Source organism: Panthera uncia, chromosome B4, assembly GCF_023721935.1.
Source record: "Panthera uncia isolate 11264 chromosome B4, Puncia_PCG_1.0, whole genome shotgun sequence".
Classification (NCBI taxonomy): domain Eukaryota; kingdom Metazoa; phylum Chordata; class Mammalia; order Carnivora; family Felidae; genus Panthera; species Panthera uncia.
In genome coordinates this window covers 7317432-7461610 of record NC_064809.1, presented here as the reverse complement: position 1 = coordinate 7461610, position 144179 = coordinate 7317432, and positions in this window count along the sequence as shown.

Genomic DNA, 144179 nt, shown 5'->3' with positions numbered 1-144179 from the left:
GTGATGGGGAGAGGGGGGCAGAGAAAAGGGAGGGAAGGAGAGAGGCAGACAGACAGGCAGAAAGATGCAGAGACAGTCTAGGCTGTTTGACCAAACAGCTGGTTCCACGGTCTACTAAACTGACACATAAAATGACCCATTAAATACGCTGTGTGTGAAAATGCCTGACCCAGAGGCAGGGACCCCAGAGAACTCTCATTCCTTCTGACTCCTTATTTTGTCTCTCTGTGTTTCTCTCAATCTCTCTCTCTCTCTCTCTGTGTCACTGTTTGTCCCCCCACCTCTTTTTTTTTTTACATATAAGGTTAATCAGCAGACTTTGAGAACAGCAGATTATCCTCCAAGATGTGGGCGGGCCTCACCCAATCAGTTGAAAGCCTTACAGACAAAGACTGAGTTTCCTCCCTGAAAAGAAGGAATTGTGCCCCAAGATCGCAACGTAGAAACTCTGCCCGGTTAAGATGAATCTCTGTACACAGATGCCTACCCCTTACTTGGTGCGGTTTCTCTGGAGAATCCTGACAAATCCAGTACGTAAAGCATTTTTTCACAATTGCCCAGCAAGAAGAGTAAGGATGACCTTATCTCCTAGATAAGAAAGCTTCAAAGAGTGTGCCGCCAGTGGCCATCCCTTGGTGACTACCTCACTGACTTCCCCCAACGTCTTTCGTCTGGAAAACAACTGACCTTTATTCAAACCTAGGTCTTTCTTGCCTCCAAATCCACGGTGTCCTAAGCTTGGCAGGGGCTTCTGCAAGGCTTTTGAAAAATTTTAGGAATATCGTTTGGCAACACTCGACGGGAGGGCCAAACAGAATTCCGTCCCACAATTCTGTGTCTCTGGCCATTACGCGGTCCCGTTGCTAAAGTGGCCTAGCCTGCAGAGCTTGGGGAGGAGCCTTGGACGTGAAGGATTTCCATCACTTCACGAACGCCAAGGCCTAGAAAAATTACCACCTCAAACGATGACTTCCTGAGGCAACGCGATACCTGAAAGTCTGAGTGTATTCCCACCTCTGTTTCATTTATTGGTCCCTACGTCGATTGGTGCCGATTCCTATGTTCGGTCCCTATGTGGCATTTCTCATGCAGGGGCAAGCCTTATTCACATGCCAAGGTGCGTTCCGAGTTGTACAGGAGTGTCAAACCATCTCCTCATGAACTTGGCCCTCCCGTCAGCCCAGCAGCTTACCCCGGCGTGAGTATACCATGCCCAGAATTAATGAGCTTGGACGTGTTTGCAGCTCATGGTATCTGTCAGGTGTCTCACAGGAACCTAAAGAAAGGAGGGGTTAACCACCAACAGAAGCTTAACTTCGACAGCCTTTATTAACCCTGCAAGTGATTCTAACCACTACGTTCAGGATACAGCAATGGGACCTGGTTTCCTCGCCTCTCAAGGACCGCAGAGCTGATATTTAGGAAGAAAAAACTGTTAGTACACCTGTATATGTCTCATGTGGCTTTTGCTACCTACCAATGTAGTCACTTTTTTTCGTGTGTGTGTGTGTGTGTGTGTGTGTGTGTTTTCCTGCCAGAGGTAAGTGATTTCTCCTGCTCGGAACTTCTGATTTTGTCCTTCTAGTTTATTTTAAGTGTGTTTATTTATTTTGAGAGAGACAGAGACAGCGTGAGTGGGGGAAGGGCAGAGAGAGAGAGACAGAGACGGAGAATCCCAAGGAGGCTCTGTGCTGGGCTCTCGGCAAAGAGCCCCCCTGACGCGGGGCTCGAACTCATGAAACTGTGAGATCATGACCTGGGCAGAAACCAAAAGTCGGCAGCTTAACCTACTGAGCCACCCCGGTGCCCCGAGAGAGAGCCCTTTTAACTATCAGATTACCAGCCAGCATTTTTCTTAGGCTTCCAGAATGAAGAATGTAGGTTGATGAGGTGAACCAGCCTGGTACCCTGAAAAGGTCGTGGCCTGGAAATCAGGATGTGCAATGCAATAACTCCATCACTTAACCTCTTTGGATTCCATTCAGTTAACATGTACTGACTCTCTCATATGTATCGCACTGCACAGTAGAGATATAAAGACAAACGAGCCACCGCCTTGCCTGTAAAACACCTAAGCTCCACTGGGACAGACATCTATGTACAAAAACGGCTGCAATAGTGGATGACCATCGCTCAACACAAAGATGACTAGATGTGCTAGAAAGTACTAGACAGAAGGACTCATTCCATCCAGGGTGAGTTTTAGGGAATGTTTCTCAGCCCTCCCATGGCTCTGAAATTCAGCGACGTTGGGGACAAATCCAAGGAACCCTCAACACCGGGGACATCGGGACTCGGGAGGTCTCTGAGAGGACTGGGGGTCTGTGGCTTTGGGAAGCCACACAGTCTCATGCTTGCTCAGAGCCCAGCTGCCGAGCAGAGCCCGGACAGGCAGCTGACCCGCCCGGTCTCTCCCAGCCACGAGGAGTTCACGTCAACCTTGACCACTGAACAAGCCGATTCCCAGCATCCTCCGCTGCGGACTCTGTGCTGGGAGAAGACAGGCAAAGGTGCATCTGCCACCGAGGAGCCCACAGCCAGACGGGGGTGGGAGGAGGCGAAGGATGGACAGTGAGGCTCTGACTACAAACCCAGCCCAAGGCAGAGAGCATGTGGAGGGAGGCAAACAAGGGGTCGATTAAAAGGAGGAGATCGTTTGCTTGTAGAGGAATCGAAAAAACAAAAAAAGGCTGCAGGACACAGAAGCTCCCAACCGCCCTTTACCAACAACTGAAGTATGGGGATCATCCCCGGTTTTCAGATGACAACACTGAGGCTCGGTTGGCCCAGCCGGGATGTTAACAGGGGTTTCTGATTTCAGAGTCCATATTCTTTTTTTTTTTTTTAAGTCTATTTATTTATTTTGAGAGAGAGAGAGAGAGAGAGAGAGCACGAGCAGGGGAGGGGCAGAGAGAGAGAATCCCAAGCAGGCTTCATGCTTTCAGCGCAGAGCCCAGCACAAGGCTCGATCTCACAGACCGGGAGATCGTGACCTGAGCCTATATCACGATTCAGACGCTTAACTGACTGCACCACCCAGGAGCCCCCCCGAGTCTCGACAACCATGCTTGTTTAGGGTGCAGTATCTGATGCTCTGCTGGGATGCTCCGTTTAGCCCAAAGGCAATAGAAACAGTATTGTTTTGAAGGAGAGACTGTTCTAATGCGGCAGAAAAATCTAGCAGCAGTGTGGAACATGATCCAGAGCTGGGAAAGTCTGGAGATAAGGAGATCTCTGACCTGAATGCTATCGTAATGATACATATGCAAGAGCTATGAAAGGTCTGGACCAAAGCAATCGGCAGTTGAAAAGAAAACAAAACAAAACAAAAAGACGCACACGAAAAACACCGTAAAGTCACTGGGACCGGCTAGGGACTGGATACACTGAAAGAGGTGAAAAAAAAGGGAAAGTGTGTTTGGCCCCAGGAACCTCGTCCCAAATCAGAGTCATTGCCTCCATCTAACCTCCCAGATGCAGAAGCATGAAAAAGTGAATTTTCTGAATTTTTTTCTTTGCCCTAAAGTATGAATCCCACAAATTCAGATGTCTCTTGGACCCCAGGATATGGACAGCAATCCATTACTATTCCTGTAATGTCCAAGAAATTCAGCCTAAGAAAGTTTGTGTGTGTGTGGCGCCTGAGAGGCTCAGTCGTTTAGCATCTGACTTTGGCTCAGGTCATGATCTCACAGTTGGTGAGTTCGAGCCCCGCATCGGGTGAGGTCGAGCCCGGCTTCTGGTAAGCTGCAGACCTGATTCGGGTAAAAACACCAGCCCTGTGTGAGCCCCACTTCTCTCTCTCTCTCTCTGTCTCTCTCTTTCCTCTCCCTCCCTCTCTCTCTGCCTCTCGCTTACTTGCACCTTCTCTCTGTCTTAAAAAAAAAAAAAAAAAAGTTTATTTTATGGAATGCAGATAGGCAAATTTTCCTTTGTAGAAAGTCTGCTCCAATCACCTATTATTCCTATACTAGGTGCTTAATGAATAGGTTTTAAATGAATAAATAAATAAGCCACAAATACGTTCAGCCTCTTTCTCTTTGGAAGGATCTTCTCCGTACCCTTCTTTCAAATCAGAACTCCAGAACCAGGAGTTGAGGAAAGAAATACAGAACGTGAGGGCACAGAAGTAGAAGGTAGGCACGCAGGACATATGGTCAGGGACCTGGGAAGAAAGGTCTTAGCTGGGTCTGTCTTTGGATATCTGGTATGGCTCCTGACACACGGCACAAAGACCTCAATCAATATTTGTTTAATGACGAATAAATGAATAAATGAATCAGATCGTCTAAACGGGAAGATCTTAGTAGAACATAGCAGAATAGGGGAGTTTTTGTAGCCACCAGTCCCATTAACCTAACATGCCAAGGTGATTAATGTTGCTTTTTCCAGAAGTCTTGGCCTGAAAAACTCAACACTGAACACCTGAAGAGAAAAAAAAAAAAAATCCCATTAGCAAAGCTTGCTTTTCACAGTGGGAGACTCCCAGCAACCTTGCCAATATCCCTGGGGCCCAATACCTTTCTGACTTTGCAATAACTCCCAAGTTAAACAAATTGCCAAAGAGTTATAAGCTTCTTAGGAGCTGGCTGGAGTCCTCCGATTGCTCTGTCTGTCGGCTCCACTTTCCCTGCACACATGTTGGTGAGTTCCGTCGATAATTCGTGTGCCTGCAAGTTTGCCCTGCAAACCGGGGAGCGCTGGCATTTCTGGGTTCGCATCTGCTCTGTGATCTATGATCTACGATCTCCACTCCCTCCTGCCTTCACTTTGAACTGAACTGCTGTGTTAAGCAACCCCACTACCCACCACCTAACAAGCTGAGACGTGAGTCTTCATTAGAGTTACAACACTTGCAATTTATCCCAGGCTAACCAGTAACACCAGTATTCAAACTGCAGTGTGATGATAACCACGATGACCCGGACGGAAAGACCCATACCGCCGCCATGATGTCAAGGAACACGCGTGGCACTGGAGATGGGCGATGACAGAAGGATTAGATGGGACAGGCGTTAGAGAGCCCCACGGAGAGCTAAAACAGAGGGGTAGCGTTAGACTGTGGCCCTTAATTCACACAGCAGTAACTGAAATGGAGAACTGGGAGGGACACAGTACCTTTCACCCAGGTAAAGACCAGTCTGATCCATTGGGACAGACCTTCACCGTAGAGATTACACTGTCCATTTCAGTTAACAGCCCCAATTCACAAGTCACTGTCCAATCCCCAATTTCATTTTGAGTTGGGCAAAACTTAGCTACCAGACCAACTTCGGTTTCTGCGTGGATTCCTAGATCACGTAAGACCTGTGTCACGACCTCATTACACGCACAACGAGAAAGTTCTGTCGACATTTATTCCCCAGCGAAAGCTCCTTGAGAGGAATGATAAGCTAAGTTTTGTTTTGTTTTTCTTTGAAAAGCACAAATGTCTATAGTACACTGGTTCTACTCCTCTTCTGGGTGAGACAAGGTTTATGACAAGGGGCCACACGGTTAGTTTCTATTGGTATTGATTTAAGCCTCCTCCCTGAGATTAGAAGAAACAATCATTTTATTAACTACAGTCCAAGAGTTATGGAGAAAGTCTGAATCCACTTGATATCTATAATTCCATCTTTCCTCCTTAGCAGAGTTATCTTATTTCATCCGGGGTTTTTCCTAGGTGCACAAGCAAGATCTTTCAGAGGATGGGGCCCTGGGATTGGAAAGACGGAAGAGGAGGAGAGAGAGGGAGGAGGGGCCGTGGGCCTGCCCGAGGTATGCAGAAGTAAGCAAACCACACGCAAGTGTCCCGTATTCAAGACCTCCATCTGAAACAGGGTGGACTCAGATCAGAAAGGACCATGGCTGTGACCCGAATGCTTCCCGGGAACCATTCTCTCCTTGTCCAAAAATGCACCATTAGTTATCCTTGATAACTGCCATCTCTCATCCGGGCCCTTACAGATGACAAACAGAAACACTGGCCTCCTCGGAGGCCTTCCCACCTCAGTCTTTGCTAATTCTTTGCAATCACTTTATTTTCTTAGCAAGATAAATCCGCCACTCGGTGTTTTCTAGAGTCTTCATTATTTATTCTCCCACATCCAGAAACAGGTCTTGATAAAGCAATGTTACTTATAACTACTGTGCACCAGAAATCAGCCCAAGCTTTACCCGCCTCTCATGGCTTCTTTCTCTAACACGTCTCTTAAGTCATTTTATGGACAGGAACTCTAGGAATTCCGTCCAATCATTTACTCATCTTAGCGATGTACATTTGACGCAAAGAAGGCAACCGGAAATAACATGGCTCCGGTCACCCAGGAGAAAATTGCAAAGATTTGTGGATTGTAGACATGACCCCAGATCTAAAGCGGCGGGGGTGACTGAGGTCTGATCTCACCCTGTCCACACTTCATTAGTAACGCCAGTTCACTCTTATGCATCACAGTTTGTCCACCTGAGAATAAGTTTAAGTACAAAGTTTTGCCTCTTAAAATGAAGAACAGAACAAACCCCAGTTGGACGTTGTCAAACAACTGGCAAAATATGAACGTCACCTATCTAGCCTAATCATTACTGGTATTCATGGGCAATTCTGTGGTTTCCTTCAGAGTGGAAAGGAAAACGAGCTCTTAAAACGGGGTGGGGGGGGGGTCCGAAACAATGTAAGATGTCAATATTAGGGGGAACCGGGTGAGGGGTATACCAGAACCCTGCATGATCTTTTCAACTTCTCTCTAAACCTAAGATGTTTTCCTAAAAAAAAAAAAAAAAAAAAAAATTGTTTAAAAGAAGTCAGGTGGGGCCAAGGGGTGGGAAAAATAAACTCGGGGCCACCAGAGCATTGGAGAGCCGGCTCGAAACTCCAGTCTTCTCTGGCAGATAATAACCAGAGGGGACCCCACCGGAGGTGTGCAGAGAACCTGTCCCTTTGGTAACATAGATGAACGATCTCTAGGTTGCTCTTAGTCCCTGGAGAACAGAGTCACCAACACCTCTGTGAGGCAAAGAAGACTCCAATCTCTTTGCACCTGGCAGTGCGTCTCTCCAGCTGGACAAGGAGTCACTCAGAGGGCCATTTCAGCCAAACATCGGGTGGTTTCCTGAGTGCGCACTCTTCTCTCCATTGAAGCACGGTGCCTTGACCAGCCGTTCTCTTCCTGCAACAAACACAGCCTGGGTGTGGAATCCAGTCCCTGAAGTTACAGTGAGCGAAGACACGTGGTATCTATGAATCTCTCCTGTGTGTGCGGGGAGTGTTTTAATCTCTTCTTCAAATTGTAAGGCTTAGTAGGAAGACAAAAAAGAAGGCAGTTATATCAGCTCTGTGCAAACAAAGTTAAAGTGGCCTTGGTGCCAAGATTAAATGTGATTGAGTGCTTCTGGATGAGGGAAGAAAAAACAAAACAAAAACAAAACAAAACCCAGACCAAAAAATAGAAAACCACCACAGTCCTTTGCCAACCTTCCTAAAATAACTACCATTGTGTTGGATTAAAAGGCATTTGCTGAAGATTTTGTGAAGAATTAAGCTTGTTTGTTATTCTTTTAAAACAGGAGGCAGAATAAAAGAAAAGCTGTTAGTCAACGTTGTCTTAGAAGATAAAGCTTTCAAGATAGCAGCAGAGTATCTGGGTCAGTGGGAAGTTTCGGCGAATGTGCTCGATTTCTTCAGAATTTCAGCTGCAAACTTAACGCTTCCTCCTTCCCCACGTCAGGGACTCCTCAGACTTGGACACTGAAAAGTGGCCTGTTCCAGGGTCCCGCGGATGAGAGGTGTCATACACCCCAGGGTTAAACTGTCACCTGCCACTAGAGGACTTGGGGACCAGAAGCAAAAAGGAAGGTAGGATTTGGCAGGCAGAGAGAAGGGAACTCCCGAATATTGCTTTGATGCTGTATCTGTTGGTTCTTCCTCCACAGTTCCATGGGGGGAGAGGGGGTAGGGAGGGAATGATGCTTTCCCATGGAAGAGCTCCCAGACCTAAACCCAAGTGTCAGCTCTGGAGAAAGTAGCCTGATCCCACAGAAGCAGCACAGACAGTAGTTCTCAAGCAGGGTAATTATGCTCCCTCCCGCTCCCACCTCCCACCCAAGGGGACATTCGGCAACGTCGGGAAACATTTCTGGTTGTCACAGCTGCTGTTGGCATCTGGTGAATAGAACCCAGGGAGAAATTCCTGCAATGCACAGACTGCCCTCCACAACCACCAATGATCTGGCCCTAATGGCGATCTTGCCAAGGTTGAGAAATGGCCCTAGAGAATGGAATGAAAATTAAAGTCCCTACTTTATCCTCTAAAAGGCTTACTTGAAGTTGTTAAAACTCCACAAGACAATGTTCCAGGGTTACAAGTCTTTCTGTCATCCTGCTCTAGGATCTTCACCAGCTGCCCAGATAAAAAGACCAGCAGATAATCACCAATGGCAGAAAGCAGATGTTTTGAATATATACCACAACCTCTTTCTCTGGACACTTCTGTCAATGAATCCACCGACAAACAGGTTAGATGCCTACCACACGGTCAACCCAGTGCTTGTTGCCGTAGAGAATATAAGGAGATATAGCGTGCCGCTGGAATTACATATTTTTAATGTTTATTTGTATTTTAGAGAGAGACAGAGCATGAGCATGGGAGGGGCAGAGAGAGAGGGAGACACAGAATCCGAAGCAGGCTCCAGGCTCCGAGCTGTCAGCACAGAACCCGACACGGGACTCGAAATCATGAACTGCAAGATCATGACCTGAGTCAAAGTCAGACGCTTAACTGACTGAGCCACCAACATGCCCAAGTAGAATTAAAACTAAAAAAGGAACACACTTAATGGAAAATTAAAATACGATATAGAAAATATTAACAAGAAAACCTCATAAAACATACACTTAGCTAAACATTAGAATTAACAAGTTTTTATGTTTTACGTAACCGGTTTAAAAAAGTTTAATGACAAGTAACACGTTCAATAACTACCGAGTAATGTGCTTTGCAAACCAGTGAATGTCCATCAGCATTACTTTTTAATTTTTAAATTTAATAAATGGGGTCCTTTCTTCAAAGCCACTGTAAGGCCACTGAAAGATTACACCGGCCCGGCTTTACCTACCTAAAAAAAAAATAACAATAAGTGAAAGCTCCAGGACAACTATCAGGAAAAAAAAATTATGAGAAGGAAACTATTCAGAAAAGGAAGTTATCAAATTTAGGATAAATCAACATACATCACTCTTCACAAAGTCACAGGACTAGGTGGTAAAGAGAAAGTCTTTTTCAATGAGGACACACAAACCTTTTTTCGCTTAATTCTGCTCAAAAATGAAAAAGGAACACTGAATCCTCTGAATTTAAAAAGAGTGAAAGAATCCAAAGATAAAAATCAGGTAAGTAAGAGAAAATCCACTGGACTGAAAAGAAAGGAACTTCCCAAGGCCTAACAAACATATGGGACATACTAAACACTGAGCGAGAGCAGCATTTAAAAACTTGTATCTGACCATTCTTCCTTGATGCTTCTACCTGGACGTTATAATTGCTCGACGCGGTCAGAGGCAAGAATTTTACAGCAAACAGAGGCTTGAGTCAGGTGAGATGAAGCTGTTCATTCCCCTTGGAGAAGCCTCTGGCCCCCCGAAGCCCAGCCAGACTGCCCAGGAGAACTCGTGGCTCCCGGGATAGAAGGCAGCAGGACTGGAGGCGGAAATGGTTTGTGCTTCCTCCTTTGGTCTGATAGTTGGGAGTTAAGTGACAGATGACAAGCCAAATCCAAGAAGGTCCAGGAGCCACGCAACAGTGTTGGACTCATGAAGGGTTTGGAGGTTTGTTTTGTGTGTGTGTGTGTGTGTGTGTGTGTGTGTGTGTTGTTTTTGGTTTTTCTGTCTGCCATTCATGTTTCCCCAATCTATCAAGCAGGGGAGGAATAAAAACTCGACAGAGCGGAACTGTGGGGAGGAAGCCCTTTACCTAAGTCAACACCCATCCTCTGGCCTCTTTGTTTGCAGCTGGTTCAAGTTGAGAAGGTCGGCGCTTCATACGGCATCCCTGCGAAAGGGGCGTCTCACAGCCCTTTCACATCAGCATCTCTGCACTGCCAACTTACTTCTTGGCACCCTTGTTTGCACCCTCACACTCTTCTTGAAAACAAGAATAATACTTGGCATGACTTCAAACACACTGAGCAGCAGAACTCAACAACTGCCATCCTCCAGGCACACTTGAAAGAGGGAGAGTCACAGAAGAAGATGGACATCTGGTCTACTGGGAGTCTGCCTAGAACCACCCCAGACAACAGCAGCAGCCTCACAAAGACAGCTGCCGCCATGAGGGACCAGGAACTTGTCAGCTTTAACAGACCACATGTCACAGGAGTGAGCAAACGCAAACAAGAGTGGTAAAGGTCTGATTAAAAACTTACATAGAGAGAGGTCCAGAAGGCATTTACTTTGGCTGAAAAAATAAAACCAACTTTATGTTTTAAAACATTTGTTACGTTTATTTATTTATTTTTGAGAGACAGAGACAGAGAGAGAGAGAACAAGTGCGGAAGGGGCAGAGAGAGAGAGGGAGAGAGAGAATCTCAAGTAGGCTCCATCCACACCATCAGAGCAGAGCCCCAGGCAGGGCTCAATCTCACAAACCGTGAGATCATGACCAGAGTCAAAGCCAAGAGTTGGATGCTTAACCAACTGAGCCACCCAGGTGCCCCTAAAACAAAACAAATTTTAAAAATATATACATGTAAACAGATACATAGAACCCTTTCTAGAATTCGACAATTACAAAAAAAATAACTGCAAGAAAAATTACTTGTTGATTTTTTAAAGTTATTGACAGCCAGCCCACTTCTAAGACTGCAAGAGTTTAACAGCAATAAAATAAATACTTCATGACCAGATGGGTTTCCTAGACCATCTGGAACTCAGAGATTTCAACGTTGCGAAGGCACGGCCTAGGAAGACTTCGTGGAGAAAGCTGGACTTGAGCTAGCTTTGAAAACTTGACAGCCAAAAATACACTTTTCGTTGTTGTTGGGTTTTTTGTTTTTTCGTTTGTTTAATTGATTGGAGTACTCTCAAAAGTCACCATCATTTCCGTCCTTCAACAGAGAGTCTGGCAAAGTGGTCTCGGATTTCCCATTCATGCCTCCGACTTCCCCCTTAACATAACACCTCCTCCGGCTGCACTCTTCTCAGTGGGCTGCCTGCCTGACTGCTCAGGGTTGTGTCGTTCTGCCTCACAGGATGCGTTTGCGTGGTTGATGCTCCTATCTGGTCAATTCTGAAGCCAACAGCCAGCCGCCTGCTTTGGCAAAATCACCCATCAGGCCGAAGGGGCGCGGCAGGTGGCCTTCACAATAATACCTTTAACTTCCATAACTTTCCCCTTACCAACTTTTTATATAATCTATAATATCCGGCTCATATACACAGAGAAGATGGAGACACTTTGACCCACATAAAGAATCAGATATGTCAACCTTGATCTGCAGCTGAGCCTCCCCCAAAGCCAGCCACAACCTCCAGACATTGATTACTCCTTGTTTAAGGCTGATAAGCATCATAATATTCTTGGTAACATATCAAAATGTGCTGACTAGAAAGCACGCCGCATTATGTCCTGGCGGGGCACTGGATGGGTGGTCCTACAGTCAACATTCTTACTCAACCACAGAGAGAAACTAAGGCACTTGGAGTCTGAGGAAGGGAATCTTCTTGAGAAGCCACTGAACACCACCTTCTACGGCACATAGGAGTTCTTTTCTCGGCATCCTAAGTGGCCTGACGGTCCAAGTAGAGCCTAATCTGGAGGCAGACGGTGCTAACATTTATGAGTTATTTCCATTATCAAGCTAATATTGGCCTCCCTGATATATTCTTATCCATCATAGTTTTAGCCTCTGGAAACACTCAGGATTCTGGGCACTAGGCAGAAGTCCTGGCAATTCAATCTCTACTCCGTCTATGGCTACACCTGCCATCAATACAAGTCCACTGGGAACAAGGAGTTTCTTTGGATCCCAGTCCTACCGGGAACAAACTCTTGTTGAAACCTGTAAAGAATTACTGTTCAAAGTGAATCAGAGTTACTTACAACTTATAAGCAATATTTTGTTTAGCGATAAGAACAAAGTTGAGTGCGAGAACAGTGTTAAAAAAAAAAGCAGAAAAAATAGACTGATTACGTATAATCACATATGTTGAACTATTTCTAGCCTAGATATAATCTTAATATAATGAGTATTGTTAGGAGAGATAAAGATAACAATAATAACAATAATTTTATTTATAAACCATTTTCCAGCCAATGTGCTCGGGGCATCGCATGATCATATACAATGATTAAAACACTATTAAAAAACATCAAACGAATTAAAACACAAGCTATTCTTTAGATATAAAATGAAGTAACGCTAAGGAATAGGGGCTAGTATTAGAAGTAAGGAAAAATGACACGAGGTAATAGGAAAATCACAGACTGGTTAGCATTCTGTCCACTCCAGTTACTCTGAAAAATAATCTTGTAAATCCTCCTTCTAATGTATTTGTATCCTAAGTGTCTACTTCCTCTTTAGTTCCCTCTTCCCGTATTAAAATTTCTCTCCTTTCTTAGATCCAGATCTAATTTTACGTCCCTTCAGTCCAATCCGCATGACAAACGGCTTTGTCGAAAAGAACCAACCCAATAAAAACAAAACCAGTCATTAAAGCCATTTCTCGAAGGTTGGTGTTTTCTTGTGCTCACGATGTATTTTGGCTGTATAACCAATGACACTAAAAAAGGGAAAACCCGGTCAATGTCTGAGCATAAAGGCCATACAACTGTAATTTCCAATCTTTCCGCCATCGTGACACTCTCTCATTCTGAGTTTGGCAGTAACCACTGACTCCCTCCTCCCTTCAGAAAAGATAGGGATGGTGTGAAAAACACTGTTGGTTACCTACACCACAACCGTTTCCTCCCCCTCCCCCGCCTTTCTTCCTTGCTAACAGAACACTATTTTTGTTCACAGTACCGGGGGTCATATGTTTGTGGAAAATGGGCCCCTCCCCAACTCCGGGGAGAAAGTTAACCCAAGACATCAATGTCAAGCGCACTCCCCTTTGCCAGCAACAGGCTTGGTGTCAGCCATGTCATGAAACTCCGGCCAAAAGACACAACACCAAGTCTGACAGGAGCTTTTCGGGAGAGGTCTTCCCCCCTGGCGTGCCTCAGGCTATGTGTAGATGGGATCCGTAGAACCACGGGGTCCCTATCCTGGGACCATGAGATGCGGCACCCAAAGACGAAGTCGACACACTGGGTTCAGTGGAATAAAAACATGGAAAGACACTGGGTCCCCGAAGAATTTATCACATAAACCATACCTTCACCGTAAATGGCATCTCTTCTCATATAAGATAGTTTCCTCCTTGTCCAAATCTGTTTAGCTGAGCGTCTTTCATTCGCAGCTAAAAACCCTGTCGTCAACTCAAAAGGCATCTCCTTTAACAGAACTGAAATGAATTACATACTTTGGGGATTCGTATTTTTGGGAAACTCCTTCATACAACTGAGAACACTTGGAATCTTTTGAGTCAATTTGAGCAGCACTGAGGTAACATCTGAGTGCCTCGTATCTCCCAAGCATATGAATACGTATCTCACCTTTTCTTAATTCCTATAATTCCATGTAAGATTTCTATCTTTTAATGTTCATAATAATGTTTATTATAGGTAATATCCGAAGCTAGACTTTCATTTTCTTAAGGAGTTAATCAAGTACTGGATTCTTGCTCCTGGCGACGCTCTCAGACTGAATACTGGCTGCCTCGGGTTCCTACAGAATGTTCCGGGATTCATTTTGGAACCCTGGATGAAGTACTGTGCTGATAACACAGTTTTTTTCTTGGTGGGGTCCTGTAGGCATCTCCACCCCAAATCCCGGCAACTCCGTCCTTACTCCCGCCAAAACCCTGGGAGATACCCTTCCCCTTCTCTCCCCCACCTCATGTAATTAGGCGAGAAACTGTGACTTAACCTTCCCAAGAAGCTTAGAATGTGATCTTTTCTCACCACCTCCAGTGTGAACACCCCACATTCTGGCAAACAGCTAGAATGAGGCTGAGGAAGGTCTGCACGTGCAAAATTCAAAGAGGCACTCAGTCTCAGGGTCACTTACACGGCTCTCGGTGAGTCTCTCCTTAAGTACTTAACTAAGGGAGGCCATCTTGGGGCCTATCTTATTCACCCTAGGCATGGCCTATCGTTGCAATATCTCCAGAGCTCTTCCTGACACCAATCCTTGCCCCTCGACAGTCTATTCTCAACGCAGCAGCCAGAGGGATGCTTAATAAATGTGAAGCAAATCATACCGAACCCCCCGGACCACGGGCCTTTTTGCAGATGCCAGAACACAACACACACACACTGCTACATTAGGACCTTTATTCTGGATACTGTTCCTCCCAGAACACTTCTCCCAAATATGTGCTTTGGGTGTTTCCCTCACCTATTTCAACTCTTTGCTCGCGTTTCACCTTTGACCTCTAGCCTACCAGAACACCTCTGAGCCTTCCGTTGCCCTATCCAGCTTTTTGTTTTCCAGGGCGCTTGTCACTTCCTAGCTTGACTTTTTGTGTGTATACCTTAGCGTCCGCCTCCCCTCACCGAATGGCAACTGTGAGGGCGCAGGAATTTTTTTGTGCTTTGTTCTCTGGTCCATCCCGAGCGCCTGGGAAAGGCTCTAAGCACACAGAAAGTGTTCCAGTAAGTATCTGCTGAATGAGCTAACTAATGCAGCAGTCTAAGAAGTGACCAGTGGTGCTAGGACGTGAGGATGAAGCGGTGACTGAATCACAGTAGTGGCTCATAGGTCATTGTTTGAGTTTGGAGATTTATCCCAAGCACACAGTCATTGTGCTCGGTATCTTGAGTGGGTTTCAAACAGGAATGATGGAATCTGATTTATGGGGGGGGGGGGGGGGGGGGGGCAATTTTTTTTTTTTTTATTTTGAGAGAGAGGGAGAGAGACAAAGTGTGTGTGTGCACAAGTCAAGGAGGGGCAGAGAGAGAGGGAGAGAGAGAGAGAATCCCGAGCAGGCTCCACGCTGTCAGCACAGAGCCCAACGTGGGGCTCAATGTCATGAACTGTGAGATCACGACCCGAGCCGAAACCAACAGATGGACCCTTAACTGACTGAGCCCCACAGGAGCCCCAGTGTTTTAGAGTCATTTCCCTGTTACGTGGGAATGACTGAGACTGAAAAGTGGACAGAAGTGGGGGAGATGAATGCCTTAGTAAGGCAACATCTCATACACTCGGATTAGAGTGATAGAAGGAAAGTGTGGAAGAAATGGATGGACATTTTAAAACTTGGGCCAACACACTTGCTGGTAAATTGGAAGCAGGCATCGCCTTTAAAGACAGGACCGTTGACATGGTAAAAAAAAAAAAAAAATGGTAGCAGGTCCACTGAAGGAAAGGGGTAGAGACGTTTTCAGGGAAGGTGGAACCGAGAAGATACATTTTCTAAATGCTAATTTTGAGATGCCTATTAGCTACCCAAGGAGAACCATCAGAAAGTGGCTGAAGAAGCCTGGTGGATGGAGGAGAGGCCAAAGCTGGTGATGAAGGGATGAAGTCATCGGCATCTGGAAGCTGGGCGCCTGGGTGACATCACCTAAGAAAGTTGGCTCGCAACGAAGAGAGCACAGGAGTGAAGGTATGAAATGGAAATGACAACTGGAAGACTGCCCTCGTGGAGGTTTTCTGCTCCTCGAAATCCTTGGATTTCACCTACTTTCAGAAATCTGTGTTTCTAGAGCCCCCTTCTGTGTATTTGCAGTCATTTCTAATTTCCTTCCTCGACCGTTATTTCCTCCAACGCATTCACTAATCCTCAGACTTGGCTTTCGAGACCTAGAACCATCTTCAAAAGTCTTTCAACTCCGTCAGTGTGTCAGTTAATTCATTATGACATATATGTTAAAACAATTACATAAATTAAATAGGATTTAGTTCCTAAACTCAAAGTTGCTTCTTTATCTCCTCTTCTCCCTGACTGAAGACAATGGTATTTGTGCAACTGAGAGACAAGGAAAAACATCAGTCATTAGCGCTCCTCAGAAATATGCCGGGCGCCTGATATTTGGCCGGCACTGTATTTTAGCCTCACATCACCAAGGTGGCCCAAAATCCTATTCCTAGAACAACCTAGAGGGCTTTGGTGGCCTTCGGGGTAGTTTGTGTCAAACTAAGAGAGGGAAGATGGGGGTGGAGAAGAAGGTTAATCATTCCAGGGGGAAGAGAGAACTGTTGACTGGATATCCCTGGAGACTTCTTTCTGATGACGTGACCTATCTGCCTGAGGCCACTGGTCCTCGACTGGACATGGAGATTATGGTTGGAAACTGAATCATAGGCTAAGAAATTACATTTCACCTTATGTATTCGTTGAACTTACCACACATGGCAAGCCACTGTCAGGATAAGCCTGGAACTCTGCTCAGAACAAAGTTCTCAACCCCTGAGCTCAAACACTGTATCCTCCCTTCTGGTGACAAACCTACAGTGGCTGTCCCTGGGCTCTTGTCCAGCAGCGCAGCTCGCGCAGCTAATGCTAGGTCATCCGCTTCTAAAGGGTCTTTCCACTGTTTGTTTTCTCTTGCTCTTATCACAAAGGTGGATGGTACTAGATATGTTTCTTTTTAGCCAGAATGAGGTAAGCAGAGGTCAACCCCGTGTCAACCAGAGATGTAGAAAAGCAGATATAGTTACAGTGCAAACCGGCCGGCCTAAAGTAAAACAAAAGAATTCTTTCAGTGACACTTCAAAACCAATTGAAACCATAGTGATGATCTGGGGGACGCTTTGTGGAGAGAAGTCAAGCCCAAGCCTTCACGCTCAAGGGCCCTTTGTGCTGAGCTGACAGAGGGAGGCAGATGTCTCAGGCGACTGCTTCGGTTTCCGCGATCTCAAACCCAGCGCTGGGTGCACCTTGGTCCCCTCTTCAGCGGGGGACTGCATGTGAGAGAGGTTGGACACTGACGGTGTCCAGCCTTTAATCCTTTCATGCTGAATCTATTCTGCTCCCGAAGTAGGAGAAGGCAGCACGCTTCCTCTGGCCACTGTTTCCTCCAGGCAAAGGGGAGATACAGGACGTCGGGGTCCCCACTATGCGTTGATCTCCACCATAGCGCCTTTCTTTACATCATCACTGCCTTTCTAGGGTTTGCACAGAGAAGGAATTCAATGGATATGTCAGGAATAAATTCCCTGACTTTTTTTTTTTTTTTAAGTAGGCTGCACACCCAGCTCAGAGCTTAAACTCACAACCCTGAGATCATGATTTGAGCAGAGACCAAGAGTCGGATGCTCAACCGAGCCACCCAGGCGTCCCCAACTGCCTGTCTTTTAAATCTCAGTATCTCCGGGCACCTGGGCAGCTCAGTCGATTAAGCGTCCAACTTCGGCTCAGGCTATGATCTCAAGGCTTGTGTGCTCGAGCCCCATGTCGGGCTCTGTGCTGACAGCCTCCATCTAAAAGGCTCCTAGACCAAAAAGAATCTCTCATTTTGTTCTCATTCTACTTTCCACACGATTTAAGTTGGGCTAAAGCTACGGTCACTAACTCTTCTCCTGTTTCTGTTGTGTTTTGTTTTGTTTTGTTCCATTTTCCCACAAGCCCCAAGTCCTTCTAATTATCCTTTTCCCCGCTCAGGCCCCCATCATGCTCTTTTCCTCCAATGCCCACCCGCCCTCGTCCCCCCACGGTGATTCTTCCTCCTCTGTCATATATTTTATTTTGCTATCACCTTCACTGCCTGTCATCAAGCCCCTGCTTCTTTGTCTTAGCAAGGTGACCCCTGAAGAAATCAAATCATCCATCAGGCTTTGAGTCATAACATGATAAAAGAAAAAAAGTGCTAGATGAGGTACTCTAAGAAACAACGTAACGCGACTATGGTTCAAGGGCTGTTTCCAGGCCGTCTCAAGTTTGTACTGGTCTACGACATTCTACCACCAAAAGCCCTCACTTCCTATGCTCTAAGAATCTAACGAACTCACTATCGACAGACTGACTTACAGCCCCACTGGATGCAATCAATATAATTTGTTCTTTACTTCGCGATTACAAGTAACGGATGGAAATATATAAATAAAAATTATGATCAACTGAATTACTTTATAAATACACTTTACAAACCTCGAGGAATTTTGGATAGTTTACCATTTGAATTGAGAAGTTCCAGTCCAATAGGTAGATCCTGGGTCCGAGACAGTAGATGCGAAAGTAGGCATGATTGTTATGATTGTATCGTGATTGTTGTTTTCACCCGAGACTCCTGTTTGTCTTTCTAATTTGTCCTTAAGTGAAATCAGGTTTAAGACAAAAGCCCCAGTCTGATAAGTTACCTGCAAACTCAGCCCATTGGCTGGCATATAAAAGACACCCAATAAATGTTGACTAGATGAATAAATCCCAACATCTCGTTATTTTTGAGAAGATTAAATGAACTGAGATATACGAAAGCACTTTGAGACACCTGGGTGGCTCAGTCAGTTAAACATCTGACTCTTGATTTCAGCTCAGGCCATGATCTCACAGTTCATGGGACCAAGCCCCACATTGGGCTGTGCTGACAGTGCAGAGCCTGCTTGGGATTCTGTCCCTCCCCTCTCCACCTGCCTCTCCCCTTCTTGGGCTCTCTCACTCTCTCTCTGTCTTCCTCTCTCTCGCGCGCGCGCACACACAAAATAAATAAACGTTAAAAAATTTTAAAAAGAAACGTACAAACACCTTGTAGACTATAAAACAGTATGCAAACGGTTCTTATTAGGGCACACTGAGTACTCCTTCAACATGCTGACTAATCACATAAGGAACTAAGTAAGATTCAAATCAAAAGTACTACAGAAGTTCAACAGAGGCAAACACTGATCAAAATTAAGATTAAAACATGGATTCGTTCATATAAAAGACTCACATGCTAGAACAAAGCTTTCCACCCTACACTATCTGTTCAACCACCACCGCATTCAATGACACATATTTTAGATTTTTGTTGCAATAGCATTGCGCTTCAAATACCAATGTTTATACAGATAGAATGAAAGGCTTAGCTACTCTGGAACAAAAAAATCAGTCACGCGGCGGTTCCAATAACTGAGAGGCTTCTATCTCCCTCATGTGACAGCCCGGCGCCCGGGTAGGTGAACTCGCGGCCCCTCGCGGCCTCGCGGCCCCTCGCGGACCCAGGTTCCTTCCCCGTTGTTTCTCTGCCCTGCTGGAAGGGAGTGTCTTCATTTGAGTGGTCAAAGCTGGTCATGAGCTAATCAGTGCTGTAGTTCAAAGGGAAAAGAGTAGAAAGAGCACACATGCAGTGTTCTAAGGCTTAGGTCTCAGAGTTGTGTACTTCCCATTATATTCCACCCGGAGGAACTCAGATGGCCGTCAATGGCACCTGGGCAACGCGGTTGCATATCAGGCGGCCACATTCCCAGACGCAGTTCTACAGCTCAACAGATTTTGGTGGAATATTAGCCACCAAGCTAGAAGGCTTTGTGAAGGATATAGGACGTGAAGTGAGCAATGAGGGTTATCTAAGAAAACAGCAGAAAGTCTACAAAGAGCCATAATTACAAACTGTAAATTCCTAGGTCCCGCCTTTGCTGTCACCCAGGATCCCATTTCTTAACCTTAATCCACGCGTTCTTTTTAAATAAATTCTCGAGAAAGAATAATAGAACATCATCCCCCAAGAGTCATACGGTAGGCTTTTAAAAATAATGTTTAAAACCTTTATAATAATGTTTAAAATAATAATGGGCACAGCAACACAGCCTCCACTCAAAATAATCAAGGATATAAGAACAAAACTTAGCAAAATTTAGAGTGTTCGTAGAGATAAATATTCATTGCCAGAAATGGATCGGCAATAGTTTTTCACCACAACCATTTCTGAACGAGGCTCTCTGCATAGCCAATGGTTTAGATGACAAAATCACAGGAGTAAAATTAATAATCATCACCACCACCATTATCATCATCATCAACAAAGTGAATTTTAAAAGTTCTTTAAATTACACCCAGTGCTGGGAGTGACACAGTGACAGCACTAGACATTCTGTGGTGAGAGAATGTGATGAGCTAGCTATGAAAGACAGTTTGGAATTTTCCAGATGAATAAGAGGAGAAAGGTCTTCTAAAGAAGAAGAAAAGGAGAATCTCCATGCACCAATGACTGTTTTTATTATTCTCAAGTTTTTAAATTTGTTTAATGTTTGTTTTTAAATTTGTTTAATGTTTGTTAATGTTTGTGGCCACCCAGGGGCCACAAAAATCAAAATAAATCTTAAATTCTTTAAATGTTTAAATATTAAGGAGTCGGGATGGCCGGTTAAAACACCAAAGGAAGGAGTTATCTAAAATGTTATCGTTTATTCATTGATACAAAAGTGTTAACTCAGCACCTACTATGGGGCCCAATTCCCACACTCCAAAAGCTTTAGTCCACAATTTGGATCAGCTGCTCTTTCAAGACATGTAGGTATCCTGAGCACATGATCTCATTTAGGAGATTTTTGTTCTTTCTTAGTATCTTTCATACCATAGGAGTCACGGGAGTCATTTCCTAAGTCAGATGAGAATTTCAAGACAGATAGGGAGTTAAATTCAACCCCTGAACTGAAATTTTACTTCTCCACTGGTGACTGGTTGAACACTCCTATTGGGAGAAGAACTGGACACGTAGTAATGGGCTCTCGGAGTACAGGAGAAATCTTCTGAATGCAATTATGAGCAAACTTATGGAACTGCATGACCAGGGATAAAGGAAAATCAGGCCAGGACCCAGGGAAAGTCATGCCAGGAAGCCTGAAGGAAATAAAGCACGCCCCCACTTGTATCTCTTCTGTTCCATCCTGGCCTGTGTTTTACAAGCATCGGTGTGAACATGGGCCAAGTGAGTAGGAGATCCTGTATTGCCCCAGGTTGGTCAGAGGTTAAAGCGTACCGTCATCAGTGGCGTGAATACAGTAGAAACGGGTCAGACGCTACAACAAAGAGGATCAGGACAAAATCAACGCCTCTGGACCACCGTTTGCAAGACTTCTCTCATTCCACAGGTATTCATTCATCCATTCCTTTTATTCACTAATTTCTTCATTCATTCTTCAACAACGATTCAACAATTATTTTATGTTATTCTACACTAAAACTTTTTTGGGGGGGGGGATATGACAAAAATTCACGTATTTTTCTAATTAGAATAACTTGCCTGTTTTTAATGTGTATTTTGAGAGAGAGAGAGAGAGAGAGAGAGAGAGAGTGCAAGTAGGGGAGGGGCAGAGAGGGAGAGAGAGAATCCCAAGCAGGCTCCACATTGTCAGCGCAGAGCCTGACGCGGGGCTTGATCCCACGAACCCTGAGATCGTGACCTGAACTGAGATCAAGAGTCAGACGCTTAACCGACTGAGCCACCCAGGGGCCCTGAGAATAACTTTAATATCTTAGAAAGCGTTGGCTTAAAAAAAAATGTTAGCAGTGACTAGACTTTGTGAGTTATCGCTTTGCAATATATACAAATATCCAATCATGGGGCTCCTGGGTGGCTCAGTCGGTTGGGCGTCCGACTTCGGCTCAGGTCATGATCTCGCGGTCCGTGAGTTCGAGCCCCGCGTCGGGCTCTGTGCTGCCAGCTCGGAGCCTGGAGCCTGCTTCAGATCCTGTGTCTCCCTCTCTTTCTGCCCCTCCCCTGCTCATGTTCTGTCTCTCTCTGTCTCAAAAATAAATAAAAACATTAAAAAAATTAAAAACAAAACAAAACAAATATCCAATCATTACGTTGTACGCCTGAAACTAAGACGATGTGATATGTCTGTATCTCAATTAAAAACAAGAGAAAACAGTTGGGTAAATCCTCCATCCAGCAAATGTCCACGTACTTCCAGCACAGCTGTCTCATCCCCTTAGAACCATCTCGCATAGAAGACCTGTTCTACCCAGATTTTAGACCCGGGAAATGACATATTCAACTCAATAAGCACTGTTAGAGCAGAGATAAGAAATCCCCCCTCTTCTTGCGTGAGAAAACAAACACCTGCAGGCATTCACCTCTTGGGACCATCCGGGCTGAGGTGTCCCTCCCACAGAATCTGCCAAAACCCACCAACAATGGCTCCAGGAGGCCTGTTTTGGCCTCGGGATTCTGTTGCTAAACTCAGCCTCCCCTGAAGGAACACACAGTCTTCATTTACATGAGGCTTTGCCTGGCACTTATCTGCGGGACTGCAGGACAAATAAAACATCACAGGGGCAGAGAAGGGGGGGAAAACAAAGCTCGTGGTTATATTATCTCCCAAGATTTGGCCCCGTTTTGATAAAAGACGGCACCCTCCCGCCCTGTCCCCTGCGGCCACACACAAACTTGTGTTCTGCTCTAGCGCCGGGATCCGGGGTTAGATCTGGGTTTTAGACGGAAGATCTAAACTGATGGTTTTCGGGGCTGCCTGACTGGCTCAGCCGGTAAAGCATGCGACTCTTGATTTTGGGGTTACGAGTTCGAACCCCATGCTGGGCGAACAGCTTACTTAAACAAATAAATAAATGAACTGATAGCATTTGGCTGTGTCTGCCTTTAGGGCAGCTTAGAAAAAGTACCTGGTGGGTTGTTAAATAGTTGGCATTTTTATTACCAACTGTGCTGTTGACTAGGGAGGGAATAATTACTACAGTTACTTCGGAGCATAAATTGTTAAAAATCACCCAGCTGGTTAGTGGCAGCTATCATGGTTAGGGGTGGGGTTTTGAGCTCCAAATTAATACATGCCATTCTGCAAATTAAAAATCACCTCGGGGAGCGGCCTGGGTGGCTCGGTCGGTGAAGCAGGCGACTTTGGCTCAGGTCATGATCTCACGGTTCATGGGTTCGAGCCCCACATTGGGCTCTGCACTCAGCGCAGATCCTTCGGATCCTTAGGATCCTGTCTCTCTCTCTCTACCCCTCCCTCGCTTGCACTCTCTCTCTAAAAATAAATGAACACTTTAAAAAACTCACCTCAGGGAAAATGGTGGGTACTTAACGAACAGTAACAATTCCTGAAGACAGAGGCATAAACTTTGCATCAAGTCATACAGCACCAGAATCCTTGTTCTAGAAGAGAGCCCAGAAATAATCCATGCCAAGCCCTCGGATTCTAAATAAGCAAAACTAAGCTCAGAAGGGAAATAAGTGCCTGAGGCTACACAGCTGGAGAGTTGCAGGGCCGGCTTTGCTGGCCCTTGGTGGGTGGGGGGCGGTGGTATGAGTGACCGTGGCCTTGATTTAAGATCAGGATGTGATCCTAATATATTCAAGTGGACGTGTATAGAGAGACAATGGAGTGCGATATTTGGATTAAGATTAGGACTGTCCCAGAAAGTCTAGGTCCCCAAACGGGAGCATACACTTTGCTCTGTGGTGACTCAGAGGCGAGCCTGGGACAGAGGTCCCCTTTGGGACGCTCCTTCCCGGGGACACACATGATGGCATTCGTGCCCAGTCCCTCTCTGCAGCTCACCCTGACCCTACGCTTGCTGTTCAGCCACACACCTTGGTTCAGGGCTCACAGCCCTTGTCCTAAACCTTTGCAGATAAAGAAGATTCCTAACTTCAGGTCGTTTCTGGAATTGCTTTCTGCTTCAGCCCACCGCCCCCAAGAAACTGGATTTGAAAACTAAGACACAGCAGGAAGGCATCACCGTGCTTCTGCAGCTCTATACTGTGTCTGTCACATCAGATTGCTTGACCCGTAGGGAACAATGATTTCCTTCTTGTAACAACTATGATGCTTGGTCACGTTTTCACCTGGTCAGTGCACAGGATTAACAAAGAGGTCCACATATCCAGTTAGCTCTCTAGGCTATCTAAATAACCGTGTGTCTTCCAGAAGGCCGCCTCATTTCTATCGTTTACATTTTTATTTCCAAAGCGTTAGACTTGATCAGATCGATGTGCAAAGACTGGGGAAGAATCAGCTCTCCACTTTAGGCGTTATGTGGCCTATAATACGCTGATCATTTTACAAAGAAGAGGAAAAAGGTTCAAACATTTTGGATCAATTAACAGCTCGCATCACCGGGTGGCCTTCCACACACGTTCCCTCGTGTTTCTCCAGTTGACATGCATTTTTGGGCAAATTGTGGAATTTATCTCTTGCACATCTGTAGCATCAGTTCCATGGAGGGTTAACACAAACTGCTGTAATGATTGGGAAGGGGGCGGTTTAAAAATCACACCAGCTTGGGGCCCCTGGGTGGCTCAGTTGGTTAAGCATCGGACTCTTGATTTTGGCTCAGGTCATGAGCTCGTGGTCATGAGATGGAGCCCAGAGTCAGGTTCTGCGCTGGGCGTGGGGCCTGCTTAAGGCCTCACTCTCTCTCTCTCTCTCCCTCTCCCTCTGCCCCTCCCTTGCACTCTCTCTCTGTCAAAAAAAAAAAAAAAAAATTAAAATCACACCGGCTTAACATTTCTCTGAGTGTGTTCCAAGGAACGTTCAAGAAGAGGAAAGAGAGTTTACAGAGATAAATAAATTGAGTAAACATGGGCTCAAACTAAATATTTTGCTTAACTATTCTTCTCAGAGCCTTTATTATGCTAATGTCATTATGAATCATCAAGATGTGGCTCCAAATACACCATTTCCCTACCTGAGCTGCCATGGCTTCCTTTTCCAGAGTATCTGATGGGACCAGTGCCCTTCAGACTAATATTGATGATCGCAATGTTGACCATGTTTGAGGCCATTTTGCTAAGCTTTTCACCCCACACCTCATTTAACCGTTCCAGGGACCTGGGTCCTACGTATCCCCATTTGGCAGAAGAGGAAACGGGCTCAGAGAAGTTAAATCGCCAGTTCAAAGTCACACAGCTGGCAAGTTGCGGAACCAGAATTGAAGGTGTTCTGACTCCAGAATTTATACTCTTGATTACTCTATTACATATCTGTCTGCATGACTCATGCCCAGAAGACAATTCCTGCCCCCGTCAACTCTTGAGGAGTTTGGAGAACAATTGTTTTGAGAGAGGAAGACAGGATAAAAGATGGAAAACTAAGAGAAGGGGACAGGGAGGCGTCATTTGGCCCAGATTAGAACAAGGTCATTAGACAGGTCATCACTGCTTTTTTGAAGGAGTAAACGTTCCCTCTCCTTGCACGGGACAGTTCGTTCCCTGTTGGCAGGATAAGAAAGAGAACAGGTTCCATTTTTGACAGGCATATACAAAATTAATCTTCTCCCAACAGGATGTAAAGGAAGCTAAGAGGCTTGTTTTATTCTGTGCAAATAGTTCACACTGCAAAGGTGACCAGACTGACATCCCAGCCACAAAACTGGTCCAGACCACAGGTGGCCAAGGGAAACTGATGTAGTTCGAAAGGTAGATTCCAAGTGAAAGTAAAAATTTGAAAAATACAGTAGAGAGGGGAAAGGTAACGTCACACAGAAAAAAGAATGTCATTTTTTTGAAAAAGTTAACTTCAAATGAAGCAAAAGTTTTTTCTAGGACCCTATTCCTGTAAGGCCAGCGTCTCCACTACTAACCCATAAATGAACCTGCCGACAAAATGGAAAAAAAAAAAAAAACCCTGCCTAGTGCAATTTAATTGCGTTTCCTGGAGGGACAAGCTGAAACCAGCCAACTTTTCCATACTCCAAGAAGGAATTTGAAATCTCGCATGCCCAGTGGAAAAAAAAAAAAAAAAAGAGGGAGCAGTCTTCTGCATTTTAATATCACTGGGGTTTCTTTAAAGCTTTTGGAAGTTTCCTCAGGAGGCCAGGAGCATTCAGAAATTTAAAAATACGGAGTACTTCCCCTGTTAACTTCTTTTTTCACCTTATTTAAATGAATTCTGTTGCTCACCAAAAGTTCAGAATCCCCGGCACAGAAAATAAATTGAGTTCGGATATTCTTTAAAGGACAGGGCAGGGATGGACAAGGAAAGAGGGAACCACCCAAGCCGAAAGCCCAAGGAATCCCTAAGGACCAACTCCATCCCACACCCCGCATCTTTCCACTTCCCAACGCCCACCCCTCTCCGGCCTTTTGATGGAGTGCACGTGCCCTCCTGGATGGCCAAGGAAAGCCCAGCTGCCTGCGGCTCCAGAAGGTCTAACTGGGCAGTCCACATATAGGCACTATAGTGTCTCTAAAAGGCTTTGAGCTCCTTGCAAGGTGTCAAGGAATCAAAATAAGAAACACTATTATCATTGAAGCTCTTCTAATCCAGCAGGCTTCAGCGGAGCTTAGAGATGCCACTGTTCTCTCTTCAAGTCTTTTTCTCCCGAACTTTTAAAGGTTGGCATGACTGATTCATCTAACATGGCCAACAAAATGGAAAAGAAAAGCTTCGCGCAAATCCCTCCGTGTTTCTGCACAGGAGGTTACGCAGGGCAAAGAATACAACCTACTTCCTGTCCTCCTGATAGCTCAGGGCCCTGTCTGGTTATGTGGCTGTAACTTATCCTCACTCATACGAAAATTATTCATTTTCCACTCTGAGTCAGAACCCTTTCGGTCTCCCGTCGTACTCACAAAAATGCATCCACTCAAAGCCATTTTATGTTCGGGATGTTTTTCCCTTGAGCGTATGTTTTGTCTCCTTTTCTCTGTGTTCCTTCAGAAATGATGGCTTCGCCTGTGTCTTCCGGATTGGTGTGGATTTGTGTACCGTTCCATTAGAAATGTGGGTTTCCCCCTTGTGCAGATCAGGTACGTTGCGTCCCCAATTAATTAGAAGCTCCCTGGAAGCAGGGGTTCACTTGGCACTTCCTATCGATCTGGACTTCGGTTCGTCATCTGCATTTGTCTATTTTATTGACAAATAAATAGCCTCATTATCAAGGGAGCAGGAGGGGACCATGAGATTTCAAGTCCCAAGAGCATCTCGTGTCAGCCCTAGGGTTCCACTGGGCACTAGGAAGAGACGGGTTTGCCGTTCACATTTACCTCTCCCTGCGTTGCAAATTCACACATTTTAGACGGGAGGCGAATACTGCTCCAAGATAGTTTCACAACTTAAGGATGTGGAAAATACCCACATCCTATTGCAAACACACCAAATGAACTCCTCAGCTGAGTTAACCATTCAACGACAACAAAACAACCAACAAGAAGTTAAAGCAGAAGGGAATATGCTGAAATATGTACTAAAACATTTCAAAGGAATGAACACACACCATCCTTCGAGACAAAGACATGGCCGTTCACATCCCCGGTTGTGACCCCCGGGGCACGGGTCTCTATTCTCTCTGGTAACAGCCGTGACCACTATTAGATCATGTGTGTACTCTGCACCCTTCAACCAGACCTAGAATCCTACCAGCTCCATGTAGTACGGAAGAATGGCGATATTAATTGATCTCATCCCACAGTTGACCTTCAACAGAAAGAAAAAAGTAATCATTACAACTCCCCCCCCAGCCAAGGGCACTTAGTATTCGGCATGCTTCCAGTGTTTTTAGGGCCCTCTCTCCAGCACAAAGTCTCTGAAACCCAGACTGGTAGATTGAGACCAACTCACCCACCATTTCCCAGCCCCAGGGAACGGGCCCTCCCACATTACTCCTTTAATCTTTTCCTTTTGCAAGAACGAGCTCAAGTACTGGGGAGGCCTTCTCCAGTCACCCCACAGGGACCGCTTCCTTCTCGGAGCATCTCTAGAAGTCATCCCTCCTTGGGCACCGAGACAGATGACTTCTCTCCACCTTGGGACGCCATTTCTTCATCCAAACACTGAGCCCTGAAATGCCTAACAGGTACCAGGTGCTGGGAGGAGCTGGGAAGCCAAGGTTGCATAAACACAGACCCTGTCTTTGAGTGGTCCAGAGGCTGTGGGGGTAAACAGCTTGGCTCCTCAGAGTCTGAAAACTCCTCGGGGCCAGGAGTCTTTGTGTCTTCATTTCGTTCTCCCCACCCCCCTCAGCAGCTAGCGTGCTGCCTTTCCCAGGGGAGCTAGCACTCAGCCAAAATAAGGGGCGATGGAGACACGCAACCAGAAAATCCAAAGGGGACTTTCCCAAACACTGAGGCATAAAAGCGCGCCCACTTTGTGCTCCAAAATTATAATGCGTACCGAGATTTCACCCCCTGAACAAGGTGATACAGGCCAATTCCTTTAGGCCTTTCTAAGTACCTTTCACCTGCTCTGTAATTAAGGAATCTTGGAGGGGATTGGAAGGGGCATGTGGGGTGGGGGCTGACGGTGCATTTACATAACAAAATATGTTTAGAGCAGGAGATTCCAGTCGCTCAAAATTCAAAAGAAACAAAAACAAATTTGCAAGGATGAGGGGCAGATTTTCACTCCTCTTAGGCTCCAGCAAATAGCTCAGTCATTCAGAATGTCCTCAGAGGGTCCTTTTTTTCCACCCGAGGGTTCAGTGGCTAAGCAGGTTATTTACTCCTAACCAGAGGCCTAAAGGAGCACAAAAGAGCGAAGTTGGTCACTGCCCCCGAGACTATGGAGCAAAAGCCACACATTATCCTGAGGAGACTGGATGGCTCAGCAGCCCTATAATTCATTCAGGGACCACTGGAATTTACCTCCTCCACAGTCCCAGACAAAGGAGTTCCAGCCACAGCCAAGTGACCCCCCCCATGCCTAGGTCTGCAAACCCCCCCTTCCCCAACCCTTCCCCCACCAAGCCCTTCCACGCATTCCTGCCCCGTTGGACACCTACAGTAGCAAAGCAAGGGACCCAAGTCCACATTTTTTTTTTTAACCAATTTCAATTGCCTCCAAAGCACATTTCTATCGCACAGTCTCAATAAGGTAAAAGGCATGAGAACATAAGGTCCAGCACGGATGGGAGCAGACCAGACAAGCTCAGAAAAAGACAGATCAGGGCGAGATCATCTCGGTTCCGAATTAATGGCATAAATGCCTTGTTGAGAGTCAACGTGTGTTCATCAGGTGTGGTACGGAGCAAACGATAAATAAATGAAGTACCTGGTCTCTGTTTTTGTTGAGTTCACTGATGAGAATGAGTCGGGCCCGGCTCAGAGGCAGCACGCAGCTTCCCGGTATGAAATCGGAGACATTGATCTATTCTGCGGCCACACATCGTGCGGGTCTTTGGTTCCACCATCTATTTCCAGGTCAACGGGGGGAGAAAAAAGGAAACAGCAGAAAATAGCATCCATAAGCAATCATTTTCAAGTCGGAGTTTTACGGGCAGTTAAACGTAAAAACGCGCACAAATTAGGGAGACTCATAGAGCCAAGAAGGACCCGTGTTTCGGTGCCACGCTGTGCTGTGCTAGCCGTGTGTCCGAGCGAACGATCTCGGTGTTCTAAACCTGGGTCTCCAACTTCGTGAGGAGTTCATACGGGCGATGGATATGATTAAATAGTGTATGTTCAATAACAGGATGCATATAAAGGGCTTAGCAGAGCGCCTGGTATTTAATTAGCACTCGGGAGGTGGAGAGTGGAAGACATGGTCAGTCGCCTCCCTGTCTGTCTCCCTCCTCTCCCCCACAACTTCCTCTCTCCTCCCACCTCCTGTCTCTCTCTGTCTCCCCCATCTCTCTCGCTTGTCTCTGTTCTTCCCACGTAAACACACACACACACACACACGTTCCGAACCTGGACGGACCTGCTAGGGAAAGACAGCTGAGTAGGTGTGGGCATTCCTGAACCCCATTCCTAGGCTGATCACAAGTGAGTCCTGGAGGAAAGGGGTTATATCAGGACAAAGTTGAGAAAGTGAATTCGGCCTGGAGCGGACTCCAGAGTCCCAGAAATGACTGGACCTTCATTCCACGCAGACAGAGTAATGCAGGATGACTGCTCAGTCCGAATCATTCCCCTTACGTACCCTCTAGACACGGAGGAACCCAGGGCTGGATGCCGCTCTTAAGGGATTTTGCAGAACACAACAGAGAGCCCTGCTCACATCTCTACTCGGTGCACAAGAGGGAGACTGGGTTAATTTTCTCACATCTCTTATCTCGTCTCCACTCCATTTCCGTGTAACCGTAAATCTGCACAGGACAGAGGACACCGCTGACTCCTTCAGCAAAATCGCTTGCCTACTTGTTGCCTGTCTTCCGTTGCCACGATGGCGCGGAAGATACAAGGACTGCCCAGTGGGCTCACGGATCGAGCAGCCTGACAGATAGTTCTCATCGGTCAAGACAAACTCGGGTCAGGGTATGTGGAGAGAGAGAACACAGACGAGGGACAGGCGGGTCAGGGACAACTTCCTAGAGACAGTGCCTCCTGAGGTGGATTTTAAGGATGACTAGGGGTTACTCACGTGGGGCTACCAGGGGGAGACACCCTGGAAGGCCAGAGACGAGAGGAGTTTGGAATGAGAGCACCGCGTCACTCACAGAGTGCGGGAGAGTTGGGGTGCTCAAAGGGGAGAACAAGGCCGGGCCGCTCAGGAAGGACCCGTTAGAGGCTAGAGTAGCCCCAGGAAATGGTAAGACTTTACACGGTGGGACAACGTAATCAAATTTCAGTTTCAGGAACGACACTCTGACCACAGCGTGACTGGAGGCAAGGGCTGGGAAGTGCGGGGTGAAGTTGAAATACGTGCAGGAAGAGGTCTCGTGCCCACTCAAAAATTGTAACATACACCATGATTTTAGTCCCCTGAATGAGAATAACACAGGTCAATTCCGTTAGGCGTTTTCTCAGTAGTTCAGGAAGTTTTGAGGGGACTGGAATTGTCAGGACTGGCTGACTGAAGGAATGTGGACACTAAAGGAGAAGTTAAGAATGACTCCCAGAGTTCTGCCTGGCAGGTGGCCGGATCACATTGCCATTCACCAAGGAACAAATGGAAAGACGAGGACTTCAGTCTGACCACCTCAATTTCAGGTCCCAGAGCATACAGTTGGCTGGGTCTCAGAAGAGGGCTCTAGGGTAGAAATAGGCAGCTGGGGGCCCCTGGGTGGCTCAGTTAAGCGTCCGACTTTGGCTCAGGGGCCATGATACTGCAGTTTGTGAGTTCGAGCCCCGCTTCGGGCTCCGTGCTTATGGCTCAGAGTCTGGAGCCTGCTTCGGATTCTGTGTCTCCCTCCCTCTCTCTGCCCCTCCCCCACTTGCTCTCTCTCTCAAAAATAAACAAACATTTAAAAACTTAAAAAAAAAAAATAGGCAGCTGGATGCATCTACTCCTTGTGAAAGCTCACCTGGGAAGTACGTACCGTAAGAAGAGACCACGCCGTGGTCCCCACACAACACCAACTCGTGGGGATGGCAAGTGGAAAGCACCTAGAGAGGAAACCAAGAGGAAGCATACAGAGATGAGAGGAAAAGGTCCCAAGGAAAACAGTGTCAAACACAAGAAGGAAGTCAAGTAACGGTGGAAAGAGCCCCCTGGATTTAGTGCCTCAAGGAGGCAGCCCCCAGGATGACCTCCATCGAGGGAGTGAGTTCGAGAGGCGTGGTGTGGGTGGTTGACATTTACGCTTCTATTTGACCGGGACCCTTGACTCGTTGCTTCTTCAGCTCCTGACTTTTCGGGGGATGTAAAATGCAGATCAGGAACTACTGGGGCCCTGCTGTAAACCCTCTTGGCTCAGCAGAGGTAAAAAGCCCATCACGGTGCTGCGTGCAAGGTTAGCAGTGGGAGGCAGGACCCACATGTGGAGGCGTCCTGCTGGCTAGGCTAAACACCCTTCAGATAAACCTGCTGATCAGGGCCAGAAGCTGTATTACCTTAGTATAAAAAGTTTAGCAAAGAAGTAAAAACGCCCATATTACTTAAAGCTTTTAGAATTTCAGGGGTGCCTGGGCGGCTCACTCGGCTCAGGTCATGATCTCACGGTTCGGGGGTTCGAGCCCCGCGTCGGGCTCTGTGCTGACAGCTCAGAGCCCGGAGTCTGCCTCGGGTTCTGTGTCTCCCTCTCTCTCTGCCCCTCCCCTGCTCGTGCTCTGTCTCTCTCTCTCAAAAATAAGTAAACATCAAAAAAAAAAAAAAAATTAAAAAACAAAACTCTTTAGAATTTCAAAGTTTCATCAAGAACTTGGTTTTTAATCCTCTTCTAACCAGAATCCGCACATCAAAACAAAGTGAAGGTCTGTGGCTTATTCTTTGCCTCTGGAGTCTTTCAGAAGAATTCGGTGCCTAAGAGGTGAAACCCCAGTGTATTGTTTTCCTTTTTTTTTTTTTTTTTAATGTTTATTTACTTTTGAGAGCACACAAGTGGGGGAGGGGCAGAGAGAGAGGGGGACGGAGGATGGGAAGGGAGCTCTGCAGGGACAGCCCGAGCTGGATGTGGGGCCCAAACTCATGAACCAGGAGATCATGACCTCAGCTGAAGTCAGACACTCAACCGACTGAGCCACCCAGGCATCCCTCCATGGCCTTGTTTTCCTGAATGTCCCAGGCCTTGTTTTCCTGAATGTCCCAGGTACTGTGCAGGCACCATGCCCTGGGGCCACCCTGGGGAGCGCCACAACTTTTAGCCCCAGCGCTATGATGATGGCTACCGCGTGGCATTGGCTTCCCCTTGAAGTCCCTGCAGTGCCACAGGTGGGCAGGCATGGCCAGTGACTGGGACAGTGCTGTGAGGTTGTGCTTACCACGTCCAAGGCCATCCCGGAGCAGGTGAATGGGGGCCCTGCAGGCTCACAGCCTCGTGCACTGGCATGTCCCTGTGCACTCGGGCTGGGGGGGGGGACCTTCTGCAGCCCCAGGTGAGCAGAATCTGCAAAGACCTCCCCCCAGGCCCTGCGTTAGGACGGGGGGGGGGGGGGGGGGGGGGACAGCTCCCGACGCTGTCTCAGGAGACTGCGACCCAGCGCCCTGCCGCACCCGCATCCGGATATTCCAGCAAGATCCCAAAGGTGCCAGAGCTCAGTCCTCGACTTGCCAAAAACTGTTCCCACTTGGTGCCACCACTGCCAGCGCTTCTACAGGACGGAGCGGGGCCAGGGACACATCCACTGCGTGACTGAGATTGCACAGGACACGACTCAGACCCGGGGCCAGAGCACTTGGCTCTGGGAAGTGATGATTGGGAATATCATCCAGGCCTTCCCTCCCAGCCCCCGCTCCCTTTCTCCCCCCCTCACCCCGCTCACGCACGTCCGGGCACTGCCATGAGCGGGCTGCTTGGGGCTGCCCCAAGGAACGGCTTTTGTCCTGCAAGCTCGGGAGCTGCCCAGGGCTGGGGGCGACCCTGTGCGTGGGGCCGGGCGGGGCCACCAGCTCCTGGGTCTCCCCGTCTGCGTCACCGCTAGGAGGCGGTCCGCTCCCTGCTGGAGCACGACCCACCCACCCACGACCCCGGGATCCTGGCTGCCGTGCCGGAAAACCTGGAGAGCCTTGTGCACCACGCGGTGGCCCTGGGCCAGCGCACCACGTGCACTCGGGCGTGGTGGCCCCGGCCTCACTCGTGCAGCCCCAGCAGCAGGGCCACACTCTCCCGCAGGAGGGTTGAGAAGGCCCAGGGCACCAGGCAGGTCGCCTACCTGGGGACCGGGCAGCTCACCAGGTGATCCAGGAGACGGCTGCGTGGCTGTGAGGCCAAGGCCAGCACAGCGGGAGAGGCGGGAGCGTGCGACGAGGGGCCCCCTCCTGGCCCACGACCTGCCGCACCCCAGTCACGTGGCCACAGATGAGCACACCCTGGAAAAAGGGGCCCGAAAGGAACCCCCGCCCCTGAGGAGCCACCCTGACCTAGGGCTGACCTCTGGGGGGCGGGGGGGGGGGGGGGGGGTCTCACCTGGCCCCTCGAAGCCCCCTGCCTTTCCCTGGAGGCTCACAGGGAGCAGGAAATTGGACGGGGAGTTTCTGCATATGGATACTCTGTAAAAACAGATAAACTTGCATAGAGTTTCTAGAGGGTTCTTAATGAACAAACAATTAAATGGATGGGTTACTTATTGCCAACGCCATGATAAATTAGATAGAGGGACGAATGCCTATGTCAACTTCTTTTCTTTTTTTTTTTTTTTAATTGACAAAGTCATTTGTTATGCATCAAATTTAAAGGTCACAAAAGAAATGTACTAATTTCCAGCCGGGGTCTGGGACATGGAGAACTAATTAGAATACAGTACCAACCGATGGTCCCACATTAAAAGACCCGAATCTCATCTGTCACCCTCTCCACCATCCTCAGTTCCAAACACGGTGGTGAAAACACCGATGATGTCGTAATTCTTCCATTTCGCTTTTTAACGTCGTGATCTTGTTTCCTTCTTTTTCTTCCTGTTGTTTCAACAAATGCTGGCAAGAGAGAATCTGTGCATAATTAAGACACGATCGTTTCATTTCAATTTCATTGACAAAACGTGTTAGGTGCGCTGCCTCACATCGCTTGGAAGGATTTGAAGGTACTTGTGGTGTGGCCCATGGTTACAGAGCTTTTCTACCTCATATGCAAACACACCCTAAAACACAATCGTATTCCTGGGAAAGAAACATTTCCGGCAGGGTCTGGAACAACACTGTCCAACAGAAACATAATGGGAAACTTATATGTAATTTACATTTTTCTGATTTGGGGAGCATAAAAGAGGAAAATTAATATCTCTTTTCGCTACCTCTCGGTGGTAATCGATAAAACAATGGTTATGAAACTTTCATTATATAAAGACCGGCTGTCATTATTACCAAATTCAACTAAAGTGTCCTCTGACATTTATTGGGTGTCTCCTATGTTGCAAACATGCTTAGGGACTTTCATACCCGTTACCCTCTCCTTCATCCCTAACTGCCCCCAAACCCAACATAATATCTCTTCCTCCATCAAGCCCGTCCATGAGCCCAGTGTCTCTCTTTGCCATCCAATCAATGATGGTGCTTACCTTGACCAACAGTTTCGAAATGTCAGGACTCTGACAAGTGCTGGGTGGTGAAGAAGTGTTCACGGGTCTCAGACAGAATAATGATAGTCACAACAATGTTATTTTTCTTCATAAAAGCATATGAATTAAATCTAAACAATTTCCATTATTCTGAAATTGTCCTTCCTTTATTTTCTTTTCTGTTGTTGTTAAAGTGTCCCCCGCCTTTTTTTTTTTTTAAATGAAAGGAGGAGAGATAATGATGATGTTGATGATGGTGACGACGACGATAGACTTTTCTGTTGTTTTTGTAAGTGTCCTTTTTTTAACAATTTTTTTTCAAAAACTGATAGCATATTTATCCCTCAATCTAAAAAACTCGAATTAGGCCCGTGAGGTCCACAATTTTACACCTGAGTCCAGCACCTGGGGTGCCAACGGGTTGAGAAGAGGCCAGCGCTATGCTGTTGTTTAATTCCCTAATTAAGAGGATTCACTGGTTCCTCATTTTTGTTGGGTTACTAGCGAAATCCTTAAAATATTCATATAAGTAGCTCCTGATCTGGTTTCCACCTCCTTTGGAGGCTTCAACCTTGCCTAATGGCCCACCCCACCCCACCCAAGCTCCAGGCACGGAGGCCCTCCTTTGTGTCCATGAACGCTCAGAATGCCTCTCTGTTCAGAGCCTTCATTCAAAGTCCTCTACCTAAAACACCCTCTCTTTGCTGCTCTCTGTCGCCTGCCCCCCAACTTCGCAGAAGGGAGATATTACAGCATACAAAGTCATGTGGTTTTCCCAAAGGTAGTGTCGGAGATAGGTCCACAACCCAGATTTCCTAATGTTAAAATAGAAAAGGCTTTGCAGAATCCTTTTGCCCAGATAAGATGTGATATTGGTGGAGTGGGTGGGGTGGGGTGGGGCGTAATGCGGAGAAAAGGAAGCAGGTGAGGGATTGAAATGGAAGGGCCCAAAACAAAAGTAGCCGCTCAAATGTCTTCTGAACTCCGTCTCAAAGCCCCCTCCCATCAAGAGACAAGATAAAGGAACAGTTTCACGTTGCTCTTGGTAGGTTCAGTGTAAATCTGGATAAATCCTCTGTATCTTTAAAAAACATGGGCGCCTGGGTGGCTCAGTCGGTTAAGCATCCGACTTCAGCTCGGGTCATGATCTCATGTTTCATGAGTTCGAGCCCCGTGTCAGGCTCTGTGCTGACCGCTCAGAGCCTGGAGCCTGCTTCGGATTCTGTGTCTCCCTCTCTCTCTGCCCCTCCCCTGCTCATGCTCTGTCTCTCTCTGTCTCAAAAATAAATTAAAAACACTAAAAAAAATTTTTTTTTAAATATTTGTAAAAACAAATGAAAACCCTATCTTTCCGAAAGTGACACATGTCTCCTATTTATACACATTACACCGCGTATAAAACGCCCATCTTCTCCTTCTCTTCCACCTGCTGCTTTCTCATGAAGCAATGCAGCAGACAGGCTTGGGGACAGCTGGAGGTCCTCCAGCTCCTTAGCCACTCTGTCAGCGGGATCCTTTGCTCAAATCCACTGCCTCTCAGGAATGGGGGCATCCGGGCATCCTGGACACTGGGGACTCCTGGGAGGCACACTCCCTGTGGACCCCTCCTAAAGAACACCCCCCACCCTCCTGCCTGTTTACGGCACTTACCTAAAGAATGCTTAAGGGCCGTTTGTCATAACGGGTGTTGTGTTAGGAAAATCCCCCAGCAATGTAAACTAATGATCAGTTAATGAGGCCCCAGACATGTTGCTTAGAGTCGAGAGCCAACAGGGGATTTGGTTCAGTAGTTCTGAGTAGTTTGCTACCACAGAAGCAAAAAGGGCACTTGAAGGTCTTTCCTTCGGACACTTTCCTATAAGAAATTATAAAACAGAGCCCAACCAATAGAACACAACCCCAACCAAAACTCCTGTCCCGGCTGCCGCTCAGACCTCTGCTGGGGCTCGTTCTGGAATGACCCCCAGGAGGGAAGTCACTTGGACTCAGAAGCAAGCGACATGACTCATTGGTTTACAAAAACTGGAATAAACAGAAGGAAGCAAGTGCCTGAAGAAACAATAGGAAATATGAATGGTTTGTCTTCTGGAAAGCCTGAGAACGGGTCCTCCTTTGGCAGTCGGGGAATCCTGCTGGATGGCCCGGTGTTGTTTTCCCAGAGTGTGTTCTTCCAGGCACTTGGCATGACATCACACACCTGCAAGGCTTCCATGTTGCAAGAGGAGCCCCCCACACTTCTTGATCTTTCCTCCAGCGAACCGACGATGAGAACGAGGAGGGGCGAGGCCAAAGAAAATACGGGGCTGACCGGCTTCCTAGCAATTGATCCAGAGTCAAAGCTGAGAGAAATCTAACACAGAAATGGCACAAAGGGGGCCGGGCGTCCCTTTGCTGTGCAACGCCATGTTCGTAAACGGCAACAAAATTAAACAGGGATGGGGGCTAATGACGATTTTACCGAACGGGGGAAAAGAGAAGAGGGGCCTGTGAAAATAGGCCACTGGTTGAGTAATCACACAGTATTTCTGTACCAGTAAAAATTGGGAATGCTGGCAGGGAAGGAAAGCAATGTAATTAGAAGTTAAAGCTGACCCGACTAGGCCACCTAAAAGCACAGCCACATCGGGGTGATAAACCCTTTGAACTGTGGCTAAGTACCAGTACTGTTTACTTTGAGGAAGGAAACTGTCAGCTCTGTTTGTTCACAATGAGCCAACCACAATGCGTCTGATGGATTTGGGGTTAGTGAAAGAGGCGCACGTCAAGTGTAGGAAACAAGGTTTATCGCGGGATTAGATTTAGGAAAAGACAAAAGTAATCAGGAGACCGCGGGGCAGGCATTGTTTGCTGTGAAACTCCAGGCATGGAGTTGTTTTTCTTGAGACTTAGCCCCACATCCTGGGCGTGTGGGTGGGAAGGGGAGCGAAGGCCCCTAAAATTCTAATTCTGCAATTCACCACCTTTAAGAAATATACCTTGTTCGTCCACCCCCGATATTTCAGGTGGTGATTTCTTTCTTCTTGCCACAAATCCTATTTCATTCCGAGAGGAACACCGAAACGTCGCGATCCTGGGCTTATTACTGATCGGTGTGGCAGAGTCCCATCTCATCAAGGAATTCCGTTTAAAACGTTTTAAATGTTGATAACAATGCGGATGGGAAGCGATTTTTGAAAGTATACCCTTTCTGATCCTGAGAGCAAACGTAAAGCAAAGCATATAGGCCAAAGGATAAAACAAAGAAAGCTTTCATGGGCCAAGTCTAAACGTGTGTGGACTCGAGATCTGGTGAAGTTCTTTCCAGAGACTTCTATGACACAAGCATATGCAATTTGAAAAATGAAGAGTTTCACTTAAGGCTAAACACACTTGAGTCACTGGCGAGTGCTGCTACCAAAAAAAAAAAAAAAAAAAAAAAAAAAAAAGAAAGAAAGAAAGAAGAGAAAAAGAAGAAAAAGAAAAACACCCAGCAGAAGTCAAGGAAGAGGCTGGACATTACTTTAAAATTTTACTTTAAAAACTTTTTTTTTTTTCTCTAGTCCATGAAATCCTATGTTCTCGAAAGAGTTCAGTGACTTCCAAGTTGCTGACTATACTACAACTATGACCATTGTAATGACTTATTCTACCCTGAGGAAACGTTCGGACTTTGATATTGCCATTTTCTGGATATAACAGACTGGTCTGTTCCCTGCTTCATCTTAATAGTCGGGAAGACAGGCTACTCCTTTTTCTGAAAGCAGTTTCTTGAAAATCTGTTGGGAAACTTTGTTATGCCTTAGGTCTATTTTGCTCGGCTGTTTTTGCTTTTGTTTTGTTTTGTTTGTTTGTTTGTTTTAAATGTCTGCCCTCTTTCTATGGAGATAAAAACCTCATACGTTTCCTCTGCTGAGATTCTAATATTCCACTCTGCTGGGATTATGTCCCAAGGGTGAAGAATCACTTCTTCAGATGCTCACAGGTCAATTTTGTAAAGGTGTATTTTGTGTTCTTTGTGCTGTGCAAACAATATAGTTGTTTGCCCTTTTCAAGTAAGAGATTTGGCTGAGTAAATGCTTTTCCAAACCATCCTTCAGTGGAATGTTCTGATGTGGCACCATTAGGCGTCCTACTACCCAATCCAATTTGGGAAATTGTCCCTGGGTTGCTGCTTTGCCAAAGGCACTCACAGTTGATAAGGGTAACCGTCAGGGCTCTAACCACACCTCTTAAAGATTCATATTCATGGTACATGGTAAAGAAACACAAACGATCGATTTTGGTGTTGATCTGTGAGATCTGGAGCAACAGAACTGTAGTTTTGTTTTTGTTTTTGTTTTTTGTTTTGTTTTGTTTTGGGCACATTTTATGGATATATTTTAATTATCCTACAGAAACTCCTTAACTGGGGTCCTTGAATCCCGAGAATAGTAATGAGAGAATTTGATGACTCCTTTCAATAGTTCAAAGACCTTCTTGGAAATAGCGTTGCTTTAGAAGAAGAAATATACGGCAACTGAAGCCATTTACCATATTATGAAAAAAGCTGTTTACTATTTCTTCTCGTCATTTGCTGTCGGCCAAACGCTGTTGGCTCTCGTTGCACATTCCATTTTATGTGCTTTGAATAATAAAAATGAGGAAATGAATTATTACCTCCTGCAAATAAATGTTAAAAGCTTCCATGAAGGTTTGGTCACTTAGAGGCCCTTGAACAAAGAATTGCCCTCTTGGCTCCGGGAATGTGGTTCTCTAGGACCAAGCTTTACCCTGAAGAGGAACACCACTGGGGAGATAAGACAGAAAGAGGATCCTCCTTGCCTTATCCCTGCCCCAGTCTATCAGGTCCAATACTTCAGTTCTTGGAGTTCAATGGGGCAAGAGGTGCTGCTTATTCAATCGGATAGACACAATTCTTTCCAAAATTGGAGCTGGTTAGATGTCATCTAAGGAGTGCTTGATATTAGCATCCTGCTGGACCTCGGAACCTCACCCAGGCTCAAAACAGCTGAGGGAATGATTGGTCAGTGGTGAGCCCATGATGCACATAGGATGAATTGTCAGCATTTGCCCGCAAGCTGAGAGAAGGCGAATACTCCCCACAGGCCATTGTGGGCAGGAGTCAAAGGAGCGTTTCTGGGAGCAAGGACGACTAGATCTCTCTCTGCATCGACGGGAGCCCAAGGGAATCCACTGGAAACCTCAGAATCCCCCATGCTCCTGCAGCCTCTTTCCCACCGTCCAGAGACCCTCAAGAGGAATTTTAACACACTCCTGGCCCCGGGGTATGTTGGAAACTCAGACCTCCCACGCCATCCCTGCTCCCAGAGGCTAATCCCCATTGAGCTCAACGGCCTCCTCAAACCCCGTCTACCCCCCGCCATCTTCTGAAACCCTTTCACCGTGCCTTCTGATGCTTACATTCGACCACCTGCAAACCTCCGTTTCCTCCACCTTTCCTCCAAAATCTTCCTTCACCCTCTTGCTCTAACAGAAACCTGGCTCTCCTCTGACGCTCTGCTGAAGCTCCAAGCCTGTTCACTTGTGCCCCTGGGCCCGGAGGTAAGGAACGCCCCCCCGGGACTTCCTGCCATTGGTCCCACCACCTGTTTATTTTCCTAATCCCCTTCACACTCTCACCTCTGTCCTTAACCCACTTTGCTTCCACGGTGGCTCACGAAAACCACTCCCTTACGTACGTCTCCACTCCCTCGCCTCTCTCTCGTACCCTCATCCTTCCTTGGCAAAATCACAAGCCTGGTGAACCCAACCTTCCCCCCACCGCGCCCATGCAGCCGGGCACAACTGGGGTAAAGCACACAGCTAAGCTAACTGCTCCCTTACCGGATTGAAAATCAACGGTCACTAACATTAAGCAGGACCTTCACGCTGCCATGCTCACGGACTCCCACCACCTGCGCCCACCAGTCTGCACCTGCTCCCCTAGATCCCACCTTCTGGGCTGCGGCTCCGTTCGCACTTTTGATGTCCCCCCACCCCGGGTCGAACCTTCTGCCCGGGACCTGGGTTTCAGTGTCCCGCCGACTCGAGGACAACGCTGCACCCAATCTTCCCTTCCCTTCTTTACATCAGTCAAATCCCTGGGGTTGCCAAATCGGCGTGCAAACCTGCCATTCTCTGACCTTGACGAAACAACGACACAGAACTTCTTTTGATCTCACTTGTACCTCCAGCCGCCCTCTCCATTGCTACCTGCTCCTTTACGGCGAAACTGCTGGAAATTCTGTACTGGCTGTCTACAGTTTTTTCTCTCCATCTCTAGTAGTTTTTTCTACAGTTTTTTCTCTCCATCTCTAGTCGTTTTTTCTACAGTTTTTTCTCTCCATCTCTAGTAGTTTTTTCTACAGTTTTTTCTCTCCATCTCTAGTAGTTTTTTCCACAGTTTTTTCTCTCCATCTCTAGTAGTTTTTTCTACAGTTTTTTCTCTCCATCTCTAGTAGTTTTTTCTACAGTTTTTTCTCAGTAGTCTCTTGAACTACTTCGCACACGTTTTCACCCACCCCCTGCCCCCCTTTTTCCACTGGAATGACTTTATCGAGCCCGGCGGTGGTCCTCAGCTCGCTGAATCCAACCACAGAATCTGGTCATCCTTTCAGACTCAGCAGCTGCCTTTGGCACAATCGATCGCTCTCTTCGTGAAGCATTTTTCGGCAGCTTGAAAGTCACATGCCCTCTTGCTTCTCGATCTCCCGTGCTGGTTTGTTCGTGGGTCTCTTTGCTGGTGTTTCTCATTCTTCTAGCCTCTAAATGGTAGAGTATCCCATGGCTCAGTCCTTGGATTGTATTTATATACATTCCCCGGGTGCACTCATCTAGTTTTGCGGCTTTAAATAGCATCTATATTTCAGTGATTCCCAACTCGATGACTCCAGTCGGGACCTCTCCTTTGAATCCAGACTCATGTATTCAACTTCCGGGCTGGCGTTTGCACTCAGAGGTCGAATAGGTCATTCCAAACTCAGCACGTCCAAAACTGAGCTCTTGATGCTTTCTTCGAAGCCTATTCCTTTGGCAATCTTTCCTTCCTTAGCTGACAGAATACCATCCCAACAATTTTTCAGACCCAGAAGCTTGGCATGATCACCGACTCCTCTTACATCTGCCTCAAATCCACCAAGTCCCGGCCGACAGGCTCTCACCCCGTGTTTGCTGTCATTATTCCTCGCCTTGATTACTGAACTCTGGCAGCCCAGTAGTCCCTGTTTCGACTCCTGCCACATACATTGCTGCATGGCTCAGAATTATCTACTGGCTCCCCACCTCACTCTGATCAAAATCCACGGTCCTTGCCAAGATCAGTGGGGCCCTGCAGGATCTGGTTTCCAGGTATTTTTCTGATTCATTCTCCTCCTACTCCCTCACATAGCCACCGCCGAGCTAGGTGGGCCTCCTGCTTCTTCCCTAACACAGCTGAGCCGCTCCTTTGTGGCCTTTGCACTGGCTGTTCCCTCTGCCTCAAGTACTCTTCTCTTAGCTTGCTAGATAACTAGGTCCTCGTTTCCTTTGGGTCTTTAGTCACACGACTCTTTTTTTTTTTTTTTTAACATTTATATTTGAGAGGGAGAGACAGAGCCTGAGCCGGGGAGGGGCAGAGAGAGAGACAGAGACAGAGACAGAATCCGAAGCAGGCTCCAGGCTCTGAGCTGTCAGCATAGAGCCCGACGCGCGGCTTGAACCCATGAACCGTGAGATCATGACCTGAGCCGGAGTCGGGCTTTTAACCGACTGAGCCACCCGGGTGCCCCTCACATGACTCTAATTTTAATGAGGCCTTTCCATTCCATCCTCCTTAAAATTTTTGCCACCACCAGCTTCAACAGTGTCATCCTATCTATCCTGCTTTGTTTTTCACAGACAGAATAGGTTTTACTTTTTATCTTGTTTATTTATCATGTCTTTATTCCCACCTAGAATGCTAGTTCTAACAGGGGAAGATGCTTATCCGTTCTGGTCACTCTTGAATTCTCAACCCTTGGAATAGTGCTGGGAACACAGTAGGGACCCAAAAAGATTTCTTAAACTTACATCATTCGCCCGACACGCCTTACATTATTCATCATCTTTTAAAGACTATGTGTGCTGTCTTTCCAATTATACCATGCCTCCTTGCAGATGAGAGCTGTTTCCTTTTTACTTTTTTTTACCCTCCGTAGTGCTTTATGTAACATTCAAAAAGAACATTAAATACATATTTATTAATTAACTGAAAAAAAAAAACACCGATAATATTCTAGGTAGACAAGAGACGAACTTTGGGACTCATTTAACTGCTGTGAAGTGTCATATCTCCCCCAAAACCTGAAGAAATAAAGCCGAATCACACTCTGCAAGGAGCAATGGAATCGGTATTGTTACAACCTCATCGAACCGTCACGAGCATCAAACCAGATAGAGAATTGCAAAGCTCTGTAAGAGTTACTGTTCTTATTGGTTCAGAGCGTAATATGAGTTCAGCACAGTCTTTATTTGGAGGTAAATCTTCACCAAAAACCACAGAGCAAGTAAAACATGTGTGAGAAGATTCACAGCGTGCATGGACTTATCCCGAACGCTGAGGGATTTACAGGTTGAAGCGGCCACTGGAAACAGGCCACACGGACACCACATTTCATGAGATGGAGTCTGGAAAGGTGGAAGAAGGACCTGTGTGAGATTTTGCTCTGAATCTGGACTGGTTAAGTCTGACCATGAGTCTCAACGTTTCAGTAGCTTCTAACTCTGGGGCTCAAACAAAAGAAGGAAGAATGGCAAAGATTCCTGAATCTCCACTCCATTCAAAACACATTAACAAGAGGAGAAAAAGACAAAAAAGGTCAAGAGTTGAGGGATTTGTGTGTTTGGACATACAAGAGGACAAAAGAGGTCAACGCCATGATGTGCGAATCTGGACAGAACTTAGAGACAAGGTTCATCCAGCTTATGCAGACTGTGCAGCGGGCTTGTTCTAAGGGAAAGCGGACAGATTGCCTCCTGGGGCTTCCAGCAGAATAATATAATGAATATATTATTCTTATGAATTTCTGTATATTTTTCTGATTTGGTCACCACTTCTTTCTCTCTCCTTCTCTCCTTCTCTCTCTCTTTCTCTCTCTCTGGATTTTTGAGAAACACACATACAAAGCCTATTGCAAAAACAATACCCACTAGCTCCAGTGGAGATTAGATTTAGCAAAAACACTTTTAATATCAGTCTGTCTCTTTGGGGATCTACTCACAGCTTTCCACCCGAGGGTGGTGGTTGCTTGACTCCCCCCAGAACTTACACCTGAAGATGCCATACTCTGTTCTGGGTATGTCTCATCTGTATTTAGGTTCCCAGCCTGCTTCTGCATTGGGACTTCTGACCAAGCTAAATTCTAGAGTTTGATCCAATAAACATAACAACATCTACTCTGAGGTCACTTGTAGGTATCAGGGGACACAGACATATGGTATAGAAGTTAAGAACAAAGTCTGACATCAACTGTTGGCATTTCAACCTCAAATCCAAGTGCATGGCTGCTGTGCTCAGTTCTCTACTCAAGCTGAGCTTTGGAGAGCTAACCCTCCTATGGCTTCGAGAGAGGGTGTTGTGAGGGTGTATTCTGGACATAAAGCACTTAGACAAGGGCCTGGCATCCAGCAAGCACTGCATAAATGTTCGTTATTTTTGTTCACTCGATGAGGACCGTCAAATGGACAGAGATTAACCAACTCTATCTAGAAGCCTCATGACTTATTTTTCACCCATGTTCCACTTAAGTGTGTGTGTATATACACAAATATGTATACACATATGTACATGTACGTATATACATGCACATACACACACACTTTTTTGAGTTTCAGACATAATTGCACTTCAACCCAACCTTAGGGTACGTTGCCTAAAAATAGGATCAACTACTAAACCACAATAATTTAATCATACCCAGGAAAATTTATAATAATTCCGTAATAGAATCTAGCAAAATATCTAAATATTGATAGCCAGGTTTTATCCATAATGATTTATATCCAAGGATAAGATAATATACATTATGTAACATATAAAATATACCTATAATAATTTATATCCAAAATATCCATGTTTCAATGTCCCTAATTGTACCGGGATTTTTTTTTTAATAGCTATTATTTTCCAAACAGGATTCTGTCAAGATTGGTGCATTGACTTTGGTACTTATGACCCTGATAACTAAGGGCTCAAGTGACCTCCCAAGTACAAATTTTAAATATACCTTCCCAAGTAGAATTCCTTAGGTGGAGAAGTTAGAGGACCTCTGGCTCAGATCTCTTTCTGTTTACTTCTTGTGCTCTTTTCACAGCTCAGAGAGACATCTGTTGTGGTTTCTAATGGTTGTCTTTCCATTAAATAAAACCTCAATTGAAAACAGTAACCTCAGGAGACCAGTTCCCACCCTACTCACAGCTAAGGTTTCCTGGGAGCTTTGTGGTCCCATGTACCTTCATTATTTCTCTTTTCTTTTTTTCAACTGGTATTTTAGAAATCCTTGACCCCTCTCCCTTCTCTCAGTGCTTCCTCCCACCGGCCCAGTAGCTACCGTCTCAAACACGAGAGCTGGAATTGGGCTACGTTGGCCCACACTGAGAAAGCTTTGTTTTTACTTCCAGATTCTTCAAAACTATACAATTAAACCACCTGATGGCCTAGACTTCTCTTTAATGGGACCAGTATTCTTTTAAGTCCTGTGTTCTCCAAACTCTCCTGAGCCATTTTGAACATAAAGTTGGCATTTCCTTTTCCAACTGACGATGTTCAGGAACAAACTGCATTGAGACTTCCCAGCGGAAAGAGGATTTGGTTTGCTCCTTGCCAGGGGTCACAGTGCTATCTACTGACACATTCCAAAGCCTCATAAAAGCAGTCAGACGCTGCCCAAGAAAAACACCCATTAAGTATCATGGTTCTTGATTTTTACAGCTACTAATAACTTTTCCCTTTGAGTTTGCTCAGAGCTCTGCACATAGTTAAAACAAACAAAAACAAACAAACAAACAAACAAACAAACAAACCTGATTTCTGGCTTGCCTGCAAGTTTGCTGTGTGATTTTTGGGAAGTCACTTAACCTTTCTGATCCATACTTTCTTTCTTGTTAAGACCACAAAAAAAAAAAAAATTTAGTATGGTCAGAAATCACTGGAGAATAGGCTCTATGATAACAGTTGGGTTGATATAAAAATGTTTTTAATTGATCACTTCAAATATTTATTTAAAATTAGAGACCACGTACAGTTACTTTTAATGAGTAAGTTTTCACACACTGAATTTCCAAAATGGGGTCTTTCCTTAAGGATCAGAGACCACACAAAGGACTTCAGTGTTGTTTTGTTTTGTTTTGTTTTTTAATCGGAAACAAGCTGAAGTTAAATAGGAGGAATTTGAAAGGGAAAGAAATTTCTCTTTTAAATGGCCTGGACTCATCATTGTGTGGTCAAAGTAAATGGTTTAATGTGAGTTTTATTGCATCAACTATATCAATAACACTTAAGCTCTGATCCAAAAGTTTTCCATCATTTTCCCTTCGGGACCTCATTTTCTTAAGATGAATTTATCCAGCTTTTGTCCAGTACAAATATTGCCAGCAAAAGTGTTTTAGTACTAGGCTTCTAACATCGCAGAGCCTCTGTCTTAGTTGAATATTTGATTTTTTTAAAGATTTTTTTTATTTTTTTAATGTTTATTTATTTTTGAGAGAGAGACCGAGAACAAACAGGGGAGGGGCAGAGAGAAAGAGAGACACAGAATCCGAAGCAGGTTCCAGGCTCTGAGCTGTCAACACAGGTTGAACCCACGAACCAGGAGATCACGACCTGAGTCGAAGTTGGACACTTCACTGACTGAGCCGCCCAGGCGCCCCAAATATTTGATTTTTTTACCCCTCGTTCTTTATAGCTCCTTGGCAAATACTTTCCCAGTGTTCTTTTCCAGCAAAATATGAAAGTTTCACTTTGTTTGATAGATTTCTGCCACTCCTCTTTTGTGCTGTAAGAAGGGACAGCGAAATGGCCCAGTGTTCTGAATTATTTTGAGGATGTCACCATGGGGTGGGTGGTTACACTTTGGCCTTCCCTTCCTTGTCTCTGTTGACACTCCTTACCCCATTTCCCAACCTCGGTAACTGTTTCTACTGTTTGAGAAAAGCTGGGGGGATCTAAACAGACTCTCAGAGTCTAGAAGTTTTAAAAATATGCACAGAGCTTATTTTCTAAATAGAGAACTTGAAACCCTAAATCCTAAGTGACTGGGTTCCTTCCCTCTATTTTCAAAAGCAAAAGACAGTATTTTATCTTAAAATTAAAGTTGACATAAATAACAATGTTTAGAGAAAACTTTCTGCAAATGTCTGAAGCCAGAGCGCCAGGCCGGGTCCCTGCTAAGGCCAAGAAGAGAATCAGGGGAAAGTCAGAGATTTCCTGTGTTTGTAATGAGTTTACTAATTAAATCTTAATTGTAAACCAAGCTGAGCAAAATTTAAATGAGGCTCTGTTGCCAGCAGCCAGGTTATAATGGTAGAATTGTTTATAAGGACAGGAAAGTGACTTTCTAAACATCAGATTCCTGTGCGTTAGCCAAGATTTAGAGGAAGTCCCCATGTGGGGACGCACAGAAAGTAGCAGGAGGAGTGACGCGAGCCTCAAGACAGTTAAATGACACTGCGATGTCCCCGAATTCAGTCATGGCCGGGGCTGAGAACTTTTTGTTTTAATGGACTGCAACAACACCTGTGCAGTAACCGATGTGTTTTCCCCCATTTTGGACAAACAGTCCAGTCATTTCGGCAGCAACAGAACAGGAATAGAAATGGAAATTCTTTTACTTTGTAAACTCTGATGGCTGTATTGAAAAATAAGCTTTGCAAATAGAAGTCCAAGCACACAAGAGAAACAAAGGTGCCATGACAGGACAGGAAAGAAAGAAAAAGAAAGAAAGAAAGAAAGAGGAGGGAGGGAGGGAAGGAACAAAGGAAGGAAAGAAGGAAGGAAGGAAGGAAAAGAAAGAAAGAAGGAAAGAAAGAAAGAGAGAGAGAGAGAAAGAAAAAGAAGGGAAGGAACAAAGGAAGGAAGATAGAGAAAAAGAAAGGGAAAGAAAGAAAGGAAGGAAGGAACAAAGAAAGGAAGGAAGTAGGAAAGAGAAAAGTAAGAAAGATAAAAAGAAAGGGAAAGGAAGAAAGAAAGGGAAAGAAAGAAAGAAAGAGAAAGAGAGAGAAAGAAAGGGAAAGAAAAGAAAGTGAAAAAGAAAGAAAGAAAGAAAGAAAGAAGGAAGGAAAAGAAAGAAAGAGAGAAAGAAAAAGTTGCTTTTAATTCCTCCTGATACTATTCAGGCAATAAAAGGAAGGCTATAAAATAAATAAAAACAAAGTCCTGTGGCTATCTACATGGTTTAGGATAATGTATTTACTATGAGGGAAGTGAATGATTCAGAGGCTATTTTTGCTTGTGTGTTCATTTACGTTCATTCATTTAAACAGCTTGCCTCTCAGACTTTTGTTTTAGAAACACTGACTTATAGCTAACTTTTTTCTAGCCTCTATATATACATGTTCTGCCATCAAAACACTCCATTTTCTTCATCAGCCATTGGAAATGCATGTATATACTGACTTCTCTGGAAGGTACCCTCGAGAGCTAGCGACATGTCACAGCTTGGGAACTATGTGGGAAATATTCTGTCCAAATCCTAAAAGCAATTCGGTCCATACAAGAAGTGATGGCTGATACCTGCAGGCCAAAGGTGTGGAGACTGGTAGACAAGTTCATTAGCATCATTCTGTCCCTTATCCTTCCCTGCTCTCCAGGGAAACCACTCATAGGAAGGATGGGAAAGATACTCCATTAATAAGACGCTAAAATGAAAGGAGTAATACAACTTGGTAATATATATAGTATTGTATATAATTATCATATAATTTATTCTACTCATCAGTGTAATTTCTAAACTACAGTGTGACCTTCCCATTCCACCAAAACATTTTTTTGATTTGCCCTCTAGACCTCCACTTGGATCAGAGTAAGAGAAACTGTCTCCAGAACAGATCGTGGGATCAGACTCCCTCCCGCTTGGTCAAGTGTCATAATCCATACTCTCGGGTCTCCGCATCAGACGTAGCTGGCTTACAGGAAGTCATAATTCCAACAGGAGCCACATTAAACATGAACACTACATGTCTCCACTCTTCACAAGGCTATTGAAGGGCTTAAAAGAAGGCACTGAGAGTATATAATTTATTATTAGTGTTGTTGTCATTTTGACCTTTTAATCCAAAAGGAAAGAACCCAAGGAAAGCATCCCCCGGAGGGCCGTGTAAAACAAGCCTCTTCCATCTCTAATTTCTTTGAGTCACTTTCTCAATTATCCCCAAAGAGAATTTTAAACGGTCTACTATTTATTTACTCAGTAAACTTAAATTGTTTTTATGGATCTTTTCCAAAACTCCCGGTTGTTGTTCCTTTGTTTTGTTTTTAAGAGGAGCCAGAGCCTAAATGGAGATTTACATAATAAAACCTCATTTCATCTTCGAAATCTTCTGAGGCTATTATGAACTACGGTACAGCACATATCTCGGAAACGCAACTTCTTTTAAGATTTGCCATCGTCCAGGTGAACGCTACGCTAGTCACAAAATAAAAATTAGAGTGTTTTCAAAGTGTCTGCTGGTGGGTGCTGTGACCATCGGTGGCTTTTACAGAAGAGCTTGGCTTGGTCCCTTTGGTTTCCATAAGAATGTTCTTCAAAGGAGACAAGGCAAGGGGCGTCTGGCTAGCTCAGTCAATTGAGCGTCTGACTCTTGATTTTGGCTCATGTCATGATCCCAGGGTCGTAGGATTGAGCCCTATGTTGGGCTCCATGCTGAGCATGGAGTCTGCTTAAGAGTCTCTCTCCCTCTGCCCCCTTCCCCACTCACGCGTGCTCTCTTTCCCTCTAAAATTAAAACACAGAAGGAGAGAGAAAAGGCATAAATCACTTTAAGTTTAGTTACAGGCTCAGAACTTTGGAAATACCTGATGTGGCTTTTGCTGGAAGTTGTTGAATGTACTTTTATGTTTGTTCTTCTCTTTCCCACTTGTTTGTTCTTTTAAACCATTGTCCGGAAAGATCTATTCCTCACTCTCATCCCCATTACCAATGCCATGCCAAGAACCAAGCTGGCCTCAAGACACCTTTCTAGGGAATCAGCCAATTCTAGGAATCCTTAGAGCTGTAGATTACTAGAAGAACTATAACGAGCTTCGTCTCCTACACTCTGAAAAAGATAAAAGAAAGATTTGACTGGCCCAGAGTTCAACTGCACCTTAACACTAGAGTCCTGCCCAGAACCTGGGCCTTGGGATCCACCCCACCAACAGCCTCGTCCTTCGGCCTCTGCAAATGGCCCAGCTCTTGTAGGCTAGAGGCAATTTCACAGGATTTACTGGGGCTGTGACAGGAGTCAGGAAGCCGGCTTTTATTGAAAATTTACTTAGTGTGGGACAGAATCCAATTTCCTACACCATGTAAATTGTCTGCACCGAAGCACTTGTAGGTGTAAACTTAGAAGGGCTTCCTTCACCTTTTAGGTAATGCAGAAGTTGGTGCACGTTAAGAGAATTGAAATATTGTTTAGTTTAACACCTTAATTTTACAGGTTTGAAAGAGAGAGAGAGAGAACAGAAGAAATAGCCAGTCTATGGCAGAGACATCTGGGTGTTTCCTCCACAATCCCTTACACGATTATGTCCAGAGAGCCCAGAAAGTATGAAGAAGCCAGGTGTGTTTTCCTTCAATGAGGTGGCTTAGCCCCGGTGTCACCAGGTGACCGGGCATGGCACCATAACAGCTGACTTCGTTTCATTAAAAATGGATTTTTTTTTCCCCCAATTAGACTTCCATTTTCCTTTAGGAATAGATTTCAGGATGTCAGGTGATGACCTGAGCTGCACTGAAATGTGCTATTGGACTGGCGGAGGTGAGATGCTAAGTAATTGCAGCCTATCAGCCAAAGGTCAGATAAGTCCCTGTGACAAGTTTCACGGCCGCGTGTAGCGCTCCAGTGCCCATGGCCGCAAGCCCCACGGTGCCGTGATTGGTCACTCTGTTCCAGACTGAGCTTAAGTGTTCGGCTGGGCCGCAGCATCTAATTTGATTTCAGAGGAACTCCTGAGAAGTTCTAGAAGGGCCAAGACTTTTTTCCCTTTTTTTGCTTGCAAACGAGGAACTCATGGCTTTGAAAAGCCAGAGTTCATCGAGTCTGTGGGATCTCCCCGCCCAAGGACTGTGGGAGATCGCGTTGTCCACCCAAGACTGAGGTTCATAGCTTGTGGGTTCAGTGGATTATTTAGGTATCTACACGGTGCGTGTGCAAGAGGGGGCAGTGTGTGGGAACAAAGGTCTCCCCCTCACGGTCACGAGAGGGAGGCGATGGCAAAGGAGAAGTGGATTTGGAGGCATTGTTCCTTTGACGACAAAGAGCTTCGGGCAGATAGTCTGCAGGTACAGCTCCTGAATCCCAGGGCTGGCTGCCATTCAGCTGAGCCTTCGTCACCTCAGGAGGAGAGGATCGGACCAGGGTAAGCTGTAGACAGCTGGTGCAAAGCCACTGAAAAAGGTAATAACCAATCCTCGCCTGGCAAACTCCACAAGAGCCAGGAATGTTGTGTCTCATAATTACTGTGTCCCCAGAACCTAGAACAGGGTCTGGCCTACAGCTGACGTTTATTATACATTCGCTGACAGGAGGGTTAGTTACCGTGTTTGGGAGAAGCACCAAGCCAAGAATGAATTCCAGAACATTCCTTAGTATCTATTAGTAGCAATGTACTAAAAATCACAGGAGACATAAATTTAACAACAACAAAAAAGTACTTCGCAAGTAGTATGGCAGAGGCCAGTGAAAAGACTTTGAAAACAGGCAGGCCACCCTCTCAGGGTGGGGACGTCGCTTCATGTCACTGGCCTCGTTGTTTTCATCTGTAAAATGTGAATACACGATGTACCCACCTCGCAGAGGGATCGTGGGAACTAATCGAAAGCGAAGTGTCTAACACAATTCCTAGCATATAACGGATGCTCATGAACAGTATTTGGGGTGGGTGGGGGGATGGAAAACATTTGTTTACTAAAAAAAAAAAAAAAAAGAAAAAAAAACAAAGGCAAAAACATAGAGAAAAAAGGGCAACTCTACTGGTCGACATTCTATACGTAGTTTTTTTTCCCAGCTTTGTTGATAAACGTGTAATAACACTGTACGAGTTTAAGGTGAACTGTGGTGATTTTGTTACACTTCTGTAAGTGCAAATGATCAGTCCAATGAGGTCAGTTAACACAGTCATCACGGCACATGGTGACTTTTTTTCTGGTGGTGAGAAAGTTCAAATTCTTTCTTAGCAACTTAAACCACAGTCACCATGCTATGCTGTACATTATATACCCAGAACTCATTCATCTTGTACCTGGAATTTTGTCTCCTTTGACCCCCTTCCCCCATTTCCCCACACTGGGAACCGCCAATGCTGTTTCTGTGACTTCCATTTTTTTTTTTTTTTAGAGCCACGTAAAAGTGAGGGCATGCGGTCTTTGTCTTTCTCTGATTTCTATTAGTAAAATGCCCTCGAGTTTCATTTGTTGTCACAAACGGCCTCTTTTTACAAATGGTCGAATAATATTTCGTTGTGTGTACCTACACCAATTTTTTATATCCATTCATCCAGCGGCGGACCCTTAGGTTGTTTCTATGTCTAGTGAACATTATTTTTCCCTTTCCTAGAGTATATGTGATCCCTGCCCTCCAAAAGGTCAGCATCTAACCTGGAACACAGAAACATAAACGTGAAAGAAGTTTTTATCATCTTCCTATAATTTCTATGTAGAATAGCCTTTGGGGTGCTTTAGAGTGGTGGTCGGCAAGACTTTTCTACAGAAGGCCAGATTTAAATAAAAAAAAAAGTTTTAGGCTTTGGAAGCCAGGCACATTATGTTGCAAATATAAAACTGCCATTCTAATGCAGAAGCAGTCACAGTGTAGGAACAGATGGGGCTGTGTTCCGATATGATAGTTTGCGGGGACTGTCATAGCCTTAGCCCCATAGACCGGGGCGGGAGGGGGGCTGAAACAACAGAAATACATTATCTCAGGGTTCTGGAACCTGCAAGTCCGAGATCAAGGTGTAGGCAGAGCTGGTTTCTTCCCAGGCCCCCCTCCTTGCTCCGGATGGCCGCCTTCTTGCCCTGCACTCACGTGATTTTCCCTCTGTGCGTGGGTGCCCTTGCCTTCTCTGGGTGGACCCAGTTTCCTCTGTTTACAAAGACACCAGTCAGATTGGATTAGGGCCCACCCTCAAGGCCTAACTGCAACTCAACTGCCTGTTTAAAGGCCACGTCTCCTAAGCCCGTCAACAACTAAGGGGGGCGCCCGGGTGGCTCCGTGGGTTAAGAGTCTGACTTCGGCTCAGGTCGTGATCTCGTAGCTCATGGGTTCGAGCCCCGTGTCGGGCTCTGCGCTGACAGCTCGGAGCCTGGAGCCTGCTTCGGATTCTGCGTCTCCTTCTCTCTGCCCCTCCCCACGTGTGCTATCTCTCTCTCAAATATAAACAAACATTGACAATTTTTTTTTAATCTAAGGTACCTGGGGGTTAGGACTTCAACACATGAATCTGAGGAGGGCACGCTGCAAACCATCAGGTCCAGTAAAGCCTCACTTACAAAACCAGACAGTGAGCTAGATTTGGTCCCCGGGTCGAGTCTGCGGGCCCTGCTGTAGCATATCGAGTCTAACTGCTTCATTTCATAGAGGAGAAAATTGAAGTCAGGGGAAGGGAGGTGGCATGCCCAGGACCACCCAGCTGGTATGAGGCCAAACCAGGACTAGAACCCTGCAGGACACCCTCATCACCTCCCCAGAATCTCCCACAGCCAGGCTCCAGGCAGCGCAAGACCACCTCCTGTGAGCAGGGAGGCGGAGGGCCCTGTGTGACCAAGGAGCAGAGAAGACCGGCACCGCAGGAGGGCCGAGGCTGATGACACCTCGCAGACGAGGTGTTATGAGGAAGCAGCATTCGAGCGGTGGCTTGAGGACAGGAAGGACTTCCTGAAGGTCACCTCTTCTCCCACTTCTATCATCGCCATCTGCAATCATCCCCCTGACGCCTCCTCCCGAGGCTCTCCTTCAGTGCAAAGCCACATCCTGCTTCCTCCAGCCTCTACTCCCTGAACTCCGGTTCGGGACCCTCCCTCCATCAGTGCTCAGCTCTCTTCCCTCTCACCTCCCTCCCTCTCCTGCATCTTCCACAACTTCGTCCTTTGGAACGTTTCAGGTCCACAGATACAAATCGTCAAGGGTTTCCCATCTTAAAACACATGCCCTGGCTCCGAAGTCTCCCTCCCTCTTCTAAGAGCAGTCTCTTCAAACATGCTCATTGCCCAGTGGGGTTCTGGCTCCCCACCCCAACTTTCCACTGGGGTCACCGTGAATTTTTTGTGGCTAATGCTAATGGCCCCTGTGGGGTCTTACCCTGCTTGCTCTCTGCTCGGTGCTTAACACTGGGGGCCACTCTTCTCCTTTTGACCTTCCTCCTTTTTCTTCCCTTGCCCCTGATTTTCCTTCTTTCTTGAGAGCTGCTCTTTCCCAGGTCCTTCTGCCTCTGGCCCTGGCATCTGAGCTCCTTGAGATCGGGAACGTTTCCTATCATGATCACCACTGGTGTCTTAGCATCGGTAGCAGACCCTGGCGTGCTTTAATAAGCACTCAGTAACTAGTTGCTAGTTCCTAGGTGAAAGCCCTCAAAATTCTGTCCATGGCCCTTTCTCTTCTACCCCAGACAACTCCATAGGCAATCGTGTTCCCCCGCTGGCTTTTCATTTCTTCTCAGGTGCTGAGAAGTTGCCTCTTGAGGTCCACATGTCTGTTTATGTGTATGTTCCACCAACACATCTTCTCCCATTGCTTACGGGATGTTCTGTTCTGTTATGGGTTGAACCGTGTTCCCCAAAAGGATATATTGAAGTCATAACCCCTGGTACCTATGAAGATGACTTTTTCTGGAAATGGGGTCTTTGCAGATATAATCAAGTTAAGATGATGTCGTGAGGGTGGGTCCTAATCCAAAATGACTGGTGTTCTTGTCAGAAGAGGGAATGTTGGACACAGACACACAGGGAGAGTCCTGAGGAAAGATGGCCATGTGAGGAGGGAGGCAGTGACTGGAGCCATATTGTCACAAGTCGAGGAACACTGAGCCCACCAGAAGCTGCGAGACGCAAGGAAGGATCCTTTCATACTTTCAGGCTCCGCAACTGTGAGACAACACATTTCTGTTGTTTTAAACCACCCATTTTGTGGGAATTTTTTATGGCAATCCCAGTGAGCTCTCATTCTGGAAATTGAAGTCAGAAAAAGAGAGAGAAGGAAGGAGGAAGGAAGGAAGGAAGGAAGGAAGGAAGGAAGGAAGGAAGAAGGGAGGGAAGGAGGAAAGAAAGAAAGAAAGAAAGAAAGAAGAAAGAAAGAGGGAGGAAGAAAGGAAGGAAGGAGGGAAAGAAGAGGAGGAAGGAGGGAGGGAAGAAAGAAAGAAAGGGAAAAAGAAAACAGAAAGAAAAAGTCTGTTTATCCTAACTTCACTTCTCACTATTCCCCATCTTTACTCAGCCCCATAAAAATGTCAAAATCCCATACAGATGCCAGTCATCATGTGCTCCTGCATTTTTACACGTATTTGTTTTGATGAGTCAAGACCCAGTTCAAATCCTGCCTCCAAAATGCTCTCGTTACTGTGTTCAGCGTTTACAGAATGTACCCGGTGGATGTCCAGTTTCCTTCCATAAAGCCAGTGATTCCAGTTCCATGGAGCTCTGACTCCTTTCTACCTCCTGAGAATCCCAGACTCCTTAAAGGCAGTATAGGACCGACTCACACTTCCTTTTGCACCTCCCGCGGTGACATGCAGGCATTTAGTGAACTAAGGGGACAGAGGGTGCAGAGATTAGAGATTTGGAAGTAGTGGCAGCAGGGTCTGCTTTCCCTCGTAGAGTCCGTTTATTGAGCACTTACTAGGTACGAGGCATGTTCAATGCATTATCTCAGTTAATCTTCACAAGCTTTCTTGGTGGATGGGTCAATTATCTTACCCCCGTTTTACAGATGAGCAAACAATGGCTTTGGAGAAGTTCCCCACTAGTTCCTGTAAGGGGTGGCGATAAGAAACCCTTGGACTGGCTCTAAACCCCACACTGCCATGACTTGTGGTTTCCTTGGTGGTTTCTGATCATTAGAGTCGAGAAGCAGAATGACAGTTTCCCTCTGCCCCTTCCCTCTCCCTCTTTATAGGACAAAGCTGACAATCAGAAGTGAGGTCATTACTAATGTGATTGTTGGCTCACGATGGAAGTTTGCCTCTAAAGTACTGTTGAAAAGTATTCTTTAGAGCACGGAGTTGTCTAGAAATCAAGCAGAAGGTTTTGTGACTGTGGAAGGCCCCTGGGGACACTAGGGTGGTAAGAAGTGGCAGGGGTCATTCACTGAACACCCGGCCCCAGGCGGACCACACTTACCCAGGCAACTGCTGACCCTGTCTTAAAGATCTCCGAACATAAGATCCCGCAGTCTGTTTCGGAAACCAAACCCGGTGCTACATTTCATCCACCGTAAGGAACTTCTTTTTAATATGCCAGTAATCATTAGTGTGTGGTACGTAGCCTCTGGGAGCCGTGGTTTATGTTTAGATTATAAGACCAATTACAAAGGAGAATGTGGAAGGTATTCTGGGATCCTCAAAATCAGAAACTCTATCATTACAATAGAGAGTTTATGCAAGAGGAAAGAAATGCCCAATTCCCACCTGGAGTTGTTTTGTTTTGTTTTGTTTTGAATTTCTGCGGCAGCTCCTGGGGTAGCGGCTTGCACTCCGTTTGGGTTTTTGTCAGGATCTGACACAGCGCTAGGCTCACTGACTTAAGCACACTTGGTAATAGACCAGTGGTTACCAGGGGCAAGGAGGAACAGAAATGGGGAGATGTTCCTCAAAGGTACTAAGTTGCAGTTGGGTAGGATGACGACATCTAGAGATCCCATGCAGAGCAGGTGACTCTGGTTCATAACACTGTACTGAATCCTGGAAATCGGCTAAGAGAGTAGATTTCAGGTGCTCTCATCACACACCAAGAATGGTAACTCTGTAAGGAGATGATAGGTTCACTAGCTTGACTCTATTTATCATTTCCTCAAGTATATGTATTTCACATCCTCACGTTTATGCCTTAAACATATACAGTTCTACTAACAGCTGCAACAAAACCATAAAGCCTTGTTAAGGGGCGATTTCTATATCCTAGAACTTCTTTTGTAAGTAGATAATCACAGCTCGTCGTTTTCGAATAACAAAACGTTCCGGCTGTCATCAGAGATGGTTGGCTATTTTCTGCCCCTGCGGCAAATCCCGTGAGAAGAGATGGAAAATTCAGTTTCAAACACAGAGAATTTTCTCGAGGGATGTCGGCTCAAAGAAGGACATTTGAGCACCTCATTGCAGACACCCAACCGCCAATCAAAATCCTTAAGATATTGACTCTATTACGTTCCCCTGGCTGCTGCCTCTCCTCACATCCCATGCTTTAGCCACCCTTTCTGTTTTCTCAGGAAACCTGGACAAAAGCCAGGGCTCTGCTTCTCTGGGAGGAGGGCTCTAGGTACCCTTCAAGGATCGTCTCTAATGTCACCTCCTCCATGAAGCTTTTATTCATTTCCCACTCTCGTCTCCCACTAACCAAGCATAGCTCCTTCTCCCTCCAACAGCACCTTGCATCTATCACTTTTTCAACATGTAATCATTGGCCTCGTGTTTATGGTTGTGAACAGTTTTGTTTTCTGAGCTGTGAACCATTTGTACACACCGTTTTCACACCTTGCAATCCACAGCACCGACCACATCCCTGACACACAGCAGATACTCAGTGTTTGTCGAGCGAATGAGTAAATCCATTCCGGGCTCGTTCCTAGCACGCAGCTCGGCACAGTAGACCTCTCCAGGAACGTGGCCAGATTGAATCAATGTTATTTCATGTAAATGAGTACAGATAAGGCTTGGTTTCCTCTTCAAGGGGTGGGAAAGAAGGTTTGATCAGTTGAAACCAGGGAGGAAAGTGTTCAGGGGTCACACGCAGGAAGGCAGTGAACCATCCAGGAGCAATCCCGTCCTCTGCTGTTTCCAGACCAGGTTTCTGAACCCCATGACAAAATGGGGGGGCCGGGCAGCATTTGGTCCCCAGAGCTGTGTGAGGGAGTAGAGCTCCCAGCCCTCTCAGCCCACAGAAAGTACCCGATCCAGGCGTGAATCATGCCTTCCTGCAGCTGGATGGGGGCCTCTCGCTGAGTCTTTTAAAGACTTCTCATGAAACTCAGGTCTCGAAAGAAGTGCATTAATGTTTGTACAGTTTTGTGGCCACAAACAAGAAACTGCAAGGGGAAAAAAAAATGAAAAATGGAACAGAGCTGGGAAATCGGGCCTTGTAAGAGTTGTGGCTAGCACTTAACCACATGCTAATCTACCTGTTTCTAGGGCAATGCAGACTGGATCTGACAAAACTCTAGTCATGTTAAGAACCAGAGTAGCTGCTTGAAAACTTTGCTCTTACGTCCATCCTACCTGATAATTCACTTTCACGTGACAAACGCCTTCTATTTTCAGATTGAAGTGGATGGACTTGTAATTTCTGCTTCTAACGTGGTAGATACGAAAGGATCTTCATTCAGCTAGATGAGCCTGGGCAGTGAATGAGTATTGAAAGCGAAGTTTAAAATAACTCCTCAAGCCCTGATTTAAAGGGAGATCATACATTACCCACTAATAAAACTATAGTGATGAAGGATGTTATTATATTAAATCAAATAAACCAATGTCTACAAATTTTTAATAGTTGAGGCACCTGGGTGGCTCAGCCAGTGAAGCGTCCGACTTCGGCTCAGGTCATGATCTCGTGGTTCGTGAGTTCAAGCCCCGCATCGGGCTCTGTGCTGACAGCTCGGAGCCTGGACCTTGCTTTGGATTCTGTCTCCCTCTCTCTCTGCCCCTCCCCCGCTCACTCTCTCTCTCAAAAATAAATAAACATTTAAAAAAAATTTTTTTAATTTAATAGTTAATTACGAAACTGTTTATGGTTCTGCTACACTTTAAAAAATTTAAGTACTGGGGGCACCTGGGTGGCTCAGTCGGTTAAGCGTCCGACTTCGGCTCAGGTCATGATCTCGTGGTTCATGGGTTCAAGCCCCATGTAGGGCTCTGTGCTGACAGCTCAGAGCCTGGAGCCTGCTTCGGATTCTGTGTCTCCCTCTCTCTCTACCCCTTCCCCGCTTGCACTCTGTTTCTCTCTCTCTCTCTCAAAAATAAATGGTTATTAAAACATTTTTTTCAATAAACATTTAAAAAATTATAAAAATTTAAGTACTGAAATCAAAAGTTCTCCTGGGCCTAAACTTAGTTGTTTTTCTTCAAAATGAAAAAGAATTGAGGGGAGAAGGGAAAGAAATACCATGTAATTTTGCTTAGGAAGCTTATTTTGATTTCGCCTGGATAAATCGTTTATTTAAATAAGTGAGTTCCAATGAGCACAATTTTACAGTGATTTTTCTTCTCCACTCCTTACGGTCCCCCAAGGAAATATGTTTGGGGATTTGATTTTATATTACCTCAAAACATGCCCCCCTTACGAGCTGATCACCATCTTGCTGGAAATTACGAGAGAATATTTTTGGTTGACAGTGTATTACCAAAGTAGTTTACATAACGTCAAGAAGAAAGGCAGAGAAAATAGGGTAAAAGTATCCTGAGAATCATGGACCGCCAAAGGCAATCTTTTCTTTTTTCTTTTTTGTTCTCATGGTTCATTAAAAGTGAACAGTTACAGTCAACACTCCCAGTGGCTCCAGAAGGGCAGAAGTAGAAACAACGAATGCAAACAACTTTGGGGTTTCCAGAAAGGACTTCCTACACACCGGTGGCCGAGCTCTGCTCCGCCATGGGCCGCTGAAGAGGGTGTCCCCAGGCTGGCTAAGGAGAAAAGGTAGGAGCCAGGTGACCTCTCCAAGCTATCTCCTTCCCAGGCTACTGCCCCATGTAATTGAAGGGACGTTAACCATTCGTTTGCCGTGAATGTCCCTTCCCTCCTTCAGAACCCAACTGCAGCAAAGAGAGAGTGGAATCACACAGTGGCATCATTTTGTCACCCGCCGCTCACGCCTCAACCCCAACAGTCTGGCTTCCGCACCCCACCCCGCTCCCCCCACTGCTCCCTACAGTCACAAATGACCTACTAATTGCCAGAGCTCATGGACACTTTTCAGCCCTTATCTTACATAACCTTTTGGTGGCAGGTGACCACATCCTCCTCCTTGAAACTCTATTCCTCCTTTTTTGGCTTCTCCCTCTGGCCACCGTTTCCGCCATGGCCCCTGTCACTCATTTGTCAAGGGCACCCACCAGGTACAGGAAGCACTGCTAGAAGTTGGGATGCAAAGGCCAATGAGACCTACTCTCCACCCTAAAGGGAACTACGGAATTGGTGACTATTATTTATTGAGACCTCACTAAACGGCAGGCACGGTGCTGGATATTCCGACTGCAAGGTCTGTACTTCTTCCGCTCCACGGGGCTGTTCGTCTTCCTCAGGATTTCCTTCAGATACCTCACCTTCTGCCTTTACTCTTTTTTTTTTTTTGACTATCTCGTCAGCATCCGAGATTTACACACGGGGTAAGGTGGATACAACCAAAGATACGGCTTAAGTCTACAGAGCGATTTAGCCCTTATTTTACAGGAGAAAATGAATATATATATATATATATATATATGATCTTTCAGAAAGGAACAGGATACCAGCAGTTAAGCTGGTGGGTTAAGCACAGTAATCTATTCTCTTTTCCTGTCTGGGAGTCACTGGGAAAGTGCTCTGTACTTTCTGCCCATGTTCTGAGAATAGTATTTCGTATAACTGATGGCCAGGGTTGAAAGCAAAAGATTATGTGTGAGGCAGTGCATTTCATCACCACATTTAGCAACTTTTGAGTAAGACCAATAAGCAGCCAAACCAAAGAAACAATTCAACAGCCTCCCCAGCACAAAGACTTAAGATAGAGACCTGCCTGCATGCTCCAAAAATGCAAAGGGACAGAGAGGATCCTCTGGGTGCAACTAGACTGTCCCAGGCGAGACTTCCTGCTTCAGGCAAGATCTGAGAGCCCTTCCAGACTCCTGCATGAACTCGGCTTCTTGCATCGTATTGTCCTGCTGGAAGGGAGAAATTCCTTTCTGACTCCTGCAAGTGATCAACTCATGCCCTAAAGCATGAAAGGGCATCACCCTTTATCATTGTCTCCGTTTACAAGCCACACTTGTTATCAGTGACTAGTCAGCAATTTTTTTCATGCTCTCCAGATATTACATACATGCCCTGGTTAACCATGTAGTCAAAGCCTCACGCCAATAATTTAGGTTTAATTTAGTTCTAGAACATTTTCCCGGAGACCTTGTTTACAGTAAGGTGCTCTGTGGTGAGGCACTCTCCTTGTCTCAGGCGAAACTTCTTTGCCTGCTGTCAAAGAACGGTTGAAAAAAATAGATCAATAGTTAAAGACACAAAAAATTGTATCGTGAGCTTTGCAAATGGCTTCTCAAAAAAAAAAAAAAATCAAAAATCCAGCTATACTAAAGTGGGAAGTTGGCTTGGTCCTGAACATTTATACACCAGTGCACTGGGTTCTTTCTGTAGTATACGTATGTGCGTGTGTGTGTGTGTGTGTGTGTGTGCATGTGTGTGTTTACATGCCCATGTGTGCTGTGGTGGGGAGGGGGGAAGAGGGAATTAATTATGCAAACCAGTGTTTGTCAACATCTGAAAAAGAGGTCTAGGTAAACTTGTAACTTAGTCATGGCCTAAATTAAAATAAACAAATTCAACTTTTTTTTTTCCCGGTACCACTTTGGGTCTTTCAAGAAGTCCTAGAAAGACCTGGAGCCCCAAAATATGTAAATTGTTAGTCTCCTTCCCCAGTTCTCTGGGGGATGAGACAGTCCAGACAGGGAACTTGCCTGACTAATTTAAAACACGCAGGAAAATTATTAACATTAGTTTAGGAGAGAAACCCTTCCATATGCCTCTAAAATGGTACACTCCGGATTACTAGACAACTTTACTAGAAAACAGATTATTCTATGAACTGGCTTTCCTATCTCTGCTATCTGCTGCCCACGGGATACATTCTAAAGAATCTCACTTTAGGAACGCCTGGGTGGCTCGGTCGGTTAAGCGTCCGACTTTGGCTCAGGTCATGATCTCACGGTCTGTGAGTTCGAGCCCTGCATCGGGCTCTGCGCTGACAGCTCGGAGCCTGGAGCCTGTTTCAAATTCTGTGTCTCCCTCTCTCTCTGCCCCTCCCCTGTTCATGCTCTGTCTCTCTCTGTCTCAAAAATAAATAAACGTTAAAAAAAATTTTTAAAAAAAGAATCTCACTTTAGATTGGAAGGTGGCAAACTATGGTCCTTAGGACACATCTGCCTGCTGCCTGATTTTGTAAATAAAGTTTTATTACAACACGGCCACACCAATTCGTTCTTGGAGGTAGTGCTTATGGCTGCTTTCATGCCACAGCAGCCGAGATGAGTAGTTACGAGAGACCATATGGCCCGCCAAGCCGAAAATATTTATTTTCTGACCCTTTACAGCAAAAGTTTGCAGACCTCGGTTTAGTTGTAACCGTTGGCTGTGAGCGCGTCTCAGAGTGCTCTGTCCCCACTGCATTCATGTGAAAACACAGATCCACGCTTTCTAAGCTTCAGAAGAGTGGGGTGGAGTTAAGCACTGAAGTGTTTTTATTTAAAGTGTTCTCTGATGGGGCGCCTGGGTGGCTCAGTCGGTTGAGCGGCTGACTTCGGCTCAGGTCATGATCTCACGGTCCGTGAGTTCAAGCCCCGCATCGGGCTCTGTGCTGACCGCTCAGGGCCTGGAGCCTGTTTCTGATTCTGTGTCTCCCTCTCTCTGTGACCCTCCCCCATTCATGCTCTGTCTCTCTCTGTCTCAAAAATAAATAAACGTTAAAAAAAAATTAAAAAAAAAATAAATAAATAATAAAGTGTTCTCTGATGGTTCCTGCAGGCTTCCAGATGCCTCCATGGGTTCCGGCAGGGCTATACTTGAGGGGAGTAAACATCCAACCTTGGAGACGTGATCCAAGACAATATGACAAAGTGGCCAACCTAAAGCGATAGAGGGTAGTGAAGGTTTACATGCAAAGGGGGTCCGTCTAGAGAAGAACCGAGTAGGAAAGAAGCGCAGGTGATCCTCTGAAGTCATTCTACAAGACTGGTTTTGCACCACAGAGGTAATTATCGACAGAAAGACCGCCCTTACCCATAGCACCCTGCAAGAATTAGAACTCGGCAAACATTCCCAGATGCACGCCTTCACACGTACGTCTTCCCGCCCGGAGGAGGAACCCTCATCACCTCACATACGAAGTAGGAATAATGCCCCTCTGTTCTCTTAAAAGTCTTATACCAACACCAGCTCATTTGTGGTTCACTGAGTGCGAAACAATTACTCCCACAAACAGACAAACAGAAAGCAAAAATAGACTGGTGTATTTTTCAGTTTGTGGTCTCTTCTGTGTTTAAATACAAAGGGAGAGGTAACAAAATGAATGACTACATTCCACCTGAAGAAGATGGGGAAGCCAGATAACCTGCCTGCGAGTTTCTCTGTGATAGCCATTACAGCACGTGTGCCTAGAAATATAATTCGGTCTGTTTTCAGGACACTCGTATTGTCGTCCGCATTAGAACCGTTAGCTTCGGGGGCCCTGCGGAAGACCAAGGTCGGCCCCCGAGGAGTGGGAATGGCAGCTGTGGGGACGGTGTTTCGCGTCTGCAGCTCACCCAGTGGGGAAATCACGCGACCCGTTTTGCACTGAACATTCTGGGGTCACCGGAGAGCTGCTATGACAACCCACGGGAGAAAATTGCTGTTATGTTTACTGCTACCGAAAACTTTGCAGTTTGGGATGCCAAAGAGGAAGAAAGGGGCTTAGCTATTCAGCTATTCTGGATTCTAGAGTCATTTGCTGTTCTTATTGCTGTGTATCAAGAAAGAAGAAAATTCAAAGGCTGTCATTTATTTCACTAATGGAATTAAAAATGAATGTGGTCCAGAGCAGTAATCAATGCCTTGCTGGTTGTGATGGATTATGGTTTGGCTAAATAGTATGACCTTTAATTGCCTGGAAAAATGCAATTTTCCAATGTCTTTGCTGTTCTCGTGGCGATTTCCCACGCAAATACAATCTGTCATGTGCTATTTTTATTTAGCTTCAATAAAATTAGGGCTTGAAAGGTGCTGGGTTAGCCCTAGAGAGAAATTCTTTATTCCTTTAGTCCTTTGTTACTGAACACTTTCGGAGCACTTTGGTTTTGTGTGTCTGTGTGTTTTGGGGTTTTTTGTTTGTCTGTTTGTTTTTTTGTGCTTTTAGATCCATGCAGTCAATTCACTTGGTTATTGTTAATAACATCCTTTTATAATGGATAAGGTGAGGGACAAAACCCAGCCCACAAAAGGGTTAATGACTCGATTGTTCTACCTCTCAGCTCTGCCTGGAGTCCCCCCCAGACACTGCTGCCACTGGGGTCAAGTGGCTAATGGGTGCTCACGTGGAATTCAAGAAGAAATATCCAGTGATGGGGTCACAAATGAAACCGATCAGCTAGAGTCAATAAAAAGGTAAGAGAAGCCAATGTTCAACCTTTGATGAAATCCAAAAGTACAAATGTGAATTACTCAGGAACATCTACTCGACATCGATACTGGAAAGAAATATTGGACAGCCAATATTTCCAAGAATATCGCAAAGCCAAAAGTAGTTTAAAAAAAATAAGTCTTGTGATTTGGCTGCTTGTTGAAAAAGGACAACTGATGATTTTAAAAGATGTACATATAAAGGGGGAAACATTTAGATCTCTGCATCCAAAGGACGCTTATTCTAACAACCAAAGAGAAACAGAATATTTTCCTCTGGAGGTATGTGAGGGCCCAGATATCTCTGGCTCAACAATATCCCTTATCACAAAAATGTGTTTTCTTCTTATCTGGGTAATCTGCAGAGTCGGCATCAATAGGGTAAATAATTTGAGCTGACTTTCCAACACAAGGTAAACTCTTCAAGATTTCATCTACAAAAATTCTACCAGTCATTAGAACTGGACTTATTTGCTGAATTACCAACAGCTATGTAGGAAAAAGGAGGAGGAGGAGGGGGAGGAGGAGGAGGAGGACCTCACCAGCCCCCAGAAGGAAAGCAGACCGAAGTCCCATCAGATTTTCACTGGACATCCTCCGAGAAAAGCCAGGGGGGCAGAAGACAATGCGAGGCTCACAAAGAAAGCTTTCTGCCCTTTGAGAAATTCGGCACACAACAGCACATGACTAGGCTTTAATAGGGAGGTTTCCCTAACCGTGCAATGCAATGTCTTACTTCTCCGTCCAAACGGGGGAAGGATTCTGTGCTTCGCGCCTAGGCAGATACAGACACTTCAGTAGTCATGTCACCCGAAACTCGAATTGGATATTTTGCTAAGACAAAGGGGCAGATTGGCAGCCAAAGTGAAAAGGGGGCGCCTGGGAGGCTCCGTCGGTGAAGCGTCCGACTTCGGCTCAGGTCATGATCTCGCAGTTCGTGAGTTCGAGCCCCGCGTCGGGCTCTGCACTGACAGCTGGGAGCCTGGAGCCTAGTTCAGATTCTGTGTCCCCCCTCTCTGCCCCTCCCCTGCTCATGCTCTGTCTCTCTCAAAAATAAACATCAAAAAAGTAAATCCGTAAAATCTTCCAAAAAAGGGTGGCGGGAGAGGAACACACACGGATAAATGGAAGGTCTTTCCTAATCATGGACCCAGGTGAGCTGTGCACGGACAGATGGAGAGAGAACCTGGTGGAAGGACTGTGGAGAGAAAGCATTAAAGACCGGACTGAAAAAGATCTGACTCGTGGCAGATACGCAATATGTACTTGGAGTTGAAATGGGAGACGGGGAAGGGGAAGGGGCAGGAGTTCGGAGGGAAAGACTAGGGGGAGAAGAAGTGAGGAGGGAAAGCAGAGAGGAAAGGAGGGAGGAAAGAAGGAAGTGAGGGAAAGCAGAAGGAAAGAAGGAAGGAAAGAAAGGAAGGGGTGGGGGATAAGAGGGATGGAAACAGAATATTCTGCCAGGGATTTGTCTCTAGCGGCGTCCAAATAGACCGTAGCTTTAGAAATCTGATTTTGCTCCCTTAAAGAAATAGCAAGGTAGAAAACCCACAGGTTTTATTCCTGAGGTTGTTTATTTCATCGACGAGTCCCCCCACAAAGTACAAAATCCAGACCCGATACGTGGCTTCGCGTTTGTAAGCTATAAAAGAAAAAAGGAAAGAAAATCAATTGTTTGCTATAACCGCTCAAAATACTTTCCGTCCAATAATCACAATAAAAATAAATATGGTTTTGCCTCCACCCCCCAAGCCGATGGCCTGTGATCCTTTTATGACCATCTGCCTAAATTAAATATTAGGTACCTGGGCGGGGAGGGGCGGGGGGTTGGAATGCTAGTGAGGAGAGAGTCTTATCCTGAGGCTGGTCTGCTGATGCCGTTTCTCAGTAACTACATCAGGAAGGGCCTTCAAGAAGACATCACAGCAAATACCTTGCCAAGAAAAGTTTTCTTTTTCATCCATTTATTTTTAGTAGCGCAGCTGGGAAATCCTAATGACTGGCAGGAAAAATAAATAAATAAAAGCACCTGAGTTGACTATTTTATTAAGAGCCCACCGTTTGAGAATGAAAACTTCTGGCAGAAATGGGTCCGGTGTCCCGAAGATGTCTAGCCTGTCCCCCGGGCCAACGATCCTATCTCAACACACTTCACCTCTGACACACTGTGTAGACCAGGCATGTCTCTAACTTCCCGCTGACGTAAAGGAGACGTAAAAGCCCATTCCTTCCCCACCCCCATGAAGTAGGTCTTAACATCCAAATAAAGAGGCGCCCGGGTGGCTCAGTCAGTGAGGTGTCCAACTTCGGCTCAGGTCATTATCCCCTGGTTCATGGGTTTGATCCTTGCCTCAGGCTCTACGCTGACAGCTCAGAGCCTGGAGCCTGCTTCGGATTCTGTGCCTCCTTCTCTCTCTGCCCCTCCACCACTCGCACTCTGTATCTCTGTCTCTCTCTCAAAAATAAATAAAAACATTAAATTTTCTTTAAAGTAATAACGTATTATATAAGGGAACTGTGCACATATGGATTGTCTAGTCTTCTCCGACCGGATCTCGTGGTGCCCTGTATCCCTGTTGTCCGGCTGTGGAAGGCAGTCCCAACAATGGTTGTATGAAGCGACTTTTGCAAGTGTTTGATCGTTGCACGTAAGCTGTGTGGAACCTCAGCAGGTATGAGTCCCGTTCTCTGCCTGAACAAAACTCCATTTTACCTCCCCGCTCGCTGTAGACCCGGTTTTCTGGGAGGGAACCAGGCTAATTGCCGTGGCATCACGCCCACCCACTGTTTTACAGGGGAAGCCCAGTCCCACGTGTGGTCTCAAGAGCCACCTGAACAAAGTAGCTTTCCACGTTCACAAGCTTTCGATGTCCAATAAATGCTGCTCAGAAACCCACGAGATGAAAGGGAAAAGGCACTCCTGTCATTTTGACTCAAGGAGAGCTTTACTTTGATAAATGGCTACTATAAAATTTAGAAGTTTCTAGAGGGCCGGGGGCTGGGGGGGGGGGGATGGTGAATGCCAGTTTCTGAGAATTGCCTCCTGTTTGTCAGTATTTTATTTATTTTTATTTATTTATTCATTTACTTATTTATTCATTTATTTTTAATGCTGATTTTAACTTCTAAACCTTCCTTCATCAGGTACAAGTGTTCTTATTTGCATGAAAGATCCCTTTTCCCTGGTTTTCTGGGCCATTTAGTTGGAGCGTCGAGTCATTAAAAGCAGTTCTTTGATTTGAAAGTTTACTAACATAACGTGTTTTTCTATGAATTAATGGTAGGCTGGCCTTTGAAAATGGCGTCAGAATAAACTTTTTGGCTGAAATGTTTCACGTCTTGTGTTAGGAGAATGTCTCCTGATATTTACTGTTTAACGATTTTTTTTTTAATGTAAGACTACTTAAGGAGATGTACTTTTAAATTATTAAAGAATAACTCAAGAAATGTTGGGCACCAATCTTTATTTCAACCGCTGAGCGTCTAGATATCCTCTGCATCTACCTGGAATGTTTTCGGCTTCTTCAAGTTTATCAGGAACCACACTGAAATCACCTCTCTGGACAGTGGCTTCCTAATTTTATGGATCGCGAAACGATGGGGTCAAGCATCTGGTCACGGGTCAAAGGTGAATCTGTGGCAGAATTTGGACTCAAAAGATTATCCAGAGATCTGGACTCACAGCCTTGGTTCAGGGCCAATTGGGGCTTAATGTCTCGCAAACTTTAAAAAGATTCTTTTCTTATATAATAAGAGTAATTCTGAAGTAAGAAGACCGAATTAGAAATCCTACCTCATATTATTATAGTGAACTAATTAAGTTTGTTAATTGGTCGAAGTTACATTGTGGGGAATAGTGTAATTTTCTTAAATTCAACCTGGCTAATTATAAGTGGATGGTTCCAAAACACCTTAAGTACCTTCTGGCTCGCACCGACTCATTATGGTGAAAATGATCTTGATGATTTAAAACAGCTGGCCTGGCTTCCCGGTTCCCTCCGCTGTCTTCTCGGTTAGTCACCATTTTCTCAAGCGAAGAAGCGTCCTGCTTGTCCTGCTCCCGCTGGAACCGCAGAAACGACGGCCAACCACATGTGGGGGCTCCTCGGATTCTCGGCCTCGCACATCATTAAGCAAATTGTCAGCTACGTTTTAATTACGGCGCTTTTATGAGGCCCGGTGATGTAAGCAGCTCAGTGGCACGCCTTGTTTTTTTCCAAGCTCGGCTGTGTTTGTAGTGCTGGCAGTTAGGGCCGAAGCGTTTTTCATCTTGCACAAACTGAGCTAATTTATGTGGGAACCCAGACCCTTCCATGTTGTTTGCACTGCATCGATGTGCAGAGTCTAATGAGCCCTTTTTAAATGCTGGAAAAACCCTCCTTGGTTGCATTACTGAATACCCTTTTATAGCCTGCCACGGAAAACAAAGATGCTCGACCAGAAAAGAAACCAGGCTCACCTTCCCCTAATTTATTGCCTCACCCGGGAGAACGATGCCCAGGCATCATAATTGTGCGAACGAGCCCCTAATGGCCCGTGGTCTCTGGTTCGTCCCGTCCTGGGTGAAGCGAATCCCCATTAACTAATCTGGTCGTGAGTGTGAAAGGTCTGAAGGATTCTGTTGTTTATCTCCTGGTTAATAAAGATGTATGTACCCAGTGGATTATGCAAGCCAACCCTCTGGAAGTATTGTGCGTGGCGCTTGTCGAAATGCAGGGCCAATTAAGATATCTTCAATGACTTTCTGAACCTTGAGTGCAAAGAGGCAAAGAGCGGACCCTCTAGGAGTCGGTGTTGCCCTAATGGCGGGCAAGGAGGGACTCGACCATCTCCAAGGATAGACAGAGGCTGCCGTGTCACAGCCCTGTCAGAGCTATAGAAATAAAATCTAGCAAGCTGCTAGAAATCCGGCAATGGGCTGGTGGGAATAGGAGAAGAAGCCTTAACAATAACAGTTTTATGAACTAGGCACTATGGGAGGGGGTTAAGACCTGTGTTTATCTAAGAATTCTTCTAAGCTTTTCTACTGAGATCAAAATTACGCATGGGTCGCATGTTCATTTCAATGTTGGTTTCGGTGGTACCCCATTGGTTTTGAAAATTATTTGATGTACACGCCTCCCCCCCTGCCAAAGAAATCTTCAAAAGTCTTGCTGAAGGTAAAATCAGGGTGAATTTTCCCTGAACTAAAACTGGGTAAAGTCGTAGAACAACCAGGCTCATGTGACTGGCTCTTGCTCGTGTAAATGACGTTAGCCAAGAAAATTTGGAATTATTTACATCAGTGGGTTGATTACTGGAAAAGCCTTGTGTCTCTCTTCTCTTTCTCCTTTGTTCTTCACATGACACAAGCTCGTGGAGGCGATTCAAAAGTGCACCTGTGGAATTGGATTAAACTCATCCGTCTTCCTCCTTCTGCATGGGAGAAGACAAATTAATTCACTTGGAAGCTCAAGAACTTGCCTCGCAAGACTTCATCCCAAGACAGACTTCTCAGACTCACCAACGTCGGAATTCAGCAGACGCTAAAACCACCTTGTGATGGTGGCAACATTCCCAGGTTAATAAGAAGAAAGGTTTTGACTTCCATTCTAAGTACCTTGCTAGCATTTCAAACGGTCATGTCTTCATGGCAAGGCCATGATACGCACACAGAGGGTCAGGTGGTACATGCCTCGTCACTGTGGGTCCAACGATGCCACCTATTAGGTCCAAAGTCTTGCTTCTGCACAGGAAGTAAAAATCACCCAACTACAACAGCCGAAAAGAATGGCATTTCTTGAAGCCGATGCTCAAAGTACCCACGAAACTAAATTCTTCCTCATTTCAAAACCTTCTTAAGAAGGTTAAGAAGGGAGACAAGACAAGGACAAAAAGGTCAGTTAGGGGAATACAAAACTGGAAAAACCATCACTGATGCAAAGTACCTCCTAAACTAAACACAAAACGCAAGGTATTGAAAGCATTTTAATTATTTTTTTAAGTTAACGACCTTGCCCCAGCATACTGAAAGAAGTGTAACCATTAATGTTTTTTCTAGAAAAAAAGACTTGTTTTCAAACGGGATCCAGCTGAGGCCTCTTCATCAACCCCCACCTTCCACCCCCAATCTGATGTCACAGGAAACCTGCTAGAAAGTTCTGTAGCCGTAAACATTTTAAACGAGAATCAGGGAACGGGAAAGAGGCAAGCCGTTCCTAACGCTGTAAGAAGGACACTTCTCCTCCAGTACGGCGCGATTTGCATGGAATTGTTCTCAACGTCCTGTGAGGACTGCAGTTGGCTTGGTTTGATGGGGATGATTTTCTAAAAATCTTTGTATGTTCTGTTTTACGTCCTCAGTAGGCCAGGACTGAAACCCAAGGGTGCTGCTGATACTAAGACACAGTACGGCAGTCTTCCTGACGATAGTTTCACGTGTGAGATGGGTCTTGAGCATTTTCCAGCCTGGACTTGCCGAACTCGAGGGGTAAACTTCAGATAAGCATCTGAGCTCTTGGGTGTTTAACTGAACCGAACCTCCCAGCCTTTTTGAGGTTTGCCGATGACTAGTAATTATATTGTCATTTAACAAAAGTATCTGCATTAAACCAGAGATATTACAGTAATGGTTAAGTTCACATCCATTAAAAACATCGTGCATCTACGGAGCACGCAGGGGTCTCCATGATGTGTGGACAGGGATGGAAACTAATGTAGGTTTGAGGCCATAAATCAATGTCTAAATACTACCTGTCAGGTTTGGAAGCTATGCTAATGCAGGAAGTGTTACTTCTTTCCAGTGTATAGAGGTCAGAGCAGAAGGGACAGATATGTAACTTAAATGGAAATGTGGAGGAAAACCCCCAAAGAATAAGAGAGTCAACATACAAACCTTGAAGAAAGTGATTATATCTAAGTCAGGATTTTAATCATCCACCTCTAAGGTAAATGCCAAATTCTTAGGTTTCCAGAGGAGGCAACAGAAGGGCAGAGGATTCATCCCTAGAACCTAGAACCCTTTCTCCGAAGTGCTTTTCATCTTGAGTAACACGGACATGGGGGTAGGAAGTAATTTGTTAATTTTCTCACTCATAAACTAAGCGAGTGAATATATAAACCCTTAACCACTTCCTAGGAGACTATGGTAATAAGCACAAGTTAATACACAAGGCCTTTTTACATTTCTTATACGTATATAATCATTTTCCCCCAGGATTATATGATGGTAATTGGTTATATGCTAAAAGTCAAAGTAAGCATCTTTAATGGACGTGGAATAAATCTGAAGTTAACATCAATAATGTATCAGTGTAAAAGTCACATGAGAAAGTATCCAGTTCTTTCTTAAAGGGATAGACGCTGTTGGTAAATGGTTGATGGTTCCTTGTCAGAGATCAGAACTCTGCGTCCAAAGGACAGAATGAAGGCGTGAAATAGAACTTGAGATAAAGACCCCACCATCCAAAAGTAGGCGGTGGCTTTCAGGACCAGAGATAGCAGGGGCCCCAGGCAGCAGAGCGACTCAGAAACATCACAAATAACAAACCCAGTCAAACTAGGATAAGAATCAAAACAGAAGTCAAAATATTTTTAAAGAACCACATTAAGAGAAGTCAGATGGAACTCAGGGGTCACAGGGGAGTCAAGTGCTCCGACGTTGCTTGGTCGCCTCCGAATGAGACAAGGCTCTGCGGGGTTGGGACCGAGTCCCCCTGCAGGAAGGATCTGAGAGTTACTCTTCCCCAGTTGTTACTGCAGCATTTCACCGCTGACACCCAGGTCTCCTCTGCTCTGCCCTGACGTTGACTCTGAAGTCCAAGGCTAGAAGGAAGAATGCCAACTCTCTTGATGGTCTTGGAAAGCTTGGGGCTTGCCATTGCAAGAGTCAATAAGTCTGCGTGCCCAAACCTCTAGGGTACTAGTCATCCTGAGGCCAAGTTCTACTGCTATCACTCGGTCTTCAAGACCCTGCAATGTCTCCCTGCTGCCCACCTAATCGGGTCCTGCTCATCCGTGTGCTAACCTGAGTCTCAGCCCCTGTCTCTGCCACATACTCCGCTTTTGAGCTAAATCCAAATGTCTGCTCTACTTAACCTGCATGTGCTCTGTGATGTTTGGGTCCCATGCCATTATGCACGCCATTTCCTGTGACTGGAATGTCCCTGCCACCTCCTTCCACGTCCCTATGCCCTCGCACACACCCCTGAGCCCCAAGGCTTGCTCCAACGACACCTCTCAGATGCCGTACCTCCCTCCCTTCCGTATGCCATACGTTCTGAGAACATAATGTGCCGATGGGCCCCCGCACACTGAGGGATGTTTAAACCTCAGTGTTGCATCTAGGAAAACATTGGTCTTCAAGTAAGATTAATCTGAGTCATCTTCCTTGTTCCCGCAGATAATCTTCTCCAATAAAGTAACCTCTTTTTGTAGATAGCCACTTCTGTTCCATCTTTGTATGCCCTGTGTCTTCTGCTACGAAGTGGTTGCCATCACACCTTGAACCACTGGCCACACTTCAGTGCCATTTTATTCTTCTAGTTGGGGGTGCCAAAGCCGTGAAAAGGAGGTGCTCCGTGTTACTAAAGGCAATGACCTTCAGCTCCGTTGCACCGAAAGTGACGTCTGACAAATGATCTGGTTGAGTAGATTTGTACAGTGCTCGCTTTACAGATATCTACAAGTCTGGGGGCGGGCGGTGAGGGGGGCGGAATCGAATGGAGGAGAACACCCATGTCTTAAGAAACAGATCCCCAGAGGCTCTGTTTCTGGCATTAGTAGCCTGACACCTCAACAGGGTTGACAATAAAACTTATTGTGATTCCAGGCAGCAGGGGGTGGAGGAAATTTGAAAATCTGTCTAGAAATGCAGGAAGCAAGGCAAGCGACAGAACCAAAGCTTGAAATGCTCCAAACAGTGTTGTTTTTTTAAAGTAGGAACGGTTGGGTTAATTCCAGTAATACTACATAGAACTGATATTTAAAGCAGAAAGCAAGATATGATTCAACTCAGGCAAATCACCTTATGTAGGGGGGGGGGGGTGGGGGGAGGGGGGAGAAAAAGATTTATAATTTAATTTAACAAGTACATCAAAAACAGATATGGTTAGGAGGAGAAATGGTAATAAGTTAGATTGGAGATTGCTTTGGACTACTTTTTCCGTCCCGAATCCAAGCATATTTGTTCGACAAGTCAGTCCTGGTTGTTGGTTTGAAAAGGTGTGGTGGCTGTCACTACTGTCATTATTATAGGATTCTAATCCAAGGATCATATTTACAAAGCAAAATATTAGCACTTGTGCCATAATTTGCTAGGATATCTTCATCCTGTTTCTTTAGAGTGATATATTTTTATGGATATTGAAATCACTTACTTTTGCTTGGGTCAATCAGCCCAAATTGAAGTATCTATTCTCTTTTTTTAATGTTTATTTATTTTTGAGAGAGAGAGAGAGAGAGAGAGTGTGTGTGTGTGTGTGTGTGTGTGTGATTGGGGGAGGGGCAGAGAGCAAGGGGGACAGAGGATCACGACCTGGAGGGAACTGTGAGATCATGACCTGAGCCAAGTCAGACACTCAACCGATTGAGCTACCCAGGGGCCCCATATTCTTTTTTTTTTTTAAGGAGAGGGAAAAGGAGTTGTTCAAGAGTTCACTCAAATGGGAAAAACTAAAAGGGAGCCATTAACCACTGGCCTAATCAATCAAATACTTAGTATAGAAAAGGATGGCTAGGTCAGAAATGGGGTAATCTTCAAGTCATTTCTAGTCTTGGAATAAGAAAAGCTGTAGCCAAGAAAGACTTGATCTCTCAGCAATACAAAAAAAAAAAAAGTCTTCTTTTTCTTAACTTATGAGAAGTGTGGAAACACTAGAAAATATCCAGAAAAGAATGACAGAAAAGGCTCACAAGGTTAGAGCAGAGTATCTTTAATGGCAAGTAAACTGAGAATATCTCTAGTCCCAAGAAGAGATCATCAAGGCCTCCATGAAGACCTCAATATTTGTTCATTGGAATCAATGTGTGCGAAGAATATTGAATGAGTTCAAGGGTGATCATCGTGAAAAAAGGAAATGTCATGTCAGAGAATGACGAACACGACTCCCCCTTTGGGATAAAAGAAAGTAATAGGATATGAGCATCGATTTCAGCAGGAAGAAACCAAGAGAAGTAAAGGGAGTACTTACAGAAGAATTATGAGATCCTAAACAGCTTGCCTAAGGAACTTGTGAAATAACCTTTTCTGGAAGTCTTCCGAAACAGTAATTTCTAGTTACATAGTTTTCAGAAACCAAATAAACTCTTTCTTTAGTCCCTAAAGCCATGTTTTAGTTCATGGGACTGATGTGATAAAGACTGGAAATATCAGGATAGAATATTGAAAACAACAAGGAAGTAAGAACGAGAAATCTGGGCTTGTATCCTGGTTCTGACCCTACCCAGTTAGGTGATTTAGGAAGACACTTAAGATCTTCTACAGTGACATCTGTATCTATAAAAGTCTGCCTTTAACAGAGATTCTGTGAAAGAACCAGTACATCCAGATAGTATAAGATTGTTATTGCTATTGCTTGTGGAACAATTATTATCAACATTATCAACACGTAGCTGTCCAACTTCCGTTTCTAACAGTAGAGGAGGCCAGGCATCCTGCAGGTTACCCCTGCTACTATGTCACAACTAAATCCTAGATCGATGAGAAGAAACATACTTTGTGATGGATTGCTGGGCTTGAATGCAGGTCCCAGAACTCTCCAAACAAATGAACAAAATAGTAATAATGAGATTAAACCAAAAGTGGAAACAGAAAATTAGGTTGCCCTGGGAACAAATTCTCATTCCAGTTCTACGAAGTGGATAATAAGCCTGAGCCCTTTGAGGGGTGGGAGGGCTTGAGCTGAGAAGCCATGTGTCCATGAGGATGTAAACACAGCTAAAGTAGTCCAATTTCTCCCTGGCTTCTGACAACAGTGAAAATAAATTCTCCATGAAGGAGAAAGCATCCCTAGTTTAGGCCATTGGGATTTCCATTGATTAAGAGGAAGCAAATATGAACTCACAATCAATAATTGCCAGACACTAAATAAATAAATAAATAAATAAATAAATAAATAAATGTCAGACACACATAAAAACGAGCCACCATAGGGGCACCTGGGTGGCTCAGTCGGTTAAGCATCATACTCTTAATTTCAGCTCAGGTCACGATCTTGCAGTTCATGAGAGCTTACACATAGTTCTCTCTCTCTCTTTCAAAATAAATGAATAAAGTTAAAAAAAAAAAACAAGCCACCATAAGTAATAGCAGAAATGACAACATCAGGTTTAGATTTAGATGTAGATTCAAATGTAGAATCAGGTTTAGGTCTGCAGATACTCGGACACTGAGACAAAATATGAAATAATTATGTCTGAAATGTTTAAAGAATTCAAAGATTTATTTTTAAGTTAGCAAAAGTGGAAAAAAAAGAGGGGTGCCTGGGTGGCTCAGTCAGTTAAGTGTCCGACTCTTGGTTTCGGCTCAGGTCATGATCTTGTGGTTCGTGAGATCAAGCCCCGCATCAGGCTCCACGCTGACAGCGTGAATCCTACTTGGGATTCTCTCTCTCTCCCTGTCTCTATGACCCTTCCTTGCTCATTCTCTCTCTCTCTCTCTCTCTCTCTCTCTCTCTCTCTCTCAAAATAAATAAACTTTAAAGAGAGAGAGAGAGAAAGAGAGATTGTCGCAACGACCAGACAAATGTGCAAATGAGCCAAGCAGAATTTTAGAAGTGGATGACATGGTTAAAATTTCAATATTGATGATTGGGCTAAACAGCATAATAGACACAATTAAAGAGTGAATTTAGTAAATGGGGTGGCATATTGAAGACATTATCCAAAATGCAGAAATCTTAGAAGTAAGGAAAAGTAGAAGATGGAATGAAAAGGTCTCCTACACATCTCAGCACAACACCAAAAGGAAAGACAAAACGGAGGACAGGGAATCAAGGATAAGGTTAAGGACATTTCAGATGATGGAAGACATGAATCCTAAAACTCAATGTAGAATAGCAAAATAAAGAAAAAAAAATGGATGAAACATAGCAAAACTGTGAAACAGTACAGATAAAGAACAGACCTTTAAGACAGCAACAGCAGACTTCACAACAGAGAAAGCAGAACACAGTGGAAAAAAAATCACCTCAAACTGCTAAGGGAGACCAGCTAGTCATCTGGAGTTTTGCACTCAGCAAAACTATCTTTCAAGGACAAAAGCAAAATAAAGGTATTTTTAAGTAAACGAAAACCGAAATGGTTTACTGCCAAAGATTTTCACTAAAGCAGTGCCTTTCAGACATTCTAGACTGAAAAAATGGAACACCCGTGTGCTGGTAACGAAAGCAAAAATTCACAGACCAGCACATCATCTTATTATGTAACTATTGTGCATTGCGATTTCTTATGTTTTATTTTCTCTCCATTTGAAAAATAAAGGAATAAGGAAAACAAACGGTAAAAAAAAAAATTACAAAAAGAGAAAAAGGATAGAAAACAAAAGACAAATAAACAGAGATGGTAGAAATACCATTTTCCAAAAGTGACTCAAGAAGAACTAAGAAACCAGAGTATATCTTTGAAAAGTAAAAGCAAGACAAGGAGAGTGTGACAAGGCAGTTATAGAATTATCAGTACTGAAAATCCATACTGGCACATTGTGCCAAGACAAAGAACGGAAAGGTAAGAATTATAAAGCATCAAACAAAACTGTCTTCATTTGATCATGATGTGACTGTCTATATGGAAAGCAAAACCAAACTAAAATATTTACAAATTAGAATTAATAGGGTCACCTGGGGTGCTCAGTCAGTGAAGCGTCCGACTTCAGCTCAGGTCAGGATCTTGCGGTTCATGAGTTTGAGCCCCGCAGCGGGCACTGTGCTGACAGCTCAGAGCCTGGAGTCTGCTTTGGATTCTGTGTCTCCCTCTCTCTGCCCCTCTCCCGCCCACGCTCGGTCTCTCTCAAGCATAAATAAGAACACTGAAAAGAAAATTTTTTACAAAGATTAGAATTAATAAAAGAATTTAACAAAGTGGCTACATGTAAGAACAATATGTAAAATTCAATTGTATTTATATCCGAAGGGAACATTATACGTAAAACCTCACACTGAGAATAGATCTAGCAAAAAAAAAAACTACAAAGACCTTCGTAAAGAAAAAAAGAAAAAAAAAAAAACCTGATGGAAATGCATTAAAGAAGACCTAAAAAAAAAAATAGGTCCATGGAAATGAATGTCGTCAAGATACTAATTTTTCCAGGGCACCTGGGTGGCTCAGTTGGGTAAGCATCCAACTTCGGCTCAGGTCATGATCTCATGGTTCGTGAGTTCAAGCCCCACATCGGGCTCTGTGCTGATGGCTCATAGCCTGAAGCCTGCTTCAGATTCTGTGTCTCCCTCTCTCTCTGCCCCTCCCCTGCTCATGCTCTGTCTCTCTCTCTGTTAAAAATAAATAAACATTAAAAAAATTTTTAATAAAAAAAGTACTAATTTTTCCTAAATTGATCATTAGATTCAATGCAATTTTCAACAAAATTCAAGCATTATTTTCCAAGGAATTTGGCAAGATGTTTGTAAAATTTATAAGAAAAAGAAAAGAACAGAGAATTTCCAAGACGTTATTGAAAAGGAACAAAAAAGGGAAAGGTACTTTTGATTTCAGATACCAAGGTCCATTATAAAATAATAGCAATTAAGTCTGAATGATATTAGTGTGGAGATAACAAATTGCTCAATGAAAGAGAATAGAAACCCAGATCAGATAAATGCGTATATAAAAATTTGCTATATGGGTCTAGTGGCATCCCAGTTCATTGGAGAAAGATTATAAATAAAAGTATAACTCAATAAATGATAATGACATAATTATTTATGCACATATAAAATGTGAGACATATTCCATAACTCTCATTGATCATTAAAATAAATTCCTGGTAAAAAAGCAAAATAAAATAAAATAAAATAAAATAAAATAAAATAAAATAAATTCCTGGTAGATTACAAACTTAACTGAGAAAGGCAAATTTTTAATCAGATGAAAATCTAGAAAAAATATTCTTCTGATCCAGAATTGGGAAGATTTCTTAAACATACCAAAAAAAAAAAAAAAAAAAAAAAAACCAGAAAAAGAAAAAGAGGAAAGAAAAACCCACTAACCACAAAAACAAATATATATTCCATTTTAAAAGTTAAAAGATAAGCTACAAACTTAGAAAAGAACATTTTGCAAAAAAAAAATAGAATCCACAGGTGTTTTTAAACCCAGAGTATATAAAGAACTCCAAAACACAGGAGAAAAAAGATGAATGGTCTAGTGAATGAAATGGTCCAAAGATAGAAATAGGCACAAGGGAAGACAGGCTAATTAAACACCCCGATTAGTGAGCGGGGCGGTGCAAAATTAGACCACGGTGAGATGTTATTTTACATCTGTCAGACTGGGAAAAATGAAGAAAATTGTAGCAAATACACAGCATGGCGATGAACCCAGATACTGTTCTAAGCGCTTATGCCCATGAACTCTCACTTAATTTTCAGAGAACCCTTAGAATTCTGCCTTCTTCCCCATCTTACACAGAGAAAAGAGGTAAACAAGGAAGTTGAAAAACCTCATCCAAGATGAACAGCTAGAAAATGATGATGATAATACGGTGCTCACAGCAAAGGTGCTGGCAAGTCTGGGAGCAAAAGGGAGTCCTAACCCCCACTGGTGGGGATTACATTGGAACCACCGCAGTGGAGAACAACTTCGAGTATCTTGTGATACTGAGAGTGTGCATACCTTTCAACATGCTGGTTCTGCTGCTAAGTAGATATCTAAAAGGAGCTTTTCCCCCGTGTGTTTCTGGGGACATATAAAAGCCATTCAACGCACCGTGGTTTGTCAGAGAAAAAAATAAAAACTGGGGAAAATGTCAACCAACAAGAAAATGGGCGAACTGTGGCATCGTCATAACATAGAATACAGGGGTGAAAATGAGCAAATTCTAGCCACAGGGAAACCAGTGCTGAATCATAGATGTACGAGGCAGAATTAAAAAACAAAAAACAAAAAACTGAAATTTAGAACAATATTTTTCTTATACCCTAAACAAGCAAAATTATTATTTAGGTTAAATATATGTGTAGGCTTTGGTCCAAACTGAATGTCATGAACTCCTAATACGATAACTAAATAAAAAGATAGAAAATGACGGCCAGAAGTTTAGAAAAAAGAAATTCACAATGTATGAACTCAAGGAATCTGATAAGTGATACGCTTAGGAGTACCGAATTTTTTCTCTCTTTTTTTAAGTTTATTTATTTATTCTGAGAGACACAGAGTGAGGAGGGGAGGGGCAGAGAGAGAGGGAGAGAGAAAATCCCAAGCCCACTCCGTGCTACCAGCTACAAGGGTAGAGACTGACTCAGGGCTCAAACTCACAAACCGTGAAATCAAGGGCTGAGCCGAAACCAAGAGGTGGACGCTTGACCGACTGAGCCACCCACGTGCTCCCGGAGTACAGAATTTTCAACGTGGGGTTTAAAATATAAACATCTTTCCTGAGCATTGAGAACAAACGCGTTTTACGAAGCATTTCTGCTGTAGAGGCTAGTCGCTCATCTAGTCTAAGTTACTGAACATCATTTAGTTGTTTTCAACTGTGAGGTCAATCCCTTTACTCCTTACCCTTAGAGTTGTTCCGATTCACCCTATGTTTGTGTTTATGAAACATCTAGTGACTGGGGTTTTTTTTGTTTGTCTTTTGTTTTTCTTTGTTTTGTTTTGTTTTGTTTTGTTGTTTTGTTTTGTTTGTTTCAGATAGAGGATTCGACTATTCTACTCACATCCTCACCAGTCAATCGGGGTTGCTTGGTAAGTAGCAGATAAGTTTCTGAGCAGAATGAAGAATTTCGGGAGATAGAGGAATCACGATTTGGATGAGAAAGCAGTGACTCAAGATAATTAACTCAAACTATGGGAGAATCAAGATATCACGTCCCGAAAACCGATCTCCGAAGGCTGCTCCCAGATCGCAGGCTTCCACTGTACCTACACAGAGGATGCTTCGTCTACAACACGTGAGATCAATTTAATTAGGACCCAGAGCTGCTCGGAACCCAGCAGCTTTTCTGTCTCCCTCCATCAGAGTGACAGAAGTACACGCGTGGGAAAACTGCTGACCAGCCAGCGTGGAATGAACATTACTTACCCTCTCATGTCTTCATTTTTACCGCGTTGAACGTTTTACCCCCTCTGCCTGGGGCCCTCGCCACGACCCCATTGCTTCCCCGTCCTCTTGCAAGGTAAAAATCCCTGCTCAAAGATGAGAGTTAAGTTTAGGCACCCCCTGCCCCCGCCCCTTCAGGGATTGTCGCACAACGGTCTGTGGTGGTCCTCTGGGTGCACCAGCAGAAGCCCCCTCCAGACTGGAGAATGTACCCCCAGCGACTGGGAGCCCTGTCGGAGACCTTGTCTTCGGGGAAGACACTGCTGAAGAAGACCCCCCACACAAGGCCACGGCCTCGTCCCGGCTCCGTGGGTCCGGCTGAGGCACCATGAGACTCCCTCTGTTTGCTAGGCCGGCTTCCTTCCCTTCCTCGCAGATGTGGGTCCTGGAAACAGCCCACGGTCAATTCCCAGCACATCCGGGTCCGTCTCAGAGTTGACGCCTCACATCTCTCCATGTGCCTTCAGGGTAGGTGCCCGCCCGGCAGGTGTCATTAGCTCCCTACGTTTACCGGCCACCGTGCCCGTATTTTAACCGCCAATTCATCCCTCCATCTCCTTATCCAAACCGTAAGCCTCTTGAGAGCAGGAAGCATGCCTCATTTACCTCTGCATCCTCAATACCAAGAGCCTATCAGAAAGTCAAGAAATACTTTTGAAGGAATATACCAATTAAGGGAAGGGTACAGACAGGGATGATATTTATGCTTAGGGAGATATGCTAGTTAGGGCAAGGCTTATCGTTATAACAATTAAACCTCAAATTACAGTGGCTTAGCACAACAGAGCGGGTGTTGGCAAACTTTCTTTTTTTATAAAGGACCAGATAATAAATCTTGTAGTCGCTGAGGGTGATGCAGTCTTCATTGCTACTGTTCTGCTGTTATGGTGCAAAATCAGCCATCGGCAATTAGTGAACAAACAGGCGTAGCTGTGTGTTCCAATAAAACTTTATTTACAAAAATAGGTAGAGAGCCAGATTTCCATCCCCCCTCCCGCAGGAGTTGATCCATTCCTGCTCATGGGGTGGTCAGTTCAGCGTCATCGGTCAGGGGGCAACTGTCCTCCTTTCGAAGTTCATGTTGCTTCAGTTCTGTGGCTCCACCTTTCCCTAGTATCCCAGAGTCCCCTCTTTCCAGCTGTGGGCAAGGAGAAGAGAGACAGCTGCTTCCGAAGATCTTTGACCTGGAAATTAAACATGGAACTGCCGCGGGTACCTCCTCTTCAAGAACTCATCGCGTAAGGCACAGCTGGCTTCAAGGGGTGTAGGGAATGTAACCTCTGGCAAAACACCATCCCCCCTCACCTGTCACTCCGTGTCAGTGAGGGAAATGTGGATTTGTGGTGGAGAGCCAATTGTCTTATGACAGGAGGGAAATTTCTCCATTTTAATAAAATAATCTTAGGCGGATGTTTCTATTCTCTCTTCTGTCTTTGTTCTCAGAATGTGCACAGTTTTCATGAAATATATGACTCATCCATTTATGTATTCTTTCCTGCATATTCAGGGATAAGCCATGTACCCTCCCCCCCACTCTTAGGGAATAGTGCGGTCCAAATAAAGCCAATAAATACAATAATTCATTGTATCCCTTGACACTATCTACTTTTACACGGAAGACTGTGAATAAATAATAATAAAGCCACATATGTGAGCCACCACGGAGATAGAGCAGTGGTAACTAACTTCAGTTTGGGGAGGGAGGCCAGAAAGGCTCAGCAGTCATTTTGGAGGTGATATGTGACAAGAACGCATTTGCAGATCCATAAAGGGAAAGGACCGTCTTCGATAGAAACAACAGCAAGCTCCTTTATCCAAGAGCAGCAAGGCTGTTGTGCTTGACGCAAGAGGGTATCGTGATGAAGCACATACTTCGGCAAGACCACTTCAGCTCCATGGTTGAGAATAGCTTGGGGGACTGCACAGCGACCGGTTGGGGGCATGTGCAAGTTTATGGTAGCAGTGGTGAGGTAATAGAGTGGCTGTGGAGGTGACAAAAATGGCTGGATCCAAAAGGTAATGCAGAAGGTAAGACCAAAAAGACACGATGATACTTTCCATATGCAAGAGGGAAGGTGGGAAATGAACTATTGGGATTTCATCAAGATGAAAAGCTTCCGGGGGGCGCCTGAGGCAAGCCCAGTCGGTTGGGTGTCCGGCTTCGGCTCAGGTCATGATCTCACGGTCTGTGGGTTCGAGCCTCGCGTCGGGCTCCGTGTTGACAGCTCGAAGCCTGGAGCCTGCTTCGGATTCTGTGTCTCCCTCTCTCTCTGCCTCTCCCCCACTGGTGCTCTGTCTCTCTCAAAAATAAATAAATATTTTTTTAAATGTAAAAAAAGAAAAGCTTCTGCATGGCAAAAAACAAAAACAAACAAAAAAAAAACAATCAACAAAACTGAAAGGCAACCTACAGCATGGGACAAGATATTTACAAATGATATATATGATAAATGGCTAGTACCCAAAATCTATAAAGAACCTACAAACTCAATACCCCAAAAATATATAGTCCAGTGACGAAATGGGCAGAAGACATGAATAGACACTTTTCCAAAGAAGACATCCAGATGGCCAACCAACGCCTGAAAAGATGCTCAACGTCACTCGTCGTCAGGGAAATACAAATCAAAACCACACTGAGGGAATAGTGCCACCTCACACCTGCCAGAATGGCTAAAATTAACAACCCAGGAAACAACAGATGCTGGTGAGGATGCAGAAAAAGGGGAACCCCCCTTGCCCTGTTGATGGGAACGCAAACTGGTGCAGCTGCTCTGGAGACCAGTATGGGAGTTCCTCAAAAAGTTAAAAATAGAACTACTCTGTAATCCAGCCAGTGCACTACTGGGTATTAACCCAAAGGATACAAAAATACAGATTCACCCCGATGTTTATAGCAGCATTACCAACAACAGCCAAACTATGGAGAGAGCCCAAATGCCCATCATCAATGTTCATCAATGATGAATGGATAAAGAAGATGTGGGATATATTTACAATGGAATATTACTCAGCTATCAAAAAGAAGGAGATCTTGCCATTTGCAATGACAGGGGTGAAGCTAGAGTGTCTTTGTATTATGCTAAGGCAAATAAGTCAGCCAGAGAAAGACAAATACCACATGATTTCACTCATATGTGGAATTTAAGAAACAAAACAGATGAGCATATGGGACTGGGGTGGGGGGGAAAGAGAGAGGGAAAGAAACCATAAGAGACTCTTAAATACAGAGAACAAGGTGAGGGTTGATGGAGGTAGGTGAGTGGAAGATGGGCTACAGGGGTGACGGGCAGTAAGGAGGGCACTTGTTGTGATGAGCACTGGGTGTTGCATGTAAGTGATGAGTCACAGAATCTACCCCTGAAACCAATATTGCATTGTACGTTAACTAACTAGAATTTAAAATTTTTTAACATTTATTTATTTTTGAGACAGAGAGAGACAGAGCATGAGCAGGGGAGCGGGGAGAGAGAGAGAAAGACAGAATCTGAAGCAGGCTCCAGGCTCTGAGCTGTCAGCACAGAGCCCGACAGGGGGCTCGAACTCACGAACCACGAGATCATGACCTGAACTGAAGTTGGACGCTCAACCGACTGAGCCACCCAGTTGCCCCTGCTGCTTTCCCTCTTAAAGGGAGAGGAAAGGAGAACAACATCTTTTGGGCAGTCGCCTCCATTAGCAACTCGACTCTCACAACTACCTTGTGCGGTAAATACTATATTCGTTTTACAGGAGAAGACAGAAGACGAGGTTCAGAAATGATTGCCTCAATTCAGAGGCAAAGCCCACACTGTTGCCACCCTGCCCCGTTGTTTCCAAACAAAGTTGAACTCCGTGTGTGGATTTAATCACACCTCCTATCCCAAAGAAATGTCAGACCAGCTGCATCCAGAAGTTATCTGAGTTTCCACCTTAATGGCACGCTAGCAGGCATGCTCTGCTTAAGACTAAGGAATTAATCAAACTTCATTGTATCCCTTGACACTATCTACTTTTACACGGAAGACTGTGTGAACTGAATTCTGTCCAATCGTTTCCCAAACACCAGCTTGTCTCTCTCCACCGTGCAAAACTTTCCACTCGCTTTCACGGAGTCTTACGGAATTAATTGGTACGATAACTTGATAAGCTACAACTTAATAACAACAATAAATTGCCCCTCTCCCCCGACTGTCGTCCCTGCCCCCTCCCCAAATAAAGGTGAACCATAGCCCTTTGATGGGATTTTAAGGAAAACAGCTGGGACTCTATTGATACGGGTCAAACATGACTATCACTTCTGTTCCCCCTTCGTACCAGCCAAGGGTGATGATGACCTCTGTGAGGCTCAGAAATGATAGGGGGGGGGTGTCTCCAGATGGATAACGGTGATGAACCATACTAGCGAGCACCTTTTTAATTAAGGAGAGGAACCGCAAATGCTCTTTAGCACTTGTCTGAGGAATTTCCTCTTCAACATGTTTTGATTTAGACACATCTAGAGTTGAACACGATGGCTACTTTTATAAACGTCTAGAAAACATAAGACAGAAACTATGTGCTCCAAGTGAGGGTGTCAAAATACTGTCTAACGCGCAAAGAGTTAAGATTGAATTCTTCCCTCCAGAAATCCATTAATCGTGCCCTCTCTCGAAGTTTTTTCCTATAGCCAACTTACCCCTGAGTTCCAGTTGTTGAAATAAAGTGCTCGTGATGCTGCGTCCTTGGCATTAGGTGCAAATCACCAAGCAGCTCTAATGAACGCTCGGCCCCCACAACATCATAACAACGTTTAGACTTCAAAGGCACTTAGACATCGTCTTTCTCGCCTAACACCCATAGTTGGGAAGCGAAAACACGGAGACCCAGAAGGAGACAGCAACTTGTCGAGAGCCACACGGCTAGTTAGCAGCTCAAGTGGACAAGAACACCAACCAGAAACTGTTACTGGCTGTTGAAGAAGACAGAGGTTCTCAACAGAGGCTGGTAGGTGAGCAGGAAAGGGTCGGAGAGTAATTTGTGACTCTGAAAATGACTCTAAGGAAATTAAAGAGAAAACTTACAAATGGAAAGCACCAGTAAAAGTTAAGTCTCTCACCCTGACTCAACACCCAAAAGAAGCAAAGATGTAAACGTGGTGATGTCAATGTGCTCGTGGCAACACAGGTGTGTAGAGTAAGGTATATTCCATTTTTGTCTGTGGAAAAAGTTCTGAAAGGGGAAAACAAAATGCCTTTGTCTTTACTCTCACAAACGGGACCCTTGCATTTTTTTTTTTTTTTTTTTTTTTTTGCTCTTCAGAGGAAGAGGAGGAGGAGGAGGGAGTGTTTTTTCTTTTTAAATAAATGTTTCAAGCCGGAATAGGAACACACCATTCGTCCTGTGGGGGGATGAAGCTGAGGACCATTCCCCCCCCCCAAAAAACAGACCCGTTGCACCTGATTTTTAACATATCCGGACGCAATCGTAGGTGACATCCCTCGCATACCCTTCGCGGGTCTGCTGAAATCCTGGTTGAATGGACTGAAAATACTGCGAGGTTTTAAAGTGGGATTTCTAGCCCATGTCTCCTCAGTGAGAAAGCACACCATCGCCATTTGTCACTCCCCATCTCCAGTTTGCTGAGTTTTAATGTGTTCGTGATGGAACAGTACGTTCATCTCCTATTAAGAGAAACCTCTCATAAAATGATGTACATTTTTAAAAAATTCTTATTTATTTTTTTTAGAGAGAGAGATAGAGCATGAGCGAGGGAGGGGCAGAGAGAGAGGGAGACACGGAATCTGATGCAGGCTCCAGGCTCCCAGCTGTCAGCACAGAGTCCGACACGGGGCTTGAACTCACGGACCGTGAGATCATGACCTGAGTGGAAGTCAGACGCTCAACCGACTGAGCCGCCCAGGCGCCCCTCTAGGAAAATGATTTAAAGGGGGTTTTACATCTTAGAACCCAAGCCATGAAACTACTTAGCTGTCTGCAAATAGACCCATCTGCTCTGCCCAAAGGTCATTCCAAATCCGCTGAACGTGAACACGCTCTTTTCAGAGGGCTAAAGATGTTAAATTACTCTTACCTAGAAGTGGGATTGCTGGGCCATATGGCAGTTCTGTTTTTTAATTTCTTTGTTTTTAAGCTTATTTATTTATTTATTTTGAGAGAGAGAGAGAGAGAGAGAGAGAGAGAGAGAGAGAGAATCCCAAGCAGGCTCTGTGCTATGGGCACAGAGCCCAAAGTGGGGCTGTGAGATCATGACCTGAGCCGAAACCAAGAGTAGGATGCTTCACCGACTGAGCCAGCCAGGCACCCCTATTTTTAATTTCTTGGGGAATCTCCATATTGTTTTCCATGAGCTATCTAAAGTAATCAAATCCATAAAAGCAGAGTAGGATGGGGGCTGCTAGGGTCTGGGGGGGGCGGGGGCAGGAGGAAATGGGGGGGTTGCCATTCGGCGGGGATAAAGTTTCAGTTATGCAAGATGAAAACGTTTTGGAGATCTGCTGTAACAGCATTGTGCTTATGGTGAATAATACTGTCTTGTACTTAAAGTTTTGTTAGGAAGGCAGGTCTCAAGTTATGTGTTGTTGTTTTTTTTTTTTAATCGCACAAAAAACAGAAATTGCTTGAACCGGTCAATAAAACAATGAAACCCATTCGAAGGTACTTTGGGGGCGTTCGTGTTTTGAGAATTTGGCTCAGGTTAGTTCGAAGGATTCAGAAAGAAATCTGAAGTCACGCCCACACAAGGAGACATTTGTTTAGTCCCGTTTATTTAATGTCAAAGGCCATAGCTCTTGTTGCTCTGAAGTGTTCTAGATGGTTCTCCGAGAGGTGTGCTTTTCTGCCGTGAGGTCACAGGTGGAGCTATTTCTACACTGGCACTGTAACTAAAAGTCAACACCGGGGACACCCAGCAGAAATCAGAGAAACCGGACCCAGTCAGCCAGAGACCAGACGAAGATTCTCCCCACCCTGCCTCTGCCCCGTTGCCAGAACCACGTTATGCCAGAGTTTAGTCTGTAGGCTGCCCATCACCTGTGGGCCATTTACACAAGGATGAACAATCTGTGTGTCCCCCGCTTCCCTTTCAGCATAAGAGGTTAGTGACTTTATCTTGCCATCTCTCGTACGTGCCTAGATACAAATGGTTCAGTGGCTAACAAGCCATTCAAATTTCTCACTGATGTTTCCTTATTCAATAAAATAGTCATAGCAATATATTTTCCCCCATGGGACTAAATACAGCACTTTTTATTTTGAATGGGGAGAAAAGGAAACACCATCAAACATTTTTATTCTTTGCTGAAATGGTCCTGAGGCAGGAGGAAGGGGATAATTGGAAGGAAGGGAGGGAGGACGGGTGGGCGGGGATAAGTAGAAGGAAGGAAGGAGGAAGGAAGGGAGGGAGAGAGGGAGGGAGGCAGGGAGGGAGGAGGGAAGGGCTGTTCACCAGCAAATGTGTTTCCAGGAAGTTGATGGTTGCCTGTACTTTGGCATTAGAGGGGTTTTTTGTTTTGTTTTGTTTTTTTAAACCATTGAGCCAATCTCATCATTTTCCTACCACATTTTCCCTACAAATTTGTTTGATGCAGGAAAGCACAATCAGGCTCACATCCATCCTTTTCTCTAAAACCCTCCAGTTCTGCGTAGGAAAGAAGTACATCGGACATGGCCTGAGAAGAATCCTTTGTGTTTGTTCACGTCCCCCAACAAGGAATCTTCCTACATCTTCAATTGGTTACATTTTTAAAATTATTCTAACGGGGATCAGGAAAAGGGCTGGGAATTCTGCTCTTCACTGGCATTCGGGATAGCAATCTACCGCCTCTCTGCGGTCATCCATGAAGGACCAACTTGTTTCTTTTTGAATTCACTCATCCCAGTTACTGCCAGGAGATGAGCCTCCAGTCCCGGGGCGGGCAGAAGGCCTGGGCATGGCTCCCAGCTCTGCCTAGTGACCCAAGAAAAGGTAGGATTGCGCTGAGGCACAAGGAAAGTGTATGAAAGAGCTTCGGAAATGCAAACCATACCACCGAGACCTAGAATACACCTGTTTAGTGAAAGAGGTGGCCTACAGGATAGATTGCTAAGAAGCAGCAGCTGGCCCAAGAGGTCTACCCTTTCCCACACTGATTTTCCTCTTCAAGGCATGTGAGACGGTGCAATGCAATATGAAAAGTCTGGACCCAGTTTTGAGAGGCCTGTATTGGCATATAGCTGTAACAATGTATAAATACGCACATGCGCGCGCGCACACACACACACACACACAGGCCATATTGGTGCACGGCGGGGTGTGAGCTCCTGGGTCAGACTGGCAGAATTTGAATCCAGGCTTTGCCACTTCCTTCCTGTGCCTCAACTTCCTCATTGCAAAGTGTGGATAATGTTGTCACATACCGTACAGGGCTGTTGAGAGGTTAACTGCGTTAATATGTGAAGTACTTAGCACAGGGTCTGGCCCAGGGTAAGCTGGGGGAGGCCAGAAAGACTCCCGGCAGCCGTGGTGAATCCAGCCTGGGGGGCCCCCTGGCCGGGGTGGCCTCTCTGGGACTTACTTACCAAGGGCTTTTTATAAACTGGAGGAGTTTGGGCGAGGGGGTCCCTAAGGCCCTCCCCGGCTGTTAAAATGCCAGCAATTTGGCTGTAGTTGGGAATCTCTTCGGCCAACGTGCAAGTTCATGCCCTTGGGCACTTTGCCGGCTCCTTCAGTCCTTTCTCAGAAGGTAAATCGTCCCTCCTTGGGCCCTCCCTCTGCACTCCTGCACCTGCAGAGCGGCTCCCCTCCGGCAGGGCTGAGCCCTGCAGGAGCAGGGACCCCCGCGGGGGCCGTGACCGCCGGGGGCGGTGGCGGCGGCGAGGACTGGGAGCCGCCCAGCCCGGGAAGGGGCGCCCCCGGGGCCCCCCCCCCCCCCCCCCCCCCCCGGGAGGACGCGGCGGGGACGCGAAGGGCTGCGGCTTCCAGCGCACTCCAAGGGGGCTGCAGCAGGCAGCGTCTCAGGAGTGCAGAGCTCAGCATGTTTCTGCAACTGTTTTGACGATGCTTTTGCGTGTTCCCATCACTACCGAGATGCTGCCGGTCTCCTCACGACCACAATCTATTAGCTCCAGTAGCTTTTCAGCGACTCGGCCTCGCCGCAGCTTCCTGCTTACCCTGCGCGCGTGGGGCGCTGCCAGGCCCCCGGCGGGGACCACGCGGTTAGGGGGCGATGCCACTCTCACCCCACCTCCACTGCCAAGTGGCCTGACTCCCGAGAGGTTTTCCTTTTTAAAAAGATCATCAGAAGCTCCTGCCAACAGTTTCTAACGGTGCACGATACGCTTTCCGCGCAGACCCCTTAAGAAAGCAGAGCTTTAGAACTCTTAGTGACAGCAAGGGCATTACAGTCAGGCTACCTAGATCTCAGAAGGGCCAGAGGCATGTGAACTTCAAAAAAGGGGGCGGGTGGGGAGGCTGGGGAGGGTGGCTTCATCTTCTGCGAGCAATTAGGTCTTGTTTATAAGGCCCGATTCCGCCCTCTTACTGGCTTTGTTTGTGGTTCTTTGGCGAACAGTTGCAATCCTGTGTGTGAGTGTGTGTGCTTGTGTTTTGTGTGTGTGTGTGTGTGTGTGTGTGCCTCGCACACAAGCTGGAAAGGGGGGGAGGGAAGATCTTCTGAAAGACACATTTTAGGTAGTGTTTTGGGTATGAACTGGGATGAATTTGAAAGAGAAAGCTCTAGAATGGAAAGCGTGAGTTCCCTGAAGAGGGGGAGTACGACGAATTTTCTTTAAAAGAAAACTGGGCTGAGTTTCCCACGGGGGGAGCAATCGAAGAGACCCCCCCCCAACAGCAGGCAGGGGAAGACTGAACGTTTGAGGGGCTGCTCGCCTGGCTTCCTCACCTGTTGGAGGGGGTCGGGAAGAGGACAGCCTCGCTCATCATTTTTGTGTCTGTCAGTTGAAACTACAAAGACAACCAAAAGGAGGTCTTATCCGTTCTTTGTTAAGCTTCAGTTGGGAACAGCAGGTAGAAAGCTGCACTTTGGTTTTACTTTTTCACCACAGGGAGCTATAAATAGATGGGTGTGTGTGCGGCTTTCTGGCTAAGTTACCTACACTTGCCTCGTGGCTCACAATCCAGGCCGCTCTGACTCCCACATGAGCATCTCAAGTCACAGCCCCCGCAGGGACATTTTCCACAACACGCGTGGGACCAGAAGAAATGGCGAGCGTGCGTTTTGTTGTTATTTTTGTTTTAGCGTTGCGTTCTCCACGTATCCTGCCCACGCTGCCGGCTCTGGATACAAGGCCCCCACCTCAATGCCTTGAAGAGACAGCATTTATCGAAGGAAGAAAACATCGCCCTCCGGGGTGTTTGTTCTGCCTGTGTCCAAAAATACACCCAACTTTGTGTTTTGAAACTGTTCATTAGTGTTCTTCGGGCCGATTTGACAGGATGGCTGGCGTTTATCCACCAGACCGCATCTTCTCCAAACTCCCTTTATTCCACACACACACCCACACACACACACACACACACACACACACACACACACTTGTTAAAGAAAATTATTTTCTTGTAGTGGGTGGCAGTCTGGGTATCAAGGGTCATAGAAGTTTGTGTTCATTTCTAGCTAAGCCTTTAACCCGCTGTGGGGGCGTATGTAGCCCCCCTGAATTGGGTTGCAATCCAGCTCTCAGGGTACTGGGCACTTGGGCCTCTAGGAACCATACGAGGTCCTTGGCTTTTTTTTACACGTTAGAAGGAAGCCAGATCTGTGGTCCGTACTTTCCTCCAATTTGTCCAAATGTGAGCAAAATGGATAAACAAAGAAGATGCGCCCTCATCCACACACACACACACACACACACACACACACACACACCCTTTTTCCCCTTATCTTTTTTCCTGGTTCCACCAAATCTACCTAAAAATGAAATACCAATTGCTCTGACTGTCCTATCAGTTTCTCCTCTCCTCCCTTCTCCACCCCCCAATATGTCTCCAGTTTAATGAATATTTACATGCTCAAAGCTGAAACATATGAGCCAATCCATGCTCTCCTCTAATAATGAGATTCTGGAACCATCTGGCCAGCCGACATGTTGGCCATTTGTGTTGAACCTAATGCTTGAGTCTATGTTTCGAGTCCATTATCAGTCCGTACGGCGGCTCAGAGCCTGACACTCATGTGGTCAGAACGGTTTGCAGGTTTGAGCGCTGAGAGCCAGGGGCACGCCTCTCAAGTCCACGACCACACGTGTCGCTACCCACGGCCGTTGTCTTGGAGAGCTGTTAGTTGATGGCCCCGGAAAGACAGGGAGAGAGGAATCAGGGGCTAGAAACCATTATTCCCTCTCATTTGCTTGCTTTTTGGATAAATAAGACAAAGTAAGAGAAATTCCTGGAGTATGTTAAGTGCTCAAGATGTGGTAGCTTTTAAAATATTTTTTTAAGTTTATTTATCCTAAGAGACAGAGAAGAAGCAAGGGAGGGAAGGGGAGAGAGAGAGAGAGGGAAAGAGAGAGAATCCCAAGCAGGCTAGGTACCTTCAGAGCAGAGCCCTATGCTGGGCTCAGACTCATGAACCATGATATCATGACCTGAGCCAAAATATGGAGTCGGATGCTTAGCCGTCTGAGTCATCCAAGTGCCCCAAGACGTGGTAGTTTTTATTGTCCTAACGTCTTCAACTTGCCCAGACTTCAGTAGTCTGGGTGCGGGCGGGGGGCAATCAGATTCCCAAAGAAAACTATGTCATCTTCTCTTTTGCAGGGCTCTTGATGGAAAATAACCTGAAAGATATGGTCCCACGAAGCTCACATTTCCAGGCAAAAGCCTCTCCACGGTTTGTTCTACTTTACCTAGGCTCAAAGACAATTATTGAACCGATTCCCACATAGAACTCTCTAGAAGGAAATGAAGCTAGAAATAACTCCTCGGCCGGCTAAAGGTTTCTTTACAGGGATCACATTTGGGAACTTTGCCTGACAACTGCCCCAGAAACTTGAAGATGTTGAAAAATTAACCATTATTCCACAATCACTCTCTTTTCCTCCCTCTTGCCTGGTTTGACCCATTATTTGACATTCCCTTAACGCATCCCATATGCAGACGTCTTGACAATTAATTAACTAACCTTCACAAAACTCCTCCGAGGTAGATGGATGAAAAGCACTGAGGCTTTATCTCCACTTTTCAGGAAACTAAAAACAGAAAGGTTATGACTTACCCAAAAGTCACACAGCAAGCTCACGAGCGGGCTGGAATGGGGACCGATGAATTCTGTCTCCAGCCAAACCACGGTAACTCTCGTCCTGAGGAAATATTCCTGACTCACCACAAAACCCAATATAGTTGCCTAGACCAGGCTCAACTGAGCCTGTGATACTTTCTAGAGGAAGTAGTAGCCTTGGACCAGCTTGGCCAGGAAAAATAGAATTCAATTCAGCTTAACAGGCAGAGAATAAGGATAAGGAAGATGGTCAATAAAAGATCTTTCCTTCACGGAGCCAAGCTGTCAAGCTGTCAACTTAACCTGGCATTGCGGGGACAATGAACACAGAAATATGCTCAACTAGGAAAATGTGAGGTTCCTAGCACTGTCAGAGGAAAACAAAGCCTTCTACAAACAAAGGCCGAGGTGTCTGGGGGCCGTTCGAGACAAGTTTACAGTCAGCTTTCGAAGTTCAAACTCTTGCGGTATTTTTGGCAACAGCTTACGGCATTGTAGAAGGCCTCGCTCAGGCCACCGAGTCACAACGTGACTCCGTGTGATGATGTATGGCTTCCTGCCCTTTTGTATTTTGAATTCCATTCTCCGTCTCCTTCCACGCTGTTCCCAAATTGTGCTAACTCCTGCACTCCTTACCTGACGCCACAGGACGGGACCGTTCAAAAGGCCTTTCTGGACAATACAGTTGCCATAGAAAGTAATTGGTCTGAGGAAGCAACGACGGACAGATTATTGCTTAATACAATCTGGAAAGATCCCTGTTCCCTAAGAGGATGTATTGTTCAGTTATGTATGGTTTGTGAATCTGCTTAGCCGCAAGAAGGCAATGTCACTGGCAGGCTAATTACGCTACTCTTCTGACACATAAATGTCCTCCCAAACGGGCAGCCAAATATGAGCATACGATCCACCCTCTCAACACAAACACGATGCGGAACTGCCCCGGCGTGATAGCCGCTTATTATCCTGCAGTGTTGGGAACCGGGCTTCAGGTCGCCTTTAAAAATTCGGAGGTGGGTTCTTCGTTTGTTTGGGTTTTTTTTTGTTCTCCCGTCATGTAACACCTGCAATGCCCACGGAGTCCCACTGCAGCGTGCGTCTGTTCAGCGCTCGAAGAGAAGGCATGTTTTTGTGTTTTTTTACTGTGAGGGCCGGTAGGATGTAGCAGCAATAAACACAGGAGCCCAGGGCGCAAATGGGGGGAGAAGTCCCTGAAGCTACCAAGAAGAAGCCGAATCGTTCCAGCTACCAGCAACAGCCACAGACCAAACGCTGCTAGGCAGGTGTAGTTCAGTCGAGGCAAAGGGAAAAAGCCTCCTCAACATTAAAATCTTCTCTTCGGAAAAGGTCCGATCAAAAACAAAATTTTAAGCTCACATACTTTTTTTTTTTTGTAAATTACCATGATTGTGAAACTTCTGAGCTTTTCAAAAGGCTTGGTTAGGATGTCAAAACAGTCGTGGGGGCGCCTGGGGGGCTCAGCCCGTTAAGCGTCCCAACACCGGATTGCAGCTCAGGTCACGAGGCCATCGTTTGCGAGATCGAGCCCCGCGCGGGCTCTGTGCACACAGTGCGGTGCCCGCTTGGGATTCTCTCTCTCTCTCTCTCTCTCCCTCCCCTCTCTCTCTCTGCGCCTACCCCCTCGGGTGTGAGCATGCTCGCTCTCTCGCTCTCTCTCTCAAAATAAATAAATAAACATAAAAAAAAGCCCAGTCGTAACTTCCCAGGTCAAAAACAGTGAGTTTCGTATTCTTGGTGCCATTTTTCTCAAGGTAAGACCCTCCTGGAAAATGACGCAGGTTCAGGACCAGAAAGTGAGGCCCAAGTAGCCAGGGGCCCCTACAAGCGTGGCTAACTGGGATGTGCAGACTTCACTCTCTCTGTGGCATGGGGGGGGGGGGGGCTGCCTTCGCCGCCTCCGTGGTCATTTGGGACGGAAGCCACAAGGCACTGCCTTTGGCAAGACTGGAAGTTAGCGGGGATGAACTGAGGACTCCGGGCTTGTAAACAAGTTTGTGGTGGCTGTATACACGACAATATGAGGAGAGCTGCACAAGACTTCATAATAAATCATCCTAATCATACACTTCATGACTTTTATAGGATGACGGCGTTTTATATACGACACAGCATCCTTTGGTGACATTGCCCTTAATCACTTCCTCTTCAGTTTATTTATTATGTAATCTTGAGATGAAGTGAGCGATTACATTTCCAATTATTTTTTCTGGCCTCCATTATATTTTTATTTTACACGATCACAACCTCTAATTGCACCTCGGTCCTGTTCACTTCAACCTGCGGGCCCTTGACGTTCCCTGTGCCTATCCCAACGACGACCTTAAAGGTGGGGAAACTCCGGTGTGACTTTGTTTGTTTCATTGCTTTTTAAATTACACCTAAGTGCAAAACTGCTTTCATACACCAGGCATCGTCTGTTGTTGTTCCCCCCCGAATCACAATAGCACCCCCTTTCAGCTCCACACCACAGGCTCCCTCCTGAATATGGAAAAATGGGGGACACCTGAGCGGTGTCTGTTTCCTCTGGCGCCTCTCCTCTCCCCTCTCCCTCCTCTCTCTCGCTAAGGCATTGGGTTCTCATCTAGCAGCTTCTGATTCTCGTTTTTCAAGATTGGCACCAATAGAGAAAGAGCTTATGAACAGGAGGCTAGATTCTTATCCGACATGGGTCTCCTCTAAAGGGTGGGGTGGGGGGGCTGGGTAGGGAGGATAAAGTGAAACACAGGGGAGGCAAGAAGATTCGGGAAAGGATGCACAGGTGAATCACTGAGCCTTGTTTAATCCTAAGGCATATTTAAGACCGGACAACAACAGCGGTTAAATCAGACTTATAAGAAGGTAGGCTACATGTTCTTTGCCCACAGGGCTCCCCTTTGGTGGTCCCTTTTAGAACTGTCTACACTTGGGGATGATTCGGGCACCCCCTGAAACCACACTCCTAGCTTTCCAGCAGTCAGGACCGATTCCAGCCATACATTGTTCTATGTACCTCAAATCATGGAAACTTGCCCTGTAGGCACCTGGGTACCCAGGACCCATCCCTTTCCTGACTGGCCCTTAGGACCCACGTGGCTTTCTGCTCCTTCCCTGACAAGAGTGCTTGGAATCCCTCACCTCCCAAAAAGTGGCTTAAGCTTCTTTTTTCTAGTCTAGGAATAGGGGGGGGGGGGGGGGGGGGGGGGGGGGGGGACAGGTGGAAAGTGAATGAAGGTCAAGAAGTGGGTCAGGGAGAAAGAATCTAGTTCACCAATAAAACCTGACAAAGTAGAAGAACGTTTTTTAAAGCATATGGAAATGATGCCATTCAAACTTTTGTTTCCAGCTAGAAATAGACCGCTACCTTTGTGAGGTTCTAAAGAGGTCAGTGTTTTTAGTAGACATTTCTAATACTCCCTTTCCTGGTTACAGCGAAGAGGCGTTATGATTTTGTGGAAGAGGCATATCTAGCAATATTTAGAGGGCCTGTGGATCCCACTTTTAACAAGATGCATACAATTAGAGGTTTCTCCGATCTAGATTGGAAAGGGTTTACAATGTCGCCACGCACCGTTCAGGGCGTTTCTCGGAGGGTTCACAAATTTCTTTGGCTCGTGTCGTTTATTTTTAATCGATCTGACACTTCCTCCCAAAGCAATAAAATATGGTCAAAGAGCCACATCCACCTCAACTATGCAAAAGTTTTAGGGCTGATTCAGAGGGTAGAACACTCAAGTTTGCAAGGAGGTATTGAAGTCACAGGACACCCCTCCGATGGGAGATGGGAAACTTCATAGTTTCTCTCATTCTAGGATGCCTTACAATTTTCATAAATGCTCATAAATTAAAGAAATCAAATTCGAGCTGGAAACATGTAGGGGGGGAGGTGTGAAAGGTAAGGTATTTTTGAAGGCGTATATAAAAGAAGGCTAATTTAAATGAAGGATTCAAGACTTACTCAATTTGAAAATAATACAATGTGTTTCGTCAGAAGAGCTTGATTTGACTTCTGCCTAAGAGTGATGGGGCCATGACTCACTCATTTTTCCTGTTCAAAGTATCACCCTTGAGGCAGCGAAGAAAAGCAGGATTCTTTTATGAAGACAGAAATGATGGTAGAAAATGAGCAAATCAAACAGATTTCTTTTAGTCGTGAGATGGTAGGTGCCAACGAATTATTCTGGGCCCTACGGTCAAATGAATGGTATTTCTTTTGTTTTTTTTTTAAAGACCGTCTCTGCATTTTCTTTTGCTTTTTAGTTTTTTCAAATGTATTTATTTTGGGGGGCACCTGGGTGGCTCAGTCGGTTAAGCACCCGACTTCAGCTCAGGTCGTGATCTCGCGGTTCACGAGTTTGAGCCCCACGTAGGGCTCTGTGCTGACAACGCGGAGCCTGGATCCTACTTCCGATTCTGTCTCCCTCTCTCTCTCTGCCCCTCCCCCACTCATGCTCTGTCTCTCGAAAATGAATAAAGGTTAAAAAAAAAGATTTCTTTAATTTATTTGTTTTTCTATTAATTTTTTTTTTTAAAGTAAGCCCTACACCCAATGTGGGGCTTGAACCGACAACCCCGAGATCAAGAGTCACATGCTGTACAGACTGAGCCACCCAGGCGTCCCTGGTGTTTCTTTTAGTAACCAATAAACCAATTTCCTGCGTGTGTACACACAAATACACATAACACGCATTCTGATTGCTCGTCTGTCATCTGTTATCTTTACATCCGTACTTTATGTACATGCGTATTTCAAAACATTGATATAAACTGTCCCCAAAGAGCCCTTGAACATTAAAAAAAAAAAAATCAAAAAAACAAAACAATTGCTTAAGATTTCATTAGGATACAAAGCCTGTAAATGACATTGAGGATTTTAAAAACAGCTCCTTACCAGATAGTATGCAACGTATTCTTACTTGTGACGTTGTGGTGAATGAAAGAACCATACAGTTAGCAAAGCCCATATCGCTTGTAAGGAAAGCGATAAGCTTGTAAGGAAAGCTTGTAAGGAAAGAATTCGCTACTCGTTACCAGAAAGAGCTACTGCAAGGTAGACGCCTAGGAATAGTTTCCTGTACTCTGCTACCCTCCGAGAGGTTAACATTTTAAACCGGGATGAGGACTCAAGGACAGCTTGGTGCTCGTTTTGTGTACGTACATACGTATCCAACATCCTGATGGGTGTATTATTACCTAGCACCTTATTCAGCAGACCCTTCTTCGTGTGAAAACCATGTGTTTGGGGCGCCTGGTGGCTCAGTCAGTTAAGCATTTAACTGTGGGTCAAAGACACATCACAGCGGCCTTTTCTGTCCCCCATATTACCTGGCCCCCTAAAGCAATAAAACCTGGGGAGAAACATGGAAACCGCACCAGTCCCTCTGGCCGTCACACAAAATCACTGTGCGGGGAGGAGAGTGGGAGAATCAAAAGAAGTGAAAACTAAAAATCGGTTTTTGGGGTGTCGTTTGAACACCAACGAGCTGGCCCTGCCGTATACACGGAAGTTAACACCGGAGAATCACCCGCAAGAGCTCCCGAAGAATCCCCACGCGGGGCCCCGTTTTGGTCTCTCATCAAGTCGGGGAGAGGACGCCTTCTAAGCCGGCATTTTACCTTCTCGGTATCAGTTAGCCTTCATCTGCGCGTCTGCGTGCGTTCAGGTTACATGACTTCTACTCTCTTTATCTTAAAGCCCTGGTTTTATTGTCCTTGTTGACCCAATGCCAAAATGTAAATTTATCCCCATCAGAACTGGTGCCAAGTGTACAAACACAACTTTTTACAAGCTCAAAAAAAAAAAAAATTTTTTTTTTTTTTCCTATGTAATCCAGCAGGAAAGCGATAGCTTCTCACCGTCCGTCCATCCCTGGGTCTCCTTCCTAGACAGGCTGTTAGCAGACTTTCCCATCTAGATGGCTCCTTGGCAGAGACCGTAAATCATACCCCTGTCTCCCTCCCAGTGGACAGACTCACTGACCACGTGGACGGTTTATGGCTTCAGAATGTGAGCAGCACCTGCAAAACGGCCCCAGACCAGCTTATCCCTGGGAACTGCTGCTCAGAGGAGGCAGAACACCACCAGAATGGGGATCTGTCTGTTTTTCTTTCACTGGGGGCATCTCGAGTTGGGAGGCAAACACAGCCAGCCTGCTTCCTTCCTTCCACCCGCAAGGTATTGTGAGCAAACAATGAAAATGCAGCTCCCTATTCATGCTCGAGTTTTGCCATTGTGTGTCCCTTGGCGTGTTGGGGCTGCCCGGCACCACGGAAGTCCAAGATCTAATGTGTGTCTGGACGCGGAGCGGCCCCGGTTACCCGGTGGCATCTGGACACTGGGGACAGAGCGACGTCCGTTTGTAAGTCTACCGAGGGACGTTTCGCTGGTCTTCTTCAAGCGATCCTCCTTTATGTGGTGAAGCAAATCTCTCTCTACCCACGTGCTTCACCGTTTGCTCAGGAAATACCCTGGCTCTCTCTTCACGCTGGGTGCCCTGGGCCTTCTCCAAGCACCGCCTGCCAACGAAGGTATGACATTCTTCCCTGCAGAAAAGTCCATCAGGGAGAAAATATATGTATTTGTTGGAACTTTTAGACGCACAGAAAGGAGCTCGATAAATGGATTTAATGCTTACTCAAAATTTAAGAATCCTTTAGGAAGTTCAGTTTTACTATGTCAGTGCGATACATTTCAGACCGTAATCATACCCTTTCCAAATCCCATTTAAAGTAAACCATTTATTTTTTCTACTTTTCCCACAAGTGCCTTAATGTAGAATTTGGATACCTTTCAGAAGAGACCTGTGAGGTAATGCATTTGAGAGACATAACAATATTTATAAAGTTTGGAAAAATCTTTTGCTTAAACGAATGGGGGAAATAATCCTCAGCTTTGGCAGGATGGGTAATAATATTGATACTAAATTGGGTTGTTTCCTACGACTTTCATAACAGATGTGGGGAGTGAGTTCTCCTTATTATTATTCTTCGGTGGTTTATAAGGCAAGACTGGAATTTTAAGGGTTCATGGCACATTATTACAGTGCACAAAAACCCAGTCATATTGTTCTCATTTTTCTAATATTGCCTTTTTTTTCCTTTGGTAATACAGCATAAATTTTCATGCAATAGACGAATGAAAAAATGCCTCATATTCGTCCTTTTTTTTTTCGCGTGTAACTTTTACACTCACGGGGGAAGAAAAAACAGCTCGATCAGACATTCACATTTACATTTTCTGCTTATCTACTGAAAAGCTCACAGGAGGAGCCAGAAGTTTCCTCGTATCACAAATAGGCATCCAATCTCAAATGAGAGAAGGTAGGTCAGGTCTCTCTGACTCATTCAGTCTCTGGGCTGCTGTCACCGAAGGAGGAAGCCACAGTATGAACACCTGTCCATGAGGAACCAGACTCGAGATAGTCAGCTCATTTCACACAGACCATTGTCCAGCCATCAGATGGTAATTACTTTTAGTCCCCATCAGCCTGGCCTGGATTCCAGCCAATGGGTTGTGGGTGGAAGGGTCCGTATCACGTTTCCGTTCGTCTGAGCCATCCAGTCTCTTTCTTGCTTGTTTTCAATTACATTGACATGGTGGCTTTGGCACATGGTAAGTAAATAGCAACGTATTCAAAAAGAAAGGTCTGAAAGCCAATATCTGAAAGATACTCTGGAGGTTTCAGGGAGTACAATGAAACTGGCACAGAAATTCTGGCATTCTGACCCAAAGTCATAAAATACAATTAATTAAGTTAATTGTGAACGTGTAGAATATTTCACGAAAGCCAAACGCAGCACATGAATGCCTAGAAAGCGGTGGAAATGTTGCTGGATTTCCTACGAAATAAATAATTAGTAAATGAACTAAAACATTGAAAAGAGGGGTCAGAAAAGAGGGGAAGGGAAGTGTTGGGAGAAGATTTACTTTCATTCTTAGTTTTCAAACACCTACGTGGACAGAAGAAAATCCCCGGACGGTCTTAATATTCTAAGACCTTCCAGCATTCACTGAAAGATGATTTGCCTCAGGGTCCTTCTCTTGGACACACATCCCCTCGCTCTTTCTGCTCCACACCCCGAAATTTCCATGCCGAGATTAACACTGATAGCTGTGCACCCTCTTGTCATATAGAAGGAGTGACCAAATTTAAAACAAAGGAACTACTGTTTTATTACGTGACCCTTGTGTTCAAGTCAACATCCCTGCCCAGTTAGACCTCCTGGTTATTAACGGTCTCTTCCCCCACCTTGAACTCAGCCCTTTCGAGCTTTTTTCATCCCCTGCTGGTTAACCTTCACCCAGCTCCCATATCTTTTCACCTTCCCCTCTTTCAACGCACAGCAAATGTAAAGCACTGCATTTCAAAATACCAAACGCACGATAGCGTTATTTGCTTTCGCCTCGTTTTATCTCCCGCAAAGCGTTTGTTCTGGGACGTGAAGAATCGTTTCCTGCCTTTGTGAAAGCTTTTGAGAAAGTTAATTAAATATTTCAGCGAAAGTTTATGAAAAGCTAACATGTAGGTGTTCTACCGGACACCAACCACCCAAAGACATTTACGGTATCATCTGTATTCTCAAGGAGGTTAAAGTCCAAGAACCAAAAAGAGATACCTATGGTAAATAAGTAAAATATCCTTAAATGCCATGCGTGTTTTTGTGGCATTCTGAGCAGAATGGAGTAGAGGCATAGAGGAGGGGTAAGTGATTCTCACAGAGATATTAGAAAACCATTTCAAAATGGCTGAAATGGATCTTGAGGGTTGAGTAGGGATCGCCAAGCAGAGTCGAAGAGTGGGGGAAGACCAGAGATACGGAGTTACGCTGTGGGTCCTGGTGGAGGTTTGGAAGGAAAGAGGCCATGACAGAGGTAAGACTAGGGAATTGTGAAGGGTCTGCCTGCTGTGTTCCACCAAGAGATCTAGACTTCTTCCCGTACTCCACAGAGAGTCCTTAAAGGGTTTTAAGTTGGGGAGCAAGTGTGATCGGATCACTGTTTGTAAATGATCTCACACCGGCACTGGCTGGAGGATGGCCCTGGTGGAGACCGTCGCAGGGTAGATGACGCACGATGAGAGTCTGAAATAAAGCTACGGCGATGGAGCTGGAGAGGACCGGAGAAGAGAGGCGGGAAAGAACTACAATTTTGGATTTGGTCACCGATGGGATGCCAGCAGGTAAAAGCAGTGCGTATACAAATAGACGGTGTGGTACCTGTCTGGTTGCGTCCCTTTAAAGCCGAGGCAGAAATGCCACTGACGGTGACAGTCGGTGTTGCCGCACAAGAGGAATGAAGAACGTGGGAAGTCGGAGAACTTGCGTGTGGATCCCGTCTCTTCCGTTTTCTAGCTTGGCTCCTTTGAGTAAATCATTTTGGCTCTTTGAGCCTCAGGGTTCTTGTGTGCAGAAGGAGGAAGTAACAAAATATATTTTACAAAATTACCTGACACCTCATAGGCAGTCACTGACTATGACCCAGACTCAAATGTCTTTTGAAAGAAGGTCCAAGAACACTGCCTGGTAACTGCAAGGCGTCCGGCTGAGCCACAGGGCGCTAGGAAAGAGCAGAAGCAACCGGTCGGCCAAGTTGAGAAGCGTCAAGGGCAGAAAACGAGCGACTATTTAGAGCTCATGCACCATGCAGTTCGAAACATAAGCACCAAAGTCTCTCCACTCTTTGGTTAGAACCACAAACCAAGGGAAAATCCTCGCATGGACGTAGGGTGGAAACACCAGCTGGGAACTACACCGGGCTCTTCGGTCCCACCTGCGTTAAAGCACCACACTCGGGGTGCCTGGGTGGCTCAGTCGGTGAAGCGTCCGACTTCGGCTCAGGTCACGATCTTGCAGTTGGTGAGTTCAAGCCCCACGTCGGGCTCTGTGCTGACAGCTCAGAGCCTGGAGCCTGCTTCAGATTACATGTCTCCCTCTGTCTCTGCCCCTCCCCTATTCATGCTCTGTCTCTAAATAATAAATAAACATTAAAAATTTTTTTTAAAAAGCGCCACACTCGGTAACTTCGCACATGAGCCCTGTGCTTGCTAAGGACGCAGTGCATAGAACATGACAAATTCTAATTAGTCAACCCATGTGATTTTAAAAACAAAGATCCTTTGTTAATACAGAATGATCACTGTGCATTCATGGCGTATAGACACAGACACAAGACAGTGATTTGAAGACGATATTGCTTGGGGTGCCGGGGTGCTCAGCTGGTTGAGCGGCTGAGCGTCCGACTTCGGCTCAGGTCATGATCTCACCGTTCCCGAGTTCAAGCCCCACGTCAGGCTCTGTGCTGACAGCTCAGAGCTTGGAGCTGCTTTGAATTCTGTGTCTTCCTCTCTCTCTGCCTCTCCCCCACTCGTGCTCTGTCTCTCAAAAATAAATAAACATTAAAAAAAATAAAATAAAATAAAGAAGATACTGCTTGTCTGCTTTCATTTGAATATTTATGCATAAACAGCTTTCATGATACGTATCAGTGAAAGTAATGCAAATTGACTAACCATGAAGGTGAAAATATAAAAGCATTAGCTCTTATCATCTACTTGTTAGGGATCAATGAAATGGTTGGTCTTCATAAGGCTGCGGTTTATTCCCCAGCCTCAGCTAATAATCAATCAACAAACATGTGTTGAATTCACTGGAAGCAAAACGCTGCGTCATTGAGGATACAATGATGGGCGAGATGTACTTATGGCCCATGTGGAGCCTTGAATGTAAAATGTAAGACAGCCACCCAAGAAGTGATAATTACTTGAGCCAAAGGTAATATATGCTAAGTACCAAATGACGATGCCAGCCAGAAGTGCTATGGAAATTCAGGAGAGAAAGAGGCATCCAGGGGTCAGGGCAACCAGAAAGCTTTGTCAAGTGTTTAAAGTGGACCATGAAGAATGGTGAGCAGCTTTTATATATTTGAGGAGAAGAAAGAAAAAATAATACGTCTGTGGCATCTACTATAATCCTATAATCCCACTCTACTCTAGACAACTATTTATACAAACGAACAAACGGGAAACAAAAAACCTTTCAGGTAAGAAAATAGAAAACGTGAAGACAACATCACAGGAAGCTGGACTTCTTTCTTCATCACAAGTAATAGTCAAGATTGTTGAGTGCTTACCATACGCTAGGCACTCTGCTAACTGCCTTATCTGAATCGTTTTACCTAACCCTCGTGCTAATTTAGAATCGCTTTCGGAGATGAGCGAAACCAAGGGTTAGAGTTACACAGCGAGACGGTGGGGAGGCCAGGCAGAACTTCCCACCACTTGACTCTGCTATCTCGCCCTAACAAAATGAATTTACAGAGCTCCTTTAAGACACATTGCGAACAACAACGTAGTCATTCGTGCACCAATTACTGACCATCTCTAATCTACCAGACACGTGCCAGATACAGGAGATATAAAGACATAGAAACAAGTCATCGTGCTTATAGTCCAATGGTGAAGACAGAAAAATAAACAGATTTTTAGAGATACAGAGCGAGAAGTCCCTAACACAGGATGCTGTGGAAGGAGTTCTTCCTTTAGGGTGGGGAAAAGTGTCAGAGAATCCTATCTAGAAGAAGAGACCCAAGAGATTAATTTTAAAGGAGAAAGAAGGGCTCACCAGGCATACATATGAGAAAAAAAAATCTTTGGAACAGGGAACAGCATGTACAAGGAAAGAGAGTGGAGAGAAAGCTGATGCTTTTGAGGGAAATAACTTCGTTACTCAAATGGCCGAGCTTCTCTGAGCAACCCCAATTCAACGCCACAAAAGCACGTCATTCAAACCACTGCTTCTCGGACTCTGACTTCATAGCAAAGGTCTGTAATCCAGATAAAAAGTATTAATTTTACATCATTTTGGTATCAAATCTTTAAAATCTGGTGTGGTTTTTATATTTACCACACATCTCAGTTGGGACTAGCCAGTTTTCAAGTGCTCGATAGCCACAGGGGGCTGATGGCCTCCATACTGACAGCACAAGTCCAGATGATTCTTTTTTTTTTTTTTTTAACGTTTACTTATTTTTGAGACAGAGAGAGAGCACGTGGGGGGAAGGGGCAGAGAAAAGGAGACACAGAATCCGAAGCAGACTCCAGGCTCCGAGCTGTCAGCACAGAGCCCGACGCGGGGCTCGAACCCATGAACCGTGAGATCATGACGTGAGCCAAAGTCGGATGCTCAACCGACTGAGCCACCCAGGCGCCCCAAGATCATTCATTCATTACATACATAGGCATGATCTCATGTCTTAGCTCCACAGTTAAATTGAAAGCTGCTTGAGAATTGGGTCTTTACCCTTCGTATCTCTTGGTGGCGGAGTGCTGCGAACATAGTAAAGAAATGATCAATAAATATTTATCAATCGGTTGTTAGTTGGAATTCATACATAGAGCATAAGCAGCGTCTCAATTAGACCCTGGGGAACATGTTTCCCACCCTTGATGTGACTCTTTCAATACCAGTGAAGAACATTATTGTACTTGTTAAACTGATATGATATGATATGATATGATAGTTAAAATATATGTATATGTATCAATCTAATTTTTGTCCCAGTTGTTTTATTTAATTAAAGAAACTTGTACAATGACAACGTACACGCAGCTTAATCGAGTCTGGGCTATTGCTGCTGTTGCACTGTTATTGGTGGAGGTGGGAGTGGTGTTACTGCACTCACAAAAAGAATTTCCCAGTGTTATTTCAGGACAAATAACAGATCAACAGAACTACAAGAATAAATAGACAACTCCCAATCATTTTAAGAGAGTTTTACAAACCTTTCTCGGGAGCTTGCAGAAAAAAGCAGACCAAAATAAAATTCAGTATGAATATAGAAGATTTGAATAAAATAATTTACAGATGTGATCCAAGAGTCCTACAGAGGACACTGTATCCCATAACCACAAAATATACCTCCTTTTCAAGCATATATAGAATTTTAACAAAAAACTGACCGTAGCTGAACTATAAAGCAAATCTCAGTGGATTTCAATAGATTGAATTATGTAGATTACATTTTCTGATTATAACGTATTTAGGCTAGAAAAAAATCTAAATGTGAATTGAAAATGCACATTAATTGGAAATTAACAAATATACTCTCCCAAAACTCATAGTTTAAAAAGAAATCACAATCGAAATTAGAAAATACTCTATGTTGGTAATACTATATATAATTATGTCTAATGTAAATTTATAAATTTTTTAAAAGGCTGAAAAATCAATGATCAAGCATCTATCAAAAAGTTAGAATAATTGGGGTGCCTGGGTGGCTCAGTCGGTTAAGCGGCTGACTTCGGCTCAGGTCATGATCTCGCGGTCCATGGGTTCGAGCCCCGTGTCGGGCCCTGTGTTGACAGCTCAGAGCCTGGAGCCCGTTTCAGATTCTGTGTCTCCCTCTCTCTGACCCTCCCCCATTCATGTTCTGTCTCTCTCTGTCTCAAAAATAAATAAACATTAAAAAAAAATTTTTTTTAGGTTAGAATAATAAAAGCAAGTAAAATTCGAAGAACATAAAAATCAAACACTACAGATAACAGAAGAATGTTAGAACATTTCTTTATGAATAATGAAATGGGAACAATCATATCATAGAAAGGGGCGCCCAGATGCTCAGTCAGTTAAGCGTCTGACTCTTTATTTTGGCTCAGGTCATGATCCCAGGGTTGTGGGATCGAGCCCCACATCAGGCTCCATGCTAAAGGTGGAGTTTGCTTGGAATTCTCTCTCTGTCTCTGTCTCTCTCTTTCTCTCTCCCTCTGCCTCTCTCCCCCACTCGTGTGTGCTGTCTCTCTATGTATAAAACAATAAAAACTTTAAAAGAAAAGAAAGGATCAGCAAAGCCGAAACTTACTCCTCTGAAAAAAAATAATAAATTCTAGCAAAAGTGATAAAAAAAAGAGAGGGAGAGAGAGAGAGAGAGAGAGAAAGTCACAAAAATATATCATAAATTTAAAAGAGAACCCATAACAGATTCTGCAGACATTACAAGGAGAAGAAGATATTGCAAACAACTTTAAGCCAATAAAATTTAAAATCTAGGTGAAATAAATTCCTAGAGAAATACAACTTACCAAAACTGACCAAAAAGAAACAGAAAATGTGACCAGTCCCATAACAGGGAAAGAGTCTATAGTTTAAGGAATTCCCGGGGCCCAGTTAGTGCCACTTGAAAGAAATAATGCCAATCTACTTAAACACTGCATGCAAATAGAAAAAGCTGGGAATGCAAGCGGCTGCAGCCACTCTGGAAAACAGTATGGAGGTTCCTCAAAAAAACTAAAAATAGCACTACCCTACGACCCAGCAGGTGCACTACTAGGGATTTATCCACGGATACAGATGTGCTGTTTAGAAGGGACACATGCACTCCCATGTTTATAGCAGCACGATCGACAATAGCCAAAGTATGGAAAGAGCCCAAATGGCCATCGATGGGTGACTGGATAAAGAAGATGTGGTATATATATAAAATGGAGTATTACTTGGCAATCAAAAAGAAGGAAATCTTGCCATTTGCAACTACGTGGATGGAACTGGAGGGTATTATGCTAAGTGAAATTAGTCAGTAAGAGAAAGACAAAAATCATATGACTTCACTCCTATGAGGACTTTAAGAGACAAAACAGATGAACATAAGGGAAGGGAAACAAAAATAATGTAAACACAGGGAGGGGAACAAAACAGAAGAGACTCATAAACATGGAGAACAAACTGAGGGTTACTGGAGGGGTTGTGGGAGCTGGGATGGGCTAAATGGGTCAGGGGCAGTAAGGAATCTACTCCTGAAATCATTGTTGCACCAGATGCTAATTAATTTGGATGTAAATTTTAAAAAAGAAAAAATAAAATTAAAAAAAAAAAAGAAAATAGAAAAAGTAACATTCCCCAACTCTTTCTGTGACCATAACATGACATTGGACATCGCAAGAAGGAAAATCGAAGGCCAATCTACTCGTGGCCAAGATATAAAAATCTCAAACAGAAGATTAGCAAAGAAAATCTAGAGCTATTTTGAAAAAATTATACTTCACGAACAAGTAGGGTTGTTTTAAGAATGGAACACTGGCTTAATGTTCAAAAAGTGGACCATGGTTAATTCTTCACATTTACAGAAAAAAAAAAAAAGGAGATGTTTCATAAAAGCCAATATCCTTTTGTAGTTAAAAATTCTTAGTCAAATAGGAACAAAGGGAAACTTTCTCAAACTGATAAAACATTTCTACAAAAAAAAAATGGATGATCACACCCAAGATAGAAGTGCCCATATGACTGCTTTTATCACATCTTGCGATGTATGTTTTCACCATGGCAATAGGGCAAGGAAAATAAATAAAAACATGATTATCAGAAAGAGAAACATAAAGTTGCCATTGTTTACAAATATTGAGGTTTGGTGTGTAGAAAATAGAAAACAATCTACCGATAAGTTATTAGAATTATTAATTTAACAAGATCACTCCATAAAAGATCAACACACAAAATGATTGTATTTCTTTATGCCAAGACAATTAGGAAATTTAAAAAGTTTTCAAAAGATGCTATTTATAATATGACAAAAAATATCTAGACATAAATCTAATACACATATATATGTATATATGCATGCGTACATATGTTTATATATGCATATATATGCAAAGACATCATTGGAAACACTTTCTTTTAATGTTTATTTATTTTTCAGGGAGAAAGAGAGAGAGAAAGACAGAGTCTGAGCAGGGGAGGGGCAAAGAGAGGGAGACACAGAATCGGAAGCAAACTCCAGGCTCCAAGCTGTCAGCCCAGAGCCTGACGCGGGGCTCGAATCCACAAACTGTGAGATCATCACCTGAGCCAAAGTCGGATGCTCAACCGACTGAGCCACCCAGGGGCCCTGAAAAAACTTTTAAAGGCTTAACATAATGGATGAAGAGAATACAGTCAAGAATTGGAAGACTCATTGTTGTAACAACGTTATTTCTCCTCAAATTCATGAACCTATGGATGCTAAGTAAAAGCAATAAAAAAAAAAAATCCCTCCAGGGTGTTTCGTGACCTTTATAATGTGATTTATAAATGTATATAAAAATGCAGAAAAGCTAAAACAGTTTGAAGCACCCTTGAATTTTTCATTTCTCCTTTCTGTTCCATTCATCCCTTTCCATTTGCTTTGGAAATTTTCCTCATGTTCCATGTAAAATAAAGGGCTCTACTTGATATGCAAGAATCGTCCCCACGGGTATCCTAAGCTTCAATCGGGGGGCCCGCCAAAAAAAAACAAGCTCTAAGAGATTGAGCCTCTGACCTGTACTTTCCAAATGAGTGGCTCTCCAGTGGAGGGCTCCCACGCACACTTTCCGTGGCACTTGTGGCGGGAGTTGGAGTCTAAGAAAGCCGTTGCCCTCCAAAAAACCAGTCTCCCCTCTTCTACCTGTTCCTGGATCTTCAGGTGCGGGAGATGTCAAGGCAGAGCCAGCTTGATTCGTAGCCCTTCATAGGCATTATGGTAGCAGTAATACCACCCCCAAGGACTGAAGGACACAAAAAAGGGAAAGCAGAGCAGGTCCATAGAACAGAGTGAGACGCAACCCACTGCAGACCTTAGCCACAGTCTGTTCCGGCCACCCACACCAGAAGAGAAAGAATTGGTGTCTACTTCATGCTTTACCAGTAGTTTCTGGTTGCTGCGAGATGAGCTGTATCTGAACAGATCCAAACCTTATAGGGCAGATGACTTTTCCCCTGGCTATTCATATCACAACTCTTTATTATGCCCAGACGTGGCACTTCTAATTATTTTGTTTCTGTTTTTTTTTTTCTAGTTTGAGGCTTTCCGTCAACTAATAATATTGTCACCCTCACCCCAAAGGAACACAGGGCCAAGACAGTTGACCCCAAACCCTGTCTGTTCTCACCTTCCCCCACACTGGCATTTGTAAGCTAACCCTTGTAAGTCAGCCAGTAAGAACCTGAAGACTTTCTTCAAAAAAGCAGAAGTGAGGAGAGGAATTTGGGTTAAGTTTTCGTGGCAATTTGTGGCTAGGGCTGGGGACTCCTCCTTGGCTGCCTTGGCTGCCCCTTTTGCTTCTCCTTGGCGATGTAGGCAGTGATAGGAGGGGCCATGGATTTCTGGTAAAGGGAAAGCATGGGACTGGCAATTACCAGCAGGGGTGATAGATATTTGGGGGAAATTCTAATTCAGTTCAGTATTATTTTGAATCTGTACACCTTTCATGGACTGCCAAGCTGAGCAATGCCTAAGCCATCACAAAACGAACACTATACCCCCAGCATAGGACACCAGCGCCTTTAGGGTATCTGAGGTAAGGCGGGCCCTGTTCGTAGAGCTCTTTGAAGAAGTCACATGGCACAGTTTGAAAGACTCCATAACAGTCCTTCAAACATGTCCCTAGTGACAATAAGAGGATTTCGAAGGTGAGTAAACTGCCTACTCCATAATTATGTCCAAGAAAGAGAGCTTCTTTTTCCTCCATTTACAACTACACAGTGGAATTCAGCCTTTCTGATTACTGATTGTGCCCACACTATTAGCTGTTCCAAAAAAAGGAAGCATCCTTCTTGGGGCACCCAGGTGGCTCGGTCAGTTGAGCGTCCAACTTCGGCTCAAGTCATGATCTCACAGTTTGTGGGTTCGAGCCCCGCGTCGGGCTCTGTGCTGACAGCTCAGAGCGGGGAGCCTGCTCCCGGATTCTGTGTCTCCCTCTCTCTCTGCCCCTCCCCCGCTCGTGTTCGGTCTCTCTCTGTCTCTCAACAATAAACATTAATTTTTTTTTTTAAATGAAAACATTTCTCTTAAAAGAATGTTATATAGTCATGCCTACTGTAGCCCTTTAATTTTACACATGCAGACGCCAAAAAAGTTCTTTGCATTCTACTTGTTCGTGGTTTTATTATCCTCATCGATCAATTTAAGTGGTTGATTAGCAAACTCCACTTCAGTTTGGAAAATGTAGACTCATTTTTAATGTTAACAAGGGGAGGAGGAAACATATACACTTGAAACAAAAAAAGTGTTTGAGGCTTGAGTGGTTAGCAACCACAGTTCACGACTTTTCTCAATCTACACCAGCTTACAATTAATATTCTCTGACAAAAGAAGGCAACGGGGACTATATTTTCATACAGTGATGTGGCAATTTATGAAGCAGGTTGACTGTGAAGTTTCTTCAACCAGTCACGTCTTTCCCTACCAAAATGTCGGACACCTTTTGGGTTGGTAGTCAGCAAACACATTTTTAAGAGCTGAGGAAAATGCCTACTTTTCTTGTTAAAGAAGTGGGGCAAAATTGCCAAGCGACGTAACTAGGAAGTTGAGTGAAGAAGGGTGTCGTGCTTTTCGACTTTGTAATGCACAGAAGAGTCAAGATCAAATCCTGGCCTGGGGAGACCAGAAAACAGCCTAAACCGGCCACGGCTCAACATCGAAAGCCAAAGCGGAGAGCACCTTAGTTTTAAAGAAGTCTCCTAAATTGCCTGAAACCCCTTTTTTCCTGCCTCAGAAGATTAAGTGTTGTTTCAGTTCCTATCGGAAAGTAGGGTCTCTGTTTCTAAGAAATCAGGTTATTTCAAGCCTGCTGTCGTTGCTTTGCTGTTTGTCCAACCCTGAAAACAAACTTCTCTCTAAGAATTATCTGATAAGAATCCTTGTACTCCCGTTATTCTTTGCAGACTATTTCATCATTTTATTGAAGTCCTTACTGCATTGACTACCTTCACATAGACCCAACGGCACCATGAGGAACCTGCTAAATGTTTTATAGGCCACTTGAAGCAGTGAAATTTCTCCCTCAGATTGAGTTATTGGTGAAATAAAAAGTTCAAATCCATCCTTTGCTTCCTTGAATAAAATATCCCAAGTCTTTGGATATAAAATAGAATAAAATTGACGCATTATTCAAGGGCTGTTTTTCAGTTTCTAGATTAACCTGACCCTTTGTGACTTTTCGGGTTTTGGTTTTACTGTTGTTTACTTTTTTAAAAAATCTCTTATTTTGGTTGTTTTAAGAATCCTTTAAAAATGGACAAAAGCTGGGGGACTGGGAGGTTGGTTGAGCATTCAACTCTTAATTTCGGCTCAGATCACGATGGCAGGGTGGTGGGATCGAGCCCAGTGTCAGTCTCTGCGTGAGCATGGTACCTGCTTAGGATTCTCTCTCTCTGTCTCTCTCTCTCTCTCTCTCTCTCTCTCCCTCTGTCCCTGTCACCCTCTCTCTCTCTAAAAAAAATTTTAAAAAGGGACACAAACTCTAACTTGAAATTATCTGACTTCCCTCCAGAACAACAAATTCAGGAGTATCCGAAAAGAGCAATGCCTAGAACACAGGCATTAATATGATTACACTAAAATGGCCGAAGTCCACTGTGCTTCTCAGAGGAACTCTACCATGTTGACTGGTTGACGTAACTAAACTTGATCAACACAAGAACGGTTATCGATCACATTCACCACTGTGGCCTGAACGCCTAACTTAGCTCAGTACTTGACACACTGTAGAGTCACACATTCAACTAAGGACAAATTTTACAGTGGGTTCCTAATAATAATCAGGGGCAGGGGCAAAGGTAACACATAATTGACCCCAAACTCAAGTTCTCTGAAATTCTTTGGTCGTACAGTAAGGATAATTCCATCTTAGGACGGGCATGAGGCTGGGTGAACGCATCTCCCCCAAGAAAGATGATTGGAATAACTAACAAAGCACCATCTCACCGGGACCGACGGCGTTTTTTCCTTTATGTTTTGAGTGTGCAGAGGTAATGTATGCACTTTCTCCCTGCAAAGGTTTAGAACTCTCTTACTGCCGTTTTACCAGTAGATCAGGCTCTTTCTCACTTGAGATAATAACAAATGATGATGTTACACTATTTAATAAACAAACCGTAATGCAACCATGTAAACCCCAAGAACAGGGCCAAACACCATGGTGTTCCTCCAACACTTAACTGGGATTTGCTCCACGGCTAAATACAAGGCATCTAAGCCAGCTAAGTGGCTTGCCGGAACTGTTCTGCCTGGATGACATCATCACTTGGCTTTCCCAATGCACCTCTTTGGCTCTGGTTCTCTTGGCTTCTTTCCATGTAAACACGGCTTGATTAATGCTGCAGAAGGACCGTGAATCACGTATTCCACTCTTGTATGGGAAGTCAGAATGTCAATTTTTCCTCGTTTTGAGCATAGAACATTGGGATCTTTAATGTGGCATCCATAGCAACAGCATAGAAACCGCCTCGGTGCCTAGCTGCCAGCTTCACGACACATTTTATGTAAGAGCAGCTGATGCATGGCCCGCTGGAAAACCTGTACCTCAGCACGAAGCTGCACTCACGGGTCTGACCATTATGGCCAGATCACAAGCACATTACAAGGCTGCCCTTTGATGCTGAGTCAACGGGAATCAAAAGAAGCCCTCACAGTGCCTCTGAGAGAATAAATGCGATTTTGACCATGGAGTCACAGATGTTCAGGACCGATGAGAGCCTGGGTGGGACCTTGTACTGCTAGGGTACCTTTGACCACCACTGCCTCCAGCTGGCAATCCACTGAACATATCTGTTTGCTAAATCAAGTAAATCCAGGAAGGCTGAAAGCCAAATCTCTCCCGGCAGAAAGAAGAATGCCATAGATGTGAATCTTTACAACCCTTTAACGAAAATAGTTTTGCTGTTGTAAACAGTCAGAGACAAGTTGGAAGAATTAGTGCCAGTAGCCATCGAGAGCATTCTAGGGCCATGCTGGGCCTAATTGCAACAGGTGAAATGCTTTACTCCATCAGTTTTAAACAGTTAACACGAGGGTGGGGGTTGGTTATGTAGACTCGTTGTTGGGTAACAAATACCCCCTAATACATGAATTGCTTCTCTGTGATGACTCACAGCACAGCCTCCGAAAGTAGAACGTGACAAGTGTTAAAATAGCAAACTGATGTGTGTTTACTATGGTTTCCTCCGTGCTTGGCAAAATGGGGAAACTATAAAGCATTAAGAAGGGACTTTCTCCTTCATTCCTCCTGCATCACATCCAAAAATATTTGAACACTGTAGGCATGTACCACGTTTCACGAAATTTTTCTAAAGAACCGTATCGTTTTCCATTTTGATAAGCCAGGAAAGGAGGTGGGTTTTTCACCTTGACTCTTAAGGTCATTTAAATGAAACTACTCAAAGCAGTCTGAGGGAGGAAGTGAATTTCCATGTCAAATCCAGGGTGAGTATCTTTCCAGTGAGATCTACAAAAAGCCCAAGCTTGCATAAGCAACACTAAAAGGTAAGAAGCAAATGTTCAGGGGCACCTGGGTGGCTCAGTAGGTTAAGCGTCTGACTTCGACTCAGGTCGCGAAGTCACAGTTCGTGAGTTTGAGCCCGCATCAGGGTCTGTGCTAACAGCTCAGAGCCTGGAGCCTGCTTCAGATTCTGTGTCTCGCTCTCTCTCTACCCCTCCCCTGGTCGTGCTCTGTCTCTCTCTCTCAAAAATAAGTAAACATTAGAAATCGAAACAAAAAAAGAAGCAAATGTTCAGAAGTTAGCAAATTATTTTAATTCTTCAGAAAAGCCTGAAAACTAGCCCTCGTCCGACAGGGCACGCACACACGCGCACACACACACACACACTCCACTAAGAGTCTAGGAATAGATCATTCAGAGGAAGGATTGTAGTGATCTGCTCAGACCAATTAGAATTCAAGGGCTTCTAAAGAATTCATAAAACAGACTTGGAAAACTGAGTCACCAATCTAGCGAATTCGGTTGAATGTTCATGTAGAAAATGAGCAGAGATGGCAGTGACTGCCACCACACCCATTCGAGAAGTGAAGGGGCAGCATGGGGCACGCGGTGCTTTCGGAAATCTACCATCACACCCTTAAAGTTGTTTGTGCTCCCTCACTTTTCTTCAGGGGGGTCGCTGGACCCAGCTCCTGCCTTACAGATGAAGAAACTGCTGGATTTCACCATCTCGCACAAGACCACAGACATACAAACGCTCCCGCCGTGTAACATGTATTTTCATTGCCCTGGTGCGGCACCATTATGATGATTTCATGGATTCAACCAGAGTATTTTCCTGCACCAAATTCCAAAATTAAGGTAAAAAAAAAAAGTACTATTGTTTTTAATAGTTGATGTGGTAAGTAGAATTTCTGAGGCTCAGAAGCTAAGGATCAGTGAAGATCTTGGGATTCCACCTCCACTGGCAATTTTTAAGGAACCGCTCATGGAAAGAAGCAAAATGCGAAACTCGAAATAATTAAGAAAGGAATTTGGTTAGAATAGAAAAAGTTTTTTAATTATTTATTTATTTGAGAGAGAAAGAGAGAGAGAGAATGAGCAGGGAAGGGGCAGAGAGATAGGGGAACAGAGGACCCAAAGTAGGCTCTGTGCTGACAGCACAGAGCCCGACGCAGGGCTCAAACTCACCAACCGTGAGATCATGACCTGAGCCGAAGCTGAACGCTTAACCCACGGAGCCTCCCTGGCGCCCAGAACAGAAAAATTTAGCCAGTTGCTATGTAGCGATAGCTATGAGCTGTGTGTTATTATATTACTATAACAACATTACTCATAGATCAGAAAGAAATGAGGATGTCCTCGTCCACTCCCAACATTTAGAGTCTCAGTCTTACTTGAAATTCCCAAAAAGGACCCAGGGACCACAGGTTAAGTTTTGTTTCCCTTCTGAGATACTTTTTTTGGGAAATAAAATTAAAGCAAATTAGAATACGTTCCACATTTTACTTGAAATTTCGTCTCCTTCTTATTCACTGAAAGCATTACGTAATTTTATCGGCGTTTTCAGAAATTCAGAAAGCCTGGGTATGCACCTTCTTTGGTGGGTTCAAATACTCACTCCCCCCATCTGTATTCTGGCTTATTAATGAACTCTCTGACAACTTCTGATTTGAAGTCAACGATTCTGAAGTCATTCAGCTCATCGTATCACTTAGATTTGGTCAGGCTGCATATAACAGATTAATTAGTAAATAGTAGTGATTTTTAATAAGACACAAATTTATTTTTATCTCACCTAGAACTGGGTCCAGACGTAAGCAGACAGAGGCTGGCACTGTGGTTCCGCAGTCATCAGTATCCCAAGCTCCTCCTATCTTGCTTCTCTATCAGTCTCTGGCATTCTGCCCAGTGGTCTGAAATGGCTGCCAAGCACTAGCTTTTACATCTGCATCCCAGCCAGAAGGCATGAGGAACTAGGAGAAAAGACTCCCGCACTTCCTGTCGGGACTCATTACCTAGAACTTGGGTATATAGCCACACAAAGTTGCAGGGGAAGCTAGAAAACATAGTCTCTATACTGGATGGCCACACAGATAGCTAAAATTGGGCAATCTGACTTGGGAAAATAAAGAGAAAGCCATTTCTATTTTATTTTTGTATTTTTTTCATGTTTATTCATTTTTGATAGACAAAGACAGAGCGCGAGCAGGGGAGGGGCAGAGAGAGAGGGAGACACAGACTCCGAAGCAGGCTCCAGGCTCCGAACTGTCAGCACAGAGCCCGCCGTGTGGTGGAACCCACAGACCGTGAGATCCTGACCTGAGCCAAAGTCGAGATCATGACCTGAGCCGAAGTCAGACGCTTAACCGACTGAGCCACCCAGGTGTCCCCAGAAAAAGCCATTTTCAAAAAGACCCCAGCAATCTCTGCCATCAGGATTGAATATGTGAAGTGCTGACACCTACAACTTTTTTCTGAAAATATTAAAGGTATGTTTCTTTCAAAGATAATGTCAGATGTGTATAAATAATATAAACATATAAATATAGATAGTATATAAATAACATAAATATATAAATGATCAGTAATGTATATGTACATAAAAAGTAATATGTAAACAATTGGAGTATACAGTGGTATCATTGTGGCATATTCTCACTTACCCAATTATTGCGGTCACATATTTAAATACAAATCTAATTCTTCTTTGGTAGTAAGAGTTTAGAATAATGGGAAGAAAATACAAATGTGAAGTAAAATGGGAGAGAAGCAGACTTGGTAATTAGAGAAGCAGGTTGAGTAGGGAAACGATGATGGACTTGAGTCTGACCTGAGTCCGGGCCTTGGCCTTGGCCACTTACTTGCTCTGTGACTTTGTGCAGGTCACTCAACCTCTCTGATCCTGCCTCATTGTCTATGAAATGGAGATGTGTGTTGGGCTTGGGGGGCCTCCAAGTCCCTGATTCCTGGGCTGGATAAAGCACCTGCAAGGAGGTAATGAACCCGCGCTATGGAACATGGCGGGCAGAAGCGGCAGAAAAGGTGGCAATGACAAAGGGGCAAGTAGGCAAAGAAGGCAGAACAGAAAACATAAATGGGTGAGGAGAGGAGTTTGTCAAATTGTCTAAGAGGTTCCACCGTACGACCCTGATGAAACTATTTCTCATAGATGTTGAAACTTCTCTGAAAGCAGGAAAAGGTTTAAACCAATCCCTTTTCTTTATATCAAAGGCCGCGAACTTTACTATGTGTCGCTCTAAGGGAAGTGACGTTCTGTGTAACCTAGCGAACGTTGCAGGGACTGGATTTGCCATAATTTCCACTCCGACTAGGGTTACAACTCAGGCCGTGGGTTTATGCTTCTTTCTAAACATCGACGGCACATTTAAGTACGTAAATCAGGGCTTCGGAGACAAATACTCAGTAATTGGGGGGATCGTGATGAAACAGGGTTTGCTTGTGGGTTTGTTTTTCTTCCTATTTTCAAGATTTTCTCTGCTATTGCTGTTCCCGGAGGCAGAGATCTCAGTCCCTGTGATTGAATCATGATTTTGTCACTTTCTGTGCATATGCACCAAACGAGGAGAGCAGAGTAAAAATATCCTTTCAAAAATGGGCGCCTGGGTGGCTCGGTCGGTTGGGCATCTGACTTCAACTCAGGTCGTGATCTCACGTCAGCTGTGCTGACAGCTCAGAGCCTGGATCCCACTTTGCATTCTGTGTCTCCCTCTCTCTCTGCTCCTCTCCCATTTGTGTTCTGTCTCTCAAAAATAAATAAACGTCTAAAAAAAATTTTTTAAGGGAATCGGTGATTAATAGACCTTGTCTTTCCTTTCTAGCACTTTTGTTTATTCATTCGTCTAATGTTTATTAGGCACCTGTCCTAGACTGGACGCTGGGCCAAGATTGAACAGATAAAAACTTCCGGCCCTCAAGGTGCTCCTCCCTCACCAGTAGAGTCTTCTCATGGGTGAGTTGGAAACATGGTGGGCAATATTATGACGCAGAGGAAGGCTCCAAATGCTGTCATGACGTCCAAGGTACATCTGTACTTAACCTACTTCCAAGATGCGTAGCCTTTCTAAGCCTTGTTCTCCCATCTGTAAAACAGGATAGTGAGAGTATCTATAGGTTTGCTTCACCGTCTGCAGCAGGATGAGCACTCGGTATTTGTTGGCGTGTGTATTCTTATCATTGTCATTGATCATATGGTTATAAATGTTATGAATCTGGAAAGATCCCGAAGGAAAGGCTTGAAGTTACAGCATAGCCAAAGAGACGACAGATGTGCCAGTACTAAAGACAGGAGCATCTCTTTAGCTGCGACTACCTGACCACAGAGGACTGACTCAGAAAAAGCTTGAAGGTCATGGGGTTGCAGAGCTGACGTCCTCTGGATCAGCACAGTCATGGCATGAAAGGAAAAGAGTAAACTGTTTGAGAATCTTCCTGAAATAAAGGTCTCACAATCTGTTTCGTGTTGGGGGAAAAGAAGGGGCGGAGGGTGCTATGACAGGCTCTTGTTCTATCCCCAAACCCCTAAACTGCTTGAGCCTCTGGATTTCTAAATATAACTTTGAGAAAACTCATCACACATTTTCGATCCGGATGAATTACTGAGTTTCCGTATTAATCACATTGAGCTGGTTAACTAACACTGAATCATGCATCTTGACCACAAACAGTACTAAAAGCAATGCCATAGAAAACAATTTTCCTCCGAAAATTGTGGGGGAGATTTTTCTGCCCCATGGCGAGCAATAGGAAAGGTCTCTATGTATAGGCAGACCTCTTCAATAACGCAATTTTTCACGGACCGGTGTTCCTGCTTGTAAGGAAGTCAGTTGCTGTTCTCAGAGCTGCTCAGATGGAATGATTTTTTTGTAAAGTGAAAAGTATGAGTCAGTATTTCACCCACAAGAGCCGCATTTCAAAACCAGCATGCAGCTTTTAAGGAGCAGCTAGGAATTCAAAGGTCCAGTACCCCAACTTTCAAGACTGACCACCTTTGAAAGTTTACAGCTAATTATCTCAAGAACGTGAAACATGCACCTAAATATCTGAACCCTGAAGAGGCTTTGAAAGTGTTTGTTACTGGGTCTCTCAGGCACCTCGCCTCTTCCTCCCCACCCACCCTCAAACTCCCACCAACCTTCTACCCTGGCAAATTTCTGCTCATCATTATTCACGGAAAACTAATTTTGACAGGGATGCTTGAAATGGTAGGCTGCTGAATCATCACCTGGAGCTTCAGAATGCACGTGGGTGTGTGTGTGTGTGTGTGTGTGTGTGTGTGTTATATGTGGAAGCACACGCTCCAAGATCCTTGCAGTAGGGTGACTCAGAGAGGCGAAGAGGGAAAACAGCCGCTTACCAGCTTCTTCTGAAAATATCGCAGTATTCCGCACACATAATGAGCCCACAAAGCACCATTGCCATCATTAGCGGCGGCTCTGGTCCCATCTCTAAGGATGCATGCACGCCGTCCTTTTCTTCACTCACCTATTATAATCAGGCAGCTACCTGAGGTCAGGTGCTCGGTGGGCTAGGGGACGGAGATGCTTTCTCCGACATGGTTCCTGTCCTCCAGGCGCTTGTATCCCATTGGACGAGACCATTATTAACCACATTATCAGACAAGTAAGTACCACACTGCAATTGTAACAGAACAAAGCGGAGGAAGATGTTGCTATGGAAACCTAGAAACAAGGCTTTGACTGAGGAAAGTGGATGACAGCTCCCCTGAGGATTGGATGGTCACCTGAAGGATGAGGAGGGGCTTAAATGAGGGCGGAGGGGAGAAGACAGGAGCAAGAGGTGAGAACGAGGGAAAGAGGAGAGGGGGTAGGTGATATGAGATGAAGTGAGGCACGTGCGGACCCCATAAGGCCTGATGGTCCCATCAGTTTGTCCTTTACACGAAAGCAATGGAAAACCATTGAGAGTTTCAATCACGGGTGTAGCCTGATCAGAGCGAGGCTTGGAGAAGATTGCTCTGTCTCCATCATAGAAAAGGAGAAGAGAGGGCAGAAGAAAGAATCGATGTAATGAATTCATCTTAGAAGGCTATTGTGACCTCTTTGCTGCTCTCGTGTGCCCTTGATCGATCTATTCAATCTATTTATTTTTACTGAGCACTTACTAGGTACCAGATATCGTACTAGGCCTGTGCATGAAAGCAGAAACTCAACCTGATGCGGTCTCCCTTTAAAGCATGTTCCATGTACCCCAGTTGTACAGGTGTAAAATTATCAGGTCAGAAGAAGGGAGAGTTGGATGGGTTCTCTGGCCCAAAATTCCTTCATGATGACTATGCTCACAGATAGAGGGAGGGTTTTATATGATTTGAAGAGGGGAAGTAGAGGGAAGATTCCAGGCAAGTATCCACTAACGTTCGCAACTGATGTAACACCTTATTTTCCAAGAGATGAACCTCGACAACTAAAATTGAGAACGACGGTCCTCGAACTTCCCTGGATTCTCATAGGCACTACAACACAGCCTTGGGCCACTCTCCCCTGAACTCACAGTTGCCAAAATTAAACTATCATTTCCTTAGCATGTTGTACACCCACTCAACAGGTCTTTAAAATGTGTAACACTTTATCAAAGTAGTATATGTGTGTTGTTTCAAAAGTTAGATAAGACTACAAACCCTAGAAAAAGAAACATCATCCTGTGCCCCAATCCTTTCATGGTTACATTCCGTTTCCTGCAGCCGACCACTTAAAATTTTGCAGTTCTTTTGCTGTTCATTCTAGTATTCACCTTCATTTCATAAATCGTTGTCATCTCAAGATTTTTCATTTTCAGTCACCACCTGTTTTGACATCCTATTCCGAAAAGACTTTTCCTCCAAAATCCACCCTCCTGCCCCTCCCTCATCCTTCCAAGGAAGTCACATTATAATTTTGGTTAAATCAGAATTTAGCGTTTACCTCATTCTGAGGCAAAATTTTCAAAGCTGAACCATACGATGTGCTACGGTCGCATTTCCTTTCTTATTCAAGTTTTCCTTTTTCCTAGAGTTAATGGTTGCCTTGTGTTTCAATTTGCTTAGTTTCCTATGAACCTGACACTACTCCAAACTTGAACTGTCCCAGAGAATCCCCAAAATTTCTCCCATAATCTTCAAATTCGTATGAATTTTATTTTCTGGGAGAACATTCCTCCTGGGACACACAGTCTTCCTGATCCAATCCGAAGACTGTCCTGACTGTGTCACAGCTGACACTCTGGCAACTCCCCTGGGTGTTTCCTTCCCTTCTCTCTTGGGTTGTTCCCTCTTTCCTGGTTCCCAGGCCTTTCTCTCATGTGGTGTCCTCACTTTGTTTGGTGAGCACCCCCTCCACCTGCTAACCAGTCCATTCGATTTTTCTTTCTAAACCATCAGCACTGTGAAGGTGCATGATTAAGGATTTGATCGCACATGGTTAAAAAATATTCGTGGTCCAACAGTATTGAGGCAAAATTGTTCCAGAAAAAGCACTGTCGTGAGCAAATTATGGAATTGTCAGTGGTGTAGATACAGTCTATGGCAACCTTCTTTTCCCACCACCCCCTACGCCCCAGGTCCCCCCACTTCTGTCCCACTCTCTTTGACATCTCATGTCTGAATCAGCGCTCTGGTTTCAAAAGGCTTGAAAGCAGATGTCCTGAGCAAAGGTACCAAGGGGAGGAAATGTCACAGAGCAGCCGTCCAAAAGCACATCTCTGAAAGGGCGAACAGATGGCACCGAGTGGCCCTTAACTCCATGGTGAGGACGCTTGGCAACAACAAGCACACTGACAAAATCGGAGTTGGTTTCGCCGCTCCCTCCTTTGACGACGACAACAAAAACCGAGATGTCCATTGTGTCTCTGTTTACGCCTTGGTTACAGGAATTTCAACAACTGCTTCCTCTGAAAAGCTGACAGCATCTTCCCTAATTCAGCCTAACTACCCATCTGATTTTCTTGGGGGGATGTGTAAAATCCAGCGGTAGCTGACAGGGGTGGACATCCTTTCTTCTACTCTAAATGACAGTCAGAGAGTCACGACCTGTCAGAGCCTGAAAGAACCTTAGCCATCCTCCGGAACACCCCCACCTTTACACACAAGGAAGCCAGGGACCACAGAAGCAAGTGTCACGCAGGGCCACGCACCTGGAGGGGCGCTGTGTCGGGACCAGAACTCAGGGGAGAGTCCCCTCTTGGAGTCTTTAGTTGTTTCCGTGGCTGCTTCTGCTACCAACAATTTTAAAACAGCAATAAACTAACATTTTGGCAAAAATGAATGAATGCAATTCAAATGTATCATCAAAGAATCAAGACTCTAGTTGCAACGCAATGAACTACTTGTTCTTTTCTTCTCCTCTTTAAAAAGCTCTCTGGGCGCCTGGGTGGCTCAGTCAGTTAAGCCTCTGACTTGGACTCAGGTCACCATCTCACGGTTCGTGGGTTCGAGCCCCGCGTCGGGCTCTGTGCTGACCGGCTCGGAACCTGGAGCCTGCTTCGGATTCTGTGTCTCCCTCTCTCTCTGCCCCTCCCCTTCTCCTCTCGCTCTCAAAATAAATAAACTTTTTGAAAAATAAAAAACAATCATAAATTAAAAAAAAATCAACAGCTCTCGGAATCTCCCCAATCACCAGTCTCCGCTCTTCCTTTGCCTCATCTATGCTGACGTGCTTCCTCTCCATTTGCTGGCATGCTGTCACGCTCCCTTTTCTGAGGCAGCGCCCCCCACCCCCAGCGACTTGGGTTTACAGAAAGAAAGGGCCAGCTCTCGTGAACCGCGGAATGTCGGGGGCACGCGGCAGGCACCTGCTAACGCAAGCTTCAGCAACCATTGAATTCCAAGTGCAGGAGAGCCTTGCAGCACAGCCAGAGATGGAACAAGAAGAGGCATGTGGCACACAGCTGTTTCACAACGTCCCGGGTCTGATACCGAACCTCGTGGCGTTCTGCTGCTCTCCACACCAGGCCCGGGACCCCTGAAGGGATGTTGCCATGGCTACAAGTTTTGCAAATACCAAAGAGGCGCTGATTGAAGTATGTGTCAAGCTCTGTCACCAAAACAAAAGTGTTTGTGTGTGTTTTGCCATGTGTGACCTTGTTACTACACTTTTTTTGGTCCTATTCAAATGTTGACTGCACGTTTTGCAATGAGTTCACTCGAATATGATTTATTCAACTTTTGCAACGGGAAGAAACCATAACTCAGGAGAAGACAAAAAATGACGCCGGCCAGGATGACTCTTTCTTAAACAGGTTTATTTCTTTTTAAAGCGCAGAAGCACAAAAGACCCAGAGTCTCTGATAATGAACGTAATATATGATTGCCATAAAAAGTTCACTCTCCTTTCAATTTCAATTTACCCCACTATAAATCAGCGGTCCACTTAATCAAATATTCTTCCACTTTAATTGTTTTATCTTGCTTTTATGTTAAATCTCACTGAGTTCCTGCTGGCACCAGTCTTCACATTATAGAAAAAAATGTCAGTTATTGGCCCATAATTAGTCTAAAACTCAAACACTGGTTCCGAGCATTAACCAGATTGGAGGAAGCCCTCACCATCTCACTGGACCAGCGAGACAAAGCCGAGTCAGAAAGTAAACCGGGATTAGTTGAGGTAGCCATCCATCTGCTGTCAGAATACAGAGTGTGGGCCCGGGCTTTCAAACTAACTGGAATTTCTTTTTTTTCCATAAATGTCTTTCATTATTATCTAACAGGGCATTAAAACTCGATTCGGTTGTCTCTTAAATTCTCTAGCCTGGAACTGTCCGTTTAAGAATTGCAGATGCTTGCCTGGGCTAGCCCGGCGGTCCCCATGAGAAAACACAACAGCACAATGGACTGAGTAAGGCCACAGTCAAGCGGCAGTGTTTGCAATCGAGGGCACTTCCTGGGTGTTGTACAAGACAAGCACTGTCCCTCGTGGGCAATCTGGCTCCGTAAACAGGGAGGGGAAAGAACGAATTCCGTGTTATTGATTGGTAAGCCCCTTTCTGACAAGGTGTATGTGGACAGTCCCGTAGAAGGCGTGTTGAATTCAACCCAGACCGCGAGGGCCCCAGTCGCAGGCTAGTCACTGGTGTTTCACACTAATACCCGATAGAACTTTCTTAAGTTAAAATTCTCAAACTCTTTTCAAATAAACTGAGAATGACGATATATCCAAACCCGCCCGTCTGCTTTACCCGGTAAATGTAAATATTTCCAGAGCAAAGAAGCTTCCTCTGGAGTTTAGTGTGCTCGTTTTGAATTTCAGAGAGGCCTATTAGGAAGTAGGAGTTATCTGGGGGTTAGTGGAGCCCCCCCCGCCGTGCTTTTTACAAAGCTTTCTTATAAATAGCTGTATTTTAATGATTCTTTATGTCTCTTGACTTGCTTTATAAAGGACGTGTGCAAATGTGAAAATGAACAGTTTTCAAGGTAACCATCTAGTTCGAAGAAAATATTTTTCATATTAACCCAAAGCCAAACAAATCTTCTGAAACTCAGCTTAAACTCGGCTAGGAACGGTTAGCTCTACTTGAGGCATAGCTGTAAAGCATTCAGCAGCCTCAAAATGTATTTTTTAAAGGGATTTTATGAAGGTGAAAAGTAAATCTATTGTTCAAATGATAGGTGAGTGCTAAGATATCAAAAATGTTCCGAAAGAACTTGAAGAGTCATGAAAAACTTCTTTACCAATAGACCTCACTTATGCAACCGTTTGTAAAGTGTTGTGATAGGTTATTATGCTCGCTATTTTTATTTTCAGATATATCATTATCAGACAGGCATGGTGAAATAATATATATTAAATATGTCGATGTAATAATCACAACAGAAAGAATATTGGGCGGGGGTGGGGGGAGGAGAAAAGACAGGAAAACATCCCATTAAAGAAAAAGCCTTTCTTTTGGGCTTTATGGGACATCATTCACATTTCTGCAAATGGAATATTCTGCTTAACTGCCATATATTATATTATTTGAATAACTTTAGGAAAGATTAATTCCCAAGCTCTGTCCTCAGCAATATTTTTTCCGAGCTGAAACTGGGCTTTAAAACAAAACGTCAGCAAGGCAAGCCGACTATTCAAGTTACAGGTTCAGAAACTTCGAGTGCAGGCAGTTAAAAGTGATTTAAGAAATGCAAAATCATTCTTTCCCAAATGTGTATGTTAAACTTGTAAATTGATATATCAAAACCGCGACCAGAATATAGCAATTTGTCTCTCTTTGCCTGCTGTGCCGTATCCCACAGCTGCCTGCCAGATAATATACTGATTGTAACTTTCCTAATTTACGGAGCCTGTAAGTCTAATCTCCGGGGCCAGCCTAAAGGGCTTCTTCATCCATTGAAATGCCAGAATAATTGAAATTGTCTTCGGCAGACAGTCAGGCAATAATGAATATTTTCTCTGCTGATTGCATGCCAAGGTTACACACAGTACCGCAAAACAGAAGTGATCCCAAGCCAAGCCTCCCGAGGGAGGGGCCACCAGAACCTGTGGCATGAGGCACAATACCTAAGGCTTCCTTTCTCATACGCTCCTGTGGTCAATGACGCCCACCGCGCGTCTGTGCCCTGAAGGACAGCACGGTTGTCAAGCGAACAATGCTCCCATTGGCTTCCCTGATTCTCCAGAGGCAGACGAAAGGCTGGGAAAGGTTGTGGGTATGGATTTTCCGATGGGGACAGCAGGAGAGATGAGCCCAGGGAGCTGCTGTTTGGGATCAAGAGGAAATACACAAGTAGTTAATCAAAAACAACAACAAAAAACCACCGGGCATGAGAAAACGCTTGCCTGTCAGCCCTGACCCGTCTTTCCCATACCTCTGAATGGTTTTTGTGAAAGCTGAGAGTTGTTTCCTGATTTTGAGTCAGTCCTGCTTCAAATGGAGTCTTAACGATGCTCTGTCTGAAATTAAAGAGTCCGGTAGCCAGAGTGAATCGGTAGTATCTCTGAAAAATCTAAAGACTAGTTTAACCTTCGGTTCTAGAAAGATTAACATTTTAAATGCCAAGAAGTTTGAAATAGGTCTTTCATGTAAGGAACCGGTCTTGGTATTCCTAAGATTTGCTGTAGACGACTGCATTTGGGGGCAAGAAAGGAAGTACCCCATGACGCTGTGCCTTTAAATCAGAGAGTAAAAGCTAGATTTTTTTCAAGGCATCGCAACCTACGTGGGGGGGGGGGAAAGTATAAAACATGCTGTTATGTGACACGTGACTTTCGATATCTGAACTACTAAGTAACGATATGCCCATATACGGGATACATATTCGTTACCTATTGCTGCTTGCCAAAAATTACCTCCCAAACATAGTGGCTTAAAGCAGCCATGAGCATTTATTGTCTCTTACAGTGTCTGTGGGTCAGGCTTTCAGGAGCCACTTAACTGGATGGTTCCGGCTCAGGGTTTTCCACAAGGCTGCAGTCAGGCCGTCGGCCATGGCTGCATCATCCGAAGGCCGGAGTGGGGTTGGAAGGTTCACTCTCAAGGGGGCTCCCTCACATCCCTGGCCAATCGGTTTTGGTTGTTAGCAGGAGGTCTCAGTTTCTTGCCACACGGATCTCCTTGTAAAGCTACGAAGGTGACAATGGCATTATGACACAGCAGCTGGCTTGGTCCCAGAGCAAGTGACCCGAGGGAGAGCAAGGTGGGAGGTGGATAGAAGCCACAATGTCCTTTATGCCTAACTTCAGAAGTCACACTTTGACATTTCGAAAACATCTCCCAAGCTACACAGTCAGCCCTATTTAATGGAGGGGGAGCGAGGAGGGAAGCGCATGAGGGCACAGACACCAGGACGGCCAGGGTAGAGGCTGTGGCCATCACACATGTGTGTCATACAATTACAATAGATCATACAGATCTACCAGCCTGTCCGGTAAGAGCCCAACTACGCTCTCATTTCCCCCATATTCTTGCACATATTCTTTGTTCCAGATGAGGCACGGGAGATACATATCATTAAAGACGTTTCTCTCTTTCTCAGTTTCAAGCCCAGAGTGGTCTTCTCACTCCACCCCCACCCCCATCCCATCACAAAACCCTGATTCCCTGGCTTGCTCATCCCCCCAAACAATGGTCCTTCACCGCACAGTTCTGTCCTCCAGGAAGCCCTTCCAAATACCCCTGCCACACTCCAAACCTCATGTGTATTTTTCAGATTCAAGCAAAAGAGGAAAGAAAGAAGGAAGGAAAGGAGGTAGGGAGGAAGGGAGGGATGGAGGGAGAGAGGAAGGAAGGAAGGAAGGAAGGAAGGAAGGAAGAAGGAAGGAGGAAGGAAGGAAGAAAGGAAGGAAGGAAGGAAAGACGGAAGGAAGGAAGGAAAGAAGGAAGGAAGGAAGGAAGGAAAGAAGGAAGGAAGAAGGAAGGAAGGAAGGAAGGAAGGAAGGAGGAAGGAAGGAAAGAAGGAAGGAAGGAGGAAAGACAGAAGGAAGGAAGGAAGGAAGGAAGGAAGGAAAACACTCACACATATTTAAAATACAGTGAAGAAAATACAGAGAAGCAATAGCAGAGCTTAAAAGCCAAACAGAAACAGTGAGGCAATTGCTCCCGTCCTTAGAGTGGAAAAGTAAGGCAGGAAATGATGTTGCCAAAGGCGGTGGCCCTGTTCCCCAGCAGTAGCTGGGACCATAATGGGTGTGTCCGTGGGCGGGAGCAGGCACCATGGAGACGCTAGAGACATGGAGGGCTAGAGACCAAGGGGGACAGAAATCCCCTGGCTTCTCCTTTTCTCCCAGTCTCCAGCCTCCTGCCGTGCCTGCGTTGACAGAATCCAGCTGGAAGTTCCCTGATAGGGGGACCGGGGGAGTCAGCACCCGTGTCATTCAGAGCAGAGCAGGAAGAAGGCCAGAGCAACCGGACCAAGGGCCAACGCGCACATCAGCCAAAGCGTGACGCTCAACTGTATTTTTTCACTTAACGTTGACGTAAACAACTATGTTCTACATAGGTTCCATGATCATTATTTTCAGTTTCCCTGCATCTTCCTATTGTGTATTTCAACACCGCTTGATGTAATCATTTCCATGTGGCGGTATCTTTAGGCTGTTTCCAATTCTTTTATTATAATTGTTGTTGTTGTTTGTTACCTTCAAGTGAGAATTCAATTAATACCTCCATTGTTTAGCTTTTTTTTTTCTTTCCAGAAATGTTCTTAAGGCAAATTCCCAGAGATGATAATAATCAGATTAAAGAATATCTACATTTTTATGTCAGCTGAGACCTATTTTCAGGTATCTGCTTTTGACCGTATTGCTTTTCTGAAGGGCTATCCTACCAACAAAACACAACGAATGCAAAAAGGCACAGACACATAGGGACTCGTCTTTCTGAAGACAGAGAAGAGACATTGTGGCACTTTCATAAAATCTATCTTTCGATAATGCCGCAAGACCAGTAACAAAGCCTCTCCCGAGAGCTAGAAGACGGTGGAGGAGGGCTCTGATTAACTTTGCAAAGGATGGCTGACTTCCCTCAGATATGACTAGAATAATATTCCAGTCTAGTGTTTTCCTGGAACAAAAATGAAATCCCATCCTTGCTTCTTAGAAACAATTGAGTGCTTGAAGCAGATTTTAGACAAAGAGCGCCTTCCCAGCAGCCTATGCCCCATTCTTGACTGCCATGTAACCTAGATGCCTTAGAAGACCCAAATCTAGACGGAGAAAACAAGTGCACAATAATGAGGTGTCTGTCACTCTCTTACAAGTCAACTAGAAAACAACAGCCAAGGGCCCGTGTGTATAGCCTAAAGAGACATTGGGGGCGTCTGGGTGGCTTAGTCGGTTAAGTGTCTGACTCTTGATTTCGGTTCAGGTCATGATCTCATGGTTCGTTAGAGCCCCACGTCCGGCTCTGTGCTATCAGTGAAGAGTCTGCTTGGGATTCTCTCTCTCCCTCTCTCCCTGCCCCTCCCCCACTCTTGCAAAAATAAAAAAAAAATAATAGTAATAAACATTTTTAAAGAATAGAGGGGCGCCTGGGTGGCTCAGTGGGTTAGGTGTCTCTCATTTTTGGCTCAGGTCACGATCTCACGATTTCATGAATTCGAGCCCCGCATCGGGCTCTGGGCCGACAGGGCAGAGCCTGCTTGGGATTCTCTCCCTCTCCCCCACCCTCTACCCCCTCCCCCACTGACACGGTCTCTGTCTCTCTCAAAATAAATAAATAAATAAACTTAAAAACAAAAAAAGTAAACAAGAATTAAAAGAAAAGAAACGTTGAGAGGTCATCTGGCTAGTGCTTCCCAAAGTGGGACCCACTCATGAGCTGCGTAGCCGGGGGGCAGCAAGGTCCGTATAAAGATTGAAAGCACGCAATTTGACATTGTGGCAAAACTTCTATTGTATTTACGGGACTATCTGCCTACAATGGATCGAGGGGTAGAAAACTAATCCTTCACCAGGGATAGTTGGGAAGGTACTGTCCGTGCATCAGAATCCCCATTGAAGAAGGATCCTGAGTTTGCCTATACCGTTGACTGGAGTTACGTTACCTATGCCCAAAATTCAAAATAGTGGACGGCTAACGATAAACAGCGCGCCCCAGGGGGAGAGAGTTTCCAGTAATCGATATTTCACAGGCAGGGAAGTCTTTCTTTCCGAGATTATTTTATACTCCAAGATTGCCATATGTACAAATGGGAGGATTCACCTTAATTAATTAGGAAACATTATGCTCTTGAGCTGACATAAGTATGTTGAGGAATTGGCTGATATACAGGGACGAAAATCTCCTTATTTCATCCTATCGGCTGCCCAGTAACGTGGGTTAAGTATTGAATAAGGCTCCCGTTTCCGTGACAGGGCACCGGCGCTGGCCAAAGGGACGGATTTAATTGTTCGGAGCCCAGAAGTGTCAAGCCAAGTGCCCAGCCGGCCAGTCGTCTTGGAGCCCGCGGTCACAGCTTTGTAGTCATCACAGTTAATTTGGGTCAAGGTGAGGTTACCCGCGCAGTTAACAGCAAAGAGCAGACACATACAAATCGCTCCAAACGGTGCTCTGATGTCTGCTTTAAATGATTTTTGGTTCGTACCCACACCAGACAGGGGAAGCACAGCTCAGGCACAACTGTGGGACGCGAATTTGTTCCTGATCGCACATGGGGGCCAGTCCCCACAAGCTCTTCTGTGCCGAGGGCACGTCGCGTCACCTGTGGCACGGTGCAGACACACAGGAACACGCAACCGGGTTTTAGGTCCCACCGACCCGGGCTCAAATTCCAACTACTCTACCTACTAGGTGGGCGAGCTTGGGCAAAATACTTAACTTCTCAGTGCCTCAGTTTCCTTATCCATAAGACGGGCTAATAACAATATCTATAACCCCAGTTATATAGTCGAGTTGGCAGGAGGGCTAAATAAAACAGCTTATTGCCCGGCTTACTAACCTCAAAGCGATTTCATATCTACTCCTCTCCTTAGATTCAACCTTGTTACACTTCCCATCAGCCGAGAGTTGACAGTTTGCTCACAGGACGTTGCTATGTCCTCTGAGAATAAGAGTATTTGGGGAATTATAGGAAATTAGGAACGCTAATTCCTGCTTTGGGGGTATTTACAACATCCTCGGGAGGTGGAATTGGCATAAAGTGCAGATGGGATGTGTCTGTTCATAGCAGAGGAACTACCGATACAGTTAAAAACAGGAGAAATGAATTTTAAAATCTACCTAAACGTTACGTAGACGTCGAAGGTAAAAAGAGTGAGCCCAGACAAGGCCATGGAAAAGGGAACCGATCTGATGCATTGGGTGGCAGGATTCTGAAGGGTGATTCTCTTTTGAGTTTCCACTAATGACGCTGTAGTGTGAGAGCTAGTTTAGCGCACTGGGAAAGTGTGTGGACCTTGAAGCCGGACTGAGTCTGAACCCCAGCTGCTTGCCTCAACAGTTGTGCCATTTTGGGTGTGCTTCCTGAAGTCAGTGCCCACATCTGTTCAAAGAGGTTAATAATAATAATACATGATAACCCCATGTGGCTGTTAGAAGGATTAAGTGAATTCATATAGGTAAAACATTGACACGGTATTCAACAAGTGTGAGCTATCATTATATATGGACAAAATTATAAAACAATAAAAGGGAAAATGCTGATATGTAAGGCATTAAACGTCTCAATATGTGGGAGAAACTGAAGGAAAATTACCTAGTTAGTTTTAAATCAAATGATCCACTTTGGATTTATTTTTGGTCGTATTCAGGGACCATCATCTATCTAACAGGGCTTCCTAAACTATAGAAAGTCCTTCAGAGATACCCCAATTCGCTCAGTGAATACCGAATGGTAATATAGACGTGGAAAATCTCACCCACTCAGAAATAAAGGTTGTAGTGACATTGAGATAATAATTCAGCTTCTCTTATCCCCTTGAAGTTGCTAAACCACACATACACACACACACACACACACACACACACACACAAACACACCCACGCGCAGTTGCACACACACACCCTCAGGCCACCTCCAGGGTACTAAAAATGTGTCGCACTGAGTATGGAATCCCAACCCAGCGTATCGGCTTCTTTTCCCAACTTCTCTTCCTCACTGAAGAGCAGGCGCCCCCACAGACTCAGTTTCCCTCCTCCAGAAACTCCCAACAGTGTCTAACTCCCCGTCCTCTTCACCCCTGCCCTTCTAATTCACGACAAAGTTGTATGATTCTTCCTTCTCGATATCGGTCTTCTTTTCTTTGTCCCCACTTCTTACACCCTGGCCTGGCCACCGACATCTCTCACGTGAATTATCCGAACAAGCCTGGAATCTGTCTATGTCCAATCTGGCCCTTTCCAAACCGGTTGCAACCTTGTTATCAGAATGATCTTTCTAAGACATGTGCATTTACCTAATCACCACACTCCCTTGTTTGATGGTTCCCTTTGCCCTTAGGATAATACGGGCAAACCCTCCTGTGTCTGGCTCCTGCTTGCCCCTCACATGCCTCACAGACGTCACACCCCACCCCTCCACCGTCGGCACCCCAGAGCTTCAACCACCCTTACATTTCACCTTTGCTCCTGAGCCAGTCATCTCTGCCTGTCCTTCAGGATTCAGTCTTCTCCGACTCCCAAAGACAAGGCACTTTTCTGTATGCTCATAGCAGCTAATGTCTCCTTCTCTGTGTCCCCAAAGAAATGCTATACCTTATTCCTACAGATCTCCCAGGACTGAGACTGTGACGCATAATTGGCCCTTACCATTTATTTATTGGATGAATGGATGAGAAAGATAATTGCAGCTCTTTTCAGTGGCTTGATTTGACACGAATCCCAGCAAAAGGAAAGATTATGGACACCCAGGCAGATGACGTTGTAGATTACTGGTTCCCAAACTTTTTTTTCCCAACCAATCGAGGAATTTTCGATCCAGGTTTTAGAGCAGTGATTTCACGTTAACGCAACTAACCTTTTGGCGCCCAAGTTCTCATTTAAGCTTATTTTTTTTTTAATAACATGTTCTAAATCTCTGACAAGTAAATGGCAAAAGAAAACACTTTATCACACAGATCTTCCTGATAGGGAAACAAGGCAAACTCTCAAGGAGAGCCGAAACGCTTTAGCAGGGTCGCTGCTTTGCATTTTTTCCCCATTGTTTGGGGCTGGCTTCCTTATTCAGAAAAGTTGCCAGATTAAAAGCGAGTTTGCTTTAGACCAGCCTGATGAGGAGCCCGTCCCCTCCCCTGAGCTTTGTTGTTCACCAGGGTAAAGTGTAGTTTTCGGGCTCTTCCCAGCTCCTGGGTTTGAGACAATAATCCGTTCAGTCGCCTCTTAATTAAAGCAAATAGTCCCAGCTCACAATAGTAGTTTAGAAGGGCCTGGTTGTTGCGGCCCCTCTTTGCAAGGAGCTAATTGATTTCCAAATGATAAAGGTGTTTACATTAGAAAGCCACCCCCCCCCCCATCCCGCTCATCTTAAACCTCCCCAGTCTCCTGAATATCAAATGGCCAAAATACTTCCATTGTGGTTGGTGGCTCTCAAGAGGTCAGGCTTCAGTCCCAAAATATTTGACAAGCTAATTAAGTGATTTCTGATTTACGTGTTGGGCTGCTATATTCCCCGTTTATCCAGAGGAGGACGGTTGCTTGAATATTCAAGAAGCTGCCTTTGCTACTTTATAACCTCATTGTCTTGCAATAAAGGCACTTTCCCCCCAACACACACACACACACACACACACACACACACCAGGCAGTGTTGGGGCAGTGGGTGAGTCTGAACTTTTTAATTTCTTTTAACATTCGTTTACTTTTGAGAGACAGAGAGACAGAGCGTGAGCAGGGGAGGGGCAGAGAGAGAGGGAGACCCAGAATCCGAAGCAGGCTCCAGGCTCCGAGCTGTGGCACAGAGCCCAATGCGGGGCTCGAACCCGCGAACTGTGAGATCATGACCTGAGCCGAAGTAAGACACTTAACCGACTGAGCCACCCAGGCGCCCGGAGTCTGAATTTTTAGGATGACTTCAGAAGCTTATCCATATGACAGTTTGTGGGAGGAAGCTATTTTAAAGAAGGAAAAAATATATAAGCCACAAGACATAGGAGCCACCACTCACGGCATGAAAATTAACATGGTGTGCATTACCACGTGTTTGACATAATTTGACTCCATGGCACATACATGTATGCCTAGGGATTGACTTCTCTGTCCTTCTTCAAAAGCCACGGGGGCAATGCTTCATAATGCACAATCGCTATTTCCATGATTTCTAACAAGTTTTTCTAGCACGTTGGGTTTCAGTTAAGCCGGTAGAGTCGCAAACATCCCTGCTTAGAAACCCAAACAATAGCCGAAAACCAAATCACGGTTGTTATTGGTCATATTCTTGGTCTTCCACACTGCTTCACCCAAATATTGAAATTCACTTTTCATCACAACATTTAAGATGAGGTTCAGGCAAGACTCTCAGTGACTGAGACGGGTATCTGTCCTGCCAGACAGGAGCAGGAATTCTGTTATACTGAAACTGAGTTTGGGTTTTAAAGAAACTATTCTCTCCGAACATGTTCTCGATCACAGTAAGTTGCTCAAGCAACCCAAAAGAGAAGGGGGCGGGGCAACACTTCAGTATAATCACTTTCTAAGCAATTAAAACAGTAACTAATTTCTCTTATAATTAAAAAAGCCTGTTCATTGGCACACATAACCATCCTAATGGCATAGTTAGCAAACCCTTTCATTAAAAAAAAAAAAATCTCACCTCTAATGGGGCGCCTAGGTGGCTCAGCAGCTCACATTGTGATCTCACAGTTTGTGAGTTCAAGCCCCGAGTCGGGCTCGGGGGCTGACAGTGTGGAGCCTGCTTGGGATTCTCTATTCCTCTCTCTCTCTCTCTCTCTCTGCCTTAACCCCACATTCTCTCTCTCTCTCAAAATAAATAAATAAACATTTAAAACCTATATCACCTCTAATTTACTAGACTCTCTCTTATCAAGAAAGGCATTGCTGCAATTTATGGAATATTGCCCTCCCTTTGATTCTTAGCTCGACTTTCCATTTTGCCTTCCAGTCACTGCTTGCCAGACAATCCTAAATACTTCCCCTTCCAGTCATTCCTCTTCTGTAGCTACCAGCGTATTGCCCAAGTCCCTAAAACGTGTCACTGCGGTAAATTTTATAGATCTACACATATAGCTTGGGACGCTAGTGCAATAAGTAATACTATATAAATATATATACATATACATATATATACATATATATATATACATACATATATATACGTATACATATATATACACACATATATATACATACATATATATACATATATATGTATGTATATATATATGTGTCTATATATATATATATATTCCCTAGCTCTTCAGGAATGATGTTTTACAGACTAGAGAATTAAATCTGATCAAAATTAAAAGATTTACCCAAGATGTCTCCACTTGGGGATAGCAGAGCCAGAACCTGAAATAGCACATTTTCTGCTGAAGAAGACACTGTTCTTTCAAAGGCTCTAAACACACTTACAATCATGGTGAGGCTCCACAGCAAACAAGTGTTTTAAATGCTCTCCTGGTACTCACTTTCTCTCTTTAGGGACAGGAGCATGACTCTGCCGGTGAGATCCTACACTAAGGACACTGAAGGTTTCTAAATTCCTTGGTGAGAGAATTCTGCGTTGCCAAAGACTGTTTTCATAAATGAGTCATTGGCTGGGGCTCGAGATTGTTTGGGGTTTTTTTTTTTTTTAATTAGGAAGATTGTTCACTTTAATTATATTCTTTAACAGGATTTGTCATGTGGGTGTTAAAATAATAGCGTGTGTCCCGGTGTGCCCGGGGCTGAAAACAATATGTGGGAGACCGTGGTCTTTGCCCTCAGAGAGTGTATAGGAAAGAACCAGAGTGTCGAGGGGTTTGTCTCGTGTCCTGGAAAGCCAAAGACTGTCTAATCGCTTGTGTCTGCTGGGTGAAATTGACAGTCACCTTACGGGACAGAAGTCTGGCCCTGACCATAAGGGACTGGCACTCAGTTCCCACATAATGGACAGGGGAAATTGGTAGGAGCCCTAAGTGACACCCCTAATGGTCCTCTAATGTAGCGGGAATGAAGGGGCAAGAAGGAAACCGGAGCGAGGGCAAATGGCAAACGTACAGCTAAGACCCAGAGCAAGCCACACCTGCAAGGAGATACGTTCTCGAGAAGTAAACAATCGGTATCGACGCTTTGAGAGTCTGGAAAACTAGAAAGCAATTTCCATAAACTCTCAAATATAGCTTTAAATAATAAAAAGCTTAAACCATCTCCTACAAAGGAAATTCTCCTTTGAATGGATTCCAGAAAACCATGAAATGCTGTTGATAAGGCTGTGCCAATTTGTAAAGCATTGCCACAGTCTCCAGCTCACGTCCCCCCCTCTTTTTTTTCCTTTTCTTTCAAAAAAAAAAAAATTTTTTTTTCCCCTGAGCTTTTTCAGTCCGAGAGCCTACGAGGACAACAACAACACACAGTGTTTTCTAAAGCTGAAACCTCTTTTCCCCCACAACAAGGGGGCCGGATGGTGGAGGCATTTGATTTATTCCATGGAAATAATGCGAAAATAGCATTTGCAAAGCCAGAGAAAAGATTCTTGATGGAAAGCTCCAGTAGGGATGTGCAAGCTCACTCTCGAAGTTTCTCGCTCTTATCAACCATTGTATTCAGGATTAATTATAGGTTTGCTGGAATTTCACACTCCACTAGAATGTTTACCCACCCAGACAGAGCTGGCTGATTGCCTTTTTTTCACCTAAAGTAAACTTTTAACTGGTGGAGCCTTCACAATCTCACTGTTTTGCTTCCCAGTTGTTTTAGGTATTTTTCCTCCTCCGTGTTGACCAATTATTTTCAATTAGACTTATAATTGCATTGTATGCTTAAAAGGCCCAATTAATATCTTTAAAGCAACAATGTTAAGTGGCATTTAGTGGAAATTTTATATTTGGCTGGCAAAAATAATCATGGCTTACATTTACGGAACACCTTTCATCTCGAAGGGTACCAAAGTACCATTACAAATGTCATACCCTCCATTACTGATTTAATTATAGGTCAGAACCATTCACCCCAGCACTACGATATCCTGGTGAAAAATGATGGACCAAGGTGGCAGCCTTTAAGGAACATTTTTAAAGACTCTTATTTAACCGGAACAGTGAAGGCAACTGAGCCAACAGAAGGAAGTGTTCTGGGGATTACCGGAATATGGTTGTCCTACCTCCGCTCCTGCCAGAAACGAGGGACAGCAAGGTGTACAAAGGATGTACATGTGAACACGGAAGCCCCTTTTCAGGGACGAGAAGGGTGATCCCATGATACCATAGCAAGACGGTGATTACTTGCTCTCCAACAACTAAAGCAAATTCATCACAGCAAATCAGCGTCGCCAGCCTCTGACGGGCCATCCATCATGGCGGAAACACTCACTCCATCCTCAGTCAGGAATGTGTGGCTGGCTGGTTTCAGCATTACCTGAGATGCGAAGCACGCATACTAGCAGGTGAAGTCTTGAGTGTTCCCTCGACAGACCTTAAGACATGCTTGAGCCGGGGAGGCAGGCGTGGGAAGGGAGGAGTACACATCTTAGAGTAGATGAAAGGGCTGAACTGTTAAGGTGGGTCTTACCCATGCCAATATTCCTACTGAGAAAAATGAACATGACCCCCAGGGTCCAGTCCCTGCCCTCTAGCAACCCAGTTTCAGAGACTAGTTATTTATGTATTCACTCGACAAACACTTGAGTACCGATTCAAGCCCTGGGAATAGAGGAGGGGACAAGATACACAGAAATCATTGCCTTCAGATACACGAGGACGGAAAAGTGACGGAGACCCTAGGGAAAGCCAGCACCTCCCTTCACAGAGGTTTCGGGACAGTTTGGAGCATACACTGGTCACAAATTCCCACAGGCTCGTGTTTCACTCAAACTGACCAGATGCAACGAAGGACAAGTACCCGATATGAGGAGATCCTAAAACAAGAGAAGACAACAGTCGATGTGATAGAGATTGTGGAATTGCGGGCGGAGCCTAGAGGAAGGCACACTGACCAGAAGCAGTCGGTTAGAAAAGAGCAAACAGCACCTTAGGGAGAATTTTTCAGAAAGAACCTGAAGAGGAAAGATTTGATAAGCAGGTGTTGGGCAAGAATCCTGGGGAAGAAGCAACCACTAAATCCTGGCTCAGGTGACTGTTTCCATCTGCAACCTGACTGGGAGGGGGTGGGGGGAGGCAAGCAGCAGGGAACCATCTGGAATGCCAGGCCCAGGGCAAAGGGAGCAGGGGAACCACACTGGGAACAAACCAACCTCTGAGCGTCGGCACACAGACATTTCTCCCACTAAATTCAAGTACCTGGAACCGCTGGACTGAGTGCGTCGTGAGGAAAGAACACGAGAGGGAAGCCAGAGAGAAGCTTCTTTTCTTAAAAACTTCAGGTTTGGGGGGGAAGAGTGGAAAGGAAGTCATATTCTTTCCCAAAGGCACCCGGGCTACCTCCTGGGGGTGGGAATGTGAGGAAGGAGTCCGTTGTATCTCCTCAGTAGACAGCAACTAGCAGGTGGAGAATAACAGAAAGCCCAGGCAGAAAACCAGGCACTGCTCCACGAGTCTCTCTAGTATGGGAGCTCCCTGCAATCACACGGCATCCATCATGGCCGCAGCTGCTTTGCTGTATTGATTACCGGAAGTGCCACGAAAGAGACTGCCTTGACGTAGGAATCTCATCTAGGGTGATGACTGAGTTATTCCAATGAATGACACCATTGCTCTCCCCTAGAAACCTTTAACTTTTGTCACTCTCCTTCAGTACAAACTTCCGGGAATGGTTATTCTTAGCCGACAACAATCTTTTCTCCTCCCATTAATTTTAGCCCCCCAGTTCATGTCCTACTAGACCTGGCCAGGCAGACAAAGGTAGACAAAGACTGTCATCTACTCTGGAGGGACATGGAGTGACTCACAGAAAAGGAAGTCTTGGCCTGAGGCTCATTCCTCTCTGGACAATTCCTGCGGTCATATTACTTCGAGGGGTTCCATCTTTGCCCCTTTACGCAACGACGATGCTAGTGGAAAGGTCTCTCTTCTTCATATAAAAATAGTCCAAATCCTAAAATGTCAAGGACATTTGACTCCAAAATGAGTTGCACTGTCGCTTCCAAAGATTCAGAGCCCTAGCAAACATAATATCAGTTCTTCTCACAGCATCTCTACAAAGGGGAGAGGAAATGGGCGTTACAATTTCTATTTCAGAGACAGAAAAATTAGACTCCAAAATAGGAACACACTTAGCCATTGGAAGATCTGAGAAACGAACACCCTCTCTCACACTCTGAGCGCAAATTTCTGACGTCATGTAATGATAATAACCATAGTAATCATGTAGGAGGCACTGTGCTAAGTTCTTCGTACAAAGTATCTCATTTAATCATCCCAGTGGTTTGGACCTAAGCTGCCTTTTGCTCCAGCACCCGGTATTTTCACTCATGTGTGAGACAAGCAATTACTTAAAAGTATAATATGTTGACACAATTGAGTTTGAGTGATGGGTTAAAACAAACAAACAAACAAACAAAACACCTGTTCATTCAGATGCTCTCATTCTCTTGGAGAAACATGACCCCAACAACATGGCAACTCCAGAGGAATGATAAACAGGGCAGCTGGTGACAGGGAAGACAAGAGTGAGTCTGAGTTTCGTCCAGAGGCAGAGGCAGAAGAGAAGGATATGAAACGAAGAAGAAACAGAAGACGACCCGAAAAGAGCTCTAAAGCAGAAACACAGGAATTGGGAGGGGGTGTCACTGTGGACATGGGGTGCAAAGGGAACCCAAGCTCGTAACATCAACAGATGAGGACATGCGGAGGTTCACACACAGGCTGGGAGACGACAGCATTTTTCCCTGTCTTGAGACCCTCCATTTGGACCAGTCAACTCTCTGGGCATCACCCCAGGTCGGATGTTGCTGCCTCTGCCAAAATGTTACATGCCACAATTTCGGGCTCTGTTTCTGAATTTATACTCGGCTTCTTCTTAGTGAGAAGTACGTAGACATCTCTCATTTTGAACTCCGAAGGCTCTTAACCCCTGACGATCTTCCCCACACCCTTTCCAGACAACCATTCCCGCAGACCCTCCCTTCTCTGGCCCCCTCTTCCCTCTTGCTTTCCCTTGAAATGTCTCTCTTCATCTCAAAAGGCATCTTTCCTTCCTGGTAAGTCACAGCAGAAGTCTTACAATTCCGATTTCTAAACCGCTCAGCAGCTCGGCAAGGTTTATTTTGTAATTCTGAGCGTTGTGCTCTAGGGGAAAATAACAGAGTATAAGGCAAGGTGGGTACCCTGGGGGAATTTAGGTGGGGAGATAAAGCACAGAAAAGTAACTCTGGAATTTTAGGACAAAAACGCCTCTCAGTTTATTGCTCCTCAATAGCCACGTTCATATTATAAATGCCTCTACTTGCTTCCTCCAATTAAACCCTACTCAACCTAACATTAAACACCCAAGAAGTATTCTAAACATCCCCCATTTGCCCTAACTGCGGCCCCCAACCCCTACCCAACGCTGCCCCATCAATCATCAAACATTCTGCCTGATTCTTCCCTCCTCTCTGCCCTGACACATCTGAAATCTAAAATAAGTCTCATTTCAGTACGCATACAGCTTGGAAAACTTCTTCGTCACACAGAGAAACTTGTAGGCTAATTAGGTAATGTTGTTAAAGCAATTCAAATCCTTAAATTATGTAAGCCCTGGTTACTTTTTCCTTAATCTCCTTAAATGACTCTAATTTTATGTTTTTCCTTAGTGGATTGTGCTTCCCAGAACTTACAATGGTCGATCTTCTAAATCATCTAAACAGCAACGCTGTTTTTCATTTAAAAGTCACAGTGGGCTCCCGTTTAAGTAATCCTCAGAGGACTTTTCTTTCCCTCCCTAACAAGTTCCTAGAGAATGTTCCCTCCTTCTCTCATGGGGGCTCAGGGAGAGTCGACCAGCATTAGGGACAAGCCACTGCCTCAGCTTTTCCAAAAAAGTTTGTTTTTGTTGTTTTCCAATACTGAACTGAGACCTACAAAGAGCTATCACCAAATCTCTGCGCACAGATTGCAGAAAACATTATTTTGTCCTAGAGATTATATCGGGCGGCTTCTACTCCTTTTTTGTCTGTGGCTTATCAGAGCTCAGGTGAGCGATGGAGCACGGAGACAGGGAAGAAAGAACATCAGCTATTTGGGACGGTCCCCGGCAGGAAGATTTCTAGGTAAGCTTCACCTGAGAATCACCGTGTATGAATTCTGGAACCCTAAGTGTGGACCTCTCAGAATCAGTATTCCGAGATTGTTCCAAGAAGCCTGGCACATAAATCTACACTGGGAAGTGAGGAGAGGGTCTGGGTCTGTGATCAAGAGCTGAGCCACAAGCGGGCTTGTCACTTGATTTCCCTGGACTTCATTTAATCTTACTGACCACAGCGCTAGAAAAGATAATCAGAGAGATGTTTTCTGGCTCCAAAAGAGTCTGTTTTGAGTAAAGGTTCTATAGAATGAGAGGTTCATAAACAGGACATGAGTAATTCATTTCAGAAAGACTTTATTTTTTATTTTTTTAAGGTTTATTTTGAGACAGAGAACAAGCAGGGGAGGGGCAGAGAGAGAGAAGGAGAGAGAGGACCCAAACAGGCTCTGCACTGTCAGCACAGAGCCTGATGTGGGGCCCAAACTCTTCAACCCGTGAGATCATGACCTGAGCCAAGATCGCAAATCTGATGCTTAACCAACTGAGCCAACCAGGTGCCCCCAGAGAGACTTTAGTTCCCTCTGGGCAATTAAGAAAAGTTTGAGTTGCAATATCAAACCTTTTTTCTTACTTTATTTTGAGAGAAACAGAAAGAGAGCACAAGCAGGAGAGGGGCAGACAGAGAGAGAGAGGAAGAGAGAGAATCCCAACGAGGCTCTGCATTGTCAGCACAGAGCCTGATATGGGGCTCGAACTCACAAACAGTGAGATCATGACTTGAGCCGAGATCAAGAGCTGGATGCCTAACCGACTGAGCCACCCAGGCACCCCATAACAAATAATTTTTAAATGGAATTTAAAAAAATTGAAGTTTATTTATTCATTTTGAGAGAGAGAGAGCACGAGTGGGATAGGGGCAGAGAGAGAAGAAGAGAGAATTCCAAGCAAGGTCCACACATGGGGCTCGAACCTATGAAAGATGAGATCATGACTTAGGCCGAGATCAAGAGTCAGATGTTTAACTTGACTGAGCCACCCAGGTACTGCTAAATGGAATTTTTAAATTCTGAGTTGCCAGATCATACACTGGGACAAGGCTCTTTTAAATAAAATCCAAACGATGCTGAAGAACTGTGTTTGGTGAGTTGAATGTGGGTCAGAATATTTATAATATAATGTCAATAAACATAACTTTTGAGTGAACGTTTGAAGAGCTCCAATACAGAACCCGACTAGGACTTCAAATTAGCAGCCCCAACAGATCAAAGTGCTAATGTTCAAGGTAAATGGTCTCTTCTTCCTTCCTTCCTTCCTTCCTTCCTTCCTTCCTTCCTTCTTTCCTTCCTTCCTTCCTCTCTTTCCTTCCTTCCTTCCTTCCTTCCTTCCTTCCTTCCTCTCTTTCCTTCCTTCCTTCCTTCCTCTCTTTCCTTCCTTCCTTCCTTTCTTCCTCTCTTTACTTTTTTCTCCTCCTTCCACCCTTTTTTTTTTTGCCTTAACTTTGGTATACTGGAGCCCATAAGTTCATGCAGGCAAACCATCAGAGATAAAATCATCCAGAACCAACGTGAGATTCTCACTGTCTACGGTGCTATTCAATATGGTAGCCCCCAGCCAGCTAGCCACATGTGGACATTTACATTTAAACTTAAATCAATTAAAATTGACTAAAAAACCTTAAAATCCAGTTTCTCAGTGACCTAGTCATGCTGGGCAGTGCAGATGGAGAACGTTCTTATCACTGCAGAGCTCTGTTGAACAGCACCACATGGCTGCTGGTTTGAAGGTTTAAGAAACTTCTCTCAGAAAGTGTGTGGGTTTTTTGAGACAGTCTCTAAAGTCAGGCTGCCTGAGTTCAAACCCAAACACCACCACCATCGGTTAGCTATGGCGCCCCTGGCATTGGTCACTTGCATGCTCAAAGCACGTTGACCCCTTGGCAAAATAGAAATGGTGATTATACATGGCTCCTACTCTCTTTCTGGGGGTTAAGTGAGATAATACTACCTGTGAGGCTCAGTGCCTGGGATCTAGTGAGCACCCAATAAATGTTAGGTATTATTTTTACTATTGACCCTTGGAGTCAAAAAATGGCCCTTATTCCTTCCAGGGTCAATGAAAAGTCCGTTTTTTTGTCAAAACACTGCTCTGTTTCATGCAGAGATTGAGGATACTTTTCTGATAGAGAAGTCTTTCTTATTACTTATGCTTCTTCAGCCCTTCTTTCTTTCCATTTGACTCCTTATGCAGAATCTTAAAAATCCTGGTTTGGACCTTGAAATTATTTTTAATTTACAGAAATAGGACCAAGGGCAGAGCATCCACACATAATCCTATCTTCATTATCTACCCATTGACTGAAAACTTATGGCCAGCTTTTCACTCAGGCAAATCATAGAACTTGCTTCAAAAGCATTCTGTGATACACGATAGAAATAAATCTTAAAACCGGGAGCCAGTCCATTTTTGGAATTTTCTCTGAAATACTCCCTCCCCTGGAATACATTCAAGGTGATGACTAATATTTCCAAGAGTTCTGAGGTATGTACTCTCTTGGTAGGTACCTCTACAAACTCTGCCTCTATGCCCGCACGGAAACCATGAAATCGGATGGTATCTATTCTGAATGTCCACTCACTTCTGGGCCCCATTGTCCGCCTGCCACACAGCACAGCTAGCCTCTCATCGAGGCCACTGGCCAACAGGAGCCCTGCTCCTGGCTTCCCGTGTTCCTGGAGGATGGTGTCCCTCCACCACCCCATGTGAGCGGCGTGCACAACGCCATGGTCCACACCCACAGGGACATCGGAGCATCCACACCCACGGGGACATCGGAGCATCCACGCCACAACTGCAGGTAGACCTGTATCCTGAACCCAGGCTCAGCCACAAACCCTCTGATCTTGAGCACATTGTCTTCTTCTCTAAAACGTGAAGGAATTCAACTAGATGATCTCTCAAGCCCCTTGGAGCAGCTATTGTTTCCATCACTAGATTCAGGTTACGCAGGATGTCCGATTGCTGCTCTTTTCTGGGGGAGAATTTTTGGTGACTAGACAGAAAATCAACTAAAGCACAGGGTCCAAACACCACATGGCATTAATGCCCAGAAAGGACATTCCAGGTCTCTTCTCTTTGGCTGTATGGCTTCTCACGGCTCCATCAATGGAGGGATGTCTTCTCCTCCTTGGTGGAGCCGTGGCCCCCATATATGCATCTCAGAATTTTCGGTTAGGTCTTTTATTATAAAGTAAGTACTAAAATATTAAGGAGGAAAGGGCACATTTTT